Source organism: Carcharhinus amblyrhynchos, chromosome 20 (assembly GCF_965287045.1).
Source record: "Carcharhinus amblyrhynchos chromosome 20, sCarAmb.v2.hapA, whole genome shotgun sequence".
Taxonomy (NCBI): domain Eukaryota; kingdom Metazoa; phylum Chordata; class Chondrichthyes; order Carcharhiniformes; family Carcharhinidae; genus Carcharhinus; species Carcharhinus amblyrhynchos.
In genome coordinates this window covers 15,811,946-15,933,841 of record NC_137343.1, presented here as the reverse complement: position 1 = coordinate 15,933,841, position 121,896 = coordinate 15,811,946, and the positions used below count along the sequence as shown (strand labels likewise).

General features: G+C 43.4%; 2 protein-coding genes across 3 annotated transcripts; both read right to left on the bottom strand.

Annotated features, from left to right (window-relative positions):
* Positions 1–7,073: 7,073 nt before the first annotated feature.
* Positions 7,074–18,347, bottom strand: LOC145355783 (uncharacterized). Of its 2 annotated transcripts, XM_080208150.1 has the most exons (4): positions 17,005–18,347; positions 16,666–16,918; positions 13,381–13,746; positions 7,074–7,410 (listed from the first exon to the last, which is right to left on the bottom strand). In XM_080208150.1, exons 2-4 carry the CDS (start codon positions 16,730–16,732, stop codon positions 7,376–7,378), a joined length of 468 nt encoding a protein of 155 aa, XP_080064276.1. In that variant the 5' UTR covers positions 16,733–16,918; positions 17,005–18,347; the 3' UTR covers positions 7,074–7,375. The 2 variants fall into 2 exon arrangements, with proteins under 2 accessions (XP_080064276.1, XP_080064275.1); XM_080208149.1 differs by having other exon boundaries at positions 16,666–18,347.
* Positions 18,348–27,678: 9,331 nt separating this feature from the next.
* LOC145355782 (aldehyde dehydrogenase, mitochondrial-like) lies at positions 27,679–73,887 on the bottom strand. The gene is made up of 13 exons (XM_080208148.1): positions 73,571–73,887; positions 67,896–68,000; positions 61,376–61,516; positions 59,116–59,195; positions 43,065–43,176; positions 41,428–41,556; positions 40,771–40,884; positions 35,912–36,014; positions 34,989–35,173; positions 33,329–33,493; positions 31,505–31,662; positions 28,958–29,072; positions 27,679–28,264 (listed from the first exon to the last, which is right to left on the bottom strand). The coding sequence occupies exons 1-13, from the start codon at positions 73,691–73,693 to the stop codon at positions 28,232–28,234; spliced, it is 1,563 nt and encodes a 520-aa protein (XP_080064274.1). The 5' UTR covers positions 73,694–73,887; the 3' UTR covers positions 27,679–28,231.
* Between the last annotated feature and the right edge of the window lie 48,009 nt (positions 73,888–121,896).

The window sequence follows — 121,896 nt, the reverse complement described above, 5'->3', positions numbered from 1 at the left end:
GCTTTAAAGTTGACTGTGTGAGCAGCCTTTGCCAGGGTATCTTGATTTCTTCTTCATTGCATAGCTCTATTTACAACTTAGTTGGGAGCAATAATTATTAATTAGCTAATTTGCTGCTTAAGGAGCTTGACAATCATCATTAGTGCATGTATGCATTGAATGGTTTACAGACAGATCTGCCTGTCAAATTTGTTGAATTTGTTTAGCATGAATACGCTAGATGAAACTTCGGTGTATCTGTAGCCAGATGGACAATTACAAGATGAGGGATTTCAACAGTTATATCTAAATTGCTTAATAAAACTTACAGATGTCCTCCTGGGATGTCTCCGACAAGAGTCATATAATCCCTACCATGTAGAAGGAGTCCATTCGAGCCATTGAGTCTGCACCAGCCACAATCCCACCCAGGCCCTATCCCCGTAATCCCACGTGTTTACCTTGCTAATCTCCCTGACACTAAGGGGCAATTTACCATTGTCAACCCACCTAACCTGCACATTTTTGGACTGTGGGAGCACCCGGAGGAAACCCACACAGACACAAGGAGAATGTGCAAAAGCCACACAGACAGTGACCCAAGGCCAGAATTGAACTCAGGTCCCTGGCACTATGAGGCAGCAGTGCTAACCACTATGCCACCATGCCATTTCATTGAATTCATTTAATGGAAAACACATAAAAAGTGCACAATAGTAACTTGTCATTGAAGCTAGCATAGCATTTCAATAACATCAGTTTTTTGATTCTAAGATCGCGTGATTTATTCCATAAGAAATTTTATAGTTTTTCTAATTATAAATCGGGTTTCTGATTCATATTATGGATAAATAATTTGGTGAATACGTTAAATAAATTTTCTGTTGAATATGCCAAATGTGTACAGGAGATACTTAAGATATTCCTTAATTTATCCATATCTTTGTTGCAGATCAGCAAGAACAATTGTATAAGACCATGAAAGGGTCTGTTCTGCAGTGTTAAACATTGATTGATGTACAGTCATAGGCTAACACCACTGCAATGAATGCCTCGGTGGAGTTTGAAACTGTCCTAAGCTTTGAATTTGTCATTGTTGTTTTTGATTATGAGGACTTTGAAAAGGAAAGTTGCCCCATGGAAACTGGGCTTGAGTGGAACATGTGAACACACAGGCTGGTCAGTGTGGTACTAAGGAATTAATTGGAAGTGCCAGATCTTCTCATGTTCTGAAGCTGATGTCTCTCATCACCCTGCCAAACTCTAAAAGATCTGCATCAGCTGGAACAAAGCCAAGAACATAGCTATTTATACACAGCACTGACCTTTCATGCAATCTGCTCATGTAAATAAACACAGAGAATCAATTAAGCAAGCTGGGTCAATTAGAATCTTTTGTGTTGTTGTGGCTGCGTATTTTGTATTTTCTCTCCCCCTCCTTTTTAAATCTCCTTTCTCCTTCCTCAGCTAAATGGTTGGTCAAGCTCTTGGGCCTCTGCCGATGCTTTTGTGTAACTTGCTGTCATTGCAAACATAAGGGTTGCGTGCATAGCAAGTAGTGGAAAAGAGGCAATGTTACCTTATAATTCTTCCTCATTCTATTATATAAACATTTGGTTCCACTTCTCTCCTCTCCCATTATGGTTATTTTCTCCTGTTGGCACAACAAAGTGATAAACACCTCTTTAAGGTATCAGATCCTTACAAGGCCAGTGAAAATTGGGATGAAGTCAGGACAAGAGATCTTAAAAACCCATATTAAATACATAATACGATAAGATCTCTTGTCCTGACTTCATCCCAATTTTCATTTAATATGGGTTTTTATGTTTCAGTGGTGGTAGTTCATTGATGGGATCTTGAAGCTTGTGCATTTAAATGTAATTACCTTTATTGGTAGACTTTAACTATTTACAGTTCCAAGTATGATTTTGCATGGTGTTGCTACCAACATGCAAGCTAACTGTTTACTGTGTTGTTCGAGACTGTTCTGACCATGTAACTACATACATCACACAGTGGGTGGTGCCACTCTCCAGTTCCACATTATCCGTTGTCCTGATGAGCTCACTATCGTGTAATGCATGCAGGCACGTATCATCACAGTTCCTATTTCTTAAGCTGGACTGTGATCCAATGAACTCGTGAGGTGTATTGGCTTGGATCCACACCTGGTGTATTGGATCCACACCTGGATCCCACAGGATGAACAACAGACCAGACAGACATCCTGGAGCTTTGAAAAAAGGTTAGTTTGTTTTAAAATCTAAAGACATTTTGGATGCAAATTAAGGAAGTTGAGGAAGCCCATTGTGGTTGATGGGAAGGAAAAGGTACCACGCAAATTGAATTCTCTCCCCTACCCCTCAGCAGATATCGGTCATGTCCCATATTCTCCAATTGGCCTACAAACTCTGGCAGAGCCAATGCTGGGGGGGCACCAGTGGATGTAATTCTAGTCTAACCATCTGTATCACAGATAACAAGCAGACAGACAAGACAGGCTGTGAGAGACAGAGTCGGGGCAAGGTGGTAAGAGAAGGATGACAAAGGTTCTGCAAAGTGATAGTTTATTAACTTCCTGGACTTTATTTAAAATAATTATTTAAAGTTGGGGTGGCACGGTGGTTAGCACTGCTGCCTCACAGCTCCAGGGGCCTGGTTTCGATTCCTGGCTTGGGTCACTGTCTGTGTGGAGTTTGCACATTCTCTGTGTGCGTTCCCTCTGTGTGCCCTGGTTTCCTCCCACAGTCCAGAGATGTGCGGGTTAGGTGGATTGGCTATGCTAAATTGCCCCTTAGTATCGGGGGATTGCTAGGGTAAATGCAGGGGGTTGTGGGGATAGGGCCTGGGCAGGATTGTGGCTAGTGCAGACTTGATGGGATGAATGGCCTCCTTCTGCACTGAAGGATTCTACAATAGTGTATTATAGTGCTTTTATATTTAGTTGCAAGATTCAGTTTCAGTGTATATGACTCTCCTGTTTATGACTTCAAAGGGACATGAGGCCAGCTACTCTGATGAGCACACAGCCACTTTCAAATACACAGTCTTGCACTGTTTGCAGTAATGAAAACAAAAGGGCTTTAGGTTATGTAGTGCCTTCATGACCTCTGAATGTCCCAAACCCTTTACAGCCAACAGAGTACTTTTTGAAATGTAGTCATTCTTAAAATGTCAGAAATGCAGCAGCAAGCTGCAATGGTGAAAATGACCAAGATAATCTGTTTTAGGATATTGGTTAAGGGATTGTCAGAAAAATTAGAGTTTTAATATTTTCTCTTTAGTAATATTTCCTTCATTTTCTCATATACTGTAAAATAATCTTGTGGGTGTTTGACAGGTTTAATGGGATTATAAAGACACAAAGGTCAAACATCAAGTATAAAGGCAGTTGGTTTGATATGGTGATGAATGGAGAAAACCAGGAGAACTTGAAAAAAAATTACCCAAGGCAACAGAAGAAGTGGTTTGAGGTTGGCTGTTTTAATTCAAAGGGGGAACGTATACAAATTGGAAGATTGTAAATAGATGAGGAAAGATAGGATAAGTTTACTTTCAAAACATGGTAGCCAAAGAAAGATTGATCAATTCTGGAAAATTGGGACTTCTAAAGGATTGTAGAAAACAATAGAGAGTAAGATCAAAGGGGGAAGTAAATTTCTCTTAAGATTGAAGACAGTGTGTGGATGGTAGCTGATGAGATCTCAAAGAAGACGGTGTGTGACTGGTATGATCTCAAAGAAGACTGAAGTGTGAATGAAGCCACACCTGGCGATCCAATTTGCTGGCACTTTCAGAGAAACCCTAAAGGCAGCAGGGCATTGTATGGTAAAGTTACTGGAATTTTATAGATTTGAAAAGCTATAAGGACAGATGCCATTTAAAGGAGAGTTTAGCTCTGAATTATTTAAGCCAGAATCTATTCAGAAATATACAAAAAGTACTGTTAACTGTGGTCGGTGTTCTTGTGTTTTAAGTACAAGTTTTAAAGTTTATTTTAATAAGTGTTTTACTTTGATATAAAAATATCACAATTGGTCTGAGAAGTTACTTCCTGATTTAGAAAACCTCCTCATGATACACAAATTGCAAAACCATTCTGGTAGCCGTTTCAAGTCTCCCTTTGGGATTTGGGCAGCTTGGCATTTACCATCTGCCACACCATAACAAAATACATGTTTGGCCCCATTACCAGTGGTAATTTTTTTGCTTTTCTTTGAAATAGTACCATTGGATCTTTTACATCCACCTGATAGGATGGATGAAGCCTTGGTTTAATCTGAAAAATTGCAACACAGAGGCAGAAACACATTTGACAGTGAAGGTCTCTTGCGGTTGAAAGGAAAAGAACAGGAAGGTGTGAATTTGCTTCATTTGTTGTGTTAATTTTCAATCAATAAATAAAATGTTGTGTGTCTAATGTCACTCAGTAGTTTATTTTTTGATGAATCATGGACCTCATCATGTATTACACATACAGTGATTTATGGATTCATATACTTTTTTATTCAAACCATTTTTAATCACAGGCAAATAAGACAAAAATATATGGAGGGGGCGACCGCACTCCATGAAGGAGAGCATGGATTACCCAAAGGACAATACATTATTGGAACATACTACATACAGAACAATACATAGTCCACAATGTGTTATATACATAATCTTGACTATACAATTTACAAAATAATGCACAATCCATAGTCATCTAACATATATATGGGAACTTTAATCAGATTCACAATGTTAAAATCTGATAGCACCTATTACCTTGTGTCATAGTATGCATTAATTGTGTGCCTCCTACTATACAGGTCAGCATGTGTGTGCACCATGATTTTGTGGGCTTGAGAACTTCAATCACCAATTCTTGCTTTATGTTTTTGCATTTTATTTTTGCTTTGCTTGTGATTTTAAGACAACCTGTATTAAGCCCATATTGAATTTTTAAAAGTTGTTTTGTAGATTTTAAGTTTGCAGCCGTAGTTTTGTCTACATTATTGTTTTGCCTAGTCTGTTACATTTGCAGTAATAGAAGTTGTTTTCTATAATTTAATAGAGATCAATTATTACAACATTCAAAGACCGTTAAACTACAAATCAGGATAATGGATAACCTTGCATGAGGTGGTCAACAATAGTGCGGTATCAAGTGATAGAGTTTGGTGGAATGATAGTATAAGCTGATTGGTGTCACCCAATTGCCATCAAAGAGATGTAAAGACATCCTGAGTGTTGTGCAGCCCTGAAAACCTCATAGCGCCTGTGCAAAGAATTTGATAATGACTCGTGGTTGTCAGGCTGTTGTTTTGGGAAAGTTTGGATGGAGGCGTCAGAGTATGCTGAAGTTAACCATTTTTGAAGAAGTGGAATTGGAGGCCAATGGGATACCTACCAATACATGATGTGCAACCAATTAGGCTTAAGAGCTTAATTGAGGCCAACTGAAATGAAGCCAGGAATCTGATTTAAAAGGGGTACAACATCCAGCATTCAGGGCTGTAGCCAGAATTGATTAATCAATACTGAAGACTATGGAGGAAGGGACATTCATTGAGAGATTGACTGAAGAGTCCATTCCCATGTTAGGTTATTCAGAGACTTGATGATGTCTGAACCTAGGGGAATGTTAAAGGAACTGCATTGAATAGACCAATTTGGGGTTACCTTTTGTACTATAACAAAATAGTCTTTTTTCCCTTTCTTTTAATATGTAGAGGTGTTTTTTCTTCCTATCTTTATTTTTATTGAAGTTTTTTTATAATTAATAATTGTTTAATAAAAATTGTTGGCTTCACACATTATTTGGTATTGAGTCATCATTCCTGTTCATCCACTGTATGACTCCAAGCTTCAGTGAGATTGCACAAAGGCCTTTTACGTGGGTTAATGTATGTTATAATACAGATTATATGTGGCCTCATGCCTGTCCCAATTTCAACTGTTAATAGTGTCCTCACCAGACCAAGGATAGCAGTTGGTAATTAATATCTACACCTGTGCAGCTCCACTTAAGTTCAAACAAGCCAATATTTTGACTTTTCCTCCAAATTGAAGGGCTCATGCCTGCTCTAGCTACTAGTGCTTCTGAAGATTTAGGATGGATGTTTGGCCTCCAGATTCACAGGTGAGAGGGTGGCAAAGTTACCCATTTTTGAAGAGGCAGGATTAGGAGCTGTCAATCTTTTTGACTAAACAATTAAACTAAATTATATTAACTGAGGGACAAATTAAAAGGGGAAGGCCCCAAAAAGAAGAGAACTGCCTGAAACAAAAACAGCAGAATGGAGACTTAAAACATCAAAGTAAAATGTGATTGATGATACATCACAGTCCCTGTGGTACTCAATAAGCACAGAAAATGGGGTGTCAGGGATACCCATCTACACAAAATATGCAGCCAATCAGGCTTAATTAAGGCCAACTGCAATTTTCCCATCAGTCTCCAAGTTCCCACAGGTGGTGGAGGACAGTTTAAATGTCTGGAGGTGACCTTCCTAGTGGTAGGTTGGGTGAACCAGTGTTCCAGGCAGGCTGAAAGACCCTCCCTGTTTGCCTAAATAAAGGAGTAGACACAGGTTGCCTGGTAGGGTGGATCTTCTGCATCCCCCAATACAATGGTTGCCTGATTGCAAAAGTTGGAGAGAGTGTGTTATTATTGAAATCCCCTCTAGGACACATACATTCAATTATTAGCTGTTGCTTAACAGGAAAGCTTCTGATTGGCCCTGGTGAATCCTGGGCTCCCCATTGAAAATCCTAATGAGTGTTTGTTTCACCCAGGGTGCAAGTTTTATTTTTCATTAATTTGTGAGATGCGGTCGTAGCTGGCTGGCCAGCATTTATTGCCCATCCCTTGGGGGGGTAGTTGGGAGTTAACCACATTGCTATGGCTTTGGAGTCACAGAGGCCAGACCAGGTAAGGATGGCAAAATTCCTTCTCCAAAGGACATTAGTGAACTTGATGGGCTTTTCCACCAATGGACAATGGTCATCAGTAGATTCCTAATTCCAGATTCCAAGTTTGGCACCCAGAAACAGTCCAAACTTCAGTTTCCCTGGAGGTAAAATTCAGTCCAATTCAGTCAATTGTACACTGCAGCATATAACAATTACTGTCAATCTGAACTATGCAGCATTGTATTGACTATTTCAAACCAACTAGTATTTACAGTAAAAAAAAAGGCTTTCTAGAGAGGTTCTGGGCTATGTAATCAAGAATAGATTAATATTGAACTTTACAGCTACATGTTCCAAGATGAATGAGGAAGAAACAATATTGGGTGATAAAGTTCATGACCAGTTCTGTAAGAGAAGGTAGGATGGGAGCAAAAGTAAAGGTCAAGTTAACAAGGTCCAATTGCTGAAATGGGTCCTCACAGAGTGTTTGGAATTAGGCTTCTTTCAGGCTAACTGAATCCAGATGTTCTGTAAGAAATGAATAAAATTCAATATAATCCTCTGGCTCTAAAAAGAAGCAAAGAGAATTCTACCATAGAATTTAGCATTCTGTTGTAGCAATTCTTTCCAAATATTCTTCTTTTCACAAGGTTTATTTCTTGTTATAACCCCACCTTCAATCACTTACTTTCAAGAAAGCAGTAAAGAGATTTGATGGCTGAACCATCCTCACGTTTCTGCATTTTAGTCAATGTTTTGGTTAAATTGTGCCAATGCTTAGAATCCCTATTATTGGCTTGTTTTAATAAGTTGGCACATACTGGGGTTGGTAGGTAAACGGCGTCGTGAACCGAAACGTTCCCTTGTTGCCTCTGGGATTCAAATTTGAAGGTAGCCATGATGTGGAGATGCTGGCATTGGATTGGGGTAAACACAGTAAGAAGTCTCACAACACCAGGTTAAAGTCCAACAGGTTTATTTGGTAGCAAAAGCCACTAGCTTTTGAAGCGCATTCACTTCATCAGGTGAGTGGGATTTCAGTTCACAAACAGGGCATATAAAAACACAAACTCAATTTACAAAATAATGGTCGGAATGCGAGTTTCACAGGTAATCAAGTCTTAAAGGTACAGACAATGTGAGTGGAGACAGCGTTAAGCACAGGTTAAAGAGATGTGTATTGTCTCCAGACAGGACAATTAGTGAGATTTTGCAAGTCCAGGCAAGTCGTGGAGGTTACAGATAGTGTGACATGAACCCAAGATCCCAGTTGAGGCTGTCCTCAATTGTGCAGAACTTGGCTATCAGTCTCTGCTCAGCAATTCTGCACTATCGTGTGTCATGAAGGCTGCCTTGGAGAACACTTACTTGAAGATCAGAGGCCGAATGCCCGTGACCGCTGAAGTGTTCCCCAACAGGAAAAGAACACTCTTACCTGGTGATTGTTGAGCGGTATTCATTGTCATAGAGTCTGCATGGTCTCCCCAGTGTACCATGCTTCGGGACATCCTTTCCCGCAGTGTATCAGGTAGATGACATTGGCCAAGTTGCAAGAGTATGTACTGTGTACCTGATGGATGGTGCTCTCATATGAGATGATGGCATTCATGTCGGTGGTCTGGCACATCTTGCAGAGGTTGCTGTGGCAGTGTTGTGTGGTGTTGTAGTCACTGTTCTCCTGAAGGCTGGGTAGTTTGCTGCAGACAATGGTCTGTTTGAGGTTGTGCAGTTTGATGGCAAGAAGCGGGGTGGGGGATGGCCTTGGCGAGATGTTCGTCTTCATCAATGACATGTTGAAGGCTCCAGAGATGTTGTAGCTTCTCTGCTCTGGGGAAGTACTGGACGATGAAGGGTACTCTGTCCACTGTGTCCCGTGTTTGTCTTCTGAGGAGGTCGTTGCGGTTTTTTGCTGTGGCATGTCGGAACTGTCGATGGATGAGTCAAGCACCATATCCTGTTCTTATGAGGGCATCTTTCAGTATCTGGAGGTGTCTGTTGCGATCCTCCTCATCTGAGCAGATCCTGTGTATATGGAGGGCTTGGTAGGGGATGGCTTCTTTAATGTGTTTAAGGTGGAAGCTGGAGAAGTGGAGCATCTTGAGGTTATCCATGGGCTTGCGGTACAGTGAAGTGCTGAGGTGACCATCCTTGATGGAGATGCATGTGTCTAAGAATGCAACTAATTCCAGAGAGTAGTCCATGGTAAGTCTGATGGTGGGATGGAACTTGTTGATGTCATCATATGGTGAACAATCACTGATACAACTATGAGTCTAAAGGAAAAAAATGTCATTGACGTACCTAGTGTATAGCATTGGTTGAAGGTCCTGTGCAGTGAAGAGGTCTTGTTCGAACCTGTGCATGAAGATGTTGGCATATTGAGGTGCGAATTTGGTCCCCATGGCTGTTCCATGTGTCTGGATGAAGAATTGGTTGTTGAAGGTGAAGACATTGTGGTCCAGGATGAAGCAGATGAGTTGTAAAATTGCATCTGGAGATTGGCAGTTGTCGGCATTGAGTATTGAGGCAGTTGCAACAATGCCATTGTCATGGGGGATGCTGGTGTAGAGTGCCGAGGAGAGCGCCTGGTTCAACTGCTCCATGTGTGCTGAGTTTTTGTAGGAAGTCCATAGTGTCATGACAAAAGCTCTTTCTACAATGGGGTTCTTTGTACAATGGGTTTCAGGATGCCCTTGACGTAGCCGGACAAATTCTCACACAGGGTCCCATTGCCCGATATGATGGGATGACCGGGTGAGTTTGCCTTGTGTATCTTCGGGAGGCAGTAGAGATCTTCAATGTGGGGAGTACGTGGGATGAGAGAACTAGAATGCTCTGAAGGTCCGGATCAAAGGCCTTGATCAGTCTGTTGAGTTGATGAGTGTGTTCTTTGGTCGTATATGCGAATAACTGTCTGTAGTGTTCCTGATTGTTCTGTTGTCAGTACACTTCTTTATAGTAATCTGTTCTGTTCAATGTGACTACGGCCCCTCCTTTGTCTGCTGGTTTGCTGACAATGTTGCAGTTGGCCTTGAGAGCACGGATGGCGTTGCGTTGTGCTTGGGTGATGTTCGGGGCTGTCTTGGGAACACGGCTGATGAATCTGGTGTTGACGCACCTCCTGACAGCTTGGGCATACATGTCAAGTTGAGGGCAGTGACCTTCCAGCAGAGTCCAATTCGACACTTTTCTCTTCAGTAGCTGCACTGCGGATCTCTGTCAGCAGTTCCGGTTCATTGGTTGTCTGTTCATTGTGTTCGCTGTTGGCCTCTTGGGGTTTGTCTCACAGCCTCATTTACCTGATGAATTCCTGTGTCTGCTGCAAGACTGATGGGGTCTATTTTGGTGGTTGGGCAGAAATTGAGCGCTTGGCTGAGAACTTCGATTTCATCTGGTTGAAGAGTGTAGTCCGACAAGCTGACAATGGACTTTCCTACAGTGGTACTGTGTGAGAATCTCTCCAGCTACGTTGAGGGCACCCTGAAACCCATTGTACAAAGAACCCCTAGCTTTTGTTGTGACACTACGGACTTCCTACAGAAACTCAGCCCACATGGAGCAGTTGAACCAGGAGCACTCCTCGTCACAATGGATGTCTCGGCACTCTACACCAGCATCCCCCACAACGATGGCATTGCTGCAACTGCCTCAGTACTCAATGCCGACAACTGCCAATCTCCAGATGCAATTTTACAACTCATCCTGGACCACAATGTCTTCATCTTCAACAACCAATTCTTCATCCCGACACACGGAACAGCCATGGGGACCAAATTCGCATCTCAATAGGCCAACATCTTCAAGCACAGGTTCGAACAAGACCTCTTCACTGCACAAGACCTTCAACCGATGCTACACACTAGACACACCTGACATTTTCTTCCTTTGGACTCATGATAAACAATCACTGAAACAACTATATGATGACATCAAGTTCCATCCCACCATCAGACTCACCATGGACTACTCTCCAGAACCGGTTGCATTCTTGGACACACGCATTTCCACAAGGATGGTCACCCCAGTACTTCACTGTACCACAAGCCCACGGATAAGCTCACGATGCTCCACATTTACAGCCTCCACCCTAAAAATGTTAAAGAAGCCATCCCCTACCAACAAGCCCTTCGTATACATAGGATCTGCTCAGACGAGAAGGATCGCAACAGACACTTCCAGATGCTGAAAGATGCCCTCATAAGAACAGGATATGGTGCTCGACTCATCGATCAACAGTTCTGACGCAGCACAGCCAAAAACCACACCGACCTCCTCAGAAGTCAAACACAGGACATGGTGGACAGAGTACCCTTCATCGACCAGTATTTCCCTGGAGCAAAGGAGCTACGACATCTTCTCCAGAGCCTTCAACATGTCATTGTTGAAGATGAACACCTCGCCAAGGCCATCCCCACACCCCCACTTCTTGCCTTGAAACAATCGCACAACTTCAAACAGACCATTGTCTGCAGCAAACTACCCAGCCTTCAGGAGAACAGTGACCACAACACCACACAACCCTGCCACAGCAACCTCTGCAAGATGTGCCGGATTATTGACATGGATGCCATCATCTCACGTGAGAACACCATCCACCAGGTACATGATACATACATTTGCAACTCAATCAATGTTGTCTACTTGATACGTAGCAGGAAAGGATGTTCCAAAGCATGGTACATTGGGGAGACAATGCAGACGCGATGCGATGACAATAGGATGAATGAACACTGCTTGACAAATCACCAAGCAAGAGTGTTCTCTTCCTGTTGGGGAACACTTCAGCGGTCATGGGCATTTGGCCTCTGATCTTCGGGTAAGTGCTCTCCAAGGTGGCCTTCTCGACACACGACAGTGCAGAATCGCTGAGCAGAGACTGATAGCCAAGTTCCGCACACATAAGGACGGCCTCAACCGGGATCTTGGGTTCATGTCACACTACCTGTAACCCCCATGACTTGCCTGGACTTGCAAAAATCTCACTAACTGTCCTGTCTGGAGACGATATACATCTCTTTAACCTGTGCTTAACCCTTTCTCCACTCACATTGTCTGTACCTTTAAGACTTGATTACCTGTGGAGACTTGCATTCCAACCATTATTTTGTAAATTGAGTTTGTGTCTTTATATGCCCTGTTTGTGAACTGAAATCCCACTCACCTGATGAAGTAAATGCGCTTCAAAAGCTAGTGGCTTTTGCTACTGAATAAACCTGTTGGACTTTAACCTGGTGTTGTGAGACTTCTTACGATATTCAAATTGAACCCAGAATGAAATGGTAGAAGCCTCTTATCTGATGGCAATAAGGACTCTTCATGAAGTGTGTTTTAGATGAACACAATCAATTACTAGTAGAGGGAAGCTAACAACATAAGATTGTTCATAACTCACAGCAGTATTTAATCAGAATCCTTACAGTGCAAGAGAAAACCATTCAGCCCATCGAGCCTGCAATAACAACAATCTCACCTAGGCCCGATCCCCGTAACCTGATGTATTTAACCTATTAGGGACAAGTTAGCATGACCAATCAACATAAACCGCCAATCTTTTTTTTGTCTTTTAGGGTAAACCAAATAAACCAACTCAAATGAACTCAGGGACAAAGTAAAAGGGGCAGCTCCCCAAAAGGAGGAGGAACAGCCCAAACAGAACAGAAGTACGAAGGAAACTTAAAACATCAAATCATAATGTGATTATTGGGATCTATAATGCACTTCAGCCCCTGCAGTGCCCAACGGAGTAAATCTTTTGAATGTGGGAAGAAACTAGAGCACTTGGAGGAAATCCACGCAGACATGGGGAGTACATACAAATTCCACACAGATAGTGACACAAAGCAAGAATTGAACCCAGGTACCTGGTGCTGTGAGGCAGCAGTGCTAACCGCTGTGCTATCCCTTTACACCTTTATGTAAATAGTCTCCTTAAACTAATGAGACACACTTACAGATTTAGACAGAGCAGGAATAGGAAAAGCAAGTGAGTAAGTACACTAGTGAGATACTGAACTACAGAAACCTGAAAATCTGAGGTTCAGCCTCAGACCTGAACTAGGTTAGCTGATTGCAGCCAAAATGTGTTAGAAGTGGTATAATTGGCCTCAATATTCACCATTTTGGAAGTATGGAAATCAACAAGAATTTCTATTCCTTATTATTCAGTGACTCCTATTGGAAATGCATATTAGATGTGAATGTTAGACAGGAGGAAGTTTGTATTCAGCAGCGATACTCCATTATTTAGCAGTCTATTCACACTCATGGGCTTGGATGATATGAATAAGAGCTACCTGACCAATGTATTAGAGGTCTACTGGCATTGGGAACTTGTTTCCCAGCATGGACAATCACCTTCAGTAGAGGAAGGGAAAGCTAAAGAGAACCACTGAAAAAAAATAGAAGGCTACCAAAATTCACAGCACATTAACGCCTATCCTTGTTATGTTTTACTATCCCTGTTACATTTTCTATTGCATTAAGTGACTACAGCCATACCTGACTGGAGGAGTAGTCCAACTTCCATCACCTTTTCATCCGGTTTGGGTTCTATCCCAATTGCCCAAGTGGTTGTTCTCCTGGAATACGAACAGTATCCATGTTCTGAATTGCTACCTTTGGCAGATTGACTCCTCTTGGGCAGGCTTATTTCATCTTTACCACAACCCGAAGCCAGCTGCCATGTCTCATTAAACATTCGGTTCGGTTCTCCAAGGCGACTGATTGCTGAATGACACTGTCCATACTTTTCAATGTCTGTAACCTGAAGAGCATCAGATGTTTTGCATCGTGAAAGTTGTGTAACTGAGATAACAGAAGATGGTGTGTCACCATGCACAGCAGTCACAGTGCTGGGCTCGATCACTGAAAAATAATTCAGAGGAACAGGGACTCACAAGGAGAAATTTAAGATTAAAATGGCATCTTGCATGAGGAGCTATAAGTATAGAATAGAGTGTAATTAATGGATTGTGTAGGGCATCAATCTAGATCATGAACAATAGGTCTCCTAGCTGAACACTCATCCATTGAAGGAATGGAATCAGGATCCATGACAAGGCACCGTACAGAGAACTGAATGGATTGACAAGGTCAGCACACACTTCTTAAATTGATTTCACTGCATTGAGAAATATTCCTTGAAATTGTATACAGTGGCTTAAACATTAGCTTTTCATTCTGGGACCCAAGTGCTAGCTGTAGAAATTACATGTGAAATTAATTTGAGCAGACTTAATCAAGTACCTAGTTGCCATGGACTCAGGCAGCACTAAGCTGACATCAAACTGGCAATTGCATTCAGGGAATTTATAGGATTACTGGTATGGGAAATGAAAAATCTCACACACAACTAGAGTGGGGAGGGTTTCTTCTGAGTTTGATGCTGAGGCACATTGTTGGGAATAGGGAACTCAATTCTGCCTAGAGTTCATGTAGAATTGCATCTGGGGAATGAGACTGAAAGGTTGGAGATTGGCAAATGTAAGATCTCTGTACAAAGGAGGAGCAAAGAATACACCAGGAGGTTACAGACCTGCTAATCTTACTTCTGTTGTGGACAAAACTAGAGCTCATATTGCAGAATGGAATTAGTGAACACTTAGAAGGGACAGTATCATCAAATAATAAAGGGCATCATGATTAAGTTAATTTAGTTAAATGTTTGAGGCAATTACTGAGTGCATAAATTTTTAAAAAATGCAGTAAATAATAAATTAATTTTCAGAAAACAATTGATAAGGTGTCACAAAACATTATGAGAATTAATATACATAGGGCAGAATTTTAGTTCCTGCCAACAGATTTGCAGGCAATGAGTCTCGTAAAATTTCCCAAGTGGACTTCCTGCTGTCTTTCCATCTGCCCCTGATCTGTCTGGTCTTGCAAGTAGTCTCACAGCACCAGGTTAAAGTCTAACAGCACAAGTTTTTGGAGCGTCACTCCTTCTTCAGGACTGAGGAGTTGTGTTCACAAACAGGGCATATATAGACACAAACTCAATTTAGAAGATAATGGTTGGAATCCGAGTCTTTACAGGTAATCAAGTCTTAAAGGTACAGACAATGTGAGTGGAGACAGGGTTAAGTACAGGTTAAAGAGGTGTGTATTGTCTCCAGCTAGGATAGTTAGTGAGATTTTGCAAGCCCAGCCATGTCTGGCCTTGTCAGCATCACCCCAACTCTCTCTTCCCACCATCCTGGCTTGGCCTCCTGTTTTCACCATGAAGCCCTGTTTCTCAGGGGCTCCAACACTGACTGGTACAACTGCTTGTAGTGCCAGCAGTGGGCACCACTCAGAATGGTGCCTAATGGATTAGGGAGCCAATGAGACTGGCCAGCAGTTCTCAGAGGCTGGACTTCCTCCTGAATGAGGAACAGAAATCTTGCCTCCTTCTCAGAACGTGATATGATTGTGGGGCCACCATGATGGGCAGTGATCCATTTCCTGCTGATTCTTTCAGTAAGAAGTCTCACAACACCAGGCTAAAGTCCAACAGGTTTATTTGGTGGCAAAAGCCATTAGCTTTCAGAGTTCTTGCTGCTTCTCCGTCAGGTGAGCTCACCTGACGAAGGGGCAACGCTCTGAAAGCTAGTGGCTTTTGCTACCAAATAAACCTGTTGGACTTTAACCTGGTGTTGTGAGACTTCTTACTGTGTTTACCCCAATCCAACGCTGGCATCTCCACATCATGATTCTTCGAGTGGCAGGGCAGGAAATTTCACAATCTGAAAAATCCTGCCAATAGAATTAAGAAGGATGTAGTCAAACAAAAAAAAGGATGCATGGTAAACTGTGAAAATTAATGAAGGTGATTGCAAAAATATATATAGACAGCTTAGCAAAGTGGATAGGTGGCAAATATAGGTGGATGCGAACGGATATAAGCAAAGTATATTTTTGAAAAAAAAAGCAAAAAGAAGCACTTTTCCTACTGCAGGATTCATGAGTTCCAAATAAGATTTCCTCCAAAGATGGGAGTACAGGTATAAATAGTTTGTGACATGCTGGGGTTTACTCACAAAGGAGTTGACTAAAAATCATTAAGTTTTGCTGTGTTACATGACACACAGTGAAACCACAATTGCAGTTATAGGCACCCCATTACAGGAAAGATGTTACAGCCCTGACAAATGTACAGTAAAGCTTCAAGGGACTGATATTGAGAAAAGTAAGTAATGGTTGTGAAGAAAGGTTAAAAAAAGGAGTAGTTTAAAGATGGAGTGTCTAATAATTCTGGAGGGTTTTGAGAGGCATTGAACGAATGACAAAGCAGCAGGAGTATCACCAGAGAAATAAATAGGAATGTTAGAGTTGTTTTAGAATCATTGAATCACAGTGCAGAAGGAGACCATTCGGCCCATCGAGTCTGCACCAACCACAATCTCACCCAGGTCCTAATCCCATACCCCTGACACTAGGGTCAATTTATCATGGCCAATCAACCAAACCTACACATTTTTGGACTGTGGGAGGAAACTGGAGCAAACCCCAGGCAGATACAGGGAGAATGTGCAGACTCCGCACAGACAGGTAATTAGGGTTATGAAAACATGAGGTCCTTTACCACGAATTGCTATCGAATGAAAGATAACAATTTTAAAGGGAACTGGACGAATATTTGAAAAATATTATTAGGAATTGGACAATGGAATTATTGTAGGCAGTTTTAATTGTAGAATTCGCATCCACCATGACTTGGAGAGCCTCCTGTCCTGTCAATGATTCTGTATGTGCTCCGTGAGCACTCAATCATCACACAAAGCTTCAACAAGTCAATCTTACCATTGATTTGGACGTCAGGGTGCTGCTGTGCAAATTGGACGGTGGTAATGGAGGAAGTGCAGCCCATTGGAGATAGGATTGGATTTAGGGTCCTTTCTCCAGTGCAGTTTAGGGTAAAGCCACAGGGCAGTTTAACTCAGTATCTCCTGGATTTTTCTGGGACTATTTACAGTCAGTTGATCAAATTCCAGTCGATGTTTTTTTAAATCTTGAATTCGTTTCTCGTTGATTGGAGGCCAAAGGCAAAGTGCTCCTGTCCAAATGTTATATAAAAAGGCTTATTCTGGGTTATATATTTCAAGTTTACTAAAGTAAAATGTTAAAAAAAAATCACGCTACCCTATATCGATGTTTCCCCAACAGCGTCCTCTCCTCTTTGGTTGGAAACATACAAAAAGGAACCTTCTTCCTCAGGGGTCGCAAATCCTGATCATTTATATTTATCTGTTTCCCGTCTTCTCGCCTTAGTCACCGGGGTTTTTGAACCGTGTGTCCTTACTCCTTCTGTCCAAACGTGAGTGGTAAGATTCCAGATTTAGAACTCCAATTTTCCCTCTTTCTTTGAACGGTCAAGTATGTTTTTTTTGCTTCCCATTCCCTCCCCTCTCTAGTTGCTTCTTCCAATCCTTTATTGTCTGGTTAATCCGGTATATATCGCCTTCTGTTTATATTGGAGTAATTGATTTCCCACTTGCCCCGGAATTATCTCTCTGATCTCGGGCAGTTTATCCTGGAAGTATTCCAATTTTCTTTCCCTCTGGTTTTGGAATCCCAGGTGCCCCCCTCCCTCCGGGCTATGCTGCTGTTAATTGCCTGGCTATTCCTATGATTTCTTGTATGTATCCCGGGAAAGCTCCTTTCCCCTCTGGTTAATCCTTAAATTTGGATAATCCTTTTCCTCCTTAGCTGTCCCGAGGATTTTTCCCGATCTTCTTTATGCTGGTTAAAGGATCCAGGAAGTCATTTTATACTCCGTCTTTTTTTTCCTCTACAAATCGATTCTTATTCGTCCATTGTTTTTTTTCAAACATGAGTCGCCAGCATGATTTTGTAACAAAAAAGAACATTCCTTATTTATCCCATTGCTTTTTTTGTCCAAACATTCAGGATCCGATTGCTGCCTCAGGCTGATCCCTCTCTCTCCCGGCGGTTTTCAGAAATTGTTATTCCATTTCCCAAATTCAGCTAATTCCTGATCCAGAAGAGCCGGAGATGGATGGTCCATGGCCCATCACTGGAGCACAGCGCCGGCTAGGACCGGCGAGTCCCTCTTGTCCTGGTTGTTCTGTAAACCCAGGTTGAGAAATTTAAATTGGACGGGCTCACTTTGCAAAATCTGCCAATCTCATTCGAACAGGTTTGAAAATCTGACACGCCTATTCACTCAATAAAAAAAAACGACGATTACTCTTATTTGAACAAACATGCCAACAGCACTGAGAATGCTGGAAATGTGAAGTGGGAAAATTCTTGGAAAAAATCAGCAGGTCACACAGCATGAGAAAACAGTTCATCTTCTAAGCTGATGATGACTTTTCACCAGATCTAGGGGATTTTCATAGTAACTTCATTGCAGTGTTAGTGTAAGCCTACTTTAAATAAACTTTACATTAGATCTGGAGCTGAAATGTAAACTTTTTTTCTCTTCTCAGATGCAACCTTCTGAACCTTTCTTCTCCTCAACAACTCCCCCCAGTGTAGGGAACATTCAGTTCCAGAAACCCTGGTCCACTCCTCTGTCACCCCCAATACCTTATGCCCTTCCCACACAGGTGGAACACCTGCCCCCTCCCCCACTTACCTCCCTCATCCTCACGATCCAAGACCCTTTCAGGCGACAGTGATTCACTTGTACTATGTTTGGTCTACTGCATTCGCTGCTCACATTGTCTTCTCCACATACGGGAGACAAATGCAGACTGGGTGACTGCTCTGCAGAACACCTTTGCTCAGTCTGCAAGCATGACCCCGATACTCCTGTCACTTGTCATTTTAATTTACCATCTAGCTATCACGTCCACATTTCTATCCTTGGCGTGCTACAATGTTCCATTAAGTCCAATACAAACTAGAGGAACAGCACCTCATCTTTTGATAAGTCCAGAAGGTTGTAAAATGCCTTAACAATGAATTCCATAGTGTCAGACTATCCTCTATTTTGATTTTTTTCATCAACCTCCTCCCCTCCATGAGGGCCAGACTGTTCTTGTTCTTTCTGTTTTGCTTTCAGAAGGCACTGACCTTTGTTCTACTATTAACACACATTGCTAACTGACTTTTATGCCACTATTAACACCTGCCTTAGTCTTTAAAATTATCATTATCACTGTCTTTGTCTTATATTAATGGATAAGCCTAATATCAGCAGTAACAAGAATTTAACAAGGCCGAATGTGATACAATCTGCCCAGCAGGTAAAAATCTGCCTAGCAGCAACAGCAGCCAGCATTCCAAAAGGAATTCAAAAGATGTGATTTTCCTAATAATGAGATTAGTAGGTATCTAGACAGAACTAGGTTAAAATCAGTATATTAGGAGGAAACAGTTTACCTGGACAACTGCGGGATCAGTGGAGGTGTACATATGCTAATGTCTAAAGTCATTGAATTTGAGAGAGACAGCCAGCCAAAGAATAAGGAATTAAAGAAGAAAAATAGTATAATTCCCATTATCCTCCAAGGTAAACAGGCCCGTTTATTAGTCACAGCCAGGAGACTAAGCCTGCATCTAAGTTTTAAAGACGAGGCAGCACAGAAGCCTTCATCAAGGCAGTTTAAATATTTTTGCTGGACCAAGGAAAGAAGTTTCCCAGACTTGAGTCTCAGCCTTGTATTGTGTGGTAACTATAAGCTGGATTTGATATACTGTTGCTCGGGCAAGGGAAGTCTTAAGAAATTCAGGATTGTAGATATATTTTTGATTAAAGAGGTAAATTTAACTTTCTAAATATTGATTGGAACCTTTATTAGTTCAATAGTTTGGATGGGGCACTTGTGTGTGCAGGAGGGTTTCCTGACACAATATGTGGATAGGCCAACAAGAGGTGGGGCCACATTGGACTTGATACTGGGTAATGAACTGCGCCAAGTGTTAGATTTGTTTGTGGGAGAGCACTTTGGAGATAGTGATCACAATTTGGTGTCTTTCATTACTGCAATGGAGAGGGATAAGGTCACACAGGGTAAGGTTTATAATTGAGGCAGGGGTAATTATGATGCGATTAGGCAAGAATTAAGAAGCATAAGATAGGAACAGAAACTGTCAGGTAAAGGCACAAATGAAAAGTGGAGCTTGTTCAAGGAACAAATATTGCATGTCCCTGATAGATATGTCCCTGTCAGGTAGGGAGGAAATGGCCGAGTGAGGGAACCATGTCAAAAGGAAAAAGGAAAAGTATGCAAGGATGAGAAAACAAGGTTCAGTTGGGTCGCTTGAGGTTTACAAGGTAGCAAGGAATGAGTTAAAAAAGGGCTTAGGAGAGCTAAGAGGAGGCATGAGAAGTCTTTGGCAGGTCAGAACAAGGAAAATGCCAAGGCTTTTTATTCTTATGTGAGAAATAGAAAACTGACCAGGGTGAGGTTAGGGCCGGTCAAGGATAATAGTGGGAACTTGTGCATGGCGTCAGAAGAGATAGGTGAGGTGTTGAATGAATAATTTTCTTCAGTGTTCACTAAGGAGAGGGGCCATGTTTTTGATAGTGAGAGTGTAATATGGGCTGATAGGATGGAGGTAGATGTTCTGAAGGATGATGTATTAGCAATTTTGAAAAACCTGAGGGTTGATAAGTCCCCTGGGCCAGATGGGATACATCCTAGGAAACTTTGGGAGGCAAGGGATGAGAATGCAGAGCCTTTAGCTTTGGTCTTTGGGTCCTTACTGTCCACAGGGATTGTGCAGGAGGACTGGAGAGTGGCGAATGTTGTTCCTGTCTTCAAGAAAGGAAATAGGAATGACCCTGGTAATTATAGGCCAGTTAGTCTACTTCGGTGGTTGCTAAGTTAATGGAAAAGGTCCTGAGAGATAGAACTTATTACCATTTGGAAAAATGCAGCTTAATCCGGGATAATCAGCACAGATTGGTGAGGGGTAAGTCTTGCCTCACAAATTTGATTGAATTCTTTGAGGAGGTAACTAAGTGTGTAGATGAAGGTAGAGCAGTTGATGTTGTATACATGGATTTTAGTAAGGTCTTTGATAAGTTCCCCATGGTAGGCTCACAAACAAAGTAATGAGGTGTGGGATAGAAGAAAATTTGGCCGATTGGATAAGTAACTGGCTATGTCACAGCAGAGGGTGGTGATGGAGGGAAAATTTTCAGACTGGAGGCCAGTTACCAGCAGTGTACCAGTGCTGGGCCCTCTGCTATTTGTGATTTTTATCAATGACTTGGAAGAGGGAGCTGAAGGGTGGGTTAGTAAATTTGCTGATGACACCAAGATTGGTGGAGTAGTGGATGAAGTGGAAGGCTCTTGCAGGCTGCAAAGAGGCACTGATAGGATGCAGAGCTGGGCCAAAAAGTAGCAGATGGAGGTTAACCCTGGTAAGTGCGAAGTGATTAATGTTGGTAGGACAAATTTGAACGCGGATTACAGGGTCAATGGCAGGATTCTGAGGAATGTGGAGGAACAGAGATATCTTGGGGTTCATATCCACAGATCTCAAGGTTGCCACTCAAGTGGATAGAGCCTGAAGAAGGCTTATAGTGTGTTAATGTTTATTAACAGGGGGTTTGGGTTTAAGAGCCTTGAGGTTATGCTATACAGGACCTTGGTGAGACCACATTTGGAATGTTGTGTGCAGTGCTGGTCACCTTACTATAAAGAGGATTTGGAAGCATTGGAGAGAGTGCAGAGGAGATTTACCAGGATGCTGCCTGGTTTGGAGGGTAGGTCTTGGGAAAGGTTGAGGGAGTTGGGACTTTTCTCTTTAGACTGGAGGAGGATGAGAAGCGACTTAATAGAAGCTTAAAAGATGATGAGGGTGATAGATAGAGTGGATGTTAAGAGACGGTTTCCTTAGGTGGATGTAGCTGTTACTAGGGGCGTACCTATAACGTTCATGGTGGGAGATATAGGAAGGATGTCTGAGGTACGTTCTTTACTCAGTGGTTGGAGTGTGGAATGCACTGCCTACTGTGATAGTGGAGTCGGACACTTTATGAACTTTCAACCGGTTATTGGATAGTCAGATGGAGTGCACCAGAATGATGGGGAGTGGGATAGCTCAATCTTAGATTTAGACATAGCTTGGCACAACAGCGAGGGCTGAAGGGCCTGTACTGTGCTGTACTGTTCTATGTTTTAAATTCAACATTCTGTTTTTACTAAATTATTACTTTTACTTAATTGTCTTTGAATATTGTAGTCCTGTTCATGTGTCTTTGTCATCAGTGTTTAATAATTCTTATATGACAACTGGGCTGGTTATTCTTACTGGGGTTTCATGTGACTCCTCACATCATTCCAAAAACAAACTATACACCACCATGAATTGGTGTTTCAAGTTGGGACACCCTTGCAGCTAACAACAGTATGGTTTGTGACAATATCGGAATCCTTAATTTGATTCTAGACCAAGCCCCAGATACTGAATTCTTCTTCTGCCCTCATTCTACACACCTCTCACTCCTGATTTTGCCAACATTCCTTGGCTCCCAAACTTCAATGTATTGGTTTGGTAGCCATTATCCTCAATGAAAATTCTCTTCACCCTCCTTGGCAACAGCCACCTATCTTAACTCCAGTCTAGTGCAGCTCCTTGGACCTTCCATTTAACTCTAGGTAGCAGAGCCTTCATGGTCATGCACTCGAATTCTCTTCCTAAACTCACTTAAGAACATAAGAAATAGGAGCAGGAGTAGGCCATCTAGCCCTTCGAGCCTGCCCCGCCATTCAATAAGATCATGGTTGATCTGTCGCTGCTTAGTTCCACTTTCCCGCCCTCTCCCCATAACCCTTAATCCTCTCTCTTATCAAAAACCCATCAACCCGCGTCTTAAAAATATTTAGCGAGGCAGCCTCCACCACTTCAACGGGCAGAGAATTCCAGAGATTCACCACCCTTTGAGTGAAGAAGTTCCTCCTCAACTCCGTTCTAAACTGCCCCCCTTTTATCTTGAGGCTGTGCCCCCTAGTCCTACTGTCTTTTTTGAGCGGGAAGAGTCTTTCCACCTCTATCCTATCCATCCCATTCATCATCTTGTACGTCTCAATGAGATCTCCCCTCATTCTTCTAAACTCTAACGAGTACAAGCCCAGTTTATTCAGCCTCTCCTCATAGCTCAACCCCCTCAACTCCGGTATCAGCCTAGTAAACCTCCTCTGCACTCCCTCCAAGGCCAAAATATCCTTGTGTAAGTGCAGCGACCAAAACTGCACACAGTACTCCAGCTGCGGCCTCACCAATGCCCTATACAGCTGCAGCAAGACCTCCCTACTTTTATATTCAATCCCCCTCGCTATGAAGGCCAGCATCCCATTCGCCTTCCTGACCACCTGCTGCACCTGCAAGCTGGGTTTTTGCGACTCATGCACAAGGACCCCGAGGTCCCTCTGCACCATCGCCTGCTGCAGTTTTTCGCCCCGTAAGTAATAGTCCTTCCTACCGTTATTCCTACCAAAGTGGACCACCTCACACTTGCCAACATTAAATTCCATTTGCCATTTCCTGGCCCATTCGCCCAGCCTATCTAGATCCTTCTGTAGACTCTCCACACCCTCCGCACAATTTGCCGTTCCCCCAATTTTGGTGTCATCAGCAAATTTCGACACCCTACACTTGGTTCCCTCCTCCAGATCATCTATATAAATGGTAAAAAGCTGAGGCCCCAGCACCGACCCCTGGGGCACTTCACTAGTCACCATCCGCCAATCCGAATAGCACCCATTGACCCCCACTCTCTGCCTCCTATTTGACAACCAATCCTCTATCCACACTAACACCCTACCCCCAACTCCATGTCCCTCGACCTTCTGCAATAACCTCTTGTGAGGTACTTTGTCAAACGCCTTTTGAAAATCTAGAAAGACCACATCCACCGGCTCTCCTCTATCCACCGCCCTAGACACATCCTCATAGAACTCCAGTAAATTTGTCAGACACGACTTCCCTTTAACGAAACCGTGCTGTGTCTGCTCTATCAAGCAATTCCCTTCAAGATGCCTCGCAATTTCCTCCTTAATGACAGATTCTAACATTTTACCTACCACAGACATTAAACTAACCGGCCTATAATTCCCCGCCTTTTGCCTGGCACCCTTCTTAAACAACGGTGTAATATTAGCCGTTTTCCAATCATCCGGCACTTCCCCGGAATCTAGCGACGTCTGGAAAATAATCACCAAGGCATCCACTATCACCTCCGCCATTTCTTTCAGAACCCTCGGATGCATTCCATCCGGTCCTGGGGACTTGTCCACAATCAGCCCCTCCAGTCTGTCAAGCACCGCCTCTCTAGTAACAGTAATGTCATTAAGACCCTCCAGTCCTACCACCTTTCCATCGCTAACACCCGGCAAATTATTCACGTCCTCCTCCGTGAAGACAGAAACAAAAAAGTTATTCAATACCTTAGCCATATCCCCATCCCCTACCACTAGGTCCCCTTTCTCATCTCTAAAGGACCAACATTCACCCTAGCCAGCCTCTTCCGTTTTATATATTTATAAAAACTCTTGCTATCCTTTTTTATATTAAGCGCTAGCCCAGCTTCATAATTTCTCCTACCCTTCTTTATCAACTTCTTTGTCAATCTTTGTTGACATTTAAACCTCTCCCAATCCTCTTCTCGCCCACTACTCTTAGCTACTCTAAATTCCTCCGCTTTTAGTTTAACACTTTCCTTCACCTCCTTCGTTATCCACGGCTTATTACCTCTCCTCCTACTGTCCTTTTTGACCATCGGAATAAATTTCTGCTGAGCACCAAGAAAGATCTCCTTAAAGATCCTCCACTACTCCTCAACAGACCCTCCCTCCAACGCGCTCCCCCAGTCCACATTTGCCAATTCTTCTCTCATCCTACCGTACTCCCCTCTATTCAAACAAAGGACGCGTGTCTGGGAACCCACTTTCTCCTCCTCCATCTGCACCAGAAACTCCACCATACAATGATCACTCTCCCCAAGAGGATCCTTCACCACAAGGTCCCTAATTCTACCCGCCTCATTACATAGCACCAGATCCAAGATAGCTCGCTCCCTCGTTGGCTCCAACACACACTGTTCGAGGAAACTATCCCGGCAGCATTCCAAGAACTCTTCCTCGAGCCCCCCGCGTCCAACATGGGTCGACCAATCAATATGCAGATTGAAATCCCCCATAACTACGGCCGTCCCATACCTGCACGCCGCACTTATTTGCGCGTTAACAGCCTGCCCCACCTCCAGATCATTATTCGGGGGCTTATAGACGACACCCACCAGCGTCTTCCTCCCTTTGCTGTTCCTAATCTCCACCCACAACGATTCCACCCTCTGCTCCTTGGCTCCAATATCATCCCTTGCTACCACCGTGATGCTATCCTTAATCAGCAGAGCTACGCCCCCCCCTTTTCCCTCCTGCCTATCCTTCCTAAACACTTGATAGCCCTGTACATTCAGCTCCCAGTCCCTGTCACCCTGCAGCCACATCTCTGTAATGGCCACCAGATCGTATCCATTTGTGTCGATCTGCGCCACCAGCTCATCCACTTTATTCCGAATGCTTCGTGCATTCAGATAAAGCGCTTTCATCCCAGCCTTCACCTGGACCCTATTTGCCATAACGCCACCAACCATACTCACGCCCCCTACTCCCTCTATTACTGGGACATCCTCGGCCTCTTCCCTTACCTGTACCCTCTCCTTAACTTTAGACCTCGTAACATCACCTACCCTCGCACCCTCCCCCCCCCTAATTAGTTTAAAGCCCTGTCTACAGTCCTCTTTACTCGATTTGCCAGCAATCTGGTCCCAGCACGGTTCAGACCAATCCCATCCCGCCCGAACAGGTCCCACCTACCCCAATACTGGTGCCAATGCCCCATAAATTCAAACCCATTCCTCCCACACCAATCCCTGAGCCACCCATTCACTTCCTTAATCCTGTCAACCCTACGCCCGTCTGCACTCGGTTCAGGCAGTAGCCCAGAGATGACCACCTTGTCGGTTCTACTTTTTAATTCCATTCCCAGCTTTTCATACTCCCTCCCCAGATCCTCAATCTGCATTTTGCTTACGTCGCCGGCACCCACATGTACCACAACGACCGGATTCTCACCCTCCCACTCCAGGTTCCTCTGCAGCCCAGCTGCGACATCCCGTACCCGAGCACCAGGCAGACAACACACCCTTCTGTGCACTTTGTCATTGTGACAAAGGACACCCCACTATCCCCAATCACTACTACGTTCCTTTTCCCCTTCTCTTTGCCTATGTCCTGCTGCAGTACTGTACCGTATGCAGTCTGCTCACCAACCTCATCTGCCTCGTTCTCGTCCAACTTCAACTTGTCTTGCACAATGAGTTCAAGCACCTCCCATTTCAACTCCTCCCTTATCCTCAAGTGATACAAACTTCATTTATGATTTGTCACAGGGCATACCTGATATTATTATATCACAGACGGAATATGTGAGGGAAGAATGTGAAGTTGTTTCATGCCATCAGCTAATAGTTAATTTTAAAAAAATCACAGGTGTGTCAGTAATCAAATAGGCTAGATAAATTGAGGTTGTTTATCTTGAGCAGAGATGGCTGAGGGGGGGAAATCTGAATGAGGTGTACAAAATTATGAGGGACATATATAAGGAACATTTCCTGTTAGGAAAGGGGTCAATAACCAGAGGTCGTAGATTTAAGGTAAAGGACAGGTGATTAAGGGAAAATTTTGGGAATCTGGAAATTACTGCCTGAAAAGGTGCCCTCAACATTTAAGAAGCATTTTGAGTAAGTACTGGAAAATGAAATTATAATGGATAGGTGCTTGATGGCTATCACAGACATGATGGACTGAAGAGTTTCCTTCTATGCTATAAAATTCTGACTGGGAAGAGATTGCCTGGGCAAGATAAATCAATGGTCACTTTTCTCATTTATGAGCAGCATAGAATATATTCTTTCATCAAAACTGATTGAACAATAATGATTAATACAGTTATCATTGCAGGTTGGAATAGTTATCTTCTGCTTATGGAAATATTTCAAGTTACATGGAACATTTTCTAGGGAAAGTTCAAGTTTAATGAGTGTTCCACAGGGTAATCTGCTACTAGCACGATTACTTTAAAAAAAAAACTTTTTTGGATACCATGACACAATTTAGGATGCAGTTATATTGCCACTTTTGCATGCCGTGAAGCAATTTCCATTTTGCAATAATGCAAGTTTGTGAATACATCCCGAACAGGTGGAGGAGTGTGGTGACTAGGGGATTTTCACAGTAACTTCATTACATTTAATGTAAGTCGATTTGTGACACTCATCAATAAACATAACACTGAGCCAGGATCTGACTCAACATCTTATTGCAAAAAATAATCCATAGAGAAGGCAACGAACATTTGTTGCCCATCCACAATTGCCCTCACACATTCCACTTGGTGTCAAATCCAGTGACAATACCAGTACAGAGTCAAACTACATTTCAAACATTTTGAAAGCATCTGCTGCTTTGAGAAAGCAGACATTTCTGCTGCAGCAACAAAAAATCTCAACTGCAAGCAAATATTGCTGGCTGCAAATTGGTAGAGTGTTTACTGATGTTACTGTGGCTCCATCTTAATTATCGTTTGAGTTCAAATAAGAGTTAAGTCTTGTGTGTAATAAATCAATAGATGACTCAGATGCACATTTTTCCTTCTGTGCCAAATTTGTTTTTATAGGTTGAACACAGACCAGCAATGGTGACCTAGATATGATGTATCCCAATGATTCATTTGTCTTTTATTAAACTATCTGCAATGGGGCAGAATCATGAATTGGGGAATAAAGATTCTTCACTGAAGCAACTTAGCTCAGAGTGAAAGCACAATATATTAGTCATCAAATCTGCTTCTTTATTTAAATGATCATGCATTGTGATTGCTAGTATAGAATTCAACAGCAAATTCAGCACAGAAAATTAGTCCAAAAAAAAGAGTTCTATCTGCAGTCATTTTAGACAGCAGGAAATTTTCTACCAATGTAAAATATGGATGGAATACTTGCATCTATTTCAAATATTTGAAAAGAGGGGAAAAAAGAATCTTTATAATGCTTAACCAGTCAAGTATTTACTTTGCAATGTCCAAGAAAGCAACCCAACTAAACCCTTCCCCAAACCAGTTACAAAAAAAAGCATAATGAAGATTTTGGTTCATTTGTCAGCCAGTCACTAAATCCTTTACTGATATGAAACTGCAAATTCTATCAAAGCTTATTGGCACATAATTGAGAGAATATATGTTTGCTTTCAGCAATTACATTTTCGTTAAGAGTTAATTATGCAGTCAGACTTTGACTACAGCATTGAAACATGTGTAATGAAGTTTACATGTCTTCACATTCATAATTCCAAATTTAAAAAGGCATGTGAGGATAGTGGCTGGTTTAAGAGTTCTTCTGGAGAATCTTGACTGTCACCTGAATGGAAAAGGAAATAGATTATTTTTGCAGCAGAATAACTCAAGTTCCAAACATCAGCATTCATCTGCACCTCAGCTGCCTACCAGAAATGTCTGCCACATAGCTTTCTATGCGGCTGCTACTAGGACTGATAGGTAGAAAGTTTTCTTTTGCGAGTATACAAGTGTACCTATCCTCCTATTTCCCCACTTTTAGTAGAGAATGGTTAAATTAGAAAGTCATTTAGAAGGCACCACTAATGTTTGAGATAAATGATCCAAATTATGTAGTTAGAAAAGATGCCAGGTTTTATTTCTGTTCTATGCAGAGAAAATCGATGTAAATTCCAACAATATTAAAGCATTCCAATTGGCTGGAATTGCCTGAAGTCTTGGGGAAAAACTAAGGGTGGAGGTGGTGCTCTCAGTGATCCTTATTGGCTAAGTGTGTAGTTGTTGACACAAGACAAGAACAATATCACGATTGGCCACAAGTAACCTGCTGAACCCCAGTGTCCATGCACACTCTTGAGAGATGATCACTTGGTTGAGGTAGTGGAGGACCACAGGTGACACTGGTCGAAAATGAAAAGTTATTCTTCTGTATTGTTGGATTTTGGCCATAACTGTAAAAATAATCCAAAACCCTGCATGGACTAGTACAATGGTCACATTCCAAACTCAGTTTACAGTCCTACCACTCAGTACTCACAGTCTTTACTTCTGTGTATGCTTCTAATCCGTATTCTCCGAGCTCCCGCCCAGTGCCTGATTCTTTGTATCCACCAAATGGAGCTTGAGCCCCAAACACATCATAACAATTTATCCTGTATGGAAAGGAGGAAAATATGAAGTTACAAGTGAGATACAAGTTTAAAAACTAGCTCAAAACCTCCATCAATACTTTTCTTGTCTAATGGCGCCTTAAACAGCAGCTGTCCATCACTGATAATTCTCAGATACAAATCAATTGAGATCAGCTTGAACATCCTTTAATTATTCTGTGGATTTTTATTTCAGTATCCGATCATTACATATTTATGCATGGAAATGGTGTGCAACACCTTTAAAAAAGGAGTGAATTCATCAAATAGCTGACTGTGAATTCTTCTCCCCCAAACAGCTGTGGAGCAATCTAAAAAAATTATTTCATGGGAAGTGAGCATCACTGGCTGGGCTGTCACACTATCTGTAATCCCCACAACTTGCCTGGGCTTGCAAAATCTCACTAGCTGTCCTGTCTGGAGACAATACACATCTCTTTAACCTGTGCTTAACACTCTCTCCACTCACACTGTCTGTACCTTTGAGACTTCATTACCTGTAAAGACTTGAATTCCAACCATTATGTTGTAAATTGAGTTTATGTCTTTATATGCCCTGTTTGTGAACAGAACTCCCACTTACCTGATGAAGAAGCAGCAAGCGCTCTGAAAGCTTGTGGCTTCTGCTACCAAATAAACCTGTTGGACTTTAACCTGGTTTGGTTTGTGAAACTTCTTACTGGGCCACCAAAGACATCCCTATTTGCCTTTGAGGCAGTATTTAAGTGTCAACCACATTGATGTGGATCTGGAGTCACATATAGGCCAGACCAATACATTTCAAGCTTAAGCACAGTGAGCCATTCATCAGCCGCAAGGCCACAGGCCAGACAACATACCAGCAGAATTACTTAAGGTGGGAGGAAAAACGGTAGTGAACAGGATGTATAGAATGTGTGGGGTACTCTGGCAGACCAGTAACTGACCAGGACGACTGGGCTGATTATCTTTAACTCTCCTTGAAAGAGAATTGAACTGAAACAGTGCACAAATTATAGATCAATTGCTTTGATCTCCCGCACTTCATTATAAATAAAGTTGGTACAATTTTACTCAGGATCATCCTGGAATGGATCAGCAAAAGACAGAGTGAGAATGCTGATGGATTTTGAGGTGGAAGAGGAAGCCACTAATCTTAGAATCATAATGAGCAAAGTCTGAGAATATCAGCATCCAATATACAAATGCTTTATTGATTTTGAGAAGACATTCGATTTGGTCTCCTGAGAAACTCTGGTTGACGTTGTTAGACATAGGATAACCACCACAATTAATCAACTTGCTAGCCAAGCTTTATTTTAAGCAACAAGCTACAGTCAGAGTTACCGACACCCTCTGGAATGGTTCAAAGTTAAAATAGGGTGTTGGATAGGGATCTGTCCTCTCGCCATAGTTATTCAACATCTTAACAGAAATGGTTATGAGAAAAACACTTAATGGATACTGATTGGCGAGTGATGAGTTTTGAATCTTCACTATGTTGATGATATTATTCTGCTTGCTAACTCAGTGGAATAGCTACAAGAGTTGGTGGGTCATCTTGATCAAGTTACCAGAAATACATTGTCCTAATTAATATAGACAAAACAAAGGTAATGGAGATGGACAGAAGACCTGCAAGATTCTGATTAACAGTGCTCAGCTTGAACAGACTGATTTCATCCGTTATCTTGGGTCACTCATCATGGAAGATGCAGAGTCTACCAAATAAATTTTGGCTAGACTAAACAACGGTCATGGTATTGTGAACTTACTCAAACAGAAAGGACCAGCCACATCATCTCTATCTGAGTGGAGTCGGCTGCCGTCGGTGGTGGTAGAGGCAAACTTGCTGGGGTCTTTTTAAAAGACTTCTGGATGAGTACATGGGATTTAATGGGATCGGGAGTTACAGATAGTTCTAATGGCCTGGTAGGCATGGATATGATCGGTGCAACTTGTGGGCCGAAGGGCCTGTTTGTGCTGTAGTGTTCTATATTCTATAACAAAAATTGTTTTCTGAAAGTCCTTGTGTGGCTGGTGTCAATGCCTATCTGTGTAAACTGCACCCAAGTATGACGAGACTCAAAAAAGAGCATTTGAAATTAAAGGACTCAAACATATTATGCTTGTCATAGATGGTCAAGCAGACAATTGAGTGACCAATAAGAAAACTGGTGTTAAAAAGAACTTATTTGAGGCAATGATATCATGGAAGTTCACATACTTTGGACATGTGATGCAGACAGAAGTGGAGTGTTTGGAAGAAGATATAATGCAAGGCCCAAGATATAATGGATAAATATCTGTATTGACTATGGAACAGACGTCAAGGGCAAAAGAGAATAGAAATAAAAGAAAGATTGTTCATAGTGCAGCCAACCCTTGGTACAAAAAGATGAAAGATGAGACAAATTTAACAAAATCTCAAACTATGACTATATAGGGGAACTAACCAGACAGTTCCAGCACGCAGTGACTGAGACACGTAGTTAGCCTTGTTGATGTCACTGGTGAACACAGCTGCTGCAAGTCCATATATGGTATCATTTGCTCGCTCAATCACCTCCTCCACTGTTTTAAACCTCAAAATCTGCATTACTGGTCCAAAGATCTACAAGACGACAAAAACGAGAATGCATTTTAATTCTGCTTTATTTAGGAGTACTTCCTTCCAACAGTCTCCTAGATTTCTCGCAAGCTCTGTTCTTGAGAAAGTGGAACTAACTCCCAATAATCGACACTGAGCAAGATAGTGACGTTTCCATGATATTTTCTGTTAACAAAAGAGAGCTAGATTTGGGCTACAGGCTATATACAAACTGGACAAGTTCAGTTATGCCAAACCATCAGATGCATGAACAGTAACTTGAATCCTAAAATTAGATTACACCCTTATCAAATCCTGTAACCTACAATGTTATATAATGCTTCTGAGACATTTAATTACATTAAAGGCACTACATAAATTTAAGTTGCTGTTTGTTATCATGTTATCTGTCTTTCATCAGTTTTTAAGGGTGTTTTGTACCAGAAGTTGTCTGCAGCAAGTCCACTCTTCTAACCTGAATAGTGAAGGATCAACAACCATGGCAAAATTACCATCAATTTATACAGAAATGAAGTATTTTTCCCTCCCTTCATTTACTAAATACAGAAATGTGGGTACAATTCTATGGATACTGGTCTCCTGTTGGTGCATCATCCACAAATAGCCAATATTTATTTATGCACCTTGACTGAGTTTGAACAGGATACTCAAGCATCTGAAAGGAGAAAAAAAAATCACAGAGCAGAATTGAAGTGTTTTTTTTGGAGAAATATTAAATTAACTAATCAAACTCAAAAAGGATAAATCTTTGGTCTGGATGGACTGCAACCACCCATCTTAAAAGAACCTAGGACATAGAAAGCAGAGGCATGATGACATTTTTAATAATTCATAAGAAAAATTAGTATCACAGAACTAGCAGATAGCTAACTTTATACTTATATTTAAGGGGTTAGAACACACCCAGGAACTAGAGACCAGTCAGTTTAATAACGGTAGCAAGAAAAATAATGAAATGCCTATTAAACAAGAAAATAGAAAAATATCTAGAAAATAAAAATATAAAAATAATCAACATGGATTTCAAATGGAAAAGTCTTGCATCACCAAGCTCACTGAACAATTTGAAGTAATAGGGAGAATTGACAAGGATAACGTAGCAAACATAATGCATCCAGATTTATAAAAGGCCTTAGATAAAGCACTACATAACAGACAAATAAAGGTCAGAACACGTGGAGTCGAGAGACAAATAGCACAATGAATGAAAACAGTTGGCTGAAAGACAGAAACCCAAATGTACAGGAAAAAGCTAGCCAGAGTGCCAGAAAGTGGGCAGTACTGTTCCACAAGGATCAGTGATGGAACTATGGTCATTCATTATTAACTATTTAGACTTTGGAATCAACAATTCTAAACTTGGAGGGATTTGTGGAGACATCAAATTGGGAGGGATTAGAAAATAGTTAAGTTATACTAAACTTGAATCAAAATTGGTTAGACCACACTTGGAGCACTGTGTACAGTTCTATTTGCCATATTAGGACTTTGATTTAAAGTTGAACTTTATATCCATGACTTGAAGCCCCAAGCTTCTGCCAAAACACAAAGCCTGCTATGAACTAAGTAAAACCAACAACTTTGTATTTTCAACAAAATTTCCTGAGCACCAGATAAGGAAACAGATTATTACCCATAGTCATAATCATATAAAATGGTGTGGATTTACCTCTTCTTTAGCAATAATCATATCATCCTTCACATCGCCAAACACAGTTGGCTGGATGAAGTACCCGCGATCTGCTGCCACTCCTCCCCCACAGAGTAATTTGGCTCCTTCTTTTTTTCCACTACTAATGTATCCCAAAATCTTATTGAATTGTTCCTCATCCACCTATAACAAGTATGCATAAACAATCAGTTGTTAAATTCACAAAAAACTGCTCCAATAGCCAGTAACTAAATAGTAATAAGAATATTGAACAATTATTCAACCATTGCTCAGTTAGTGGCACTGCCTGGGGTTTGAGCACAAAAGAAAATCAAGGCTGACACTCCAGTGCAGTATATTGGATGAGATGTGAAACTTGCCTGCTCTCTCTAGTGGATATAAAAGATCTCACGGTACTATTTTGAAGAGGAGCAGGGGAAGTTATCCTGTGTCCTGCCAAAATATTAATCCCTCAATCAACATCACAAAAACAGACCATTTACTCAATACCACATTGCTGTTTTTGGGACTTTTGCTGTGTGCAACTTGGCTGCTGCATTTCCCAAATTTCATTGGCTGTAAAGTGCTTTAGGACCTCTTGCGGCCACAAAAGATGCTGTATGAATGAAAATATTTATTTTCTTTCTATAAATAACAATCCCCTTGGAACTTAGATCCCAATTAGGTTAATAACTTCTGTTTATATATTTAAAAGGTGTTTCTTTATGTCATTTTGCACCCCAGCCTCTCCTCCACCTCCTTGGAGGTTGCCACCTATTAATGGAGTTCAATTCCATTTGCATCAGCTACTTTCCAACAAGTGTCCACTCTTCATTTGAGAATCTAAATGGCAGATGTCAGCAGACAATTCTATCATTGAAGGTATCACAGCTGCCAGATTTAAGGACATCTGCTTATTTGAAAAATGGAACACCATTAGCCCATTCTGAATGCAAGTAAAAGCAGAAAATCAAATCACACGTAGCAACGATTTATCTTTTGAGAAAATGGAATCACCCCATTGTAACTGAAGCAAAGGAAACCGTTCAGCATTACTGAAGCACAGCAATGGGCAATGATCTTTCTCATTGCATCTCACCACAATTATATAGCTGAGTTTTGATTCTATACTGGACACTAATGAATTATTGGGCGCAATCAGTGCTTCAAAAAAACTAATGACTAAATAACGTAAAGATTTCAGGTAGGGGTGCTGCTGCAATGGTGCTCAATTTTACACGGCTCTGGGCAGTGGCACCTTGGTGGTGCCTGCCTGGGCTCCATGGCACCGCCCAAATGGCAAAAAGCAATCAGAAGGCCGGCAGACAGGCTACCATGCATGCACAATCTTAGATTAGCACATGCACAATGGCCTGCTCAGCACTATGCTGCTGCTTCCTGGGTGGGAAGATGCCCCATCCCCTGATTTTTTTTTAAACCTGATTCATGGTAGTCTACTCTGCAGACTGGAGTGTGGGAGATTCTTCACTGAACTCTCACTGAAAAAAAAGTGTGATTTACTCCAGTTTTCATGCAAACTTGATACTTAGAATTTTTTGGGGAGGATCGCCCCCAAGATCTCTGTAGTATTCATTAAATGGCAAAGAGCTAAGTAAAGAAAAATAGAAGAAAATGAAGAAGTTTTTGTATTTAATTTTCCAGTTCCCCATACATCTACCTGTGGCCCCTGCTCATTCTTGGAGTCAAATGGATCTCCCACAGTACGAAGTTTTGCTCTTTCCACACTCTGCTCCACAAATTGATCATAGATAGACTCGTGAACATAGGTGCGAGATCCAGCGCAGCAGCATTGTCCTTGATTAAAGAACAGGGCTGTATGGGACTCCTCAACTGCATGGTCCACTGGAAAATTAACAGAATAATCAGCATCAATAACAACATTTCTAAACGTTAATTCTGATTGAGAAACAATTATTGTAATACAAAATGTATTTTTAGTTTTTTTCTAAAACAGATTGATATAGAGAAAAGTATTTTAGTTTAACATTCTGGTCCAAATTTCCTGCTCCAGCCCAATCTGTAGAATACTTGTTCTTTCACATCCAAGTTCCTTTCCTGACTGAGAAAGGAAAGGACAAGGCAAACAAAAAGCCTATAGATCTCTGAAGTCTACAAGTATCCATCAGAACTTTTACAAGACCAAAGTAAGTCAATTAACTTTCAACTCTCTTTCCCATCGCTTCTGCAAGATACATAACAAAGGCAATATGCATACTTAACCTAGCCTGAGAACAAAAAAAAAATTGGTTCATTGCCTAAAAGGTGAACCTTTATGTCCAATCATTAATTGTATATATAAATTCAAGCAATGTAATCAGGTTGGATCAAGTTTCATAAGTTCTGGGGGGTGGGGGAGCATCTTGATGTGAAATAGAATTATCTTAATTTCTTACTTTAAAAACACAATATTTATACACCACTGTTATATTCACACATTTTCATATTATATGACATTATATATTAAATGCATCCAAGTGCAGCAGCAGCCCAACAGTCATAAAAGATTGACTTTTATGTCCTCTCCATCCCACTTACAGAGAAGTTAACTATTGAAGTCACAAGTATAACAGCATTTCTTACAATCAGCGTCAGGAAGGATGATGTTTGGGCTCTTCCCTCCCAGTTCTAGTGTCACCTTCTTCAAATTACTTTGCCCTGCAGCCTGCTGTATCAGGTGACCAACCTGTGAATAAAAGGCAGGAATATGCTTTTGCAAAAAGCAAGCATCATGTAAAAGCAGAACTGTCAACAAGAAGCAGTGAAATTAGAATAAATAATCAGGATGTGATAAGGAGACATAATTTAAGAACTCAAAGTAAAATTATTCAAAAATCATTAGCTAAGCAATCTCCAAAGTCAGACTTTATTTCTTTAACATGTCAAGTCGAAGTTATAAACTCACACTTGGTTATTGAGCCACAGAAGATCTTCACCATGCATAAGCTAATTTCAGAGCTCAGAAGTATCAACAAAATAGTATAAATTGCAGAATTGTCTGCATATAATGTGCACTGCTTGAAGCAATCTTTCATAATAATTCAGGAAAATGTTCAAAATATTTGGGTTAGTCAGAAACTGAAGTGATAAACTACTTTGTAGCAGGACTGACTGCACAGTAGATGCTGTCAAACATTTCAACTAAAAGCTGCTAATTGATAGCCTTTAAACCTATTGCACTAATTTATCTAGTTCAATTTTCAACTTACTTCTGGGTCTAGTCTGCAGGGAGCTCAGCAGCAGGAAACCGGAATTCGGCTGTGGGGAGTTCTGGGAAGGTTTGTAGTTTGCTTTATAGTGCAGGCCGCAGTGGTTGCTGGTTAAGTGTTTTATTTTTACCTGTATATAAGTTTGGCAGTTCCTAAACCTGAGACACTACACTTGTCGTGTCCCCCACCCTTCCACCTCCTCTAACCTAAAGGGGGTGAGTGAATATCAGATAGGCTCTTTCTTTCCTTTTCTTTCATCCACAAGTTATCTAGAGAGATGGCAGGGAAGTCAGTGCAATGTTCCTCCTACAGAATGTTTGAGGTGAGGGATACCGTCAGCGTCTCTGCTGATTTCACCTGTGTGAAGTACACCCATTTCCAGCTCCTCAAAAATCGCATTAGGGAACTGGAACTGGAGCTGGAGCAGGATGAACTTCAGATCATTTGGGAGGCAGAGGTGGTCATAGATAGAAGCTTCAGGGATGTAGTTACTCCAAAAACCAAAAATAGATGGGTGACAGTGACAGGGGCTGGGAGGAAGTAGTCAGTGCAGAGATCCCCTATAGTCATTCTCCTCGGCAACAATATACCACATTGGGTACTGTTGAGGGGGATGACCTACCGGTCACCATGGCTTACCACTGGATCTCTAGCATTGAGTCCATCCCTGTGGCTCAGAAGGAGAGCAATAGTTACTGGGGACTCAGTTAGAGAGACAGATAGGAGGTTCTGTGGCAGTGAAAGAGACTCACGGATGGTACGTTGCTTCCTGGATGCCAGGGTCCGTGACATTTCGGACCGTGTTTTCAGGACCCTTGAGGGGGAACAGCCACAAGTTGTGGTACACATCCGTACCAATGACATAGGTAAGAGAAGGGACGGGGATTTAAAACAGGAATTTAGGGAGTTGGGGTGGAAACTGAGAGCCTGGACAAACCATGTTGTCATCTCTGGCTTGTTGCTGGTGCCACGTGCGAGCAAGTTGAGGAACAGGGAGAGTGTGCAGATAAACACGTGGCTGCAGGGATGGTGTAGGAGGGAGGGTTTCAGTTACATGGATAATCACAGCATGTTCTGGGGAAGGTGGGACCTTACAAACAGGATGGTTTGCACTTGAACCAGAGGGGTACCAATGAGGGGGAACTTGCAATGGCTCCTGAGGAGGAGGAGGAGGCTAATTTGTCATGTGGATGGAAAAATGAGCTGTAGTCCAGAAGCCAGTGTTGAGAGTAGTGAGGCTCTGAGGAGGGTATCAAGGTTGCAGGTGTGTACCGGCAGACAGGAAGATGGGTTGAAGTGTGTCTACTTCAATGCAAGGAGCACCCAGAATAAAGGTAGGTGAACTTGGAGCGTGGATTGGTACTTGGGATTACAATGTTGTGGCCATTACAGAGACATGGTTAGAAAAGGGACAGGAATAGTTGTTGGAAGTTCTGGGGTATAGCTGTTTTAGTAAGAGTAGGGAAGGTGGTATTGTTAGTCAAGGATAGTTTAACGGCTGCTGAAAGACAGTTCAAGGGGGATCTGCCCACTGAGGTAATTTGGGCTGAAGCCAGAAATAGGAAAGGAGCGGTCACATTGTTAGGAGTTTTCTATAGGACCCCAAATAGTAATAGAGGTGTGGAGGAGGAAATTGCAAAGCAGATTATGGATAAATGTGGAGGTCACATGGATGACTTTAACTTTCCAAATATTGATTGGAACTTTTATAGGTCAAATAGTTCAGATGGGGCAGTTTTTTGTACAGTGTGTGGAGGAGGGTTTCCTGACACAATATGTGGACAGGCCGACAAGAGGTGGGGCCACATTGGACTTGGTACTGGGTAATGAACTGAGCTAAGTGTTAGATTTGTTTGTGGGAGAGCACTTGAGATAATGACCACAGTTTGGTGTCTTTCATTATTGCAATGGAGAGGGATAGGGCCATATGGCACAGCAAGGTTTATAATTAGGGGAGGGATAATTATGATGCAATTAGGCAAGAATTAGGGAGCATAAGATGGGAACAGAAACTGTCAGGTAAAAGGCACAAATGAAAAATGGAGCTTGTTCAAGGAACAAATACTGCGTGTCCTTGATAGATATGTCCCTGTCAGGCAGGGAGGAAATGGCCGAGTGAAGGAACCATGGTTCACAAGAGGTTGAATGTCTTGTCAAGAGGAAAAAGGAAGCATGTGTAAGGATGAGAAAACAAGGTTCGGTTGGGTCGCTTGAGGTTTACAAGGTAACAAGGAATGAGTTTAAAAAAGGGGCTTAGGAGAGGACATGAGAAGTCCTTTGTGGGTCGGATAAAGGAAAACCCCAAGGCTTTTTACTCTTCTGTGAGAAATAAAAAGAATGACCAGGATGAGGTAAGGGCCGGTCAAGGATAGTGGTGGGAACTTGTGCATGGGGTCAGAAGAGATAGGAGAGGTGATGAATGAAAATTTTCTTCAGTGCTCACTAAGGAGAGAAGCCATGTTTTTGAGGATGAGAGTGTGATACAGGCTGATAGGACGGAGGAGGTAGATGTTGAGGGAAGATGTATTAGCAATTTTGAAAATCCTGAGGGTCGATGTCTCTTAGGCCAGAGAGGATATATCCTAGGATTCTTTGGGAGTCAAGGGATGAGATTGCAGACCCTTTGGCTTTGATCTTTGGGTCCTCACTGTCCATGGGGATAGTGCCAGAAGACTGGAGAGTGGCAGATATTGTTCCTCTATTCAAGAAAGAAAATGGGAATGACCCTGGTAATTATAGGCCAGTTAGCCTTATTTCGGTGGTTGGTAAGTTAATGGAAAAGGTCCTGAGTAGCAGGATTTATGACCATTTGGAAAGATGCAGCTTAATCCAGGATAGTCAGCATAGATTTGTGAAGGGTAAGTCTTGCCTCACAAATTTGCTTGAATTCTTTGAGGAGGTAACTAAGTGTGTAGATGAAAGTAGAGCAGTTGACGTTGTATACATGGATTTTATTAAGGCGTTTGAAAAAGTTCCCCACAGTAGGCTCATGAAGAAAGTAAAGAGGTGTGGAATAGAGGGAAATTTGGCTGATTGGATAAGTAACTGGCTATCTCGTTGACGACAGAGGGTGCTGGTGGATGGAAAATTTTCAGACCGGAGACCAGTTACCAGAGGTGTACCACAGGGATCAGTGCTGGGTCCTCTGCTATTTGTGATTTTTATCAATGACTTGGAGGAGGGGGCTGAAGGGTGGGTCAGTAAATTTGCTGATGACACCAAAGATTGGTGGAGTAGTGGATGAGGTGGAGGCCTCTTGTAGGCTGCGAAGAGACATTGATAGGATGCAGAGCTGGGCCAAAAAGCAGCAGATGGAGTTTAACCCTGATAAATGTGAGGTGATTCATTTTGGTAGGATAAATTTGAATGCGCATTACAGGGTCAACGGCAGGGTACTGAGGAATGTGGAGGAACAGAGAGATCTTGGGGTTCATATCTATAGATCTCAGAAGGTTGTCACTCAAGTGGATAGAGCTGTGAAGAAGGCCTATATAGTGTGTTAGCGTTTATTAACATGGGGTTTGAGTTTAAGAGCTGTGGGGTAATGCTGCAACTATACAGGACCTTGGTGAGACCACATGTGGAATACTATGTGCAGTTCTGGTCACCTCACTAAAAGAAGGATATGGAAGCACTGGAGAGAGAGTGCAGAGGAGATTTACCAGGATGCTGCCTGGTTTGGAGGGTAGGTCTTATGAGGAAAGGTTGAGGGAGCTGGGGCTTTTCTCTTTAGAGTGGAGGAGGATGAGAGGTGACTTAATAGAAGTTTAAAAGATGATGAGGGGGATAGATAGAGTGGACGAACAAAGACTATTTCCTCGGGTGGATGTAGCTCTTACTAGGGAGCATAACTATAAGGTTCACGGTGGGAGATTTAGGAGGGATGTCCCAGGTAAGTTTTTTTTTAAAATCGGAGAGCGGTTGTGGTGTGGAATGGACTGTCTGCTATAATAGTGGAGTCAGATACTTTAGGGAATTTCAAGCAGTTATTGGATAGGCACATGGAGCACACCAGAATGATAGGGAGTGGGATAGCTTGATCTTCGTTTTGGACAAAACTCGGACAACATCAAGGTCCGAAGGGCCTGTACAGTGCTGTGCTGTGCTGTATTGTTCTATGTTCAATTGTGGATTACACTTCCAGTATTTGTGCTTTGTGGTGCATCTATTCACAAATGAGCTATTAATCTGCAAGAAAATCTCAGGAGTTTGTGTTTCAGTTTCCAAACTGACCTCTGTGGATCCTGTGAAAGCAACTTTGTTAACATCCATATGTGAGGCAATGGCTGCTCCTGCTGTTTCTCCAAAACCAGGAACAATATTCACAACCCCTGGTGGGAATCCTGCCTGTTAAATAAAAGAGAAATGTGGCACTAACATTAAAAGAAATTAACAGAAAACCTTTCCAACTAGGTCTAATAACAATACATACATTGGTGAATAGTTTGTAATTTTCTATCCTTCACCAATAATCAAGATGCGGTCACATCACCTTTCCATTTTCAGCAAAATCAAAATCATTTTAAAATGATTAGGATCAGAGCATTGTATTTGTTGTCTATCCTCAACTGCCCTGACAAATTGGTGGTGAGCCACCTTCCACTGTGATCCATGTGGTGTTGGTACATCCACAAAACTTTTTTGATAGCAGTTTGATACAACTCAAGTGGCTGGCTATGCCATTTGTGGGAAATTAATAGTCAACCACACTGCAGTGGATTTGGAGTCAGGTGTAATCTGTCCGATTAAGGATGGCAGATTTCCTACCCTGAATATGAATGAACAAGATTGTAAAGACACAAGCCCAATGGATAATACAGGGAATTGCAATTTTTAGCACAATATTAGTTTATCATATCTTTAACTTTAATACTCAAAGCTTAGCCCAACCTCTTTGATTAAATTTGCTACATAGAGCGCTGTTAATGGAGTCTGTTCTGCCACCTTCATCACCACCACATTTCCAGTTGCTAGTGCTGGTCCAAGCTTCCAGGCCTGCATTAACAGTGGAAAATTCCACTGAAAAGAGAGAAAATGGTATGTTACTTTTAATAATACACAAACAGTTTTTACACTAGTAATAATTCAAACAAATGCATGATTTACATTACAATTTTTGATGGTCATTTGCAATTAAATTATTGATGTTGGTTTTAAGAACTAATTGTTGCCTCACTGGAGAGAAACTAGCAGTCATGCAGGTTTGGGATTAAAATCAGATCTTGTACTAGTTAACATGCTTCTCAAGTTTCAGAAAAGATAATTACCCTGGCTATTTAGGTTAAAATCCGAGTACAAGGTACAGATGTGTTTATGGCACTAACATCTTTAAATGATAAGTGAGCCAGTTTAAAGTACAAAGCTTTAAAAAGCAAAAAGTAATTTTGAATAATTGCATTTACAGTTGTCTGGTTTGAAATAAATGTGACTTTTTCCAATTAATTAAAACAAAAGATTGGCCAACAGATAGTAAATCTGCAACTGCCCCAACTTATTCCTTCATCCAATCTCCAAGATTTACCACATTCTTTCTTCCACTTGCTAAATTGCACTGACATGTTGTGTTAGTTGCTCAGAGAAACTATTGACAACTTGGCAGGTGCATTTCCTTTGCTTTAAGGTGATAATTGTTGCGCCCTCCTTCCCAAATTTTCACAATTATGTTTAAAATCTGACATTTAATGTTCTAAGAATGAGGAAAAAAATGACACTCAGCAATTTGAAAATTGGGTGAGCACAAATTGTAGCTTCTAATTAATTGCCAAGTGTGCTGTCACTTATACATTTCCGTTTAAACAATTAAAATGACAATGGCTAGTGGTTTAAAAAGTTTAAAGTTACGCAACAGCAAGGCAGTTTATGGCATATTATTATTAAACTATCATCTTGTGGTGGTTCTCAAAACTTGTGGTCTTTGAACCTGTCCTGTGGATCCATGTAATAATGTAAATGGGTCCATTGCTACAATAGCGTGGATTGGGCTCCTGCAGTTAGCTGTTATGATTACTGGTGGTATCTCAATAGTAGGAATGCTGCATAATAGAAAGGATGCAAGTGATATTTGAGTGCCAAGAGATCAATAAGTAGCTATGCAGTGAATAATACAACAGTGAAGGATTACATCCAAAACAGCTGTGTACTCAACAAGAGCACTGGGCCTTAATCCACTCTAGATAGTGCAAGGAGCTGTCATGCAGTGAAGCATCCAACAGACATATAGCTAAAGCACTGAGGATGCATTTCAGATGAAGATAAAGTTTTCACATCAATCATATTAAAATTGGACAGCCCAATAAAAAATTGTAGCACAACACTTAATGAAGTTTACTTTCAGAATGTAAATGCACAACAAAGCTATTGTGCACAATTTAGATAGGTGGGGTGGGGGAGGCAGGGGATTGATGATAACTAATCCGTTTGAAAGGGTATTTTTCAACCAAATAATTTTGAGAACGTAACTGAAGTCAATCTTTCCTTTACATCAGTCCCTCAACCTCCTCCATTGATTTTCTTCACTTTTCACTCACCGGGATGATTTGCCCACACACACCAACTGGCTCATGACGTGTATAGCAGAAGTAGTCTCCATCTATGGGAATGGTCTTACCATGCCATTTATCAGCCCACCCAGCATAGTACCTATGAAAAATTCAGCAAAGGGTTAAGAGATATTTTCAACTCATATCATTAAAAATGTGTTCACATTGCATAACAAAACACAGACTATGTCAACCGTCATGGGGCTGACATCGCTGTAAGGTGATACCGACACAGCACAGCCTCCAATGTGTCCTTCAATGGTATCAATCAGGAGCACTAAGAGGGTTGCGCAGATCACATCCTATGACACTACCTGCCTCCAGGAAATTGATATAAACGTGCCTGGCACTACTGTGAACAAATTTTCCCCTATTTTGTGCAATGGAGTTCTTCTAAAGAAAAAAAAGAGCCCAAATTGGACAGGTGCTGGAAAGAGCCATGATGATTGTACAGCACAAGTAACCATTGGCTAAACACATTCACGAGGGGCCAAATCATGCCTGGCTAGCACCAAAGCTAGACCACACCCTATAAAATGGGAGATGCTTCCTGGTTGCAGCTGGTGCTGAAAAGAGAGTGAAGAATGGCACAATGGGAGATTGTAGATGCAAGGTTTTCAGACTGTGTGCTAGAGGTCTTGTTGGAGCAAGTGGAAAGGAGATGGTGTTCAATACTATCAATTTCAATCAATCAAGCCTTGTACCTAACATTCACCTCATCCTCACATTTAGCACTGCTAAAAGCCTCAGACCTACATCTCAGAGCTTGTTGCACATCATGACAGCCATATCAGCTAAAAAGATCGCAAGTCAATGACAGATTCCCCACTCCAAGAAAAAGGTGGCATAGAAGTAGGAGCAACAGGGGCTAACCAAGGGAGCACAGGCATGAATATATCCTAACCCCCAGTAAAGGTAATGGTGCTGACCATTACTGGGACATCCACTGCTGAGGTAGTGGCCAGCAATGGAACTGAAAATATTAAAGACGACAGTATCCTCAAACCTAATCATCCTTCTCCCATTTCGCTTCCCCCTCATCTCATACTCTTTTACTTTCTGTCCTTCATGCATCACAAGCTTTCCCTTCTGCCTTCATGTTTCAGACACCCAGGGGTTCAACTGGACCAGGCAGTGATGGAACACCAAGAAGATTGTAAAGAAGAAACAGCACTTTCAAGTGTTCCACATTTACAGCTACCAACTCAAATGCTGACACTGCATATGTCTTAGAGGCAGAATCTGCACATGGTGAGACACTGGACATAGGTGGGGTGCAACCAATTCAAGGAACATGGAAAGGGCAGATGCCAAAGGGGGAGATTGCACATAGGTTCTGCTATAGGGGCCTCAGCTAAGGATTTTGATGAAGCAGCCTGCAAGAACACAGGGGGGGCAAGCACAAGAAATACTTGATTGCAGAATGATTAGTATCAAGGAGAATAGCGTTTAGCACCAACTGAAGGCACTGTTGCTAATTTTCCAGATGATACAAAGATATGTAGAGGGACAGGTAGTATTGAAGAAATGGAGGGGGGCTGTATAAGTAATTGGACAGGTTAGGAGAGTGGGCAAAGAAGTGGCAGGTGGAATACAATGTGGAAAAAGTGCGACGTTATGCACTTCATAAGGAGGAATGAAGGCATAAACTATTTTCTAAATGGAAAAATGCTTAGGAAATCAGAAACACAAAGCGAGTCCTTGTTCAAGATTCTCTTAAGGTTAAAGTGCAGGTTCAATCAGCAGTTAGGAAGGCGAATGCAGCGTTAGCATTCATGTCGAGAATACAATAGCAGGGATGCACTTTTGAGGCTGTATAAGGCTCTGGTCAGACCGCATTCAGACTATTGTGAGCAATTTGGGGCCCTGTATCGAAGGATGGATGTGCTGGCTTTGAAGAGGGTCCAGAGAAGGTTCACAAGAATGATCCCTGGAATGAAGAGCTTGTCATATGAGGAACGGTTGAGGACTCTGGGTCTGTACTCATTGGAGTTTAAAAAGAGGAGAGATCTTACTGAAACTTACAGGATATTACGAGGCCTGGATAGAGTGGACATGGAGAGGATGTTTCCACTGGTCGGGAAAACTAGAATCAGAGGGCACAGTCTCAGGCTAAAGGGACGATCCTTTAAAACAGATGAGAAGGAATTTCTTCAGCCAGAGAATGGTGAATCTGTGGAATTCTTTGCCGCAGAAGGTTGTGGAGATCAGGTTACTGACTGTCTTTAAGACAGAAATAGATAGGTTCTTGATTAATAAGGGAGTCAGGGATGATAGGGAAAAGGCAGGAGAATGGGGATGAGAAAAACGTTAGCCATGTTTGAACGATGGAGCAGACTCAATGGGCTGAGGCGCCTAATTCTGCTCTTATAACTTAGCACAGAACTTGGAACCCAACCTTTCCAACTACCTGTTTGCCTTTGCATCCTGCACATAACTTGATTTCTTATCTACTTTTGTATCTGTGTAATCACTGAATAGAATAATCCTAAACTCCATGACAGCTTCCCACCAAGGTGCATGGCAAGACAGGCACATTTGAAAAATGCTGCAGAGAGCTGCTTGTCCAAGCTTCTGGAAAAGCCAGCCCAATTGGATAAGTTTGGACAGCAAAGTTATAGGAAGAGGGGCCTCAGAATGAAACTCAGTGAGCACCAGAGTGTTGCGGGGCCAGGGCATCGAGTGCAGGCCTCATGATGGGTGGGCCTGAGCAGACCTCAAGAAAGAGGGGAGAGTATTTGGGGGTGGGGGGGGGGGAAGGAGAAAGCGGTGTAGAAGGTGAGTGCGTGCGAGAGAGGGGTCACATGAGTGAGCGAGCACGAGAACTAAAAAAGGTAAGGCTTTCTTTTTAAAGATAACATTTTAATTTACCTAGTTCTAAAGTACTACTTCCAAGGATTAATGTTAAAGGGCCACTGGAGGATGGCTTGGCCAGAGGTTAATGTTAGGGAGCCATTTAGCTAGTGAATGTATTTGTGACTGTGTGCCTCTTAATATATGTATAGATATAGCTAGAAAAGCCCAGCTTACATTTGATTTCTGTGTTTGCACCTATTTTGCAAAAATAAAGAACATTAATGTTAAGAAAATGCTTAAAGTTCCATGACATACATGGAGGGGTTTCCACTCAAAAGTTTGCAAAACCCTGCAATAATTGCCCCCATCATACAAATCGTTAATGAATCATATATAGTGGAGGCCCCAGGACTGATCCCTGTGTACTCCACACAAGTTACAGTTTTGCCAAGATGAAAATGACCTGTTTATTTTGACTCTAAATCCTGTTGGTTAGCTGATTTTCATCGTCAATCTATGCCATCTATCACCCCCAACACCATGAGTTTGTATCTTGCCCTGTAACCTGTTAGGTGGCATCTTTATCAAATGCCTCAAGAAATCCAAAAACATTGGGCAGAATTTTCTCATTTTTTGTCTCAGTGTCAACTCAGGCAGGAAAAGCAGACTATATACTGGTGGCTGCACTGCCAGCTATTCCTGCCATATTTTGAAACATGGAAGAAAAATAGAGAAGGGGCCAGCAATTTTGGCTCCTGATATATCAGGGTGCGCTGATCTAAAAAAGATTTTAAAAAAAAGGGGAACCTCACCCCACAGACACAGGGTCCTAGGCACATCCACCACAGCACACCTCTGGGGGCTATATTTACCTGTGAGCCCCCAGTAGTTTATGGACAGCGTGTGAATGTGCGAGAGACAGTCAATGGAGAGGCCCACTTAATATATTAAAATGTATTCAAATTGAGATCCCACCATTATTTCACTCAATTGGAGACAATTGAGCAGTAAAATTCCACAGATGCACGGTTTTGGGACTCCAGATTCTCCCCTTCCCCCCGCCCCCACCAAAAAAAAAGAGAATGCAAATCCCCCTTCCCACTTGTTCTCCTTTAGTCACTCTGCTTTTTATATCCTCAAAAGAATTATAATAAGTTTATTAATTTGTATTCCACTCATAGGATATGGGTTCTGCTGGCTAGACCAGCATTTCTTGCCCTCAAGATATTGGTGAGCTGCCTTCCTGAATCACTGTAGTCCACATGGTGTAGGTACACCCACACTGCTGTTAGGATATTGATCCAGTGACAGTGAAGGAATGACTATGATAGTTTGACATCAGGATGGTGTGGGAACTTTTAGGTGGTGGGGCTGTTGCCATGCATCTGCTGCCCTTGTCCTTCCAGATAGCAGCAGTTTGGAAGGGGCTGTTTAAAGGAGCCTTTGTCAGCTCCTACTGTGCATCTTGTAGATGGTACAAACCGTTGCCAAATGCAAGTTTGTAGATGGGGTGCCAATCAAGCAGATTTTGTCCTGGATGGTACTCGAATGCTGTTGGAACAGCATTCATGCGGGAAAGTATTCTATCACACTCCTAACTAGTGCCTGGTAGATACTAGTTAGGAGTCTTTAGGGAGCCAAGTGGTAATTTACTCTCCAAAGGATTCCCAATCTCTGACCTGCTATTGCAGCCACGGTATTTATATGGTTAGTCCAGTTCAGTTTCTGGTCAATGGTGATCCCCTAGAATATGGATAGTGAGGCAATTCAGTAATAGTAATGTCATTAAATATTAAAAGGTCTGATGGTTACATTCTCTTCTCAGTATGGTCATTGGCTGGCACTTGCATGGTACAAATGTTACTAAGTTACCCAAGCCTGGGTTCAATCCAGGGCTTGCTGCAATTAGACATGGACTGCTTCAGTATCTGAGGAGTTGGAAATGGTGCTGAATGTATGCTGAAACATTACCAAACACTATTTCCCTGTTACAAAACCATGCTGACTCAGCCCCATGATATTATATTCTAGATATCAAATGCTGCAACTACTTCCTTAATAATGGATTATAGCATTTTCCCCAATGACAGATTCTACTAACTGGCTTATGGTTTCCTGTCTTCCAACTTTCTTGAACAGAGGTGTTATATTTGCCAATCAGGTGAGACCATTCCAGAATGGAGAGCATCTTGAAAGATTACAACCATCCATTTTTTTTTAAAAATTAAGATCTTGTGACACAGGCTATCAGCTCCAGGGGACTTTTCAGCCTTTAGTCCCGTTAGTTTTCTCAGTACTTTTTCCTCAAGTGACTGACCTTTTAGTTCCTCCTTTCATTTTACACCCCAGCTTTGCATAGGATGTTTTTGTGTCTTCTATTGTAAAGAATAAAAAATACTTGTTCAAGGTATCTGCCATTTCCTCATTTCCCATTATTAACTCCACAAGTCTCATCCTCTTTGCAGCAGAACACACAATTTCTTTCAATTCAATACCATCCTTAACTTCCTTAGTTAGCCATTAAGGGTCCTCCTTCTCGGTCTCTCTTTCTCAATGGATACATCTTTGTTGAGAAATAAAGCTCCTCAAATGTCTGCCACTGATTCACTGCAGTCTTATCTTTTAGCCTATTTGCCTAGTTCACTTTAGTCATCTCATCTTCATACCATTGTAATTGCACCTCAGGTATAGGGGGATGAATGCTCATTTCCCACTGCTCCACTAGTATCCTGGAGGTTGCCTGTCATCCAATCAATCCAGCAGGCCATGTTGAAATGCAGCCAGGTCTTCTAGATCCAGAGCTATTTGAAGTTGAAGTTGAAGTTGTCCTCCTAGGCCATCTGCAGTTTCTTCCACTGACCACGAGTAGCCATCCACCAGATATGTTGCTGTCATTGGGAACATCAAAACAGGCAAATGCATATGGAACGCAGGCATGAGAGCTATGTACCAGGGTGATTAACAGACTTTATGCAATATGGCATGATTTCATTAAAAAGTTTAGTCTAGAGTACTTACTTTGTGGGGCTTTTATTTTTGTAATGTGACTATCACAGAATCTTATTGGCCAATGACAGAAAGAAATTATAAATCAACGATTCCTACAGTGCAGAAGGAAGCCATTCAGTCTATCAAGTCTGCACCGACCACAATCTCACCCAGTTCCTATCCCATAACCTCATGCATTTACCCTATCTAGTCCCCTGACACCAAAGGGGCAATTTAGCATGGCTAATCCACCTAACCCGCACATCTTTGGCCTGTGGGAGGAAATCCACAGGGACATAGGGAGAAGGTGCAAACTCCACACCAACAATAACCCAAGCCAGGAATCAAACTCAGGTCCCCAGTGTTATGAGACAGCAGTGCTAACCACTATGCCACCCCAATGAACGGGGTATTAGGGTTGTACTGCACTTAAGTGAATGCTTCATGGACAGAGTGGGCAGAAAAGGGCGCTCTCAGCCTCCTGCTTCTCAGGTGCTCAGTGTAGAGCTAATGGCAAGGATACAGTGGTTCACAAATCTTGACACCCACTCAGTAGTACACATTAGCAGAAACTTTGTTTCAGAATGCCAATGGTCTGCTCCATCATGTTTCATATAGTATATGATGCTCATTGTATGCGTGTTGCAGACATATGCATGTGTCCCTGATCATCAACAGATAGCCCTCATCACCTTGTTCCATGCCAAGGATTTTACAAATTGCTTTTTCCAGTGCAAACCAATGTTGGATATCCTCCATACTTCATTCAGTTGTAGAGCAGACAATTGCTATGTCTTGTGTTGATTTCAGTGCCACCATCCCCTTTTGATCCCAGAAATTGAAGTTGATCTATGTTCACAATGGTTGTGGACAGAACTGTCACACTATTTTCACCATGAATTATCAACTCTCTTGTTGATGCTTGACTCAAACTTCAGATTTTACTTTCTTACTTCTTCAGCTATCACATATTGCTCTGGCTTGTCTTTGGTTATTAGGATAGTGTCATCTGCATACCTGATGATCCAGATGGTGAGGTCACCAATAATAGCCCTAATATGTTCCCAGAGAGCACAGCTGACTTCTCATGATCTTTTAAGACACTGAAAAGTAGAGGTGAAAGGAGACATTCTTGTCTATTTCCTTTGCCAAAACCAATCAGTTATGCTGTCTCCAAGTACACACACTGCATCTTTTGCCTGTTTGCAAAGTTGCTGAATGAGCCAGATTATATGTGGTATTCCAAACCCATTTGGTGTTTTCCATTTCTCTGCACGTTGGACCAAGTCAAAGGCCTTTGTGTAGCTCATAAGAAATTCCCACATGGAATCCTTTATTTCCCCAAAATTAGTACCACCAGGGACAGACTACCATTGATAATAAAGTTGTAAGAACAGAGAAGAATTCCACCCATAAAAATCTATAAAACGGAATGTGTAGATTACTCATGTATATAACCATCTCTTAGTAAAGTCCTGCCATGGTTTCATTGCCCACCTCTGGTTGTCTGAGAAGGTGGTGGCGAGTTCCATTCTTAATCTGTTAAATACCTGGAGGTGTATTTTTTGTTTTATTATTCATTCATGGGACATGGGTGTCACTGGCTGGCCAGCATTTATTGCCCATCCCTAGTTGCCTGAGAGCAGTTGAGAGCCAACCACATTGACTCCGAGCCACAGCATGTAGGCCAGACCAGCAGATATCCTTCCCTAAAGGACATTAGTGAACCAGATGGAACTTTGGTTGACCATGGTTTCTCATGATCATCAATTGATTCTTAATTCCAGATATTTTTATTGAATTCAAATTCTACAATCTGCCTTGGTGGGATTCAGACTCTGTGCCCAGAACATTAGCTGAGTTTTTGTATTAATAATCTAGTAATAATAGCACTAGGCCATTGCCTCCACTGTGTAGGTAATTCCAAAATCCAAATTCTAGAATTTTGATCCAGCAATAATGAAGGGGAGGTAATACATTTCCAAATCAGGATGGTGAGTGAACCTTCAGATGACGGTGTTCTCAGTATCCACTGTCCTTATCCTTCTACATCAGATTGTGGGTTTGGGATGATGCTGTTAAGGACCTTTGGTGGGTTCCTGTAGTGCACCTTGTAGATGATACATACTGCTGCCACTGTGTGATGGTGGTGGAGGAATTGAATGTTTGAGAGAGGGGTAATAATCATAGCAGCTGCTTTGTCTTGGATGGTGTCAAGTTTTTTTAAAATCACTGTTGGAGCTGCATTCATCCAGGTGGAGAGTATTCCATCACACTCCTGACTTGTGCCTTGTAGATGGTAGACTGGCTTTGTAGAATCAGGTGGTGTGTTACTTGCTGCAAGAGTCCTAGGCCCTGACATGCTCTGGTAGCCACAGTATTTGCATGGTTAGTCCAATTTAGCTTCTGGTCAATGGTAACTCTCAGAATGTTGATAGTTGGGGAGACAGTGATGGTAATGCTAATGAATGTAAAAAAGGCATTGGTTAGATCCTCTTTTGTAAGTGATGGTTATTGCCTGGCACTTGAGATGCATATGTTTCTTTCCACTAGTCAGCCCAAGCCTGGATATTGTTCAGGTCTTGCAACGTTTGGACATGGACTGCTTCAGTAATGAGGATTGGGAATGGTGCCGAATGCTGCAGTTATCAGCAAAGCTCCCCACTTCTGACCTTATGACGGAAGGAAAGTCATTGATGAAGCAGCTGAAGATGTTTGGACACAACTTCAACCAATGGAAGGTATTCCCCTGATGCCCACAGACACCAGTTTTGCTTGGGCTCCTTGATGCCATACCTGGTCAAATGCTGCCTTGATATCAAGGGCAGTCACTCATCTCACTCTTGGAATTCAGCTCATTTATTCATGTCTGAACCAAGGGTGTAATGAGGTCAGGAGCTAAGCAATCTCAGTAGAATAAATACTGAGCATCAGCAAACAGGTTATTGTTGACTAAGTGCTACTTGGTAGCACTGATGATGACCCCCTTACATCACTTTATTGATGATCAAGAATAGATTGAAGCAGCAATGGTTGGGTTGGATTTGTCCTGATTCTTGTGTGCAGGATATAAGAACATAAGAAATAGGAGCAGGAGTAGGCCATCTAACCCTTCGAGCCTGCCCTGCCATTCAATAAGATCACGGCTGATCTGAAGTGGATCAGTTCCACTTTCTCCCCATAACCCTTAATTCCCCCGTCTATCTACCCATGACTTAAATATATTCATGGAGGTAGCCTCCACCACTTCAATGGGCAGAGTTCCAGAGATTCACACCCTTTGTGACGTTCCTCCTCAACTCTGATCTAAACTGTCCCCCCCCCATTTTTGAGGCTGTGCCCTCTAGTCCTGCTAGCCTTTCTAAGCAGGAAGAATCTCTCTACCTCTACTCTATCCCCTTCATTACCTTATATGTCTCTAAGATCCCCTCAGTCTTCTAAACTCCAACAAGTACAGACCCAGTCTATTCAGTCTCTCTTCATAGGCTACCCCCTCATCTCTGGTATCAGCCTCGTGAACCTTCTCTGCACTCCCTCCAAGGCCAACATATCCTTCCACAAGTGCAGCAACCAAAACTGCACAGTACTCCAGCTGCAGCCTCACCAGTACTCTGTACAGTTGCAGCAAGACCTCCCTGCTTTTATATAGCTGGACAATTTCCCATATTGCCAAGTAGATGCCCATGTTGTAGTTACTTTGGAACAGCTTGGCAAATGACGAACATTTTTTGTATTGGAGTCAATTAGATAGGTTTCAGCATCCTAAAATTTGACACAAGGATAGAAGGCAAAACAAATTTTTAATAAATTAAACATTAGTTTATGGGAAAAATTATACAAAGCAATAAAACAAGAACAATGTAAAATTTGTCACACAAGTATTGACACTATATTCCCTGACCAGCTGTTTTCCAGTTTACTATTGTCACTTTGTGGGCAAGCGTCATCACTTTTCTAGGATATTCTGACTTACTCATTTTCAAATGTAGTACTGTACAGGTTTAAAGACTGCACAGATTCTGTGCTGTGATCAGGTATTAATTCACAGCAACAAATACTCCTGTGCAAACAGGCAGATGATGCAGGTATCACGTGTGCTTCCTATTGTGGCTTTTTCACAACTGTATTTTCTAAAATTGGATTCTACAGCACGTATTATTTTTAAAATCGCACAAACTAACCCTTTGGGCCTCCAATGGCCAATCTGGTGTACAAAGGCTTTTGCATCAATAAACTAATTTGCAAAAGAAAAAGTTGTGAATGGCAGTATTTTACTGTATATAAAAAAATCATTGAATGAATGATAGAATCAGGCCCTTTGGCCTATCCTGTTCATGCCAGCTCTTTGGTATAGCTATCCAATTAATCTCATGCCCCTGCCCTTGAAAAAGATATGAGCATTGCTGGCAAGGCTAGCATTTGTTTGCCCTAATAATCTTTGAGAAGACGTGATGAGCTTCCTTGAACTGCTGCAGAACATCTGGCATGGGAAACCATATCCATGCAAATTTTTCATTCACCTTTTACCCAATTCCCTTTTGAATCGGCTTCCACCACTCCATGCAGTGTATTGCAGATCACCATAATTTGCTGAGTAAAACAGTTGTTTTTCCATTTTGCTCTGGAATTCTCAAATCACCATCTGTATCTGTGGTCCTCGTTACTGACCTTTCTGCCACTGGAAAGGAGTTTCTTATTTACCAAGTTGAAACTCCATGATTTTGAACAAATCTACCAGATCTCTTAGCTTTCTCTGTTTACAAAGTGAACAACCCTAGTTTGTGTCATCTTGCCACATAACCTGAAGTTGTTCATCATAATACCATTGTAGTAAAAAACTTCTGCAACCTCGCAAGAGTCTTGATATCCTTTATAAAGTGTGGTGCCCAGCTACTTTAAGTAACAGCTTTTGCTTTTATTTTAAACAATACATTAAGAGTCATCAGTACAGCATTTTCACCTCCCTGTAACAGTTTGACTGCATTCAGATTCAGAAAGTTCCTACATCAATGTAAGCCTACACATTGCAAATATGGAATTGGACACAATTAACTTAGACCTTCACTGGTGTCCAAAAAAAAAAATTGCAGTTCAAATTTGAAGCAGTCATCTTTCCCTGGCCTTCCATTGTTTGCTGGAGCTGAGAGAGAGAGAGCTAAGATTTTACCTGTTAAAAACCTGTTTAAAATAAGTTTAAAGCACTTTACTCTTTGTAGAACTGTTTAAAGCATTTATTTATTGTATTTACTGCTTTAAGAATTCTGAGGGTGTGGTGAAAAGGCATTTGTGGACCAGCCTGCTTTAAATCAGCGCCAGGTTTAAAAGGAGGCCTGGTGTAGACAGCGGGCAGCATCTGAGCGGGCAGCGGAGTGAGTGGGAAGCAGAGTGAGTTAATAGGGCTTAATATCAAAAAGGGCTTGAAGGAAAAAAGGCCAGGTGAGTTTGTTTGAAAAAAAAAACAAGGAAAAAAAATTTTTTCAAAACTACTACAGCAAGAAACAAGGAAAAAAATTTTTTCCCCATAAAAAATTACAGTGAATAATGGAGGGGCATGTGATGTGTGGTTTCTGTATGATGTGGGAACTGGCGGACCCCAGGGTCCTTCCCAGTGACCATGTCTGCAGTAAGTGCAGGTTGCTGGAGGAGCTCCAGCTCAAGGTGGATGAGCTGGCCTCTGAGCTACAGACACTGAGGCTCATCAGGGGGAGAGAGGGTGCCCCTAGACTGGCTAAATCTAAGGGTCAGGGACAAAAGGGGGCTGCTGGGAGGAGGAGGAAGGGGGGTGAGGAGCGGAGGCCTCAGCCTCTTAATCTGCATAACAGTTTTGAGGTTCTTGCTTCCAGTCTGGAAGAGGACGAGGCAGGTGAGGTTGGTGAGCAAACTGCACACGGTACAGTGATGCAGCAGGACATAGGCAAAGAGAAGGGGAAAAGGAACGTAGTAGTGATTGGAGATAGTGGGGTGAAGAGTATTGACACTGTCCTTTGTCACAATGACAAAGTGCACAGAAGGGTGTGTTGTCTGCCTGGTGCTCGGGTACAGGATGTTGCAGCTGGGCTGCAGAGGAACCTGGAGTGGGAGGGTGAGAACCCGGTCGTTGTAGTACATGTGGGTGCCGGCGACGTAGGCAAAGTGCGGACTGAAGATCTGGGGAGGGAGTATGAGAAGCTGGGAATGGAATTAAAAAATAGAACCGACAAGGTGGTCGTCTCTGGGCTACTGCCTGAACTGAGTGCAGACGGGCGTAGGGTTGACAGGATAAAGGAAGTGAATGGGTGGCTCAGGGATTGGTGTGGGAGGAATGGGGTTTGAATTTATGGGGCATTGGCACCAGTATTGGGGTAGGTGGGACTTGTTCGGGCGGGATGGGGTTGGTCTGAATCGTGCTGGGACCAGAGTGTTGGCGAATCGAGTAAAGAGGACTGTAGACAGGGCTTTAAACTAATTAGGGGGGGGGGGGGAGGGTGCGAGGGTAGGTGACGCTACGAGGTCTAAAGTTAAGGATAGGGTACAGGTAAGGGAAGAGGCCGAGGATGTCCCAATTGGTGGCGTTACGGCAAATAGGGTCCAGGTGAAGGCTGGGATGAAAGCGCTTTATCTGAATGCACGAAGCATTCGGAATAAAGTGGATGAGCTGGTGGCGCAGATCGACACAAATGGATACGATCTGGTGGCCATTACAGAGACGTGGCTGCAAGGTGACAGGGACTGGGAGCTGAATGTACAGGGCTATCAAGTGTTTAGGAAGGATAGGCAGGAGGAAAGAGGGGGTGGCGTAGCTCTGCTGATTAAGGATAGTATCAAGGTGGTAGCAAGGGATGATATCGGAGCCAAAGAGCAGAACGTGGAATCGTTGTGGGTGGAGATTAGGAACAGCAAAGGGAGGAAGACGCTGGTGGGTGTCGTCTATAGGCCCCCGAATAATGATCTGGAGGTGGGGCGGGCTGTTAACACGCAAATAAGTGCGGCGTGCAGGAATGGGACGGCAGTAGTTATGGGAGATTTCAATCTGCATATTGATTGGTCGACCCATGTTGGACGAGGTGGGCTCAAGGAGGAGTTCTTGGAATGCTGCCGGGATAATTTCCTTGAACAGTGTGTGTTGGAGCCGACGAGGGAGCGAGCTATCTTGGATCTGGTGCTATGTAATGAGGCGGGTAGAATTAGGGACCTTGCGGTGAAGGATCCTCTTGGAGAGAGTGATCATTGTATGGTGGAGTTTCTGGTGCAGATGGAGGAGGAGAAAGTGGGTTCCCGGACACGCGTCCTTTGTTTGAATAGAGGGGAGTATGGTAGGATGAGAGAAGAATTGGCAAATGTGGACTGGGGGAGTGCGTTGGAAGGTAGGTCTGCTGAGGAGCAGTGGAGGATCTTTAAGGAGATCTTTCTTGGTGCTCAGCAGAAATTTATTCCGATGGTTAAAAAGGACAGTAGGAAGAGAGGTAATAAGCCGTGGATAACGAAGGAGGTGAAGGAAAGTGTTAAATTAAAAGCGGAGGAATTTAGAGTAGCTAAGAGCAGTGGGCGAGAAGAGGATTGGGAAAGGTTTAAATGTCAACAAAGATTGACAAAGAAGTTGATAAAGGAGGGTAGGAGAAGCTATGAGGCTGGGCTAGCACTTAATATAAAAAAGGATAGCAAGAGTTTTTATAAATATATAAAAAGGAAGAGGCTGGCTAGGGTGAACGTTGGTCCTTTAGAGGATGAGAAAGGGGAGCTAGTGGTAGGGGATGGGGATATGGCTAAGGTCTTGAATAACTTTTTTGTTTCTGTCTTCACGGAGGAGGACGTGAATAATTTGCCGGGTGTTAGAGATGGAAAGGTGGTAGGAATGGAGGGTCTTAATGACATTACTGTTACTAGAGAGGTGGTGCTCGACAGACTGGAGGGGCTGATTGTGGACAAGTCCCCAGGACCGGATGGAATGCATCCGAGGGTTCTGAAAGAAATGGCGGAGGTTATAGTGGATGCCTTGGTGGTTATTTTCCAGACGTCGCTGGATTCTGGGGAAGTGCCGGAAGATTGGAAAACGGCTAATGTTACGCCGTTGTTTAAGAAGGGTGCCAGGCAAAAGGCGGGGAATTATAGGCCGGTTAGTTTAACGTCTGTGGTAGGTAAAATGTTAGAATCCGTCATTAAGGAGGAAATTGCGAGGCATCTTGAAGGGAATTGCTTGATAGGGCGGACGCAACACGGTTTCATTAAAGGGAAGTCGTGTCTGACAAATTTACTGGAGTTCTATGAGGATGTGTCTAGGGCAGTGGATAGAGGAGAGCCGGTGGATGTGGTCTTTCTGGATTTTCAGAAGGCGTTTGACAAGGTACCTCAAGAGGTTATTGCAGAAGGTCAGGGGACATGGAGTTGGGGGTAGGGTGTTAGCGTGGATAGAGGATTGGTTGTCAAATAGGAGGCAGAGAGTGGGGGTCAATGGGTGCTATTTGGATTGGCGGTTGGTGACTAGTGGGGTGCCCCAGGGGTCAGTGCTGGGGCCTCAGCTATTTACCATTTATATAGATGATCTGGAGGAGGGAACCAAGTGCAGGGTGTCGAAATTTGCTGATGACACCAAGATTGGGGGAAAGGCAAATTGTGCGGAGGGTGTGGAGAGTCTGCAGAAGGATTAGATAGGCTGGGCGAATGGGCCAGGAAATGGCAAATGGAATTTAATGTTGGCAAGTGTGAGGTGGTCCACTTTGGTAGGAAGAATGGTAGGAAGGACTATTACTTACGTGGCGAAAAACTGCAGCAGGCGACGGTGCAGAGGGACCTCGGGGTCCTTGTGCATGAGTCGCAAAAACCCAGCTTGCAGGTGCAGCAGGTGGTCAGGAAGGCGAATGGGATGCTGGCCTTCATAGCGAGGGGGATTGAATATAAAAGTAGGGAGGTCTTGCTGCAGCTGTATAGGGCATTGGTGAGGCCGCAGCTGGAGTACTGTGTGCAGTTTTGGGTGCCGCACCTGCGCAAGGATATTTTGGCCCTGGAGGGAGTGCAGAGGAGGTTTACTAGGCTGATACCGGAGTTGAGGGGATTGAGCTATGAGGAGAGGCTGAATAAACTAGGCTTGTACTCGTTAGAGTTTAGAAGAATGAGGGGAGATCTCATTGAGACGCATAAGATGATGAATGGGATGGATAGGATAGAGGTGGAGAGACTCTTCCCGCTCAAAAAAGACAGTAGGACTAGGGGGCACAGCCTCAAGATAAAGGGGAGGCGGTTTAGAACGGAGTTGAGGAGGAACTTCTTCACTCAAAGGGTGGTGAATCTCTGGAATTCTCTGCCCGTTGAAGTGGTGGAGGCTGCCTCGCTAAATATTTTTAAGAAGCGGGTTGATGGGTTCTTGATAAGAGAGGGGATTAAGGGTTATGGGGAGAGGGCGGGAAAGTGGAACTGAGCCACAACAGATCAGCCATGATCTTATTGAATGGCAGGGCAGGCTCGAAGGGCTAGATGGCCTACTCCTGCTCCTATTTCTTATGTTCTTATGTTCTTAAACTCCAATACTAGAAAAGCTATGACCTCCAAAAACACACAGTAATAATCAGTGATTTGTGATACAGCAACAGAAACATTTTATATACATTTCCCCAAGTATCCATTTGTCCCCAAAAGGTCACAAATACAATTATGAAATTTCTTAGAACGATTCTTCAATGTTTTTAGGCACTTTTGGTAAAATCTGCTTAGAGGCAGCTTTGAAGTGGGTAAGGTTTGGCAAGTTGTTTATTAGACCTAGTTAACAAGTTCCCACCTCCCAGCAATCTTGCTGTAGGTGGGGTGAGATGTCCAACTTAAGGTGCCCTTACAACCTTCCACCTAAATTTGTAGTGCCAACCTCTCCCAATGGAGTTGCCAGCCACCCACAGCCTCAAGCACTGATTGCCCCTCTCACCTGCATAGCCTGTCCACCATCCTGAACTGGACAGGATTCCTGGAGGCAGCTTAATTGGCTACCTCAAGAAGATTATGCAAGTAGGCAGGACTCAGAAACCATCAGGATAGGGCCCTGCTCATAGTCCTGATATCCAAGCATCTTTTAAGCTGAGAAGATTCTGCCCAATATTTTTGAAAAGTAACCCAGAAAGTGATTAAAAAGTCCAAAGAAAGCTTAGTGTAAACAGGATCTTTTCTTAAAAAAGAGATTAGGGATGAATCACTTAGTAAGAGAGTCCAGTATTTCTGAGGCAAGAGGGAGTGCTTTAAACTTTACATTATACAAACTTTTTAACAAAAAGGAACAACATGGTGATACATGTACCTGAGACATTTGATAACCAAATTTAGGTCTGCCATGTAAGCTATGTGATATGGTTTTCCATTGTCCAATGTCTCCAATGACTGAAAAACAGAATGGAATTACACTTGAGTAGCAGCTATCATCAGATCATAGATGCTGACAAACACATCAGTCCCTCCTAAAATTAGCCTCCTGTCTGACTCCAAGGGTTGCACCCTAACATTTTTTTCAATCAACATACAAATCAGCAATAAAAAAAGTGTTCTCATCATCTCATTGCAGTGCATGAACATTTCTATTAGGGTATAATCAAAAAATATCCCAGTTACTCTAGGTTGTTATTGGCAATAGCTCACTCCTGTAGCTTTACTCTGGAAACCAGGGATGTATCCCTAGCCCAAAACCTATTTCACCTTTGCCTCAATGGACATCGTACTTAAAACATAACATTAGCTCCCACATTTTCACTGATGCCACTCACCATAACCTTTCTCATCCTCCACTGCCTCCGATTTGTCTTGTTGCTTCTCAGAAATTCAGTCCTTGAAGAACTGAAATCTCTTCCAAATAAACACTAAGGCAGCCAAAGCCATCTCTTTGGTTTCCCACCACAAATTATGTCCCAGCTTCTGATTCCACTGAATTTCCTGGTCACTGTCTGAGGCTTAACCATACTGTTTGCAATCTTGTCATCCTGTCTGACCCAGATGAGCTTTCAACCACACGCCCAATCCATCACAAACAAATCTCCCATCCACTGCCTCGGCAAAATAACCAGCATAATTAGGGACCCCAGCATAATTAGGGCCCCCTTGCACCCTGGACATATTCTCTTCCACCTTCTTCCATCAGGAAAAAAGGTGGAAAGGTCTGAGGTCACATACCAACCAACTCAAGAACAGCTTCTTCCCCTGATGTCTTCAGACTTTTGAATGGTGGGAGTCCACGTGGCTAGCCTGGCATTCTAGCTTGGTCTGGTACAGTCTTTTGGCATCTCTGATGGATCTCCGTAGATCATATCTGGATTTCTTGTAAAGGTCAGGGTCACCCGACTTGAACATCTCAAATCTAGACTTCAGCAAGCAGTGGATATCCCTGTTCATCCATGGTTTCCAGTTGGGAAACAGGAGCATTTGTTTCTTCGGCAATCTTCTTTCTACAACACTTCTACACCTCCAATATCTCTGGCTTCCAGTTAAACTTAAGAATAAAAGAAAGCTTTTGTTCCCCCCACTCCCTTTTGAGAAGTGGCCTCCTATTTTTAAAGGAACAGCTTTTTTTAAAAAAATTTATTCTACATGCCTTAGCCACTCCAAGCACAATAGAAATAGTTGGAATTTAATAAACCCCTACACGTATAAATAGTTAGATTCATGCTGGACAAAGCCAAGTCCTTTCTAGTCACTAAACCATTAAATTGCTCCCTAAAACTATATCTTATTTTTAAATATTTACCCATGCAAATCCCTTAAAACTACCTTTGTTTACCCAAAATATTCCTCCTTTTAAAACTAGATGAGAATTTTTACTTGTAATAACATGCAACCACATGATGGTCACTGCATATGGGGTTGAATTATATGGTCACTTACTGCTGGTTTTAAAACGTGAGGTGGGGGTGGCTTGTAAAATGGAACATATGCCCACCCCAACTCCAATTTTATGGAGAGCAGTGTGTCATATGGCCAATTGAGGCCACTATGTGGCCAATAAATGGTCACTTAAGTACTTCATCCTATTCCTGCTGCTATTTTACCTGCAATGGGGGCAGGTGGGTGCACGCAGGCCACCACACATCTCTCCTTTAACCCATCTATCCCGATACCTCAACCTCTCCATCCATTCTTGGTGGGGCCTGTCAGCTTGGCCCACCAATACTCTGGACTTACCTGATGTCCAGCCTCCATTAGCTCCTCTTCTTTGGGAATTACCTGCAGTCCCAGCAGTGGCCACTGCTTAAACTGGTCACTGCTGAATTAGTGCTGCTGCCCTAATCAGTTTGGCTGGCAGGAAATCTTGCCATTAGCCAGTACATGCTCCACTGACCGTTAAACAGCTGGCATCAGGAGGACAGATTCCCCATCTATCCGTTGGGAGCAGGGTGCAGAAAACCCACACTGACATTTAAAAAAGAGAGAGGTCAATATACCAAAGGAACTTTAGGACAGAATTAGGGTACACCCTGATATGAGCTTTGACAAAGCTTCTGCAAAACATTACAGCAGGGATAAAGTAAGGAGGACTCCTGAGTGCAACAAAACCAATTTCTTAGAGAACTTACTGCCAAATATGCTCTATCACGCTCAATGAGATTGGCTAGACGGTTTAGAAGGACTCCTCGTTGTGATGCATCCATTGTGCGCCATGGTGATCCAAATCTAAATGCTTCTTTTGCTGCCTTTACTGCTTTATTCACATCATCCTGTGACCAGATTAAACACAGCACATGAGCCACATGCAGCACTGAGAACAAAAGAACATCTTACAATATTCAAGGAAATATATTCATTTAAGTGACTGCCAATTACCAAAACAATGTTCAAGTACATTTACTGACACATTTTAACCACTTGCATTCTAACTGAACACACCATAGTGTAGGAGGAAACCATTTGGTCAGCTGTGCATCTCTTTGAAAGGGCTATCCAAATAATCTCTGTTCCCCAGCTTTTTCCCCCATGCAAATCTTTCCACTTCAATTATTTATCCAAGACTGATTTGGTTAACACCCCGTCAGGCAGTGCATTCCAGACCACAATTAGGTGCATAATACTTTCCCTCATCTCACCTCTGGTTCTTCTGCTAATTGCCTTAAATTGGTATCTATTTATCAACCCTTCACCTCCCCAACCTGCTTTCAGTGGCAGGTAGTATAGTAGCATTGTTACTGGACAAATAATCCAAAGACCCAAAAAAAATGCACTGGGGGGCCTGGGTTTGAATCCCACCATAGCAGATAGTGAAATTTGAATTCAATAAAAATCTAGAATTAAGTGATTATCCTTATCTGGTCTGGCCTAGATGTAACTCCAGACTCTGTGGCTGAACCTTAACTATTCCATGAAATGACACAGCCAGTCACCCAGTTCAAGGGCAATAAATACTAGCCCAGCCAGTGATGCTCATATGAAAGAATTTAAACAAAAGGTTCTCCTTATTTACTTTATCAAAGCCCTTCATGATTTTGAATTTTTTAAAATCAAACATGCCTTTAGCCTTCTCTTCTAAAAGGAGAAGCAGTATACTTTCTCCAATCTCTCCACATAACTGGGTGGCATAGTGGTTAGCACTGCTGCCTCAGTGCCAGGGACCTGGGTTCAATTCCAGCCTCAGATCGCTGTCTGTGTGGAGTGTGCACATCATCTCCGTGTCTGTGTGAGTTTTCTCCGGGTGCTCCAGTTTCCTCCCACAGTCTAAAGATATGCAGGTTATGTTGATTTAATTGACCTTAACATCAGGGGATTAGCATGGTGAGTGGGGTTACAGGGATAGGGCCTGGATGGGATTGTGGTCAGTGCAGACTCAATGGGCTAAATGCATTGTAGGGATTCTATGATTACTGAGGCTTTCATTATTGTATCATTCCAGTAATCTCCTCTGCATTCTCAAATGCCTTCACTTCCTTCAGTGTGGTGCCCAGATTTGGCCAAAATACTCCAGCTGGGATTTAGTCCAGCTAAAATCAGTCTTTTACTTAGCCTAACCTATTTGCTTTTCTACTCTGCCTTTATAAACAAAGCTAAGGATCCTTTGTCTTTTCAAACTCTCCCAACTTGACTAGCTACATTCAAAGACTTGAGTACTCACATGTAACATATTTCCACTATTGATACTGAATAAACACTCAATTATTGGTTGCAGCACTCAAGGCAGTCTAGCAGCACAATGAGTCAATGCTGACTCTGCAAGAACTGACCTAATGCCACTCCCCCCTGGATCTGTACAAACCAAATGGGTAGTATGTAAACAGAGCTAGAGCATAGAAAATATTAAGTTAATAAGTGAAAACAGCATGAGGGAGAAATTAGTTGGTCCAAGTAGATCAAATGTCAGTGGGGGAATATTTGACAGACAGCGTCCATTATACTATAAGGTTTAGAACAATGACTGAGAAGGAAAATAGACAGTTCAGAGTAAAGATGGGGTAGAACTGACAATGGGGCAAGAACAGAGCTGGACCAATTAGACTGGAACAAAAGGTTGCTGGGCAAAGCTGTAGCCAAAGTTGAGAGATTTTCCCTTAAAAGGGAAAAATATGGCAAACAAATTGAGAGCTCTCATGATGCAAAAGGAGATAGAAATCAAGATAAGGAAGAAAATACAGTCGAAACCCAAGAGGAATGCAGAAGGTTCAGAAGCGGGGTGAAAAAGCACAAAGAGGAATTTATAAGAAAAGGCTGGCAGCCAATATAAAAGGGGAAGCCCAAAGTATTCCATTGGCAAATAAATAGCCAAAGTGTGGTAAAAGAAAGACTAGGGTGATTAGGGGCCAATAGGGATTTACATATGGAGGCAGGGGGCATGGCTGAGTACTGAATGAATACATCTTATTCAAGGAGGTAAGTGATACCCAGGACTTGGTGACAGTTGAAATTCAGTCCCCAGAGGGTTCAAAACTAAGAAAGAATTAGTATTGACTAGACTGTTGATACTGAAAGCTAACAAGGCACTAGACCAGGATGAGATGGATGACAAGGATATTGAAGGAAGTGGGCACCAGTTATCATTTTCCAGTCTTAGACTCAGGGAAGATACCAGAGAACTGGGGAATTACAAATGTTATGCCCTTGTTCAAGAAATGTTGAAAGAATAGTCCCAGCATTACAGGCCAGGCTTATAATCAGTAGTGGGCAAGTTTATAGAAACAATTATTTAGGATAGAACCAGTAAGCACATGGAAATATGTAGGATATTAGGAAGAGCCAGCATGGGTTTCTAAAGTGAAAATTGTGTTTCGATAAGTTTGAAATTTTTTGGAGGAGTTGACTGAAACGGTTGATGAGGGTAATACTTTTGATGTGGGGCACTTTCAGAAGGCATTTGATACAGCGTCACACAACACATTTGAAAAAAGTTTAACTCATGGAATAAAAGCAACATGAATACAAAATTATTTCAATAATAGGAAGCCCAGTGTAATAATCAGTAGATGTTTTTCAGGTTGGAGGAAGGTTTGTAGTGGGCTTCCCCAGGGATCTTTGCTTTTCCTGGTATATGTTAATAATCTAAATTTTGGTGTGAAAGGGACAGTTTCAAAGTTTGCAGATGATACAAAACTTGGAAGTGTTGAAAACTAAGAATAGTGTTGAACTTCAAAAGGGCATAGAGAGGTTGGTGCAGTGGGCAGATGAAGTTCAATGTGGCACACGAGGAGATTTGATATAGATGTTCAAAATTATGTAGGAGATTGACAGTAGATAGGAATAAATTGTTCCTGCTTGTAAATGGATCAAGAACAAGAGGGCACAGATTTAAGGTGACTTGCAAAAGAAACAAACGTGATGTGAGAAAAATATGTTTCACACAAGTGAGTGGATCAGGTCTGAAGTGTGGTGGAGGCAGATTTAACTAAGATATTCAAGAGGCCATTGGATCATTACTTGAATTGAAACAATATGAAGGGAATGAAGAATAAGCAGGGGATTGGTACTAATCTGTAATGCTGGTTTTTAGTGTTGGTGCAGACATAATGGGCAAATGGCATCCTTCTGTGCCATAACAATTCTGTCAATTGGCTAGATTTGTCTAGTTCTTTTTGTGAACAGGACAAGCCAATTTTACACTTCTGTCAGGTAGATTCCACTGTGTGAAGCCACCTGTTAAAGGCACATGTCTTCAGTCAGAATCCACAATTTATGCTGTATCCCATGTGCTTGACATCACATGGAATGAATTGAATTGGCTGAAGACTGGGATCTGCGATGGTAAAAGAGTCCAAGATAAACTACCCCCACTCAGCATTTCTAGCTAAAAATGCTTCAGCCTGGTTTTTTTGCACTCATGCTGGGCTGCACAAACCACCCCATCCACCCATTAGTTGTTAAATTGTATACTATGGGCCTCCTGCTGACTGCAACAATTCTGTGATTCTTTGAACTCAACCCAGATGAGGACAACAGATGTCTTCTGCATTGTGACTTTGTACTTGTAGCTACCAGGAGGGCTTACTTCTTGTTTCAAACAAATTAATTTCCATTACAATTCAGGGCGCCAGAGAAATTTTTGTTTCCACAATCCTACTAGTATTTACTATGAATGCCTGATTAATCAAAAACCAATTTTCCATAAATTTGGACCCACTTAATGGCATTCCAACACTTTTGATCTGGCTAGGGAAGAGCTACTTTTGTTAAAAGTAAAGAAAGTTTGAAATCCCAATTATTCACCAAGAATAAAGCCACATTATTCCCCAGTTTTAAGCAACCAAAATAAACTTTACAACACAAGTCAGAAAAGTAAACAATTTACAATATTGATCTAATATTCTAACATTCAGAATTAACATGAGGTTGACCACACCACACATTAAATGGTAGAATGATTAAGAAAGATTCCACTGATTTTTCAGCACCTATCCAGACATTGGTGGCACTGAGTTACAAAATCTTGTTACAACTGTCTCCCTCAAAAAGAATTTCAAATCTTCACTTTCAAAATTTAGCCTCAATTCCCTCAATCGATTCTCGAGACTACATCCCATGTGATTTCTAAAGCTACACTCACACCTATGACTACCAGTATAATTCCAACTTTTTCACAGACTTTTAACTTCACTATAATGGTACTGTTCTGGGCTTCTCATCTCCTGGCTGCCTTGTGCTTTAAGTGGTAGAGACTAGTGGGCTGTCACCTTTCTCCTTCCCCCAGGATTTCTCTGGATCTTAACTACTCTAAGCCTGCTAACAGCTCCTACGGCTTTTTTGTGAGCTGCAAATGACAGGAGATCCAATTTGCAACTAATCCTCTCTCTCTCAGCAAACACATAATTTGAACCCAGATAACCTTGAGCTCCATCATGATGACAGTCTTTCTTGCACCTCTGGCAAGGTGGTGAGATTGATAGGGGTTCTAGATACGTTTATAAGCATAGTTGAATACTTTTAAACTATGTTAGCTCTAACCCCCAAAATAAAATAGATCTCTGGACTGCACTTCTGTGTGAATACTGTAGACATAACGTCTCCAGTTCTCCAACCAAGTAAGCCCACCTGCTGTTTTAATGGCTCTTCTCTATTCTGACTCTAGTTAACAAATATGGGTAACCTTCTGAACTGACCTTTTATTTTAGATATCCTGGCAATCGCAAAAGCTCAACATTTTAGTTACCTTACCTTCGCAGTCTGCCCAGAACTAAATTTTACTTCTTGAAATAGGAACATGAACTAGAAATTTGCCACAACACACAAACTAAGGATACATAGGAAACAGTTGGCTCAAATGTAAGGATTGTGATTTATAAGAACATAAAAACTAGGAGCAGGAGTAGGCCATCTAGCCCTTCGAGCCTGCCCTGCCATTCAATAAGATCATGGCTGATCTGTCGTGGCTCAGTTCCACATTCCCGCCCTCTCCCCATAACCCTTAATCCCCTCACTTATCAAAAACCCATCAACCCGCGTCTTAAAAATATTTAGCGAGGCAGCCTCCACCACTTCAACGGGCAGAGAACTCCAGAGATTCACCACCCTTTGAGTGAAGAAGTTCCTCCTCAACTCCATTCTAAACCACCCCCCCCCCCTTTATCTTGAGGCTGTGCCCCCCTAGTCCTACTGTCCTTTCTGAGCGGGAAGAGTCTCTCCACCTCTATCCTATCCATCCCATTCATCATCTTATATGTCTCAATGAGATTGCCCCTCATTCTTCTAAACTCTAACGAGTACAAGCCTAGTTTATTCAGCCTCTCCTCATAGCTCAACCCCCTCAACTCTGGTATCAGCCTAGTAAACCTCCTCTGCACTCCCTCCAAGGCCAAAATATCCTTGCGTAAGTGCAGTGACCAAAACTGCACACAGTACTCCAGCTGCGGCCTCACCAATGCCCTTTACAGCTGCACCTCCTCCAGATCATCTATATAAATGGTAAATAGCTGAGGCCCCAGCACCGATCCCTGGGGCACTCCACTAGTCACCAACCGCCAATCCGAATAGCACCCATTAACCCCCACTCTCTGCCTCCTATTTGACAACCAATCCTCTATCCATGCTAACACCCTACCCCCAACTCCATGCCCCCTTACCTTCTGCAATAACCTCTTGAGGTACCTTGTCAAACACCTTCTGAAAATCAAGACAGACCACATCCACCGGCTCTCCTTTATCCACCGGCCTAGACACATCCTCATAGAACTCCAATAAATTTGTCAGACACGACTTCCCCTTAAGGGAACCGTGCTGCGTCTGCTCTATCAAGCAATTCCCCTCAAGATGCCTTGCTATTTCCTCCTCAATGGCGGATTCTAACATTTTACCTACAACAGACGTTAAACTAACCGGCCTATAATTCCCTGCCTTTTGCCTGCCACCCTTCTTAAACAACAGCGTAACATTAGCCGTTTTCCAATCTTCCGGCACTTCCCTGGAATCCAGTGATGTTTGGAAAATAACCACCAAGGCATCCACTATCACCTCTGCCATTTCTTTCAGAACCCTCGGATGCATTCCATCCGGTCCTGGGGACTTGTCCAGAATCAGCCCCTCCAGTCTGTCGAGCACCACCTCTCTAGTAACAGTAATGTCATTGAGACCCTCCAGTCCTACCATCTTTCCATGAGCAGCAGATAAGGAGAAAATAGCACAAATTACCTTATCTCCTTTGGCAACTTGGCAAATGATTTCCCCTGTGGAGGGATTAATAGTTGGGAACGTCTTCTTACTGACTGCATCATGCCATTCATTGTTGATGAAGATCTGAAAAAGGGAAAAAAGTTATAGATACATTTACCATTTAATTTCAATGGTGATGAGAAAATAGCCAAACTGCCATCACTACAGTATCCAATTTTGATATTGGGTATGTGCTCAAAGAGTGGCATGAAAATAAATCAGTATAACTGGAATTGCAGCAGTGCCATGATGATGATGCACATAAACATAAGCAAGCATGCAATGTGGAATACTAGCTCATCGTGAAGGTAAATAGGGGCACAGTGGCATTCTAACAGCGATGGCTAATCCTCAGAAAATTCAGGCCTAATGTTACAAGTAGTTTAACATCGGGTTAAGTTAATAAAGTTCAGGCAACCAAAAGGGTATATTAGTGACCAGCTGATTGCATGATCAGCTAGCTGTGGGCTTTGAATCTCCTTCACATCCATCTAAAAACTGGAGGAAAATAGTCATACTAAGGTTCAATTTGGAAGAATGAAACCATATCATGTAGTTAGTTACTAATTCAAATACTTTGTTGTATTAATGACTCAAAAAACCTTGCTCAATGGATCACAGTACAAGTTACAGCAGGTCTTTATTTAATTAGTTTCAGCAATGGTGGAGCTGTTAAGGCCAGCATTTATTGCTGATTGCTAATTGTCCTTCAGCAGATAGTGATATGGGTATACCCTGGATGTTGTTGGATAGGGAGTTCCAGGATTTTGACCCAGCGATGACAAAGGAACAGTGATTTATTTTTAAGTCAAAATGGCGCAAGATTTGTAAGTGACTTGTATGTGGCACTGTTCCCATGTGCTTGGTGCCCTCATTCTTCAAGGCTGAAGAGGTAGTGGAAAATCCCTTAATATTCTAGAGGAGGTACACAGTGTAGGCATGATATACCAGTGGTACACAGTCTGATTGTTTAAAGTGATAGATGGAGTGATAATCAATTGGGACGTTTAGTGTAGCTGGAGCTGCATTCATCCAAGTGATTAATCTATCACACTCCTTACTTGCACCTTTGGCAAGGTGGTGAGATTGATAGGGATTCTAGATATTAAAGATGTCAAGTGTGAGATAATGGGGTTGTGGTCATTCTGCTTGATATAATTGAACTAGTCAAGGGCCATCGGGCCAACTCCTGCTCTTATTGTGTTCCCTGCAGAATACTCAGCCTTCGGCCTGCTCTTGAAGTCAGTGTGTGTGTGCCTGGTCAGTTAAGTTTCTGGTCAATAGTGATTCTCAGGATTTTGACACTGATGGTAATCTCATTGAAAGTTGAGGGCAAATTGATCATCTTTAACAAAAGAGAGACCACAATACCTGGCACTTGGAGGTGTGAATATTACTTGCCACATATCAGCCTACACCTGAATATTGTCCAGGTCTTGCTGCATGCAGACACAGATTGCCTCATCATCTGGAGAAGTTGAGAATGGAGCAAAAATTGTGGATAGACAATTTCCACCTTTGATCTTACGATGGAAGGAAGGTTATTAAATCAAGCAATTGAAGATGGTTGGGCCTAGGAAACTGCCATTGAATTTGTGTAACGATGTTGCCAGGCTGAGATAACTGGTCTCCAACAGCCACAACCAAGTATACCTTCAACACTTTGATGGGATGCCAAGTGTAAGTGAGTACAGAAATCAGAGGATAAGGCAGATGAACGTTTGGCTGAAAAGATGGGACAGGAGGAAGGATTTTAGGTTCTTGGAACAGGCTCTGGGGAGATGGCACCTGAGCAAGCCAGGCAGATTGCATCTGAACAGAGCTGGGACTGAGTTCCTTATGAGGCATTTTGCTAATGCTGTTATGAGGGCTTTAAACTTACTGGACAGGGATGTGGAAACCAAGAGGAAATATTAGAGAGGATGCACAAAATATTGGGTGGGACAGAAAGCACCACTACATAAGACTATAAGACATAAGAGCAGAATTAGGCCACTCGGCCCATCGAGTCTGCTCTGCCATTCAATCATGGCTGATTTTTTCCCTCATCCCCATAATCACTGATCGCCTTACAGAAAACATTAAGTGAGGTCAGAGTAAGGGGGAAAATAATGATGTCTATTATCAGGACACCTGTGCATGTATTATAAATGCAAGGAGAGGGACAAATGTTCCTAGATTATGTCCAGGAAAACTTTCTACAGTAGTACGTGTCCAATCCAACAAGAAAGGATTGGACTTTTGAACTGGCTCTTGGAAACAAGGGTGGCCAAGTAAATCAAGTATCAGTGTGGGAACATTTAAGAGATGATAGTGTCCATTGTATTGTACAGTTTAAGATTATCATTAGAAACAGAAAGGAGGTAATCCAGTGTAAAATAATTCAGTAGGGAGAGCAGCCTTCAATGGGGCAAGAACAAAGCTTGACCAGAGAGACTGGAACAAAAGATTGGTGGGAAAAACTGCTGCTGAACAATGGACTACCAAAGTCAAGGTAAATTCCCTTAAAAGGGAAAGGCATGGTAAACAAATCCAAAGCTCCCTGGATGAAAAGGGAGATAGAAATTAAGATAAAGTAAAAGTATGTTTGACAGATGTCAGATAGAAAATATAGCTGAGAACCAAGAGGAATATGGTTCAGACAGGAGGTGACAAAACAGGGACTGAGAGAAGACTGGTAGCTAACGCAAAAGGTGAACCCCAAAGTCTTCAATTGCCATATAAATAGTAAAAAGGTTTTAAAAGTAGAGCTGATTAGGGACATAGAAGAGGGCTGATACATGGAACAGGAGGCATGGCTGGGGTATTAAGTTAATGCTTTGCATCAATTTTTATCAAAGAGGTAAATGCTACTCAGGACATGGTGACAGTCAAGGAAATTCTGTCCATAGAGGGCACAAAATTGATAAGGAGACAGTGTTGAATGGATGATTGGTACCAAAATTCAAAAAAAGGCACTGGGACTGGATGAGATTTATAGGATGTGGGCACCATTGGCTCAACCAGCATTTATTGCTCATCCCTAGTTGCCGTTGAGGTGGTGATGATAAGCTACCTTCTTGAACCGCTGCAGTCCTGGTAAACCCACAGTGCTGTTAGGAGGGAGTTCCAGGATTCTGACCCAGCAACACACACAAGTAAGGATGTTCAGTGAGTTGGAGGGGAACCTCCAAGTGTTATCATTCCTGGGTTTCTGTCACTCTTGTCCTTCTGGATGGTAGTGCTCAAGGGTTTGGAAAGTGTTCCTTAAGGAACCTTGGTAAGTTCCTGCAGTACATCTTTTTAGATGGTACACATGGCTGCAACTGTTTGTCAGTGGTAGAGGGATTGAATGTTTGTGGAAGGGGTAGCAGTCTAGGGTTGCTTTGTCCTGGATGATGTCAAACTCCTTGAGTGTTGTTGGAGTTGCACCCATCCAGACAACTGGACAGTATTTCACTACACACCTGACATGTGCCTTGTAGATGGTGGACAGGCTTTGGAGAAGTGAGGAACCAAGTTACTTGCCATAGGATTCCAAGCCTTTGGCCTGCTCTGGTAGCCACAGTGGTGGATAGTCGAGTTCAGTTTTTTGAAAATGGCAATCCCCAGGACATTGACAGTGGGGAATATAGCAATGGTAATGACATCCCCCAAGGGGGATAGTTAGATCTTGTTGGAGATAGTCATCTCCAGCTCTTGAGGCATAAATGTTGCTTGCCACTTGTCAGGCCAGGCCTGGGTGTTGTCCAGGTCTTAATGCATTTGGACATAGGCTGCTTCAGTAGCAGAGTTGAGACAAATGATACAATGATACTGAACATTATTCAGTTATCATTCAACATTCCCACTTGAGAGAAGAAAGAAGTTGAGCTATCCTGCAGTGACATCCTGGAGCTGAGATGATTGATCACCAATCACCACAATCAGCTTTCTTTATGCCAGGTACAACTTCAATGATCAACACTTCCCCCTCCCCCACTCCCATTGATTCCATTTTTCTAGGGTTTCTTGACGCCATACCTGGTTAAATTCAGCCTTGATGACAAGGGTAGGCACTCACCTCACAACTGGAGGTCAGCTTATTTGTCCATGTTTGAACCAAGGCTGTAATAAGGTCAGGAGCCAAGTGACCCTGGCAGAACACAAACTCAGCATCCATTAGCAGGTTATTGCTGAGTAAGTACCACTTGATAACAGTGTTGATGACACCCTTCCATCAAGACTAAAGTAATAGGGCAGCAATTGGATTTGTCCTTTTTCCTTGAAAAACTAGGTAATTTTCTATGTTGTTGGGTAGATGCCAGTGCTATAACTGTACTGAAACAGCTTGGCTAGGGGGCATGGCAAGTTCTGGAGCACATATCTTCAGTACTATTACTGGAATATTGTCAAGGCCCTTAGCAGTATCCAGTGCCTTTGGAAGTTTCTTGATATATCACAAGGAGTGAATCAAATTAGCTGAAGACTGACATATGCACAGCTGTGGACCTTTGGTGGAGGCCAAGATGAATAAAAAGGATAGTAGCAAAGTAGATACAAAATTAGCTCAATCATAGGAAGTGGAGAGTAATGATCAATGGATATTTTACAGGCTGGAGGAAGATTTGTAGTGGTGTTTCCCTCAGGACCTCTGCTCTTCCTGATATATGTTGATAATGTAGATCTTGGAGTGTAGGGAATAGTTTCAAAGTTTCTATATGATACAATACTTCAAAGTGTTGAAAACTGTGAAGACAACGTGTTGAACTTCAAAAGATCATAGCGAGGTTAGTGAAGTAGGTGGATAGGTGGCAGGTGAAGTGCAATACAGCACAAGAAGAAATTTAACAGATGTCCAAAATCACATAAGGGCTCAACAGAATAAATAGGGAGAAATTGTTCCTGCTTGTAAGTGGATCAAGAATAAGAGGGCACAGATTTAAAGTGATTTGCAATGAGTATGTTGGGTCTGGAATGCACTGTCTGGAAGTGGTGGAGGCACATTCAATTGAGATACTCAAGAGGGCATTAGATCATTACCTGATTAGAAACAATATACAAGGGTACAGGGAAAAAGGCAGGAGATTGGCACTAAGCTGTAATACTGGTTTGGTTAGCTAGTGCAGATATGAAGGGCCAAATGGCCTCCTGCACTATAATAATTGAGGTTTCGTAAAGTGGCTAGATTAAGCTGGTTCTGCTTTTGTGAACAAAAGCAAAGCATGTTACACTTTTATTAACTAGACTCCAGCATGTGCAACTGCCTGCTAAAAGGCTTGACTAATTCTAAAACAGAAGTCTTTAATAAGTTTGCAGATCAACCCTCTAGACATAGTCCATCTTGTTCCATAGGTACACACAGGTTCTTAGAAAAGATCATCAATATAACTGTCAAGTAGTTCTACTCTCACTTATCCTTAATCTATTCGGTTGAACAATCTGGTCCCTTCATTACTAAAACAAAACCTTAAACAAATTACTCTTGCGATTTTGCTTCAATAACCTTTAGATCACTATTATTAAATCAGTCAACTTGCATTTTACTTTTAAACGTGAAATTCTCTCCTGGTCATGAAATTTTTGATGTTCCAGAAACATTTGAACTATCAAATGATTCTATTTTTGAAAGCCAATCATTATTTAATTTGTAACCATGGCTAATTATTATTATGTACAACACTTCCTCATGTTACCTTATTATAATAAACGTCCGGCTGGGTCGTTGGGGCTGGAAGTGTCGCAGCCTCAGAATATCTCCTGACTCCAGGGGCATTGACTAGAGAAACCCTAGGCAACCGACGTACAGCTGACCACATTTTCTAGGGTCGAGAAGAGGTGGTGGCACACGCTTCACTTGCGCTTAAAATAAAACTAACGCTAACAACGCCACCTCCTACTTCTCGATCTCAAACGGACACCTTATTAATCGCTGCTGGCCGTCAATCAACCAACAGGAACGTCAATCACGGGTGGCGGCCCCGCCCCCTCTCAGTTACAGCTGTTAACGGCCCAAATCAACCATCAAAGTGCGCTTCACAAGATGGCGCCGATGAATCATGTGACAGTGTCTGTTTAGCCCCTCCACCCCACCCTTACAAATTTTGTTTATTGGAAGATCACGAGGAACTTCGGCTGAGGGAAGATATTACGTTAGTTCCTCGCAAGAGGGAAGGAAAATACTGATTTCAGTTCAACTCCTTTCATAATCCACCAATCAGCCGTGAAGGGAGGTCTCTTCGAACAGCACTTTATCAGCCGATGATGTTAGGCTGTCCTATTCGGCTGTTGTGTCTATGGCACATTGGTCTCCTGCCAAAAAGATTGGTACATTGATCGTCAACAAATCTCTTTAGGAGCCAAAGCAAAGGTCAGTTTAGAGTAACTATTTATTGGCTGTTATTAATAGTAAGGAGGGATATGCGGAGTTTATAGTTCCCTTGGCTTCAAACACGTAGAATCAACAAAATCAAAACTAAGCACGACGCTGGAGAATTAAAAACAAACAGCAAAAGTTTCCCCAGCAGGTCAATCGGTGGAGAGGGAAGCAGAGTTAACGTTTTAGGTGGAACTGGGAAAAGACAGAGATGTTTTAAAACGAGTTTAACTGGAGGGAACTGGGGGGGGGGGGAGGTGAAAGAAGGCCTGAGAAGGCGGAAGACTAGAGAGAGATAAAATAGTTGGCACTGCAAAGCTAAAGGGGGTGGTTAAGAGGTCAGCAGAGAAACAAAGTGAGTCCAGAGGAAGTGTAAATAAGAACATAAGAAATAGGAGCAGGAGTAGGCCATCCAGCCCTTCGAGCCTGCCCCGCCATTCAATAAGATCATGGCTGATCTGTCGTGGCTCAGTTCCACATTCCCGCCTTCTCCCCATAACCCTTAATCCCCTCTCTTATCAAAAACCCATCAACCCGCGTCTTAAAAATATTTAGTGAGGTAGCCTCCACCACTTCAACGGGCAGAGAATTCCAGAGATTCACCACCCTTTGAGTGAAGAAGTTCCTCCTCAACTCTGTTCTAAACCCCCCCCCCCCTTATCTTGAGGCTGTGCCCCCTGCTGGGAATTTGAGCCTAAAACATAAAATGCAGAATCTCCAACAAGTCGTGGCATGGTGGCACAGTGGTGAGCACTGCTGCCTCACAGAACCAAGGATCTGGGTTCAATTCTGGCTATGGGTGACTGGAGAGTTTGCATGTTCTCCCTGTGTCTGTGGGTTTTCTCTGGGTACTCTGGTTTCCTCCCACAGTCCAAAGATGTGTGGGTTTGGTTGATTGAACATGCTACTTTGCCCCTTTAATGTGAGGGGATTAGCAGGATTATGGGGATAGGGCCTGGATGGGAATGTTGTTGAAGAGTTGGTTCAATCTTGATGGGCCAAATGGCTTTCTTCTGCACTGTAAGGATTCTGTGATTCTAAGTTAGATGTAGCTCAGTTAGTGGCATGGTTGCTGGTTCCAATCCCAATCTAGAAATTGAACACAAAAATCAGTGCAGTACCGAGGGTGTGAAGCTCTTTTGGAGATGTTGGCTGCCATCATTGCAAGTGAGGAAAGAGAATTGGCACTCAGCTAAAGCTCCATTCGCTGCAGTGGGACCAGAGAATCCTGCTGGTGTGAACCAGCATGAATGTCATTAATTCATTTTTATTACATTATATAATTTTTTAAAATTTTCATTTCTTCCATTGTTTCATTTATCCACTTCTAAACTCTCACTTTTCATCTTGTTTCCCCCCTCCTCCACCTCACTAAGACCATCTGAAGCATGCCTCAGAATGTCATTTGACACTCTGCATCTTTGTTCTACTATTTACACATCTGATCTATTAATGTTGTTATTTGTACCATTTCTAGCCTTTATCACCACTTTGAATTTTTGTCCATGACATCTTTGCAATTTACATCCCTCCCCTCACCCTTACAGTATAAATCTCATTGTGTTTTGTTTGTCTTCAGCTCTGACAAAGGTCATCAGAACATTAAGACTCAAATGTTAGCTCCATTCTCTCTCCACAAATGCTGTCGGACCTACTGAGATTTTTCAGTATTGTCTGTTTTTGTTTCAGATTCCAGCATCTGCAGTATTTTGCTTTTATCTTTGAGCCAAAAAGAAACATTGGGCTAAGACAAATATGAGTCTATTACAGGCAGAATCAAGAAAATTCATTGTGAGGAATAGAGAAATAACAGAAGCTAAATTATTACTTTGTATCTGTTTTCACAAAGGAAACTACAGGAAATTCCCGGATTTAGATGTCCAAGAGAATTGGGGGGAATGAGTCAGCCCCAGTACCTGATATAGTGCATCCCAGTGTGTTGAAAAGATTGCTAGAAAGATAGTGGATGCATTGGTGAACGTCTTCCAGAAGCACAAGGGGATAGGAGACAATATACTGGCATGGATTAGAGATTGGCTAATGGACAGAAAACCGTAGGAATATATGGGTCATTCTCTCAGGGGCAGGCTGAGGCTAGTGAGTTACTGCAAGGATCAATACCTGGACCCCAGCTGTTCACAATATATATCAATGATTTGGATGTGGGGACCAAATGTAATATTTCCAAGTTCACAGGTGATACAATGCTAGGCGGCAATGTGTGAGGAAGATGTAAAGCAGCTGCAGGAGGGTTTGGACAGACTTGGGCAAGAACATGGCCCATGGAATATAATGTGGAAAAATGTGAGGTAATCCACTTTGATAAAAGGAACAGATGCACAGAGTAAATGGTAAGAAATTACAAAGTGTATATGCACAGAGGGATCTAGATGTCGATGTCCATATATCACTAAAGGCTAACATGCAGGTGCAGCAAGCTATTAGGAAGGTGTTACAAACCCAGTTGATATTACAACTGGATGGGTAGGTCCGAGAATGGAACCATGGCTCAAAAGGCTGTAGCATTTTTTTTAGAAAACGTGGATGAACGGAATCCAGGTCTGCCAGTTAGCTTTTATGAACAAAAAAACATAAACACCTCTGTTTAACATGAATCTAACCAGATTTTTATCCTTACACAGAAATGCTAAATTAAACTCACTTAAATCTATACCTTATTTTTAATATCCAATAAATGTAGATCAGTTAAAACACCTCTGCTTCCAGACAAAGGCTAATGGAACGTTAACGTTTATTGAAAGAGGATTTAGTACCAGGAGTAGTGAAATCTTGCTTCAATTGTATAGTAGCTTGATTAGACTATGCTTGGAATAGTGTGTGCACTTTTGGTCCCTTTCCCTCAGAAAGGATACTGTTACCATAGGCAGAGTACAACAAAGGTTCACCAGACTTGTTCCAGGAATAGAGGGGGCACCCTATGAAGAGAAATTGGTGAAACTGGACCAGTTATCTCCAGAGTTTTGAAAAATGAGCGGTCATCTCATTGAAACCTGCAAAGTGTTGAACAACTAGACATGGATACAAGAAAGATGTTTCCCTTGGGAATCTAGAACAAAGAACAAAGAAAATAATAGTGCAGGAACAGACCCTTCGGTCCTTCATGCTACCCAACTTAACTAAAATCCATTATCTTTCCAGGGACCATATCCCTCTGTTACCATAGGCAGAGTACAACAAAGGTTCACCAGACTTGTTCCAGGAATAGAGGGGGCACCCTATGAAGAGAAATTGGTGAAACTGGACCAGTTATCTCCAGAGTTTTGAAAAATGCTACAGCCTTTTGAGCCATGGTTCCATTCTCGGACCTACCCATCCAGTTGTAATATCAACTGGGTTTGTAACACCTTCCTAATAGCTTGCTGCACCTGCATGTTAGCCTTTAGTGATATATGGACATCGACATCTAGATCCCTCTGTGCATATACACTTTGTAATTTCTTACCATTTACTCTGTGCATCTGTTCCTTTTATCAAAGTGGATTACCTCACATTTTTCCACATTATATTCCATGGGCCATGTTCTTGCCCAAGTCTGTCCAAACCCTCCTGCAGCTGCTTTACATCTTCCTCACACATTGCCGCCTAGCATTGTATCACCTGTGAACTTGGAAATATTACATTTGGTCCCCACATCCAAATCATTGATATATATTGTGAACAGCTGGGGTCCAGGTATTGATCCTTGCAGTAACTCACTAGCCTCCTATGCATGTATTTGTCAATTCACCCGTTAAAAGTTACTATCGTATCTACTTCCACCAACTCCCCCAGCAACGAGTTCCAGGCACCCACCACCCTCTGAGTAAAACATCCGCCTCATACATCCCCTTTAAACCTTGCCCCATGCACTTTAAACCTGTGCCCCCTGGTAATTGACTCTCCACCCTGGGAAAAAGCTTCTGACTATCTACTCTCCATGCATTTCATAATCTTGTAGGCTTCTATCAGATCACCCCTCAACCTCCGTCGCTCCAGTGAGAACAGACCAAGTTTCTCCAACCTCTCCTCATGGCTGATGCCCTCCGTACCAGGCAACATCTTGGGAAATCTTTTATGTAGCCTCTCCAAAGCCTCCACATCCTTCTGGTAGTCTGGCAACCAGAATTTAACACTATATCCCAAGTGCAGCCTAACTAAGGTTTTATAAAGCTGCAACATAACGTGCCAATTTTTAAACTCAGTGCTTCGGCTGATGAACGCAAGCATGCTCTATGCCTTCTTGACTACCTTTTCCACCTACGTTGCCACTTTCAGTGACCTGTGTACCTGTACACCCAAGTCCTTTTGCCTATCAATACTCTTAAGGGTTCTGCTATTTACTGCATATTTCCTATTTGTATTAGACCTTCCAAAATGCATTATCTCACATTTGTCCGGATTAAACTCCATCTGCCACCTCTGTGCCAAGTCTCTTAATTGATTTATATCCTGCTGTATCCTCTGATGGTCTTCATTGTTATCTGCAAATCCATCAACTTTTGATTAGTAAGTTTGCAGACAACAATCTGGTTACATATATATATATATATTTACAAACAGCAAAAGTCCCAGTGTTGATCCCGGAGGAGTGCCACTTGTCACAGTCCTCCATTCAGAAACTCACCCTTCCACTGCTACCCTCTGTTTTCTTTGATCAAGTCAGTTTTATATCCATGTAGCCAGCTCACCTCTGATCCCATATGACTTCACCTTCTGCATCAGTCTGCCATGAGGGACTTTGTCAAAGGTCTTACTGCAGTCCATGTAGACAACATCCACTCCGCTACCCTTATCAATCGTCCTCGTCATTTCCTTGAAAAACTCGATCAAGTTAATGAGACACGACCTCACAAAACCATGTTATCTCTCACTAATATGTCTACTGATTGCCAAGTGAGAATAAATCTTGTCCTGAAGAATCCTCTCCAATAACTTCCCTACCATTGATATAAGGCTCACCGGCCTGTAATTACCTGGATTATTCTTGCTACCCTTAAACAAAGGAACAATATTGGCTATTCTCCAATCTTCTGGGACCTCCCCTGTAGCCAGTGAGGATACAAAAATTTCTCTGAAGGCCCCAGCAATTTCCTCCCTTATCTCTTTCAGTATCCTGGGGTATATCCTATTAGGCCCTGGGGATTTGTCTACCTTAATGTTTCTCAAGAACCCCAATACCACCTTTTTTTTCTCAACAGGACTCAAACTATTTACACACCCTTTCTCAGACTTATCATCCACCAAGTTCGGGAAACACAGCAACAAATTTGCACACTTGCAAGTAGGCTGAACCTTGGAGGCCACAAAAGAAAAGAAATTTTTTTAGACGGAGGATGGTGCATCTTTTGAATTCACTACTCAGCGGGCAGTGGAAACTCAGTCATTGAGTATGTTTAAATTAGAGATGGATTGTAGGAAGAATGGTAGGAAGGACTATTACTTACGGGGCGAAAAACTGCAGCAGGCGACGGTGCAGAGGGACCTCGGGGTCCTTGTGCATGAGTCGCAAAAACCCAGCTTGCAGGTGCAGCAGGTGGTCAGGAAGGTGAATGGGATGCTGGCCTTCATCGCGAAGGGGATTGAATATAAAAGTAGGGAGGTCTTGCTGCAGCTGTATAGGGCATTGGCGCAGCTGGAGTACTGTGTGCAGTTTTGGGCGTCACACCTGCGCAGAGATATTTTGGCCTTGGAGGGAGTGCAGAGGAGGTTTACTAGGCTGATACCAGAGTTGAGGGGGTTGAGCTATGAGGAGAGGCTGAATAAACTAGGCTTGTACTCGTTAGAGTTTAGAAGAATGAGGGGAGATCTCATTGAGACGTATACGATGATGAATGGGATGGATAGGATAGAGGTGGAGAGACTCTTCCCGCTCAAAAAAGACAGTAGGACTAGGGGGCACAGCCTCAAGATAAAGGGGGGGCGTTTTAGAACGGAGTTGAGGAGGAACTTCTTCACTCAAAGGGTGGTGAATCTCTGGAATTCTCTACCCGTTGAAGTGGTGGAGGCTGCCTCGCTAAATATTTTCAAGAAGCGGGTTGATGGGTTTTTGATAAGAGAGGGGATTAAGGGTTATGGGGAGAGGGCCGGAAAGTGGAACTGAGCCACGATAGATCAGCCATGATCTTATTGAATGGCGGGGCAGGCTCGAAGGGCCAGATGGCCTACTCCTGCTCCTATTTCTTATGTTCTTATAATCATGTAAAAGGTATGGGGATAGTGTGGAAAAAGACATTGTGTCCAATTGCCATGATCGTATTGAATGGTGGAGTAGGCTCGTCGGGCTGAATGGTATACTGCCGTTCCTCTGCTCCTGAAAGTAGAGGTGATCCCAGTGATCAAGCCAGCATTTATCTCTCGATCAATATCACAAAAACTAGTTGGTTATTATCACATTGATGTTGAGAGAGCCTGCTTGCAGTGTGCAAATTTGTTGCTGTGGTTCCTAAATTACGACTACATTTTAAGAGTACTTTATCGGCTGTAAAGTGCTTTGGCTCTTCTGATTATTGTGAGTCAGAATCTGCGATAGATAGAGAAACAGTTAATATTTCAGGGCGATAACCTAAACAGAGCTCTGATCAAAGGTCATTGATCTGAAACGTTAACTCTATTTCTCTCTCCATTAACACTAAGCCTGTTAAGCATCATTTTTTTTTCTGATTTTAAAACCAAACAATTATTGGTTATGACTTTCCTATCACCTTAGCACTCCTCAGAACATTGGGCCTTTGCAATCACCAGAGAGGTTTGTTGCATCTGTCCGTAGACTTTCTGTGGGATGGGATTTTGCACTGAATAGTTTTGGTCAGCAAAGCATTGGGCTTCGGGGATCTGTGTGAGCACTGGAAAGTTTTTTTTTAAATCTCCAATAATTTGAAGGGATGAGGCACCAAACTTGTTAAACATGATTTACAGTACTAGAGGGTTGTTCACCCGCTTGTAAAACTGTAGCTGTATATACATGACTGGACATGTGTGAACCTTTTCTGACGAGTTTAATATTTATGTACAAGGTAAGTACACCAACGTCATGCCATTACATATATTTCAATGATGAGTTTATCAGCGACATTCCATTTTTGCATAGTCTTATGGAGCAGAACATCTTGGAAAGTAACTTCATCGGTGAAACGTTTAACTGTTCATGTGCTGTAGCTAGAAATTAGAAATTCACTGTTAATAATGGTGAGTGCTGTTGATCTTATTATTTCCAGTTAATTATTTTTCTTTCTCTTTAAGCTCTGCTTTACATTACTTCTCTTGTAGATGCCAGTTAATAATAGAACAATACAAATTGTTGAATGTTCTGTCACTTTCTGCAAGTTTTTCAAAATTAATTGTACTCCCATCCCATTATATTTATGATAGCCTATCATGCCTTTAATTATCACTGTGGTAAACATTCAGCTTTTAGTCAAGTTTTGTGTCTTGTGTACTGGAATTTTCTTATTCAAAACATTTTCTAGACCTGTGTATTTATACCCGAGAAATGCACAATGCACACAGTAGGGAAATACATGGCTTTAAAGCTTGCAAAATTTGAGTGAGTTCTGGACCGAAGTATAATATGTCCTTATCTCCTGTATCATTTATGATTGTCCATTGATCCTGCTGCCTGAATGCATCTCTGCCCCTAAGTTACAGGATAAGAAGTCTCACGTCACCAGGTTAAAGTCCAACGGGTTTAGTTGGTAGCAAATGCCACTAGCTTTCAGGGTTTTGCCCCCTTGTCAGGTGAGTGGGGAGTTCTGATCACAGGCAGAGCATAAAAGGCACACGCTCAGTTTACAGAATACTGATTAGAATGCAAATCTTTACAGCTAATCAAATCTTAAAGGTGCAGACAATGTGAGTGGAGATTTTGGTATCTTATTTGCTGTCTTGCATCTTTGTAAAAACTTGATGTCTGTGTTGATATGCACGATCTTCTTGGAGATCCTCTCCACTTGGAGCCAGCAGTTTGTGGTCTCGATGGTAGTCATGATGTGGAAATGCTGGTGTTGGACTGGGGTAAACACAGTAAGAAGTCTCGCAACACCAGGTTAAAGTCCAACAGGTTTATTTGGTAGCAAACGCCACTAGCTTTTGGGGCTTTGCCCCTTCGTCAGATGAGTGGAGAGCTCTGATCACAGAGCATATAAAGGCACACTCTCAGTTTACAGAATACTGATTAGAACGCAAGTTTTTACAGCTAATCAAGTCTTAAATGTGCAGACAATGTGAGTGGAGATTTTGATTTTTTTTGTCTGCTTTCTTGCATCTTTGCAAAAGCTTGATGTCTGTAGTTACAGGGTCATAAATACAAATTTCTTGCAATTGCATGTTGTCAGTCTAGTAGTGTTCAAACAATAACTGGATTTTTAGCAGGAAACAAGTCTTTTTTCTGGTATTCCATTGGATTTTGCTTTTTTTTTCAAATCTCCTGATAACTATGTTTCTTAAGAATGCATTTTTCAGGTTAGGCCAGGCTAAATTCTCTGTAGTGTAGCTGAACAAATGCCGGAGTTTGGCAACTAGGGGATTTTCACAGTAACTTCATTGCAGTGTTAATGTAAGCCTACTTGTGACACTAATAAAAAAAACACATTGAAAATTTAAAAATTTCCCTGGCTGTAAAATCTTAAACATATTGTGCCTTCTGTGTGTGAATGATGGTTAAATGAGTTGTTGGTAAAACTGGGCCCTACAAGTTGCGCCCATTTTCTGACATGAAAAATTGGTAAAGTTGGGCGAGAGGTGAGTAGCGCCGCCATCTGTACCTGTCTCTGAACCAGTTCCCCCTTTACCATGGCCTGAAAATGGCTACGATCAGGACCTTGCCTGGAAAGGGTGCAGTGGTCATTTAAATGCATTTGCATGCATTTAATTGGCTTAATGGGCTGCACACCCAATCTTGCTGGTACTTCCCCCGTTACCACCCATCCAGAATCGGCATGAAACAGACACACTCTACAAAAGTCTGATTCAGGCGCACCACTTAGTGGGAAGGTAAGTGCTGAGTGTCCGACGGCACTCTGCTTGAGATTGGTGAGGGGGAGGGTGGTCAGCTGCCATTCTGCATGAGATGAGTGAGAGGGAAGGGGGGTCTGCTGCCACTGTGCCTGAGATCAGTGAGGAGGAAGGGAGGTCTGCTGCCATTATGCCTAAGATGAGTGAGGGGGAAGAAGGGGTCTGCTGCCACTGTGCCTGAGATGAGTGAGGGGTTAAGGGGTGTCTGCTGCCACTCTGCCTAAAATCAGTGTTGGGAAAGGGGGGGGTCTGCTGCCACTCTGCCGGAGATCAATGAGGGGGTGGTGGGGGGGGGAGCGGCTCTGCTGCCATTCTGCCTGATATCGATGGGGGGGATGGGGAAGGGCCTGTGATCAGTCTGGGTGGTGGGGGGGGGGGGGGGGGGGGGGGGGGGGGGGGGCGGTAAGGGGGTCAGTAATGTTGGGGGCATTGGGCAATGTCGATGGGGGCCACTGGATGGCAATATCCAGCCCAGGCACAATGTGGCAGGGGAGCCACATTCTATCAATTTTTCTTTCTGCACGTGTGCATTTGGAGGCGTTGATCGGAGCTGCAGGGTTTCGAGCATGTTATGCTCTGCCCACAGGCTTCTGCAGCGTGATTCTGAATTTCTGATTTTTTTTCAGGCAGGGTGCCTATGTGGGCACCTGAGAACGGGTCTAAAAGTCATCTGAAACACTCCATTTTCAAGTCCACCCAGCACTTAGAATCAAAAAGGTAAACCAGGGTCCATAAGGTTTCATTTGTTCTTTAAGTATAAAAATTAAGTGTGAGGTAGGTACTCCTTCAGTTGTTTTAGCATGTTTTCAGATTGGCTGACTGAGTGTGGGAATAAACATAATTTTAGATGCAATTTACAGATTAAGCCTGTGCAGAAAATTCAAATCCTTGGCTTTCAGCTGCATAGTTCTAGCTAACACCTGGGTATACCAGCACTTTTTTTAACTGCCGGTATTTTTTCCTTATGAGCTGACATTTCAGGTTTTCAAAATAATGACTTTAAAAAAACCTGTCAAGACTTGCAGGAAAAAATTGAATGGAAGAGCATGGGGAAGATAATAAGAGAAGGGGAGCATGAAGGAGCAGAGAGTGGAAATAGGTGGAAGAGGAGGGGCAGGAGATGAAAGAATATAACTTTTTATAACCAGTTTTAAGGAATCTAAAAAAGATAGCCAAAGAGCAGAATTTGATTAAATAAAGGTGAACAATTCTCTGTTATATCCTAGTTGCTTAAAATGGAATGGTATATTTCTGTGGAGATAAGGGACGAGATTGAAAAAGACTGCTGCTCAGCTAGACCTTGAGTCATTGCGCAAACAGTGAAAACTTCTTTTCCTCAGAGAAAGAAAGCAACAGGAAGAGAGAGAGAGTGGTGGGGGCGTGAAAGGTGACCTTGAGGTTTGATTTACCAGCTAGAATATAAAGATGAACAATTTAACTGTTTAAAGCAGTGCATTCCAAATTATTTTTCAATGTAATCCCATTCTAATTTTCGAAAATTAACACAATCCTGACACCAACAAAAATAAAACAGTAATAAAGCAGTATTTGGCATATTATTTATTAAAATTTGCATATTATAGATCAACGAGTAACAATCAATCAACCTAATCAAAAACTCCGAGAAATCGTCATCTATATACAAAATTCCATTAGTCTGTCCTAGGTAAAGACTACATGGCTAAAAGGGTAATTATCCTGCTTTCCCATATCTGAACTGCATTCCCATCTGCCTGTAGACGTAAAACTGTATTTTAAAACATTCCCTTTAAGCATAAAAATACTGTAACAACTATTATCATAATCCTATACCCTTGGGAAGCCTACCATGGGGATGAAACGTAGTGATCTCACAGCCTACTTTATTTTGTCTAAGTGAAAGGAGATGGCTGCTGGTGTGGAGAGCCTCTATGATCTTCCTACACAGCAAACTGAAATATTACTTGAGTCACCTGCAGTAGTCCAAGAGAAAGCTGTGGCATAAGTGATGGGCTCCATGGAGCCTATCACTTATGTCATCACATATACAACAATGGGCAATGCTGTCCATTCCACAGTTTGGCCTTAAGTTCTGGTTGCAGCAGGTGTTTTAGTTCATTGACTCTTGCTGAAATGAAGATGTCTCGTGCATTTCTCCTGAATAAACTTCATGTCAGGGAAGTGCTTTCTGAATATGAGCTGTGGATATGGAATTTTAAGTCTAAGTCTGCCAGCTCGCCATGTCAATCACTCAGCAGGTGAGCTGGAAGATTGTGGGCAAGGATAAAAATCCGATTTGTGCCTCGCGTGATTTGGTTTGCTTCCCTCCTGGCTGAGGCCATTGAAGCCCCTGGGTGGTTGGGGCATGGCTGCCCATCGGACAGTGCCAGCTTGGCAGTGCCCATCTAGCAGCATAGCAGTGGCTAGTTGGGCACCATAAGTGTGCCAGGATGGTGCCAAGGAGGTGAGGCCTGAGTGGGGCTAGGGCCTGTGGGGTTGGAGCTACGATGGGGGGAATTGGGGAGCTCATGCAGAGGTAGCACTGCAAGATGTGTGCTCTGCAAGGGGGCTATACAAGGCGAGCTAGTTGGCGAGGAGGGCATGCAAGGGAGGGTATAGGGGTTCCACCAGGGGAGTCATCAGGATGGTCCCAATGCTGGAGGGGTGTGTGTGTGTGTGGTGGGGGGGTAGCAATGCTGCTAATGATGGGAGGGTGTGGGCCGTAATACAGAGTTGACGTCTGTGGGGAGTGAGGTGGTGGGAGGAGATCTCTTGGTTCACTAGGATATCGGGGCGCCCTGCGCTAAGGTGCCTGAACACTCTGCAGCTGGCTTTCCTGCTGTAGTTAGGCTCTGTGCCTGAGAAGGGGTGGAGCCATGGCAGGGGATAGGTGGTGGGGGAGTGCTGTGGGGGGAGGAGGGGAGCACTGTGAGGGCTGGAAGGGGGGGATCTCTGCAAATGGGGGTTGATTGGGGGCGGGTTTGATTGGTGGAGGCATTATTTCAGGGATTGGGGAATCCTGCAGTGGTGGCAATTGGTGGGGGCAAGGAGTGATCCCTGTAGGAGAGGGGGAAACCAGCACATGACAGGGAAGTTGAGTGGTGGTATAGGGAGCGATCGCAGAGGGTCCTGATGTCTGTAGCAGGAGGTGGCAGGAAGTTTCTCAGTATACTGGGATAATAGGGTGCCTGTGCATTGGCACCTCTGGAGTTCAGCAGCCAGCTTCCCCGGTGAGATTAGGCTCCGTATCCCTCCTACTGGTGAGAATTGCATCCTGGCACTCTTTTTTTACGAAATGCTGTATGATTGTGACTGGGAGCTCACCCAAATAATTGGTATGATTCTCTCCTGTTTTCACCCTTGTTCGACACTCATAAAACTCATTCAGTCATTCAATTGTTACTGGTTAAGATGTTTCCTTTGTTAGAGTTGCATTTAAACTGTCTTATGAATAAAGCTTGTTTGATAAAAAATATCCCTGATTTGTTAGTGGAATTACTCCTGAAGCAAAGCGTCCTATCATCATATTTATGCCAAAATAAAAAAAATGTTGGGGTCTAGTCTGGCCTCCTAATATAATTTGGGATTATGGTCCAGGACCCTAGCAGGCACCATTGACTGCCGCACACATGGTAGTACCATCCTCCTTCCCTTAACAGTAGCCTACTTGCTGCTCATCATCCTCCCTCAAAGGCATCCCAATGAGATTATCTATAACTGCCACCAGACAACTTGATTTGTATTCACTGCAGAGAAACAGCTATTCAGCCCATATTGGTGTTTATGCTCCACACAAGCCGCCTCCTACTTTTCTCCACCTATCTCTATTAAGATATTCTTTTGTAACTTCCTTCCTTCAAGTATTTATTTTGCTTCTGCTAAAAACATTTTGGCTAATCTGTGAGAAATGACAATAATACAAGACTAGCAATTTATCTGTGTAGACGAGGTGAACTTTCCAAGACAAAACAGAATTGCTCGCAGCAACAGTTTAAATTGATAAACTAACAATTTAATCTATAGGAACTGAATGATTCCTTTAAATGTGCTGGTAAGAGGGCAGTCCTGCCAGTAAGCACCATGATGGTCTGTGTTCAGCGCGTGATGAGTAAAGAATCAAAACCTTATCCTGGTAAGACACCCTAATTTGAATAACTTATTCTGGCCTTTAAATGTTCCTAACATGAATCTTGATGAGTGCATCTTCTTTAATCAATGGCAGGCAACAAATTTCTGGCAAGTGTTTACACATGATTCCCACTTGGCATTATGGGAACTTGTTAGGTTAATAGGTTAGCACCTGAAAAATACATGCTGCTTGGTTGAATTTCTAGGTCAGTAACTTTCATTTAATGTAGAGCTGTCAGTACACTAGAGGGCAATGGAGAGCCAAGTTTCAAATACCAGGTGCAGTGTCAACCATTATAATTACTAGTTGTGCTTTTGCTTATTGGCCCGTGCATGTATTTAAAACATTTTCAGCCTGGTTCACATTGGAGTATGTACAGCATCACAGATGTCAAACCACCCACCACGTCCCAAAACCTCAACCAAGTTGCCAATCTTCATATTTAAAATATAGATTATCTCAACACACTATTTTAGCATGAAGGTTATCACAGTCTTAGAGCTATTCTCTTTGTTGCTTTTTACTTTTTGACAGCATCAATCCTAAGCAGTCCTGGTGTGCAGGGCAATGGTAGATTTATGGGCAGAATTCTCCCATTTTGAGATTGCAGGCAGCTCAAGTGGCACCTTTCCCACTGGCCAAAGTGATGGCATCCCTGCCAGATTCTGTGCTTGGAACCTCATTCTCCTCTGAGTCACCTGGCAGTCCAGCAGCTGATTCATCTGCCTGCTGCTATCAGCAGCTTCAAAGGTCCTGATACCATATTTAAATACCAGTCCAGTATTCTCATCATCTTCTTCAGCCCACGTATCTTTACTAGACTGTGTGCAGAATGTCAGCAACCTTGAGTGAGAAAAATGCATCAGTATTGTACAAAGGAAAGGTCTGGAGTTTAAGCAGAAAGGTAGAGTGAAGCATACAAAGAGCAGTAGGCAACCAGCTACATTTGCAGGAAAAGAGGTGAAACTTTAAAAAAATATATAACTAACCATGGGAGACCAATTAATACTGCAAATGAATACAGCACTTTTCTATCTCTGCCACCTTGTGTATTTTACAATTACACAGCTCTTTCTTGAGGCTTTCCCTTGCCTAGTTGATGTTCTGTAAATATAAAGATGAAAAAATATTTTTATTTTATGCTTCCAACTCACTGAAGGGGTTTCAGATCAAGCCACATCCAACAACCTGCTCTGAAAACTCTGTTTGCATTTTGACAGCTGTAACAAATTCCATCTGAGCAGCTATGGCAATCAACAACATTCTCAATAAACTAACCCAAAGCAGTCTGAAAAGTCATTTTGCACTATGCCTTAATGCTAATGAATCTTTTCAAAAAATTCCAGGATCCGGATTCAGATTATAGAGTCGTTGGGTCTGATTTTACCATCACACCATTTTTGGGTGAGAAAACTTGGTAAAATCAGGCAAGTAGCATGATCCATAGGGCTCCATGCCAGTTTCCCCCTTTACCAAAGCCCGAAAATGGCCGCAATTGGGATTGTACCCAAAAAGACACGATGGCCATTTAAATATATCTGCATGCATTTCAATACACTTAAAGGGGTGCATGCCCAACTTTACCAGCACTTCCACCTTTTACCACTGCATTTGCCAATCCAGAATCAATGTGAAACAGACATGATCCTTAAAATTCTGTTTTGGGTGCTCCGTTAGTGAGGAGGTAAGCGCCTAGCATCGGACGGTTCTATGCTGCTTGCGGGGTGGGGGGGGGCCCATTTTCGTTGTGGCCGTCTCGTTTCTGGACTTGGAGGGGCTCTGTGTGTGGAGGATTGGGGAGCTGTTGTTCAGCAGGGTGTTCAGTATTGATTTGCAGGATGGACCTGGGTCTCAGCACTGACCTCGGGTCTTGTGGATACTGCTGGGTCCTAGTGCATTCAAAGCTCTTCCAGCTGAAGGATGTGCACAAAGCCCTTGCAAAAATACTGCAGCCTCAGAACTTTTCAAGGAGCTGTGATTTGGGGGAGAATGTGGGTATGGATTAGAACATAGAACACTACAGCACAAACAGGCCCTTCAGCCCTACAAGTTGCACCGATCACGTCTATACCTACTAAGCCATAGACCTATCTATAACCCCCAATCCCATTAGATCCCATATACTCATCCAGAAGTCTTTTAAAAGACCCCAGCGAGTTCGCCTCTACCCCCACCGACGGCAGCCGATTCCACTCACTCACCACCCTCTGAGTGAAAAACTTACCCCCTAACATCTCGTCTGTACTTGCTTCCCTGCACCTTAAATCTGTGTCCTCTCGTAGCGACCATTTCAGCCCGGGGAAATAGCCTCTGAGAATCCACCCTATCTATTCCTCTCAACATCTTATAAACCTCTATCAGGTCGCCTCTCAACCTTTGTCTCTCCAAGGAGAAGAGTCCCAGCTCCCTCAACCTATCTTCATAAGGCATGCCTCTTAATCCAGGCAACATTCTTGTAAATCTCCTGTGCACCCTTTCAATAGCTTCCACATCCTTCCTATGGTGAGGCGACCAGAACTGCGCACAGTACTCCAAGTGGGGTCTGACAAGGGTCTTAAAGTTGCAGCATTACCTCCTGACTCCTAAACTCAATCCCTCGATAATGAAGGCCAGTACACCATATGCCTTCTTGACCACATCCTCCACCTGCGAGGCTGACTTAAGAGTCCTGTGGACCCGGACCCGGACCCCAAGATCCTTCTGCTCTTCAACACAGCTAAGACTCCTACCCTTGATATTGTATTCCTTCATCCCATTGGTCCTGCCAAAATGGACCACTACACATTTATCTGCATTGAAGTCCATCTGGCACTTCTCCGCCCAGTCTTGCATCTTATCTATGCCCTGCTGCAACTTCTGACATCCCTCCAGACCATCCACAACGTCACTAACCTTCGTATCGTCGGCGAACTTACTAACCCATCCCTCCACTTCCTCATCCAGATCATTTATGAAAATGACAAACAACAAGGGTCCTAGAACAGATCCCTGGGGCACTCCACTGGTGACCAACCTCCATGCAGAAAAAGACCCATCCACAACCACTCTCTGCCTTCTGCGAGCAAGCCAGTTCTGGATCCACAAGGCCAAAGCCCCCTGGATCCCATGCCCTCTCTCCTTCTCAAGAAGTCTTGCATGGGGGACCTTATCAAACGCCTTTCTGAGTAAACCACATCTACCGCTCTTCCTTCGTCAATGTGTTCAGTCACATTCTCAAAGAACTCAACTAGGCTCGTAAGGCACGGTCTGCCTTTGACAAAACCATGTTGACTACTTCTGATCATTCTAAACTTCTCCAAATGCTCATAAATCTTGTCCCTCAGAAGCCTCTCCATCAGCTTACCAACCACTGAGGTCAGACTCACCAGTCGGTAATTTCCCGGGCTATCCCTGTTCCCTTTCTTGAAAATAGGAACCACATCCGCAATCCTCCAATCCTCCGGAACCTCTCCTGTCTCCATTGACGATGCAAAGATCATCGCCAGGGGCTCTGCAATCACTTCCCTCACCTCCCACAGTAACCTGGGGTACATCCCATCCGGTCCCGGCGACTTGTCTATCTTGATAGAGTTTAAAAGTTCTAACACATCCTCTTCCTTAACATCCACATACTCAATCTTTTCAGACTGCTGCAAACCTGTAGTACAACCTCCCAGATCACTTTCCACTGTGAATACCGAGGCAAAGCACTCATTAAGCACCTCTGCCATTTCTTCCGGTTCCACACGGACTTTTCCCCCTTCACCTTTTATAGGTCCTGTCCCTTCTTTTCTCATCCTTTTACTTTTCACATATTTGTGGAAGGCCTTGGGATTCTCCTTGATCTTACCTGCCAAGGCCTTCTCGTGACCCCTTCCGGCTCTCCTAATTTCCTTTTTAAACTCCTTTCTACAAGCCTTATACTCCTCTAGATCCTTACCATCTCCTAGCTCTCTGAAGCTTTTATACACCTTTCTTTTCTTCCTGACCAGGTTCACCACAACCTTCGTGCACCACAGTTCCCGCACTCTACCAAAACCTCCTTGTCTCATCAGAACATTATCGTGCAGAGCTCCAGTCAAACATTCCTTGAATATCCGCCACCTTCCTTCTGTACTTTTCCCCAAGAATGCCTCCTTCCAGTTTATTTGTCCAGTTATCTGCCTGATGTCTTCATATTTCCCCTTACTCCAGACAAACACTTTCCTAGCTTGCCTGATCCTATCTCTTTCCAATGCTAACGTGAAGGAGATAGAATTCTGATCTCCATCCCCAAGGTGCTCTCCTACCGAGAGATCCGACACCTGTCCTGGTTCATTAGCCAGCACCAGGTCAAGTACAGCCTCTCCTCTTGTAGGCTTATCCACGTACTGTCAGGAAACCCTCCTGAACACACCTAACAAACTCCTCCCCATCCAAACCCCTTGCCCTTGGGAAATTCCAGTCGATGTTTGGGAAATTAAAGTCTCCCATCACAACTCTGCTATTTCTTCATCCCTCTAGGATCTGTTTCCCTATCTGCACCTCAACTTCCCTGTCACTATTGGGCGGCCTATAGAAAACACCCAGCAAAATTATCGACCCTTTGCTGTTCCTAACTTCCACAAGGGGGTCTATGATTCCAGGAAGCATGTGAATGGGGGATCTGTGATTCTGGAGAGCATGTGGGTAGGGGAATGGGGGTGTCTGTGATTCTGAGGTGCATGTGGGTGGGGGTATGGGGAGATCTGTGATTCTAGGGAGCTTGTTGGGGCGGGGGTGGGAATGGGGGGGTCTATGATTCTGAGGAGCATGTGGGTGAGAGAATGGGTAGTATGGACAATGTTGCTGGGCTAGGGGCAAGCAGCTTTCCTTAACCTCTACATGTGTTCCTCTCCATCTCTAACCAACCACCCCCCCCTTCCCCTCCGCCTTTAGAGTGGCAACCGATTGATATTGCTGTTCTTATGGTTGCTGTTGGAGCTGAGGAAGAGGAGCACAAGGAAGAATTGCGGGCGCAGGAGGCCTTACCACTTGCAAGGGTAGAGGAAGATGACCACCAGAGGCAGGAGGGTGGGTGGAGGGAGGGATGCAGGAGGACGAAGCAGTTCTGTGCACAAGTGCCATTTGAACAGATGTTGGACACCATGTGATGCCAACAGCTCCACCTCTGAAAGAAGACAATGCAAAGCTTGTGCCCCCTGGTGCAGGATCTGCCACCTCAGGACTGTCAAATTGATGCCTGCTCTGAACTTCTATGCAACTGAGTCCTTCTAGTGTTGATGTATGTGGCATTTCTCATCTGCACACTTGTGTCAAGTAGGTCTCGGAAGCCTTGTATGTCCGGGCTGGGCAATGCATCAGATTTAACCTGGACCAGGCCCATCAGGAAGCTTGGGCTTCGGGGTACATGGCCATTGCAAGGATGCCTAATATACAGGCAGCCATTGACTGCACTCACATCACCCTCAGGGCCCTGCTGCACAATCCACAAAGACTCATCAACAGAAAGGGGTTCTATTCCCTAAATGTCCAACAGGTATGTGACCACAATATGAACATTGTGCATGTCTGCAAGACACCTAGGCAGTATGCATGACAGCTTCATTCTCAAGAGCTCTGACTTCCTGGAGGCATTTGAGGAACTCAAGCTGTGGGGATGGCTTGTGGGTGATATGGGTTACCTGCTTTGGCCATGACTGATGATGCCTGTGCAGGGGCCTATGATTGAGATAGGGACTGTGGAAAAACGTGACACAGCAGAGGTAATGTATTGGAGGAGGAGGATGATGAGGCCAACCGACCGGGCATTGCTGGGGAGGAGACCACCCAGCAGAAAGAGGAAGAAGAGGAGGAGCATGCCAAGCAACACCACCCAGATGCTGGAGGTCTGGCAGCTGAAATGAGGCATGCGAGGGTGGCTAGGGAGGCCCTAATCACCAGACATTTGTCACTAGGGACTGTGTCTGCACATGGGTTCCATTTATAGATTCCCTACAGTGCAGAAGGAGGCCACTCAGCCCATTGAGGGATATTAATGGAAAAAGATGAGTGCTGTCCTAAAGGGAGGATGCTAAATTGGGGGAAGGCTAGCTACAGCTGGATTAGGCAGGAACTTGGCGATACAGACTGGGATAGGCTGTTTGAGGGCAAGTCCACGTTCGGCATGTGGGAGTCTTTCAAGGGAAAACTGAAATGGTTGCAGGAAAGACGTGCCAGTTAAGAGGAAGGATGGGAAAGGTAGGATTAGAGAGCTGTGGTTTACTAGGGATATTGAGGACTTGGTTAGGAAGAAACGAAAGGCGCATGTTAGGTCTAAGCAACTGGGACCAGACAGAGCATTGGAGGAATACAGAGAGAGTAGGAGGGAGCTCAAACGGGGAGTTAGAAGGGCAAAAAGAGGGCATGAAATGGCTTTGGCAGACAGGATTAAGGAAAATCCAAAGGCATTTTACTCCTATGTCAGGAACAAAAGGGTGGTTAGAGGAAAAATCAGTCCTCTCGGACAGAGGAGGGGAACTGTGCTTGGAGTCCGAGGGAATGGGGGAGATCCTGAATGAATACTTTGCGTCGGTATTCACGAAGGAGAGGGGCTTGATGTCTGGTACTGTCTTGGAGGGAGCTGTAGACCAGTTGTAGGAACTATCCGTTACAAGGGAGGAAGTGTTAGGGCTTTTAGGTAGCATTAAAACTGATAAATCTCTGGGGCCTGATGGCATTTATCCTAGGCTGCTCAGGGAGGCGAGAGATGAAATTGCTGGGCCTCTGACGCAAATCTTTGTCACTTTGGACACAGGTGAGGTCCCAGAGGACTGGAGGACAGCGAACGTGGTACCGTTGTTTAAAAAGGGTAAGAGGGATAACTCTGGTAACTATAGGCCGGTGAGTTTGACGTCAGTGGTAGGCAAGTTGATGGAGAGGATTCTTAGGGATAGGATGTATGAACATTTAGAGCGTTGCGATCTGATTAGGGATATGCAGCATGGCTTTGTTAAGGGGCAGTCTTGTCTTACGAATCTGGTAGAATTTTTTCAGGAGGTGACAAAAACGGTCGATGAGGAACGAGCCGTTGATGTCGTCTATATGGATTTCAGTAAGTCCCTTGTGGTCGGTTGGTTGAAAAGGTTAAGGCTCATGGAATACAAGGCCAGGTATCTAGATGGATTGATAACTGGCTTGGTTAGAGGAGACAGAGTAGTAGTGGAAGGGTCCTTTTCTAGCTGGAGGTCTGTCACTAGTGGTGTGCCTCAGGGCTCAGTACTGGGATCTCTTCTATTTGTAATATACATAAATGACTTGGAAGAGGGAGTAAGTGGTGTGATCAGATTTGCAGATGACACTAAGATGGCTGGATTGGTGGACAGTGAGGAGCAGTGTCAGGCAATACAGTGGGATATAGATAGGCTGGTATATTGGGCAGATAAATGGCAAATGGAATTTAATGCTGATAAATGTGAGGTGATGCATTTTGGCAGAAATAATGTAGGGGGGAGTTATATGATAAAGGGTAGACCTATAACGAGTATAGAAACGCAGAGAGACCTGGGGGTGCAAGTGCACAGGTCTTTGAAGGTGGCAGTACAAGTGGAGAAGGTTGTGAAGAAAGCTTATGGTATGTTAGCCTTTATAGGATGGGGTATAGAGTATAAGAGCTGGAGTATAATGTTGCAGTTGTATAGAACTTTGGTTAGGCCGCATTTGGAGTACTGCATCCAGTTCTGGTCGCCTTACTACCGGAAAGACGTGGAGACCCTGGAGAGAGTGCAGAGGAGGTTTACCAGGATGCTGCCTGGTATGGAAGGACTGGGTTATGAGGAAAGATTGGGCAAATTGGGGCTGTTTTCCCTTGAAAGATGGCAACTGAGGGACGATCTAATAGAGGTATATAAGATTATGAAGGGTATAGATAGAGTAAACAGCGATAAGCTTTTTCCTAGGTTGGAAACGCACATTACGAGGGGCCACGGGCTTAGGGTGAGGGGGGCGAGGTATAATTCGGATGTTAGAGGGAGGTTTTTCACAGAGGGTAGTGGGGGTATGGAATGGTCTGCCAGGCAAGGTGGTGGAGGCAGGCATGCTGGAGTTGTTTGAGAGTTACTTAGGCACATGAGCAGGATGGAGATGGAGGGATATAGGAGACTGTTTTAAATAAGGTTCAGGAGCCTTGAGACGTCCTTGGGAATCAATTGATTCCTGTGGACCTTCCAACATATTTCCTGGCTCACTTGTTTCACTTGGGGATTCCCTTGAATGTGTGTATAAGGATGTGGATGATACTGATGTTTTTCTCTTTTAATCCACAGGTGCTTCAGTCCAGCTTGTCCAGTAAGGGGCATACACACGATGGGTCGTGCGAGGGCTGCTCTTAGTTGTTTCGAGAATAGCATAGTATTTCATGTTGTTAGTGTACGCTTAAACTGGACCAGATGCTGGGCAACACGACAGCTCAGTGACCATCACTGTTTGCTGTGCAGATACATGGATTTGGGCCAGTGTCTGTGGGAGTTTGCGCATTCTCCCCGTGCTTGCGTAGGTTTTTTCTAAGTGCTCCAGTTTCCTCCCACACCCCAAAGATGTGCTATTAGGCTGATTGGTGTAACAAATTGTCCCTAAATTAGTCTTCCCTCAATGTTGAATGCCATAAGCATAGACTAGGGTCATGGGTGGAGAGGGGACTCGATGTTAAAATGGCGGCATGGGCTCGTTGGGCCGAAGGGCCTGTTTCCCGGGCTGTTTTATTCTTTGTTCTTTGAGTCTGCACCAACCACAATCCCACCCAGTCCCTATTCCCCCACATTATTTACCCTGCTAATCCCCCTGATACTATGGTCAATTTATCATGGCCAAACCACCTAACCTGTACATCTTTGAACTGTAAGAGGAGACCTATGCAGACACGGGGAGAAACTCCATTCCACACAGCCACCCTCCCCACACCACCAAAAGTCCTTCTATCATCTGCAACATCGTCACATCAGAATGGTGGGCCTGGGCATGCTGTGTTAGCGACTGTCTTTGGCAGGCAGGAAGGTGATGATGACTCGCGAAGCACCATTATGATGATGCCCTCATGCAAACTAATGAGTCCTACCTGAGCTCTGCATGCATGCTGGCACCTGGGCCCTCGTCTGTGTAGTGGGTAAGGGATCTGCAACCCCCAAACAGGGCCCCAGGATAGATGGGTGGGTGAGGGGAGGGAACTGCTTGTGGGTTCTGGGGAACCAATGGCTTCCTTTTCTCAGTAACACAGCATTGAGGGGCTTCCCCAACTGACGTCAACATGAGGCATCCCTCCAGTGATTGTCAATGGAAGAAGATTCCTGTTCGAGTCAAATCTGAAACAAATGAATCATAGGTGGGTGGTGAAAAAACATTTTAATGATTACAATGAAGGTGTTTAAATAATAATGTGTGTATGGAAAATGTTAAGGAACTTAAAGATTTATCTAACTTGTGCAGCCCTACACCTGTGCCATCTCAGTGCATCTAGTGGCCTACCACTATGTCTCAGTATCTCCCCAGAATGTACATCGGAGGTGGAAGGGGCCAGCTGTCTACCTTGCCCTGTTGCCTGTGATGCGCACGGCGGGCATCCTCGGGAGGCCCTGGATCTTGAGGGCCGTCGCTGGCTTCCAGGTGTTTGAGATGTTTCCATGATTCCCTCTTTATCCTGCTGCCTCTGAGATGTCCTGCTGTAAGGAAGGGGGAGTCACAAAGTGTAGCCGCAGCCATGGTCTCCTGATCGAGCCCTTCGTCCTCCCTTGGGGTGCCTGTGGGCCACTGGGTCACTACGTGGGATGGCGGTGCTTCTGCAGTGAGCCTCAGAAGCACTGGCGTCACTTGACCCTGCCAGTCCTGGACGACCATCTGTGTCCTATCCATGGTGGCTGAGCCCTCGTGATGGCCACCTGAGTCGAGGGCCACCTATCAATGGCTGCAGCAAGTGCCCTCTGAGACCGGGCCATGCTCTGCAACCCCTCAACCATGACCTTTGCAACTGGGCCACGTCCTCAAGGGCTGCTGCTGTAGCCCGCTGTGTCTCAGCACTGTTCTGCTGAGTCTCCTGCAAACTCTGCAGCCTCTCAGCTAAGGCCCTCTGTGATTGGGCCATATTCTCAAGGGTTGCAGCCTTATCTTGCTGTGTCTATGCACCGTCTCACTGGGTTTCCTGCAAGCTCTTGAGTTTCTCAGCCATGGGCTGCAGAACCTCCAGAATCCTGTTGCGTTCCTCATCTGTGGCCTGCTGTCACTCAGCCATCGCTTGGAGCCTGCCACTCATGGTGAGGATTCTCTGCCCCAGCCTTTCCACCATGGACACCACCCTTGCAGCGTTTGGCCTGGAAACCAGGCAAGACAGGCAATAGGTGGTCTACCTGAAAGCTTTGGGACTCCTCCCAACAGTCAGACCAATGTGGCCATCAACACCTCCTGCATTCCCTGGCTCTGTTCCTGCATCTGCAGCAGCTGAGGGAGAAGTGATCTCAGCAGCCCAGCATGTAGCCTGAGGCCAGCTGACTCCTTGCCTCCGGCAGCTCCTCACATAACAGAGGCCTTGGCTGTTCCCTCCTCCACCCAATGTACATCAGCAGATGTGTCATGCTCACCAAAGAATGACCCAGAAGCCTCACCACTAACTGGACCCACCAACATGTCGGTATCTGGAATGGTGAATTCAAGGTGGAAGCTGAAGCCAAAACTATGCCATCCTCAAAGGTCCCTTCATATCTTCTGAGGACTTGTTCAAGCTCTTTGGAGCAGATGGGCAGGAGCCGCAATGGGGACCGTGTTGCCAAAAGGCCCTGCAACAGAACACAAGGTTAAGCATAAGGAAGGGAGAGGAGTCTGGGATGCAAAAAACTTGATTCACATTTCTCCACTGAACATAGAACAAAGTACAAAGAAGATTACGTCACAGGAACAGGCCTTTTAGCCAAGTCTGTAGTGACCAGGCTGCCCATCTGGGGACCATATGGCTCTATTCCCATCCCATTCACGTAGCTGTAAAGACGACCCTTAAAGGTCACTCTTGTGATTCCCCTGGCAGCGAGTTCCAGGCACCCACCACCCTCGCTGTACAAATAAATATGCCTTGTACATCTTTTAAATTTTGTTCCTCGCATCCAAAACCCATGCCCCCTAAAAGTTGCCTCAAATTGAGTGGAGGATTGATAGGTGCTCACTTCTTGACGCCAGCTGTGTGCTTAGGGATGGGAGGATCTGGGGTGATTGAGGGAAGATACTAGATGGGGTTAAGCGCACACCCTTGCTGCCCAAGTGAAGTCATTGACTTTTTTGCGGTACTGCTTCCCCGTTCTGGGGGCCCGTGCCCTGACTCTGACGGAAGTGGCAGCTCCCTCCTAGGCTGCATTGTCATTAGCCCTCCTGGGTCTGCATCCTGTTGGGGAAGAGGGTGTCCTGCCTCTTCTCTGCTGCATACAGCAGCCTCCTGAGGTCACCTTCAATGAATTTGGAACTAGTCATGTGGTCACTTTTCTCCTGCACTTACTGCCTGCCTGTCTATCCTTGGGGGTTTTTATGGGGCTGTCCCTTGTTAGTGAGATATTAAAGAGTTAATATCCACTGTAGCGTCTCAGATGAACTATTGGGTTTGCAAGAATAACAGAAAAACAGCTCATGAGAGCAAACTTTCAAATGAGATAACCACAGGCTCCAGCTTGCAGAGCACAGCCAGGGTGCATTTTTTTAAGAAAAAAGATGTTCTTTCTCATGCAGCTATTCTTATTATTTGTTTGGGCAGATCAGCTGCAGGCTGTTTTGGCAGAGCATTCCAGCAAGTCGCATGCACTTTGCACAAGCATTGAGGGGAAGGCAAATGAGTATATGCACGTGTGCTGGGGTGGGGTATCAGTGCCTCTATGATTGGAGATGGGGGAAGAGGGAGGAAGATGTCATACAGCCCTGAGAGTCAGGAAGAGTTGGGGGCCTTGTGCAGGAGGGTCTGGGATGGGAGGAGGGGGTAAATCATTCTGCCTGAGATCTGTGGGGTGGGAAGGTCGGGGGGTCTGCTGCCACTCTGCCTGAGATCAGTTGGGTTGGGGGGAGGGGGCTGCTGCCACTTTGCCTGAGATCAGTGCGGGGAGGGGGCCACGATTGGTCAGGGGCAGTGGGATAAGGGGATCAGTAATGCTGGGGAGAGGGGCAATGTTTGTGGGGGCCAGATGGAGGCAGGAGAACAGCGTTTTTTTTTTGCATATGCACAGTTGGAGGCTCTAATCGGAGCTGCAGGGTTCTGGGCGCGATAAGCCCTCCCCATGGTCTTCCGCAGCATGATTCGGAATCGTTGATCTTTTGCAGGCATAATGGGCCTAAAAGTTGGATCTGAAATGCTCCCAGTTTCAAGTCCACCCAGCACTTAGAATGAAAATGGTAAAATAAGGTCCATTGTATCCTTACAGTGCAGCGGGAGACCATTCGGCCCATCAAGCCTGCACCGACCACAATTCCAATCTGGCCTATTCCCGTACCCACGCATTCACCCTGCCAGAAACTAATCCTTAGGAACAATCCCTCTTTGTATACTAGGTGGCTTTTGAGATATATTGATATAGATTAACAAACAACGGTGAAAATATTACCCCTGCCCACCTTCAGTTGTGGAGGTAAAAAGTATTACCTGTCAGTGATTAAGAGCTTGAATGTGGTTTTGCTACAACAGTATGCATGGTTGCTAAAATGCAGCATCATGGCAAACATTATGGTCGATGGGAGGAATCTCAGATAACTGTGTAATAAATGTACATTGACATTACTTGCGTCAATTCACCTAATTTCCTGCCAAAGTTATGTTAGGACACCAGCCGAACCCAAGTGGAGTCTCAGGGACAGTGTGTTAAGATTGGAAGAAAAAATAGTAACAAAAAAATGTTTAATGTCTGTCCCCACGTTTTAATGGGCAGTGTTTATCAGCTGTCCTCATCTAGGCTCTCCACAGGAAGTAACCTTTAACTTCGAACAGAAGATCCTATCCTTGAGTATGTTATTGCTCCTGATTTGCATGATTCATTTCTCTGCTGTTTCCTAATGACTCTCTTATCTGTGACATGCACTTGCTGTCACTTATCAATCCGTGCTTTCATCTCTGAGCATGGCTAGTTTCTTGACTGTTGTAACAAACCTATAGTAACTTCTCGGTCTATTATCCTATTTGTGTCGGTACATCAGACTCTACATCCAGGCCTGACTTTGCAAATCATACAAATAGCAAATTGTATTTATGGGTCTGCTATTGGCAGTGAGCTCCTCGTATGAGTGTTAATTCCCTGCTTCGTGGTCACCCTTGCATTCCATGCTAGCAGCTGTGGCTGGCTCTGCCTTGGTGTGTCCGCAATAGTGTGAACAGTCATGTCTTTAATGGATAACTGTTTTCCCGAAGGATCCATTCACAAAAGGCGTTCTGGTAATATAAACAGTTGAGGAATCTAAAAATATCTTTGGATCTTGAATAACTTTTTTGTTTCGGTCTTCACGAAGGAGGACATGAATAATTTGCTGGGTGTTAGAGATGGAAAGGTGGTAGGACTGGAGGGTCTCAATGACATTACTGTTACTAGAGAGGCGGTGCTCGACAGACTGGAGGGGCTGATTGTGGACAAGTCCCCGGGTCCGGATGGAATGCATCCGAGGGTTCTGAAAGAAATGGCAGAGGTGATAGTGGATGCCTTGGTGGTTATTTTCCAGACGTCGCTGGATTCTGGGGAAGTGCCGGAAGATTGGAAAACGGCTAATGTTACGCCGTTGTTTAAGAAGGGTGGCAGGCAAAAGGTAGGGAATTACAGGCCGGTTAGCTTAACGTCTGTTGTAGGTAAAATGTTAGAATCCGTCATCAAGGAGGAAATAGCGAGACATCTCGAGGGGAATTGCTTGATAGAGCAGGCGCAGCACGGTTTCGTTAAAGGGAAGTCGTGTCTGACAAATTTACTGGAGTTCTATGAGGATGTGTCTAGGGCGGTGGATAAAGGAGAGCCGGTGGATGTGGTCTTTCTTGATTTTCAGAAGGCGTTTGACAAGGTACCTCACAAGAGGTTATTGCAGAAGGTAAGGGGGCATGGAGTTGGGGGTAGGGTGTTAGCGTGGATAGAGGATTGGTTGTCAAATAGGAGGCAGAGAGTGGGGGTCAATGGGTGCTATTCGGATTGGCGGTTGGTGACTAGTGGAGTGCCTCGGGTCGGTGCTGGGGCCTCAGCTATTTACCATTTATATAGATGATCTGGAGGAGGGAACCGAGTGTATGGTGTCGAAATTTGCTGATGACACCAAGATTGGGGGAACGGCAAATTGTATGGAGGGTGTGGAGAGTCCGCAGAAGGATCTAGATAGGCTGGGCGAATGGACCAGGAATTGGCAAATGGAATTTAATGTTGGCAAGTGTGAGGTGGTCCACTTTGGTAGGAGTAATGGTAGGAAGGATTATTACTTACGTGGCGAAAAACTGCAGCAGGCGACAGTGCAGAGGGACCTCGGGGTCCTTGTGCATGAGTCGCAAAAACCCAGCTTGCAGGTGGTCAGGAAGGCGAATGGGATGCTGGCCTTCATAGCGAGGGGGATTGAATATAAAAGTAGGGGGGTCTTGCTGCAGCTGTATAGGGCATTGATGAGGCCGCAGCTGGAGTACTGTGTGCAGTTTTGGGCGCCGTACTTGCGCAAGGATATTTTGGCCTTGGAGGGAGTGCAGAGGAGGTTTACTAGGCGGATGCCGGAGTTGAGGGGGTTGAGCTATGAGGAGAGGCTGAATAAACTAGGCTTGTACTCGTTAGAGTTTAGAAGAATGAGGGGAGATCTCATTGAGACGTATAAGATGATGAATGGGATGGATAGGATAGAGGTGGAGAGACTCTTCCTGCTCAGAAAGGACAGTAGGACTAGGGGACACAGCCTCAAGATAAAGGGGGGGCGGTTTAGAACAGAGTTGAGGAAGAACTTCTTCACTCAAAGGGTGGTGAATCTCTGGAATTCTGTGCCCGTTGAAGTGGTGGAGGCTACCTCGCTAAATATTTTTAAGACGCGGTTTGATGGGTTTTTGATAAGAGAGGGGATTAAGGGTTATGGGGAGAGGGCGGGAAAGTGGAACTGAGCCACAACAGATCAGCCATGATCTTATTGAATGGCGGGGCAGGCTCGAAGGGCTAGATGGCCTACTCCTGCTCCTATTTCTTATGTTCTTATGCACAGCACATGGTAGCTTCCTGGCAACTTGGATTTTCAGAAGGCTTTTGATTAAAAAATATCCTATAGGAGATTGGTTAGCAAAACTAAAACACCCGGGATCAGAACTAATTTGCTGTCATGGATTAAGGATTTGTTAAGACAGAAAATAGAGAGTAGGAGTAAAAGGTCATTTTCCTTTTGGCAGGATTGTGACTAGTAGCAGAAAGATCAGTACTTGGTCCCAGCTGTTCATAACATATATCAATGATTTGGATGTGAGGACTAAATGTAATATTTGCAGGCTCGCGGATGACACAGCTAGGCAGGAGTGTGGTTGTAAGGAAGATGCAAAGCAGCTTCAAGGGGATTTGGATATACTTAGTGAGTCAGTAAGAACATGACAGATGGAATATATGGAAAAATGTGAGGTTATCCACTGCAGTAGGAGGAACAGATGTGCTGGGTACTTCTTAAATGGTAAGAGATTAGAAAGTGTAGATGTATAAAGGGACCTGGCTGTCCTTGTCAGTAAATCACTGAAAGCTAACACGCAGGTACAGCAAGCAATTAGGGAGGCTAATGGCATGTTAACCTTTATTGTAAAAGCATTTGAGTACAGGAATGATGATGTCATAGAGACAGTGCAACATAGGTTCACCAGTATTTTTCTTGGGATGATGGGACTGTCCTATGAAGTGACTGGGGAAACTGGGCTTGTACTGTCTAGTTTTGAAGAATGAGAGGTGATCTTATTGAACCCTGTAAAATACATAAAGGGAAAGACAGGGTAGACGCAGGTAAAGTGTTTCCCCATTGGGAAATCTAGAACCAGGGGACACAATTTCAAAGGGAAGCACTTAGCACTAAGATGAGAATTTTTTTCTCTGAGGATTGTGAGTTTTTGGAATCTTCTACCCCAGAGGAAGGTGGAAGCTGAGTCATTGAGTATGTTTAAAGGAGAGATTGATGACATAAAGGGAGATGGTGAAATTTTAAAACTCAATAAATTATCTAGAATTAAAAGTCACAGTTGTCATAAAAGCCCATCTGTTCACTAATGTCCTTGCCTAGTCTGGTCTGGCCTACATATGACCCCACACCCACAGCAATGTGGTTGGCTCTTAAATGTCCTCTGAAATGACCTAGCAAGCCACTTAGTTGTGTTCAACCACTATAAGTGGAACAAAAAGGAATGAAACAGGACAGATCACCCAGCATCGAACTAGGCACTAGAAATCCAGCCTTGTTAACCCTGCAACATTTGCCTTACTAATAGCTGGGGGATTGTGCCAAAATTAGTCAAGCAACAGCCTGATATGGTCATACTCACAAAATCATACCTTATAGAACATGTGCCAGACACCACCATCACTATTCCTGGGTGTGTCTGTGACACCGGTAGGTCAAACCCAGCTGAGTATACAGTTGGGAAGGAGTTGCCCTGGGAGCCCTGAACATCAGCTCTGGACCCCATGAAGTCTCATAGCATCAGGTCCAACATAGGCAAGGAAATCTCCTGTTGATTATCTTGTACTGTCACCCCTCAGCTGGTGAATCAGTTCTCCATGTTGAACACCACTTGGAGGAAGCAATGAGGGTGGTAAAGGTGCTGAATGTACTCTGGCTGGGAGATTTCAATCTCCATCATCACGAGTGGCTCAGTCATACCCCACAGTTTAAGCAGGCTGAGTCCTAAATGCTTAACTGACTGGGACTAGGCTGCTAGACTGGGATAATGTCATGGAAAACACGAGGGGAAAAACATACTTGACCTCATCCTTTCTAACCTGCCTACTGCAGGTGCATCAGTCCATGATAGTATCAGTAGGAATGACCACCACACAGTCCTTGTGAAAACAAAGTTACATCTTCACATATCCACCCTGTTCTGTGGCACTCCTATCGTGCTAAATGGGATAGACTTTGAACAGATTCAGCAGTTCAAAACTGCATTCTTGAGGTGCTCTGGGCATCTCAGCGGCAGCAGAATTGTACTCAATCACAATCTCTAACCTTCTGGCATATCTCCCACTCTATCATAACCACCAGATCCACCCTGGTTCAGTGTAGAATGCAGGAGGGCATGCCAGGAGCAACACCAGGCATACGTAAAAAGGTGTCAACTGGTGAAGGTACAAAACAAGACTGCTTATGCTGTTAGGCACTCAAGCAATAAGTAATGGATAGAGCTAAGCAATCCCACAACCAATAGATCAGATGTAAGCTCTGCAGTCCTGCCACAATCACATAATAGTGGTGAACAATTAAACAGCTCACTGGAGAAGGAGGTTCCACAAATATCCCTATCAATGATGGAGAAGCTCAGCATATCAGTACAAACAAAAGGCTGATCTTCAGCTAGAAGTGCTGAATGGATGATCCATTTTCAGCCTTTTCCAGAGGCCCCCAGCATTACAGATATCAGTCTTTAGACAATTCGATTCACCCACATATCAAGAAACAGCTGAAGGTACTGCAAAGGCTATGGACCCTGAGAATATTCTGGCAATAGTACTGAATACTTATGCTCCAGCACTTGCTGTACCCCTAACTAAGATGTTGAGTACGCCTACAACACTGGCATCTATACTGTAACGTGGAATGTATGTCCTGTACACAAGAAACGGAACAAATCCAATCCAGCCTATTACCACCACATTAGTCAATTCTCAATCATCAGTTAAATGATAGGAAAGGTCGTCAATAGCATTATTACTCAGCAATAACCTGCTCAAGGACACTCAGTTTTGGTTCTATCAGGGTCACTCAGCTTGTAACGACATTATAGCCTTGATTCAAACATGGACAAAAGCTGAATGCAATGGTTGAATGTGAGTGACTAAGGATCTAGCTAATTCAATGGCATTGCCAACACTGAATCCCCTTGTATCAACACCCTTGTGGTTACCACTGACCACAAAACTTAACTGAACTAGCTATATAAACTGGCTATCAGAGCAGGTCAAAGCGTAGGCAACCTGCGCAGGTAACTCACTTCCTGACTCTCCAAAGCCTGTCCACCGTCGACAAGGCACAAGTCAGGAGTGCAATGGAATGTGCCTGACTTGCCTGGATGAATGCAGCTCCAACAACACTCAAGAAGCTTGGCACCATCCAGGACAAAGAGTCTGCTTGATTGCTACCCCATTCACAAATATTTAATCCCTCCACCACTGAAGAACAGTGGCAGCCGTGTGTATACCATCTGCAAAATGCACTGCAGGAACTCACCAATGTTCCTTAGGCAACACCTTCCAATCCACAATCACTATCATCTAGAAGGACTAGAGCACCAGATACTTGGGAACACCACCACCTAGAGATTCTCCTCCAAATCTCTCACCATCCCAACTTAAAAATATATCACTGTTCCTCCATTGATAGTGGATCAGAATCCAGGTGTACCCATATCTTAGGGACTACAGTGGTTCTAGATGACAGCTCACCGCCACATTCTCACGGGCAACAAGGGATGGACAATAATTGTTGGTCTAGCCAGCAATGCCCACATCCCATAAATGAATTTTTGAAAATAGAGGTAGTGTGGGGGGGGAAAGCATTGAAGTGAATGAGAAGATCAACCATGATTGTATTGAATAGCAGAGTAGATTTGGGCTAAAATGATTTTATTACTAAAATTTATATATTTTCTTGAAGAAAAATAAAATTAGGTGTACAATGCGGGGTGCAGGTAACGTGAATGTGCTCAAAGCCTTGTTAAGGGGCCTGCATAATTTTGGGGGCCAGGTTTCATTGACATCGGACTGAAAGCTATATGTGCTGTTCCAATCCTGACAGGTAGCTCAGCAGCTGTGGCTGGAAGGGCTGGAAATTATGGGGGTTTCAAAAGCTGAGTGCTTCTCCTGTCTCCAGAAAAATAAAAAGAAATCTGTTCCTAAGCATCCTTAACGATTTCTGGTTAACCCATTCAATACCGATACTAATGGACAGTGTGCTGCCTGCTTTTGCTGCCTATAAATTATGTTGAAATCCTATAAACACGGGACCTAGATTTACATATTTGGATGGAACAGATGAGTGCTTCAACATCCACTAAATAAGCTGTCAGTAAAATAGAAGTGGGTAGGAATGAAGTGAGTGTGGGTTGTTAATTACTGCGCTGCAATTTTCAGGACATGACAGCCCTCTTCCTGCCAAGAATTGTGACTTAAAGTTGCCCCACTGAATCTAAACTTTAAGATAAAAAGACAAGGCTAATATTAGTATGAAATGTTTTTTTCAGAATCACAATGCTGTTAGTCCACAATTTTAATTCATGTTCTGTGCTGAATTAACGGAGGTGATTGTACAACCATTACAAATTACCTTAGTAAATCTTGGCTAGGAATAAGAATGAGAAAATCGGTGAGGGCCCCTGCATTTTCATTGCTATCCAGCACTCCCTGCTGAAATAGCTTACTTACAATTACTATTTTGGCTTACATTTAGGTGAGATTGTAGAGGATGCCTGGTCCCTCTGCAACTTTACTCAACAAAAAGCAGTAGTTTTGGGCAGAAGGAGGAGGAAATAAAAGCCTTGTATTTTATTGAATCTCTTTAGAGCATTACATCTCAGTATGCCAAACCCTAATTTTATTGGTCTTTTGACCTTGCTGTGAGTTGTTGCATCTTCTTTGCCAGAACCTAACAACAACGGCATAGTAAATTCACCAGTTCTAAGCAGCTCCTTCCTGTCAGGCGACTGCAATCAAATTAGCTGTCTGGGAGGAAACTGCTGTTAGCCCCTCTCAGCACCAGGTCATAAGGGAGGGAAACATGAACAGGACACTCTGAGATCTTATCTGATTGTTTTGAGTGTTTTTTGGGCAAATGGATAATGTGTTAGGCAAGCCTGCTGGTCCGGGTTCCTCTGATGGCTTAGTTGATAATCATAGAACATAGATAAAGGCACTCTCCATTATTAACTGAAGCATGGGCACAGTTAGAAATTAGTATTTTGGGCAAGAAAATCAGTGATTCTTTTAATTGTCCTTTGAAACCTCTCATGGGCTATCTTATTGAATGGCGGGGCAGGCTCGAAGGGCTGGATGGCCTACTCCTGCTCCTATTTCTTATGTTCTTATTTTCTTATGTTCTATCATTCTTGAACAATGACATAATCTTGTCCTCACACCAGCCTTGAGATTAGCTCAGCAATGTATTAATTTTGCTTCTGCCATGAGATTGTCATTCAGCTCAGTGGGAGGACTGAACTTATGTTTCAGTGCTCTATAGTGCCGCACATTGTGATTTAAGAACCGTGCTGCATCGTTCTGCTAAACTCTTCTTCTATTTATGGAATGGTTTTCTTTTCCTTAAGATTATTTTTATATGGGATTGTATTTTTGTTATAGATATTGTATACCAAATCAAACAGGACATTGCTCTGTATGAGCTGTTTCTGTTAAAATAACACACTTGGCTGAGAGGCATAAGGCAGGATTAATTTGTGGAGACAATTACCACATGAATCAAATCATTTTCAGTCCATTGCTCACTCACTGAGTACTTTGCTTTATCTGTTAGGTGGCACAACAAAAATACACAGTTGGAGCCAACTGTAATGAAGATAAATGTGTCATGCAAATTAATGATTGTAATCCCAGTATATTGAGTGTAGCAATGTGTAAGACCATAGTCTGCCCTGTAGCCTTCTGTGTTCTCCAATAACCTAGTTCAAAATGCAATGATTAACAGTGTTTCAGCTTCTAATGCAAGAGACAGGATTATAATTGATGATTCTGCTTAGGAGAGAGTTAAGCATGTAGAAGAAAATGCATTTTGCTGCTTCTTCAGCATTCTTTGTGAATGTTTTGTTGATTTAAAATTATGTTTAGGTGCAACAGTACCTAGAATAATTGAGGCCTTGATTTAACTCAAATTCCTTGATTTAAACACAATCCAAATTAATACAAGCTGTGAGAGTCTAATGTGAATTGCATTTGGACCAGCTTTTTAAAATTCATTTTACATAATGTGGGTATCCCTGGCCCATGCCAGCGTTTATTGTCCATCCCTAATTGTCCTTCAGCAGGCATTTAGGAGTCAACCACACTGTTGTGAGTGTGGAGTCACATGTAGGTAGGTAAATTTCCTTCTCTAAAAGACATTAGCGAACTAGATGGGTTTTATGACAGTCGACAAAAGTTTCATGGTCATCATCAGACTTTTAATTCCAATTTCTTTTGTTATTGAATTTAAATTTTACCACCTGTCATCATTGGATTCGAACCCGGTTCCCAGCATATTAGCAGGGGTCTCCAGATTATCAGTCCAGTGATAATACTAGTATGCCACCACCTCCATATTACTAGGCTGAGCTCGTTGCCTAGTGAGATGGCACCAGCACACTAATCTATCCAGACTTGACACAAAATTGGCAATTTCACTTGAAGCCTCATGGGTGGTATCAAAAATGCAAATTGGCATATATGGCGGCTCTGAAATTGGAACTGGGATGTGTTTTTATGGTAGACTAGATCAAGCCTCTTACTGTGCTATACCTGACCAGCAGAGTGCTTGATACTGACCCTGGGGGCAAGATTTTCAAATGGCCATGGAGGCAGGATCAGAGGTAGCTGAGCATCAAAATTACTGTGATGTGGACTGGGGTAAGCACAGTAAGAAGACTCACACCACCAGGTTAAAGTCCAGCAGGTTTATTTGGCAGCACAAGCTTTTGGAGTCTTGCTCCTTCATCAGGTGAGATCCTCATCAAAATTGCTACCAGACATGCCAGTCTGCTGGCATTTTTATGCCTTGTGAGAGGCTTGTTCAAGCACAGCGTCTACTTACCCACAAGCAGCTCTTTTCAATGCTGACTGGAACAGTTTCGGGTTGCCCGGATGAGTGCAATTTCATAACATTGCAGAAGCTTGGCACAAAACAGTCTATTTGATCAACACCCTGTTCTGTTAAAGTATCTGCACACTCCGTCAGCATTGTACTATGGCTGCCAAGTGTACAATCTTTCTAGAGGATGAACTGTAGCAACTCACTACCAAACCCGTGACTTCCACCATCAAAAAACTTGACAGTTTTGTGGGAGAACCTCCACCACACGACTGCAATAGTTCTAGGAAGATCTTCCAGCCCTTTCTCAAAGCCAACTAAGAATGAGCAATAAATGGTGGCCTTGCCAGTCATACCTATATCCTGAGAATGAACTTAAAAGGAAGTGTTGCATTCATCTAATGAGCTAAGTTACAACTCTATGAAAATGTGATGTGGGGGAAAAGTTCTTTCCAAAAGCTGCTATGATCTAGACATTGGGGCGAATTTTACCTTCCGCCCGCTACAGGAATCGAAATGGGTGAGGGGTGGACCGTGGAAAGGGTTGTTGACCTTGGGTGGGATTTTCTGGTTTCAGGACAAGTGAGGTGGGAAAAGTCCCGCCCATTGGGCTCTATTTTTACCATTTTGATTCTAAGTGCTGGGCGGACTTAACTGTGAGTGTTTCAGATCTGACTTTTAGACCCATTCTCAGGTGCCCACATATGCACACTCCTGCAAAAATATCAGCGAATCCGAATTGCACTGCACAAACCTGTGGGCAGGGTTTAGCACACCCAAAATCTTGCAGCTTTGATTGGTGCCTCCAACTGCATATGCGCAGAAAAAAATGGATAGAACGCAGCTCCCCTGCCACATCCCTCCAGGGCCAGATAATGCCTCCCCCTGGCTCCCACAGACATTGCCCCCCCCCCCCCCCCCCCCCCAACATTACTGACCCCCTTATTCCTTCCTCCCGTGTCCCAGACTGATCGTGGGCCCCTACTCTTCCCCCACCCACCCACCACCACCACCACCAATCTCAGGCAGAGTGGCAGTAGACCCCCTTTCAACCCCACTGATCTCAGGCAGAGTGGCAGTGGACCCCCCCCTGCCCCCGATCTCAAGCAAAGTGGCAGCCCCCCCCCTCCCCACACTGATCCCAAGCAGAGAGCTGTTGGATGCTCGATACTTAACCTCCTCACTAACTGGAGCGTCTGAATCGGACTTATATGAAGCATGTCTGTTTCGCGTCAATTCCGGAAGGGGGAGTGATAAAGGGGGAAGTGTTGGTAAGGTTGGGTGTGCAGCCCATTAAGTCAGTTTAAATTGCTGTCGCGCCAGTTTCGGCACGGTCCCGATTGTGGCCATTTTCAGGCTTGATGAAAGGGGAGCCAGCACGGCAGCAGGCATTACTTGGCTCACTCCTGATTTTACCAAGTTTTCCCACTTGGAAACAGGCGCAATGCGATGGTAAAATCGGGCCCATTGTCTTGTAATCCCAAGAGCACATTGCAAGCATACTGCTATTGGACATGAATTCCTTTATGCCTTTTGGTTATGAACCCGGAGTCATGCACATTGCACATGCCAGTGCAGGCATCACACAGTGCACTGAATTTCTGGCATAGGTTCTAAGAAGAAAAGTGTCAGTTCTTTTGTTCATATTTAAAAGACCTGACATTTTCTTGAGGTGATTGGCATGGATGTCTTAAAAAAAAGTTTTAAACATCACCCAATCCAATATGGGTCATAGCTCCTTCAAGCATTCTTGGACTTTGTAATATAGCTCTGGGAAATTTATTCCTTTCTCCCCCATAAAACAGGAGCAGAAGTCCAGTTTCTCCTTTGCAATTACATGTCCATAAAATTAATGGACAGAAAAGCATATAGGTTGCAATTTAGTGGCCAAGCTAGCTGTGGGTGCAAGTCCCTTAATGGTTGCTAAATCTCGTGAGAGGCCAGCAGATTTGTGTTGGTGCGATTTCAGCCCAAGATCTTCTCTGTCCTCCCCTTTGGGGTTACCTTTGTCGAGAGGTAGGAAATGCTACTCCGATGCTTGTGAGGGCCCCATTGCTTGTAGGCAGATCCTCTGAGACCCGGGTGGTGGTTGGGGGGGGGGGGGGGGGGAGGCGGGTGGTGGGGTGGTGTAGTTCTTGTGTAGATCAGGCCACCCTTTAAAGATACTGCCCAATCTCTGTGGAGCTGTCTTTGCCAGTCCTATTAGGTCCAACCCCAGAGTGATGGTGCAAATCATGCCCCCTTAAGGCAGCACAGTGGCTAGCACTCCTGCCTCACGCACCAGGTATCTGGATTTAGTTCCAGCCTTGAGTAAGTTTTCTTGTGTGAGTTTTCGAGTTCTCCCTGTGTCTGCGTGGAGTGCCAGAGAATCAGGAGTGAAAACTCAGTTTTGCAGCTGGAGAGCTGCATGCCATTTTTCAGTCTGAAACTTGCACTCTATAACAAATTTTGGGACGATTCCATCTGTAGGGTGTGCACAGCAATGCACTCTTTGTGATTGCTATGCTGAGCTAGAACTGCAAGAATACTGAATTGGCTCTGATGTATTAACATTACAACCATTACTCAGGAAAAATGTTTTGATTTAAAAATACAAGACTTTATAATAAATGTGAATTTTGTAAACTATGTGCACTGAACATATCCTATACTGGAAAGCATTTAATAGAAAACTTCTGACCATATGCTGATGTTAGGCCCTACAGCGGTCTAACTTTTTTACTGTCATTTTTGCAAATGCCAAAAGCACCTCAAATTAGTTTGCAACAGACATCAAAAACAACTATTCATTCATTGTATGCCATACCTGAACAGTATAAGCCCTGTTTCAATGAAGTCATCAGACATTTTAAGGACTGTTGAGTTAAATTTTGGAAATTTAGTTTAACACAACAAATTACAGTGGCATCAATAATGAAATGGTAGGTCAAAACCAGTCTGACATTATTTCAAAACGTGGGGATTCTTCCAAATGTTCACTGTGACTTCACCAGAAGGTCTGCAGAGATCATGGAAAGTATTAGTTATTGCAGTTATTTGATGCCTTTGACATAGAAAAATGTCCTAATGTGCCTTATTGACACTGAGCCAAAGGAAGTATTAGGGTGATCAAAGATTTGTTCAAATAATGGATTTGAAGGAAAAATCTTGAAGATAGAAAAACAATGGAGTTCAGGAAGCGAGATCCTCAACCAAAGACACAGCTGTAAAGGATGGTGTGAGGTTGGGGGGTGGGGTGTGGTTTGGTCAGTGGTGAAAGCCATAAGGCTCTCACTAGAACTAATATTGAGGAAATGGAGAATTTGAGGGAGGATTTATAGGGTTGAATTTGGTTGAATAATTGGGGATGGGTTAGACCATAAAAGGATTCAATTACAAGATGAGAATTCCAAATTTGAGGCACTAATGATGGAAAGTTAATATAGAATCACCAAATACTACAGTGCAGAGGAGGCCCTTCAGACCGTCAAGCTTGTACAATGCATGAAATGCTCTGACCTGCCCACCTAATTCCACTTGCCAATACTTGGGTTATAGCCTTGAATGTCATGGCACGCCAAGTACTTTTTAAAGGATGTGAGGCATCTTACTTCCACCATCCCAGGCAGTGGATTCCAGACTGTCACCACCCTCTGGGTAAAAAGGTTTTTCCCCAAATCCCCCCTAAACCACCCACCCCTCACTTTTAACTTGTGTCCTTTGTAACTGCTCCCTATCCACCCTGTCCATGCTCCTCATAAATTTGAACACTTTAATCAGATTGCCGCTCAGCCTTCTCTGCTCCAGAGAAAACAACCCAAGCTTATCCAACCTCTCTTTATAACTAAAATGTTCCATCTCAGGCAGCATCCTGGTGAATCTCCTCTGCACCTCTTCCAAAGCATTTATGTTCTTCCTATAATGTGGCAGCCAGAACTGCACACAGTTTTCCGGCTGTGGCCTCAGCAAAGTTCTATACAATTCCATCATGACCTCTCTGCTTTTGTAATCTATACCCCAATTGATAAAGGCGAGTGTGCCATATGCCTTTTTCTCCACCCTGTTAACCTGCTTTCCTCATTCAGTGATCTATGGACAAACACACCAAGGTTCCTTTGTTCTTTGGAACTTTCAAGTGTCAAACCTTTCATACTATACATCCTTGTCAAATTACTCCTTCCAAAGTGTATAACCTCACTTTTCAGTGTTAAATTCCATCTGTCACTTAGTCACCCATTTGACCATCTCGTCTATATCTTCCAATAACCGAAGACAGTCAACCTCACTGTTAACCACCCGGTCAATCTTAGTGTCATCGGCAAACTTACTGATCCTACCCCCCACATAATCATCTATGTCATTTATATAAGTGACGAACAATAGGGGGCCAGCACGGACCCCTGTGATACGCCATTGGTCACTGGCCTCCAGTCACTAAAGTATGCATCTGTCATCACCCTCTGTCTCCTACCACTCAGCCAATTGTGAATCTTTGTTTATGTCAAAAAGTTCAATCAAATTTGTTAGATATGACCTCACTCTGACAAAACCATGCTGACTATCCCTGATCAAACCTTGCCTCTCCAAATGGAGATAGATTCTCCCCTTCAGAACCTTCTTCTCTAGTTTCCCAACCACAGACGTGAGACTCACTGGTCTGTAGTCCCCTGGTTTGTCTCTACAGCCTTTCTTAAATAGTGGGACAACATTAGCTGTTCTCCAGTCCTCTGGCACCTCCCCAGTGGCAGGGAGGAATTAAAAACTTCGGTCAGAGCCTCTGCAATGTCTTCCGTTGCCTCCCACAACAGCCTGAGACACAATTCATCCGGACCTGGAGAGTTGTCCACTTTTAAGTCTGCCAATACCTCCAATACCTTGTCACTCCCTATGATAATTTTCTTTACAGCCTCACAGTCTCTCCCCCTGCGTTCCGTACCTACCATAAGTACACGGGGTGCTGGCTGAGTGAGACTTAATGATGGATAGAATGTGAGTGGCAGAATTTTAAATGAGCAGAAACATGCAAGAAATGGAGGATGGAAAGCCATTTGTGAATACATTAGATTGGTCAAGTCTGAAGACGACATGACATATAGATTGTATATCTTTGACATGTCTCAAAAAAGGAACTTGATTTCCCTAAGTACCTGGTTAAGGCTGTGAATGGCCAAGTCAAATGGAGCATGCATATTTAGACATAACTGAGACAAGCTTCAACTTGTCGTCATGTCTGATCCACAGTCAGATAATCTGTGAACACTTTCTATTTGGGCTACACATGAAAAATGGTCACCCAAGTTACAGTATCAAGAGGTCTGCTGGCTCTGTGCAACTATTTTCCACATGAGAAGGGAAGAAAATCATTTAAAAACAGAAGCACAAACTTAGAAAGTTGGTAAGTTTAAACTTAAAGCACTATCCATTCTATATGCCTAGAACTTCTGCGGAGATTCTCCAGTGGGAATTGCTAGAAGCCCTTTTCCCTAGAGTTTGCATAATCTTTCACCAAAGTTACAGTGGGAAATCAGGAGTATGCTGCAGAAATTCCCTATTGTATTTGCTTCTTTGAGGGCATTTGGGATTTAGGACATTATTTCCAGTTACTAAGATGCAAAGGTTACACAATATTATCCCGGAAAGAAGCAATTTAATCTGCCTCCAATTTTATCCGATGAAACTTGGCCAAATCACAATGAAGGAGGAGGATATCCTGCTATAAGCTCACATAGAGAGACCAGCTTCCCACCTCCCAGCCAAAGAAAAGAGAAAGAAAGACATTAAGATGTAAAAACGGGGAGGGATCAAGGACAAAACTGAAAATGTAAACCAAATTTGAAATTGCTCTGCATAATATGGATCTATTTTGATTTAATTATCTTCCTCTTACTGCCTGGTTGTGGATAGCAATCTCAATCAAATCAGGAGGAAATGGATTGTTGGAAAAGTGGGGGAAAACCCCTGAGGAAATTGATTTTCCTGTATTTATATTTTTCTGCCCCTCCAACACACACGTTATGATGACTGCAAAGGGGATCATCAGTAGATCTTCCTGTGTGGAATATGAGTTGCCTTATTACTTACGTGGCAAAAAACTGCAGCAGGCGACGGTGCAGAGGGACCTCGGAGTCCTTGTGCATGAGTCGCCAAAACCCAGCCTGCAGGTGCAGCAGGTGGTCAGGAAGGCTAATGGGATGCTGGCCTTCATAGCAAGGGGGATTGAATATAAAAGTAGGGAGGTCTTGCTGCAGCTGTATAGGGCACTGGTGAGGCCGCAGCTGGAGTACTGTGTGCAGTTTTGGTCGCCGCACTTACGCAAGGATACTTTGGCCTTGGAGGGAGTGCAGAGGAGGTTTACTAGGCTGATGCCAGAGTTGAGGGGGTTGAGCTATGAGGAGAGGCTGAATAAACTAGGCTTGTACTCATTAGAGTTTAGAAGAATGAGGGGAGATCTCATTGAGACATATAAGATGATGAATGGGATGGATAGGATAGAGGTGGAGAGACTCTTCCCGCTCAGAGAGGACAGTAGGACTAGAGGGCATAGCCTCAAGATAAAGGGGGGGCGGTTTAGAACGGAGTTGAGGAGGAACTTCTTCATTCAAAGGGTGGTGAATCTCTGGAATTCTCTGCCCGTTGAAGTGGTGGAGGCTGCCTCGCTAAATATTTTTAAGACGTGGGTTGATGGGTTTTTGATAAGCGAGGGGATTAAGGGTTATGGGGAGAGGGCGGGAATGTGGAACTGAGCCACGACAGATCAGCCATGATCTTATTGAATGGCGGGGCAGGCTCGAAGGGCTAGATGGCCTACTCCTGCTCCTACTTCTTATGTTCTTATGTTCTTATTGAATGAATGGGGGCTTGCCCAGTGGGAAGCAGTTAGTGGGGATTCTTAAATCTGTTACTCAATCCAGACCTTTGTTGGAGGTCCTGAAGTGAAGACCACCTGATTATATTTCCTTTAGTGCACAGTAAAGGGTGTGGTCTCAGGAAACTGTGTTTGGCTGAATTACTACGTTGGCAATAAGGAGAAAATGTTTTTTTCCTCCATCTCTCCAGACAACCTCCGTAAGTCAAGAGTCTTCTCTGGAAAGAGAAAGCTATAATGCCTCTTTTTGGGAAACTTGACACCAATGGGGAAGACTGAGCCCAGTAAATAGAGCATGTATTACTTCTTCCCTGCTAACAACATTGAAGGAGGCAAAAAACAATAAGTTATACTGTTGACAGTAGGCAGGTCCTGACTTTCAGTGTGGTAAGAAGTCTGATCTATTCAGTTGCCCCGATTCAAAAATTTAATGAGTAAGCAGACCAGGTGAAAAACCACTGATTGAAGCCCTCTGTAACTCTAGAGATATTGCTTCAGCATAGCTGGGAGAACTCCTGGGGGATCTATCACTGAGTTCTTGGCTAGGTTGCAAAATATTGTAAATTTGGACCATCGCTTAATGAAATGTTGCAAGACAGAATGGTATGTGGCAGTAGTGATCTGATCACCCAAAAGAAGCTGCTGGCTGAAGCCAATTTGGACTTAAAAATAAACCATTGACATAGCCTTGTCACTTGAGAATGCTGAAAAAGGGGCTCAAGAACTATAAGGGGTGTCAGGCAGCAATGCCCTCCAATTAGGGTGAGGATCTCATGTAGTCAGTCCTCAGTGGAAGATGTTAATTCAAGTGTTAAAAGGCGCCTTTTGATATTAGAATCCTAATGTCACCACCAGACAGCCAAGAAAGGCAGTGACAGCCCCAAGTGTATTCGAGAACATACTTGAGAAAGGTACAGTTGCCAGATGACGGATTATTGCAAGCACTGTCAAAGGCCACAGTCACAGTGAAGTTTCAGGAACAGGCAAAACGCCTGCTGCCTAGGAAGAAAGCCGAGGCCCGTACCTGAGCGTGCGTGCAAGTATCCGCTCTTCCAGCGAAAGGAATACCACAACTAAATCATATTATTACAATGAATGTTGACCTGATAGTGGTAGAATTACTGGTGAATGACCATCCATTGAAGTTGGAAGTTACACAGGAGTCTCCATTACTAGAGAACAAACCTATAAACACCTTCAATCAGGCATCCAACTCCTGAGGTTAAAAGATATGAAGGCTAGACCAATCACCTACGTGGGAGAATCTTTACAAATAAAAAGCACCACAATGGCCTCAGTAACTCATAGGCAGCAATCAACTCAACTCCTACTCATTGTTGTGTAGGGCATGGACTGAGCCTTATGGGAGGAGATTGGTTCCAGCATATCCAACTGATCTGGTTGGAGATCTTCAGGCTAGGCATGGGAGGACTGTGTGAAGTTATTAGTAGATATCCTGAAGTTTTTCAAGTGTGTGTGGAAAAAAATAAAAGTCCAAGATCTACCCTGACGCAACACGTGGATATTTCAGAGAAAGTCCAGTCCGTTATTCATGCTGAAGAAGGTTGACACTGAATTAGGGTGTCTCAAAAGATAGTATTTAATAAGGCCCCTACAGTTTGAAGAATGGGCTGTGCTATAGTCCCTGTTCTGAAGCCTGACAATTCATCTTATGGGGACTGTAACTAACTATCAGTTGGATCTCCAAACCCAATATGTACCCAGTGCCCTGAATCAAAGATTTGTATGCTGAGCTAACAGGTGGCAAGATGTTTTCCAAGTTGGAGATGAGCCACACCTATCTTCAGTTTGAATTGGATGAACCATGTGACGATCAACACATGTAAAGGCCTCTGAGTTGCCTGTTTGGCCTTTGTCGTCTCATCAGCATGTGCCATCTTCCAAAGAGTTAAGGAGAAAATCCTACAAGGGCTACCCAACATAGATGACATCTTGATCAAGGGAGCTTCTGAACAGGAATACCTGGCCAACCTAGAAGTCTTGCAGAGATTTTTCAGAGCAGGACTTAGAGAGTCCCATTTCCCAAGTGGCCAGCATACCTTATTTAGGCTATTGAAAGTCTGTGTGAATTTCCTCCAGGTGCTTTACATTGAGTAAAAGACAAGGTAAAGAATATTAAGGAAACACCAACATTAAGGAACACCATGGAGTTAAAATCCTTCCTGGGATTAGAATTTCTATGGAAAATTTATCCCAAATTTGGCTTCCATGCTGGCAGTCTTGCATGCCTACTATGAAAATGCTAGAAGTAGAACATTACAGTGCAGTGCAGGCCCTTCAGCCCTCGATGTTGTGCCAACCAGTGGAACCAATCTAATGACCCTCTAACCTAAACTGTTCCAGTGTTATCCATATGCCTATCCACTGACCATTTGAACGCCCTTAAAGTTGGCGAGTCCACAACTGCTGCAGGCAGGGTATTCTATGCCCTTACTACCCTCTGAGTAAAGAACCTACCTCTGACATCTGTCCTATAACTACCACCCCTTAATTTAAAGCTGTGCCCCCTCGTGTTAGCCATCACCATCTGAGGAAAAAGGCTGTCACTGTCCACCCTATCCAATCCTTTGATCATCTTGTATGCCTCAATTAGGTCACTTCGTAACCTTCGTCTCTCTAATGAAAATAACCTCACGCCCCTCAGCCTTTCCTCATAAGACCTTCCCACCATACCAGGCAACATCCTGGTAAACCTCTTTTGCACCCTTTCCAATACCTCCACATCTTTCTTATAATGCTGTGACCAGATCTGTATGCAATACTCCAAGTGCGGCCGCACCAGAGTTTTGTACAGTTGGAACATGACCTCATGGCTCCGAAATTCAGTGCCTCTACCAATAAAAGCTAACACACCGTACACCTTAACAACCTTATCAACCTGGGTGCCAACTTTCAGGGAGCTATGCACATGTACCCCGAGATCTCTCTGCTTGTCAACATTACTAAGAGTCCTTCCATTAGCCCTATATTCTGTACTCCTGTTACTCTTACCAAAGTGAATCACCTCACACTTTTCCGTATTAAACTCCATTTACCACCTCTTGGCCAAGCTCTGCAGCTTATCTATGTCCCTCTGCAAACTGAAACATCCATCCTCACTGTCTACAACTCCTCCGACTTTGGTGTCGTCAGCAAATTTACTAATCCATCCTTCTACACCCTCATCTAGGTCATTTATAAAAATGACAAACAGCAGTGGCCCCAAAACAGATCCTTGAGGTACACCACTTGTAACTGAACTCCAGGTTGAATACTTCCCATCAACCACCACCCTCTGTCTTCTATCAGCTAGCCAATTCCTGATCCAAACTGCTAAATCACCCTCAATCCCATGCATCTGCATTTTCTGCAGTAGCCTACCATGGGGAACCTTATCAAACGCTTTGCTAAAATCCATATACACCACGTCAACTGCCTTATCCTTATCTACCTCTTTGGTCACCTTTTCAAAAAACTTGATAAGGTTTCTGAGGCACAATCTACCCTTCACAAAACTGTGTTGACTATCCCTAATCAATTTATTTCTCTCTAGATGATTATAAATCCTATCCCTTATAATTCTTTCCAAAACTTTGCTCACAGCAGAAGTAAGGCTCACTGGTCTATAATTCCCGGGATGGTCTCTACTCCCCTTCTTGAACAAGGGGACAACATTTGCTATCCTCCAGTCTTCCGGCACTATACCTGTAGCCAACGACGACGTGAAGATCAAAGCCAAAGTCTCTGCAATCTCCTCCCTAACCTCCCAGAGAATCCTAGGGTAAATCCCATCCGGCCCAAGGGACTTATCTATTTTCATACTCTCAAGAATTGCTAACACCTCCTCCTTTTGTACCTCAACCCCGTCTAGTCTACTACCTGGTATCACAGTATTCTCCTTGACTACACTGACTTTTTCCTGCGTGAATACTGACGAAAAATACTCATTCAGTGCCTCTCCTGTCTCTTCAGACTCCACACACAACTTCCCACTGCTGTCTCTGACTGGCCCTAATCTTGCCCTAACCAATCTTTTATTGACATACCTGTAGAAAGCTTTAGGATTTTCCTTGATCCTATCCGCCAAAGTCTTCTCATGTCCTCTTCTAGCTCTTCTTAACTCTCTTTAGCTCCTTCCTGGCTAATTTATAACTCTCCAGTGCCCTAACTGAGCCTTCACGTCTCATCTTTGCATAAGCCTCCTTCTTCCTCTTCACCAGAGATTCAACTTCCTTAGTACACCACGGTTCCCTTGCTTGACCACTTCCTCCCTGCCTGACAGGTACGTATTTATCAAGGACTCGCAGTAGCTGCTCCTTGAACAAGCTCCACATTTCAGATGTTCCCAGCCCCTGCAATTTCCTACTCCACCCTATGTATCCTAAATCTCGCCTAATAGCCTCATAATTACCTTTCCCCCAGCTATAACTTCTGCCCTTTGGTATATGCCTATCCCTTTCCATCACTAAGGTAAACGTAACCGAATTGTGGTCACTATCACCAAAGTGCTCACCTACCTCCAAGTCTAACACCTGGTCTGGTTCATTACCCAGTACCAAATCCAATGTAGCCTCACCTCTTGTTGGCCTATCTACATACTGTGTCATGAAACCTTCCTGCACACATTGGACAAAAACTGACCCCACTAATGTGCTTGAACTATAGCTTTTCCAATTGATATTTGTAAAGTTAAAGTCCCCCATAACAACTACCCTGTTACTTTTGCACCTATCCAGGATCATCTCTGCAATCCTTTCCTCTACATTTCTGGAACTTTTTGGAGGCCTATAAAAAACTCCCAACAGTGTGACCTCCTTTCCTGTTTCTAATCTCAGCCCATACTACCTCAATAGACAGGTCCACATCAAACGTCCTTTCTGCCACCATAATACTGTCCTTGACTCACAATGCCACGCCCCCCCCCTCTTCTACCACCTTCTCTGCTCTGACTGAAACATCTGAACCCCAGAACCTGCAACAACCATTCCTGTCCCTGCTTTATCCATGTCACTGAAATGGCCACAACATCGAAGTCCCAGGCACCAATCCAGGCTGCAAGTTCGTCCACCTTATTGCATATGCTCCTCGCATTAAAGTATACACACTTCAAACCACCCTCCCGCCTGCCAATACACTGCTGTGACCTAGAAACCTTATCCGTGACCTCCCTATTCTCATCCTCCTGTACATTGGAGCTACAATTTAGGTTCCCATTCCCCCTCTGAATCAGTTTAAACCCCCCCAAATAGCATTGGCAAATTTCCCCCCCCAAGATATTAGTACCCCTCTGGTTCAGGTGCAGATCATCCCTCTTGTAGAGGTCCCACCTACCCCAGAATGAGCCCCAATTGTCCAAGTATCTGAACCCTTCCCTCCTGCACTATCCCTTTAGCCACGAGTTCAAATGCTCTCTCTCTCTATTCTCCATGCTGCACCGCGGCACAGGTAACAAACCAGAGATAACCACTCTGTTTGTTTTAGCCCTAAGCTTCCACCCTAACTCTCTGAATTTCTGGTTTTCTGTTTTATATCCCTGTCCCTTTTCCTACCTATGTCATGGGTGCCTACATGAACCACAACTTGGGGCTGGTTCCCCGCCCCCTTAAGGATCTTGAACACTCGATCAGAGATATCACGGACCCTGGCACCTGGGAGGCAACATACCATCCTCGAGTCTCGCTCGTTCCCACAGACTCTCCTTTCTATCCCCTTAACTATGGAATCCCCAATCACTAATCCTATTCCTTTCTTCCCCCTTCCCACCTGAGCA

Excerpts from the sequence above, each read along its gene's own strand:
- LOC145355783 (XM_080208149.1), bottom strand. The coding sequence starts at position 16,732 with ATGGGCTGCACTTCCTCCATTACCACCGTCCAATTTGCACAGCAGCAC. Across the intron at positions 13,747-16,665 it reads CCCTGACGTCCAAATCAATG|TGATCGAGCCCAGCACTGTG; the intron begins GTAAGATTGACT and ends ATTATTTTTCAG. Across the intron at positions 7,411-13,380 it reads TGGACTACTCCTCCAGTCAG|AACATCTGGATTCAGTTAGC; the intron begins GTATGGCTGTAG and ends CATTTCTTACAG.
- LOC145355782 (XM_080208148.1), bottom strand. The coding sequence starts at position 73,693 with ATGTGGTCAGCTGTACGTCGGTTGCCTAGGGTTTCTCTAGTCAATGCC. Across the intron at positions 41,557-43,064 it reads TGTGTGGGCAAATCATCCCG|TGGAATTTTCCACTGTTAAT; the intron begins GTGAGTGAAAAG and ends CTCTCTTTTCAG. Across the intron at positions 33,494-34,988 it reads AGAATGAGCAGGGGCCACAG|GTGGATGAGGAACAATTCAA; the intron begins GTAGATGTATGG and ends TACTTGTTATAG.